General features: G+C 46.1%; 1 protein-coding gene and 1 non-coding gene across 2 annotated transcripts; one reads left to right on the top strand and one right to left on the bottom strand.

Moving 5' to 3' along the window:
* Window positions 1-33395: 33395 nt before the first annotated feature.
* Window positions 33396-143046, top strand: FAT2 (FAT atypical cadherin 2). The gene is made up of 24 exons (XM_058292668.2): window positions 33396-33580; window positions 59920-63202; window positions 65146-65460; window positions 71286-71344; window positions 73181-73492; window positions 74372-74582; window positions 78050-78189; window positions 78797-79078; window positions 80102-80312; window positions 83160-87215; window positions 92624-92820; window positions 106099-106252; window positions 108505-108738; window positions 111191-111574; window positions 113455-113669; window positions 114679-114816; window positions 115405-115548; window positions 117669-117866; window positions 121317-122127; window positions 125205-125350; window positions 135161-135602; window positions 137889-138042; window positions 139620-140083; window positions 141136-143046. Exons 2-24 carry the CDS (start codon window positions 59941-59943, stop codon window positions 141666-141668), a joined length of 13062 nt encoding a protein of 4353 aa, XP_058148651.1. The 5' UTR covers window positions 33396-33580; window positions 59920-59940; the 3' UTR covers window positions 141669-143046.
* Window positions 52351-52482, bottom strand: LOC111762958 (small nucleolar RNA SNORA68). Its single transcript, XR_002795949.1, has one exon. It is a non-coding gene; the product is annotated as a small nucleolar RNA SNORA68 (small nucleolar RNA).
* Window positions 143047-144179: the final 1133 nt, after the last annotated feature.

Here is a 144179-nt window from a genome sequence, read left to right as displayed (position 1 = left end):
ATTTCTCCCCATGCCCTTGTCTGCTCTCCGTGTCCAAACACTGTGTGTTCTTCCGTGTCTGCTTGTCTTTTCTTTAGTGGCACTGGGAACCAATTCTGGGACCTTCTGCAGTGGGAGAAAGGTGCTCAGTCTCTTGTGCCACCTTAGGTCCCTGGTCTGCTGTATCTCTTATTGTCTCTCTCTGTGTCTCTTTTTGTTGCATCATCTTGCTGCACCAGCTCTCTGCTCGGGCCAGCTTGCCATGTGGGCCAGCACTCTTGCACGGGTCAGCACTCCACTGCACCCAGCTTGCCACATGGGACAGCTTGCCTTCACCAGGAGGCCCCAGGAATCAAACCCTGGGCCTCCCATATGGTAGACAGGAGCCCAATTGCTTGAGCCACATCTGTTTCCCTGATCTATTTTTCTTTTGTTGCTTGTGCCTTGGGTATAAGAACCAAGAAACCATCACTTAAAAGATCTTTAAGATGTTCCTCTACATTTTCTTTGTAGTTTTCTGGTCCTGGCTTTTATGTTTAGGTATTCGATCCATTTTGAGTTGATTCTTGTACAGGGTGTGGGAGAGGGGTCCTCTTTCTTTTTTTTTTTTTTTTTTTTTTGACTTTTCTTTTTTTTTTTTTATTGACTTTGTAATAATATTACATCAAAAATATATATGTGAGGTCCCATTCAACCCCGCTCCCCCACCCCCCCCTCTCCCCCCCCAACAACACTCATTCCCATCATCATGACACATCCATTGGATTTGGTAAGTACATCTTTGGGCACCTCTGCACCTCATAGTCAATGGTCCACATCATGGCCCATACTCTCCTCCATTCCATCCAGTGGGCCCTGTGAGGATTTACAATGTCCGGTGATTGCCTCTGAAGCACCATCCAGGGCAGCTCCATGTCCCAAAGACACCTCCACCTCTCATCTCTTCCTGCCTTTCCCCATACCCATCGTCCACCATGTCCACTTTTCTCAATCCAATACCACCTCTTCTATGTGGACATTGGATTGGTTGTGTCCATTGTACCTCTATGTCAAGAGGAGGCTCAAATTCCACATGGATGCTGGATGCAATCCTCCCATTTTCAGTTGTAATCACTCTAGGCTCCATGGTGTGGTGATTGTCCTTCTTCAACTCCATCTTAGCTGAGTGTGGTAAGTCCAATAAATCAGATAGTAGGTGCTGGAGTCTGTTGAGGCTCAGGACCTGGCTATCACATTGTCAGTCCAGAGATTCAAATCCCCTAAATATATCTTAAATCCCAACGTTAACTGCACCTCCAGCACATTAGCATGAAAGTCTTATGAAGGGAGATCCCATCTGAGTCCAGATTCATCACACATAAACACCATTTCCAAAGAGGGGCCATCTGCCCTGGTAGTTAACCCCATCGGCCATGGCCATAACTCTCATGGGTCTCTTTAGCCTTCAAAGGAACCAATATCTGGGGGTTGTATCTGCTTTATCTGTCTCTCTGACTCTGCTCAGTTGTGCATGAGGGCAATCCTTCTGCCAGCCTCCAGACTCTTTTTTAGAAACTCGTAGCCATATAAACTCATTTCTCCTTTCCATTTCCCCCTTACTTTAGGTCAAACAGCATTTTAAAGTCATGTTATTTTATGTAGACATGGATATTCTGCTGATCCGCATTGAACCTTCCGTATAAGGTCCTTTTCCAGTTGCATCATCAGTTGGTATTTGATAGTGGTCCCTCGTTGCCAGGGAGGCTCGTCCCCGGGTGTCATGTCCCACGCTGGAGGGAAGGCATTGCATTTACATGCTGAGTTTGGCTTCGAGACTGGCCACATTTGAGTAACATGAAGGCTGACAGGAGGAAATTCCCAGGCACAATGTTGCTCTAGGACTTGTTCTTATTTTAGGTTTATCAGCTCACAAGCATAGTCATTAGCATCAGGGGCTCACTGTTGAAGAGGGGTCCTCTTTCATTCTTTGGTTAGAGGTATCCAGTTCCCCCAGCACCATGTGTTGAAGAGACTATTTTGTTCTGTTAACATGAACTTGGTAGGTTTGTCAAAAGCCAATTGACCATAGAGTTGAGGGTTTACTTTTGGCCTCTCAATTCTATTCCATTGATCAATGTGTCTGTCTTTATGCCAGTACCGTGCTGTTTTGACCACTGTAGTTCTGTAATGTGTTTCAAGGTCAGGCAGTGAAATTCCTCCCACCTAGCTCTTCTTTTTTAGAATGCTTTTGACTACTTCAGTGCACATCCCCTTCCAAGTGAATTTGTTAATTGCCTTTTCTATTTCTGTAAATTAGGCTGTTGGACTTTTGGTATTGCATTGAATCTATAAAGCAGTTCCCCAAATCATCTCTTAGCCCCAAGTCCTGGGTAGCTGGGAAACTCTGTTGAACTGCCTGGCCATTAGAAATCTGCATTTTTGTGGTTTCCATGAGCTCCACTGTGTGCCAGCTCGTTCCCTGGCAAAGAGGCTTGCACAAGAGGACTGACAACAGGAAAGGCCCGTTCCAACCCAGCCCCCAAGAGCAGTCAAAGGGCAGCTTCCGTCATCAGAGCCCATGTAGTTTGCTTGCATTAGCCATGCCTTGTTCTGGTGTGGGGGGCAGTGGGGAATCCCAGGGCTGGGGCCACAGCAGGCCTGGTCATGCCCCAAGGCGCTCTCCTTCCTGCCAGAGAGAAGGCCACAGCTTGGCTCCTTCCCACACCCTCTCTGCAGGGAGCTGGGACTCTGGGGAGCCAGGCCCCCCCAGAAGTGTGCATCTGTGAGTCAGGAAAGGGAGACTCAGCAGAGTGGGAACAGGGATTGGGATAGGCTCTAACTTGCTGTGTGATCTTGGGCGAGGCCTTTGCCCTCTCCGAACCGCGGCATTCTCTTTTGTAACACAAGATGTGCTCAGGCTCTGTGACTGGTCAGTGTTGGGCCCCAGAATTAAGAAGGCAGCATCACTTCTCTTTGGTTCACCTGTCCTCAGTCCTGAGACAGTGAACTTCTGGTGGCTGCCCTTAGGCCTCCCCTGCTGCTGGTGCCATGACCTGTCACCTGCTCATCCTGGTCTCCTTCCATCCTCCCCAGCGTGCGTTCCACTCCCCTGAGTCTTCTAAGCCGCCGTGCCACTTGCTGGCTGTGGAACCCCAGGTGAAGGAGCCCAGCGCTTGATTTCCACACCTGTAAAGTAGAAACGCCATCACTCTTCTGATTAAGACTGTCGTGAGGTTTGGTGCACGCAAAGTCTTAGCAGGGTGCCAGGCACTGGCAAGCGCTCCATCACTGTGAGCCGCTTTGGGGAGTATTACTGTTATTTCAAGGGCTGACCCTAACCAGGACTCAGCCTCAACTCTTCAGACCCCCGTGGTTTTATTTTCTGTTTTAACATTTAACCTTTTTCTTCTCTCTCCTATCACTCCCGAACCTAATTATCCATTATCTGCCACTGAAAAACATGGGTTTATTCTTTCTTTCTTTCACTTAGCAGATATTCAAATACGTTCAAAGCCTCTATCACATATAGGCACGGCGCAAGCATGGCGCAAGAGATGGAGCGGGTCCCTGACGGGGCCGGGAGGCAGCGAGTAGTCAGATAACCTAATGTGCTTTCTGGACGGCCCTTCGGAGGGAGGGCGCAAGACAGATATCCTCAGCTGAGCTCCTCTGTGGGCAGGGTTTGACCCATGAGCCTGCAGATGGGGTATATTTCACATCAGGACAGAAGTCCTGCAGGGATTTCCATTCCAAGCGTGCTCAGGAGGCCTTAGACATGGGGTGGCGAGGTGGTGCTCGGCGGTCACAGAGCTCCAGGCGGGACTTGTCACGTGACATTGACGAGACCCCTGGTCTCTCTGACCTGTTTACCTTCTTTAATAGGGGCAGGAAAACAGACTTTCTTTTGTCAGAAAAGGATGGCAAGTCCTCTCCTATGAGAGCATTGTTCATTTTTGCCCTCATATAATTTGTGAAAGATCGATCGAGTGCTCAATCTGCTCTGATCTGGGGAATGTGGTAGAGTAACCCAGGGACTCTGCTGTTCATTGATGTATAATTACCATCGGTGTTTATTGAGCTGTTACTATGTTCCAAGCACTTTGTCCATGTTAAGTCATTTTACTGTTACAAGAGCCCTATGAGAACAGTTATGATATCCATATCTGATGCAAGAAAAGAGAGGCACAGAGAGGTTGGATGGCTTGCCCAGTGGTTCCCAACCACTTGGCTTCAACTACTACACCAGTGACTCTCTCTGTGTACTCTGGGGACCTCTGGTCCCAGAGATCCCTGCAGGTGGTGCATAAGGTCAAAACAATTTTCAGAATACATTATGCTCTTTTCAATCTCATTCTCTCATGAATGCACAGTGGAGTTTTCCAGAGGCTGCATGACCTGTGATAGCAAAACAAGCAGGTGTCTCTTAAATAGATTTGTAACAAATTCAAAATAATTCCACTCTTTTCACTGTTTTTTAATTTTTAAAATATAGCTAATTTTCATAAAAACATTTTATGTGAACATGTGATGATTTTCTGTTTTTAAATAAATTAATAAATGAATATTAGAAATATTTTTCTCAGATTTAATATTGAAAGTAAGAGCATAAAGAAGTCCTGAGACCAAAAAGATTGAGACCTGCTGCACCACACTAATGGAAATGCTCCCCAATCATAAAGACACGGATGACAATACTCTATGGGAGGGAAGCGGACTTGGCCCAGTGGATAGGGTGTCCATCTATCACATGGGAGGTCCACGGTTCAAACCCAGGGCCTCCTTGACCCGTGTGGAGCTGGCCCATGCGCAGTGCTGATGCGCGCAAGGAGTGCCATGCCACGCAGGGGTGTCCCCCGCGTGGGGGAGCCCCACGCACAAGGAGTGTGCCCGTGAGGAAAGCCGCCCAGCGTGAAAAGAAAGAGCAGCCTGCCCAGGAATGGCGCCGCCCACACTTCCCGTGCCGCTGATGACAACAGAAGCGCACAAAGAAACAAGACACAGCAAATAGACACCAAGAACAGACAACCAGGGGAGGGGGGGAAACTAAATAAATAAATAAATCTTAAAAAAAAAAAAAAAAAAAGAGGTACCGGGAGCCGAGCCCAGGACCTCCCACGTGATAGGCAGGAGCTCAATGACTTGAGCCACATCTGCTTCCTAGGAGGTTGTTCTCTTTAACTGAAATTCTGAGGTAAATTTCTTGGAATTTTTTTAAACAGCCTTACTGAGATATAATTCACAAACTGCATCCTTCACCCATTTAAAGTGTACAAATCAATGGATACTAGTGTGTTCACAGATGAGTACAGCCTTCAACATGGTCAATTTTAGAAAATTTTCATCCTCTCAAAAAGAAGCTCATACCCTTCAGCCATCACTCTCCTAGCCACATTCTTCCTATCTCCTGGCAACCACCAATCTGCTTTCTGTCTATGTTTCCCCGTTCTGGACATTTCGTATGAACGCCGTCATATAATATGTTGCCTTTTGTGACTGGCTTCACTCACCATGATGTCTTCAAGGTTGATCCATGTTGCAGCATGTATCAGGACTTCCTGCCTTTTTATGGCTAAATATTACCCCACTCTATGGATATACCACATTTTGTTTAGCCATTTCTTGAAGGAATTCTGAGGACATATATTTGAGGAGAATTTCCATTCCAGAAATATTGTTATGACCTGACACAAGCAAGATTCTAACTCTATAAAGGTTTCTTCAAAAACCAAGAGCCACGTTTTCCAGCCACTTTGATTAAATTGCCATAGCCATAGCGGTATGTGTCAATCCTCTACCCTGATTCACCGTACAGCACTCTACTTCATGCCTAGCAGCTCAGCTTGAATGGGCTCTGCTTTGAATTTTAGAACCTGCTCAGAGTCTTGCCTGAGAGCTCATCTTGTTTTGGAAGCTCATGGTGGCTCAATGTCAAAAGGAATAAGTTTCTGATCTGACCTAAAAGGGTGGTACAGAACACAGATTTCTGCTCCTGAACCAGGATATTCCTCTGGGATCTTGGCTGAACTGCTAGAAATCCTAGCAGCTATTAAATGGAAAAAGAAATCTATCCTTCTTATCCTTACGGTGTTGTTCTGAGGATCACATAAGGTCAAATACTTTGAAAAACAGAAAGCACTTGTCTTTCTTCTGAGATCTTTGAACATGCTGTTCTCTGTACCCAGAACCTGTCCCCATCCCCAAGCTCCTGCGCCCCTCCCTAATCGTCCCGGTATATCACTCAATCTGCTCCAGCCACCCGGGCTGACCCGTGCAGGTGCCCATCTCAGGGCCTTCGCACCCGTCTTTCCCCCTGCAGATGGCCTTCCTCCATGCATCGGTGTGGTTGGCTCCCTAACTCCTGCAGGTCTCTGCTCAAATGCCACTTTTCCAGAGAGACCTTTTCTGGACACACTGGACCCCAGGAGCTCTCTAGTCCCTTTGCCCTGTGCCACTGTTCTTCACAGCACTCAGCACCCTTATGCAGCATGTATTTATTTGTTTACTTGTCGATTGTCTCCCTGACTTTAAGGTGTCCTTCCCATGAAAACAGGGACTTTGTTTTGTTGTGCTTTTTTCTAATCTGAAATCCTTAGAATCTGCATGTACACTGTCTCCTACACACACACACACACACACACACACACACAAATAGGTACAGACCACATAGAACAGAGAATGGGAGACCCCAGTTTTCTTCCTGCCCCAACCCCCACCTCCTGGCTGAGACACATTAGTACAAACCCTCAGTGTAATTATGGGCATTTGGATTGTTTACTCCTCGTTAACCACCCTCTTTGCTCACTTAATTGGTTCAAAGCCTGTGTGAGTAACTGCAGCAATTTGGCACTGGTTAGCCACAACGGCAGCCACAGTCGCCCAGGAATAAGGCTTTTGCATTAACTGAGCTGAGTGCAATCCTTGCTCTGTAAATGGGCTCAGACAGGTGACTGCCACTGCTCCCAGCACCTTTGATGTCCTGGCAAACATAATCTATGGGGCTTGCTCAACCCTGGCCAGGATCTTCACTCTGGACTTCTGGCAGGTGTTTGACTGGTCTTTCAGATCCCATACCCTCCAAGAATACTACACAGGATGACAGAGTAATTCACAATCTGCTTCAGGGGGAATAAAACCCAAACTACATACATATGTACATACATACATGACCTGGGTTGTGCCTACTGGCCACCTCACTTCCAGCCTCTCTCCACCTCCATTTGCTTTAGTCGTATTAGCCTCCTACCTGTTTTTCTGTAAAGGTCCTACCTCAGGCCCTTTGCACTAGCTGTTCCCACCATAGTCTCATATGGCTATCTCTTCTTATCTGCCATGTGTCAGCTTATATGAATGAATGACCTGATCATACCACTTTGGGCAAGTGCTGGTCCCTCTCAGGGTCTGCATTTCCCCAGAAGATAAATGAGTAGGGGGATTCCAGCTCTACATTCTCTCCAACACAGACATTTTACATCTGAGTGTTGTGCTGGTCATTTGATGGGGCCACAAAGATTTTTGGAGACCCTACTGGGCACTGGGTTCTCAGAGAGTGGTGAGAGAAATGTGATAGAAATCCTGCCCTCAAGGGACATATGTGCTAGAGATTGATAGATAAATATACAAGCAAATAAGATAATTTCAGTTACCGATGAGGGCTGTGAAGGTGAAAATAAGGGACTATGATGAGAATGAGTAATGGGGGTAGGAACTTCGGATGGGTAGTCGAGGAGGGCCTTCACGGGGAGGTAGGACCTGAAGGATAGGAAGCTGGGGACGAATATTCCAAGAAGGAGCAGCAGGTGCGGAGCCCTGAGAAAGGAGCGTCCTATTCCAGGAGCAGTGCCTGGGGGTCAGTGTGGAGGGGCAGCGTGTCTGGTGAGCAGGAGACGGATGACGAGGAGCTCATGCAGGGGCCGTGGTCCTGTGTATGTACTTCATGCAGAGGGCAATGAGAAGTCGTGGGGGGCTTTAGGAGGCGCGTGGCTTACCTCTTCGAGCAATCTTTTTGGCTGCTCCTTGGAAGACAGACTATAGGGATACAAGAGAAGAGGCAGAAGAACAGTTATCTAGGGGAGAAAAGGAGTTATCTAGAGGACTAGGTGGGAGCAGTGGGGCTAGGGAGAAGGGGTGGAATCCAGGACAAATGTTTTGGGGGGCAGAGCCGACAGCACTCTGGGTGGACTGGATGTGCTTGTGAGGGAAGAGGCATGTGGGCTATGGTCAGTCATCCTGTGGGGTGCTAGTTGCCAAAGGGTTCGATGTTTGGGTTTCGGCCCATTTGAAATGATCATAGGGTGATCTTTAGATTTCACTGGACGGTAAGTTCCTCGAGGGTAGGAACCACCTGGGTTTCATTTGTCACTTTATCCCGGGGGTGTCTAGCACAATGCCAGACACACAGTGGCACTCATCATCACTGCACAGTCCCTGGAGCTTGTGTCTTCCTCTGGGGAGACAGGGAGGCTGGGCCAGAACGCATTCCTGAGCCCACAAGTCAATTGCTGGCAAATAGTCCCACCTGTCACACCATCAACCGATCTCAGTAGGTGAAGCTGCTTTGCCACATCACCCACTACCATCCCAGGTCACCCAGCACCTACTTGCTGGAACTCTGGCCCCTCGCTGGCTTCAGGAGCCTGGGCTCCCAATTTTGATGTCACCTGGCTGCTTTCCCAGCTCAAACATACATCTGTTGCTTAAAATTCACCAGTAGTTTGGACCCTTCCTGCTTCCCCGGTGAGTCACACACACACACACACACACACACACACACACACACACACACACACACAATGGCAGAGGCTTTGGGAGATCAGAGTACCTTTCACCCTAAGGGTAGAATGTCACTTATACAGGGGAAATGCTCAGGGGAGGGGTACTTAGGGGAATCTGAATTAATCTGGAATTTTCTCACCTGGAGTGCTCCCTAATTTATCTATGTTTAGGGCTGGTGCAGCGAAAAGACATTCCTTATTAAGAAGATTCTGTCAGGATCCTCCCTGCAGGGAAGGGTGCTGTCCCAGAGAGCTTCTCAGGTAAGCGACTCCAACCCTTGCATTCTTGGCCCAGCCTGACTGGTTTGCAGGCTTCGCCTTGTTCTTGGGCTAATAAGAAAGCACAGCCTCAAGGCACTGGGGCTTTGTCTTAAATTTTTAATAGCCATGGTGGGTTTGATCCCACACTCCTGGGAGAATTAGTCACTACAGGTTCAAGTGAGGAATTTATGGACAGGCCTCGGCAATCTGCTTTTAATTTTGGGATGGAAATTCTGATTTAGGAATCCCAAAGGCAATCTGGTATAAAGGAAGGAGCACTAGACAAAGAGGCCTGGGTTCCCGCCACTTAATATTAGTTATTCATCTATGTGTCTGGCACGGGGCTGGTCCAGAGTCCTTTTTGTGAATTTAAAGCTGAGTGATCTGGGACAAGTTCCTTCCCATTCCTGGGCCTCAGCTTCCTGATGTGCAAAATGATGGGTACAGGCTCTTTCTAGCTCCTTTCTGGCTGCACCCCCGAATCAGGGTCCGTGAAGGACGAGGAGCAGCTCCAGCTGTGGCTGCTTCTTGGGAGTCCTCGCTAATGGAAAGTTGGCTTTGGAGACAGAGCAGCTTCTAGAAGCCTGTGCATGCCCAGGGTGTGTTTGCCACCCATGCCTGCACTCCTGCTTCTTGGGTGAGCATGGAAGGGGTTAATGTCAGCTGCAAGGAAGGAATCAAGTCACTCAATCCCCTCCCTCTTCTGATCCTCTCCGCCTTTTGTTCTCAGGGATTTGCTCAGCTTGCTGGGGTTAGGTAAGCCTCAGCACTGGGCTGGCAGCCATGCCTCTCTGCTGTTTGGAGAGAGTTGAACTGTAGCAACTTGCCCTAGCTTTTCCCTCGGGTAAGAAATCTGAAGCTACCACAAGGAGTGGAGAAATCTTGGAACTTGAGAACGAGGGCCTTGCTGAAGCTAGAAGTGTCTTTAGAGATCGCTGAGCCCAACCATCTCCTTTTGCAGATGGGGAAACTGAAGCCCTGTAAGCAGATCCCTCTTCGGCCACCTAGGGAGTTAGGAAGCGACTCAAATGCATGTTCCCAGATTCTCAGGCCAGGGCCTTTCTACTGGGCTGATCTCTGGGGTTTGTAGAGTCTTTTGGGCTGTCATGCATAGATAATGTTGGGGGAGCAGAAGAGGTGTGATTCAGGTGTTGGGGCGGCAAGGGACTTCTTGCCAATGCTTCTTGGGGCTAGCTCACCCCTGCTTTTACCAGGCTGCTCTAGGCACCCTTAATTGCTCCCTCAGAGTACGTAGTAGGCAGGTTGGTTTTCACCAAGCACGGGGCGAGTGTGGAAGAAGGAGGCCCTCCAGTTTAGGGCCCAGTTATTTCAACAGACTCTATCAAGCCACAGATCCTTTACTTAGGAGCTGTGTGACCCTACCAAAGTTGTTTAACTTTTCTGACCCCGGGCCACCTGTCTGTAAAATGGTAATGCTGTAAGTGCCTTCCCACAGCACTGTCGAGAGATGAATGAGAGCAGCAGGGCCGGGCACAAAGTAAGTCGTGGAGAAACGACAGTGCTTATTATCACTAGTCCTTGGGTGCTTCATCACCTCCATCATCTTCCTCAGCTAGTTGCTTCTTTTTCTCTTCAAGTCCTCTTCTCTTTCAGTACAACGGGCCCATTTCTGGGTCTGCCCTGACACAGGGGAGTTTGAAGGCCTGATACGACAATGGAGGTAAGGCTGTTTAAACAGGACGGTGGGGCACCAGGCGGCCCCAGAGGCTCTTGGCCGTCCCCTCTGGCTAGTTTGTTCCAAGGCTCCATGACTCTGGACCATCCCTCCTGTCACCCAGTTGTCAGTCAGCCCAGGGTGGGATATAGGGAAATACCAGGAGCCCAGAGGCACAGGGATTCAGCCTCACCGCCTGTGAGCGGAATGACTTCGGGGAAAGTCATTTCATCTCTCTGAGACAGTTTTGTCCACTGAAAAATGGACAAAAATCCCTTTTTTTCCCAATTCACGGGTCTGAAAGTTGAAGAAAGTACTTTGAAAACTACAAAACTCTATGCATCCATTCCGCTTTCCTCTGGTAATGGCACCCAATTTTCTTGAAGCATCTGGCCCACCCTGGTTATAACTTTCAGCCAGCAGCTGACCCCAACCTATGCTCCAGCATTGGGCGTGAGACCAAGCCTTGCCAGTGACAGCACTAGATAGCTATGGCCACTGCAGTCAGGGCAGGGATGGGCATGTGGCCCCATCACAGCCAATCAAGGCTCATCGCGGGACTTTCTGTGGCGACAGGGAGAACTAGGGGCCCTCTTCTTCCTGGGACAATGTGAACATGGAGGTCCCTGGGGCCACCAAAGGAGGAGAACCTGCTGGAAAATTAAGCAAATGTAAAGGAAAACAGCCAAAAGGTAGAAAGGGTCAGTATCCTGCCAACCTTGTTTGTACATTTGTTCCCATACTCACCTACAACCAAACTATCCCTGGACTTCTCAGCAATATAAGTCAAGTAGTTTCTTTTATGGTGTACTTTCACTTCCTTCTTTCCTTTCTCTTTCAGTTCTCTATTTTTGCATAAGCCATCTGATTTTTGTTTCTGTCATTTGCAATCAAAATGACCTAATTAAGACCAAAAAGAACGGAAGTTACTGGGATAGTCAACATTAGCTGCTGACTATCAGTATCCATTTCCCCCTTTATTCTCACTAACAGAACGCTGGATGAGGGAGAGGCAGGGAGAGAGTGTGGCTACTCTTAGGAGAGATGCAATGTTTTATCTAAGCCAATCATGACATCCATGTTTCTTGTTTTCAGGATCCTTTGCAGCTGGTAGTGGCCCTGTGACCCAGTTCTACACAGTGAAACAAAAGGAGAAGTATACTGGGAAAGGAAATCTTCTGAGAAAGTTATGGCTTTCCTGACAAAAGTGATAGTCATAGCCAATATCATCATGCCTCCTTTTATTAAAAAAAGATTTATTTATTTATTTATTTCTCTCCCCTTCCCCCTGCCCCAGTTGTCTGTTCTCTGTGTCTATCTGCTGCATCTTCTTCTTTGTCTGCTTCTGTTGTTGTCAGCGGCATGGGAATCAGCACTGCGCATGGGCCAGCTCCACACAGGTCAAGAAGGCCCAGGGTTTGAACCGCGGACCTCCCATGATAGATGGATGCCCTAACCACTGGGCCAAGTCCACTTCCCATGTCTCCTTTTATCCTACCTAGAAAGTGGATGTGAAGTCTGGAGCTACAGCAGCTACCACAAGGCAGAGGCCAAGAGATTTGCAGAGATACTAGTTCTGACATCACTAAGCCACTGAACAAATGCCAACAGCTGTCTATATATGTGCTTCCTATAATATAATAAAAACACCTATTTTATTTAAACCACCTTTAGTTGGATTTTTTGTTATTTGCCACTAAAAGCATTCTTTGGGAATGTCATTGCACTCATGCAGAACTCAGGCAGCCATCCAACAATGTCGCTGATTCAAAACTCAAATAAGAATAGTTGGGAATAAAACAAACAATATTTATTGAGTACCTACTGTTGCCAGCAGTGTGTTAAGTCCCTTAGTTGAGTTATCTTTGAGTTTATCCAATAATCTTATGAGGCAGATACTATAATTACTCCCACTTTATAGATTTGAAAACTGAGCCACAGAAAGATCAGATATTTTGTTCAAAGATGCACAGCTAATACATGCTAGAAACAAAAAAGTTTCTGAGTAGCCACAGTGGATTCTACTATGTATTTTACTCATAGGGGAACACCTTGTCGAGAGATGATAGACTTGTTTTATACACGGAATAGACATGCAGTTATCTACAGATTCAGGGTCATAAAGAATATAGAGAGAAGGGTCTCGAAGAACAAGTGACAGCTGAGACTGTCAATGAAAGAAGATAAAACATTAAAAAAAAAAAAGCTTGGGTCTTTCAGGGTAGGGGCAAACAGTCCAATAGCCTTTGAGGACATCAATGTCATAAAACTTAATTCCTAAGTCATCAAGAAGAGATGCAATCATGCTTGGCCACTCGTTTGAGAAGGCAGGGAAGCATGTAGCACATCTAGGGAAGGTTCTCACCTGAAATGATTAAAACAAAAGAAAAATGTTACCCTGTTAACCAATAGTACCTCTCCTCTGTGCCTCCCCTACCCAACTCTAAAGAATCAGCTCACAGAATACTTTCTCCCCTGAAGGCCCCAGAAGGCCAAGATGTTAGAGGACTGCCTTTCTCATCACCTTTTCCCAGAGCTGTTCCCTTCCCAAGCTTATAAATGTCAAACTGGGTGTTTCTACGAAAGGTGATCTTAATAGACTGCTGGGGGTTTCCAATGGGCACTCATCTGCGGAGAGCGACTGCATCACTACCCAGAGAGCGAGGCCTGCATGAAATCTCTGCTGCGTGAGGTGGGGTCAGCAGAATTTTGCACAAGGATGGGGAGAAAAACCTGAGAGAGGTAATTAAATTGCCCAGAAGTCTAGATGGGCAGGGGCCCCTAAAAAAATGGTCCAAAGGTAAAAACCACACCATGCTGAAATTGGGTGTGTCCTTCAATGTCTGTAAGTACAACCTGTTCTTTTTTAAAAATTTATTTTTATTTTCTTCATTTCCCCCCACCCCCAATCTTCTCTTTTAACAGGTAGGGAAACCAAGGTGCAGAGAGGGAAAGCAATGCACCCAAGGTCACACAGAAAGGTCGTGGCAGGGCTCAAAGTTTTGTTTCTTGACCAGGACGGAGGTGGCTGCTGAGCGAAAGTCTCTGAGGGGTAGAGGGCAGTCGCAGCTGGTTTCCTGGAGCTAGGAATGGGGCCAAGCTGGCTGAGGGGCCTCTCCACCCTGGGCCTCCTCTTCGGATCTTCTGGAGCCTCCCAGGGAGTTGGGTCAAGGGGGAGGAAGCATTTTGACCTCGGCTAGGGTAGAGGCTTCTCTGGAATATTAATTCAACAAATGTGCATGGAGTGTCCACTCTGTTCCCACAAAAGTCAGAAAATTGGACACGGTCCCTGCCCTGACAGGGCTAACAGTCAAGTGTAGTGGTAAAGACTCTAGACTCTGGAACCATTTGGCATGGGCCAAGTTCAAGGGCCCCTTCCACCCTTCCACACTCGCTGAGTTACACAGGCAAAGACAGACAGATGGACACCGCGGCTCCACACAGGCACTGGCGGAGAGACCTGCATATTCACACATGGAGACAGACTCTCCGCATACATTTGCATAAACACACAGGCACGTGTGTAGACACCTGCCGCCGTCAGAGCCAGACACGTGCACTTCGCCAGACACAGGCACACGTGTGCACACATGCAGTGCCTTCTAACATCCTGACATTCTCCCCCATAACCAACTGCAGCCTCTGCAACGCTGAAGAGGGCACCTCTGCGCTCTCCTGGAAAGGTGGACTTTTCCAAAGGCTAGCTGACCCGGGCCTGGGTGCCTCCCCCTGCTCCCTGCCTTACAGGTATTTGCTGAGTCCAGGCTGGAACCCAGGACCAAACACTCCTGTCTGATTCACGCCCTCTCAGGCTCCAGCGCTTCCTCTTCCCTTGAATTCTGCCCCTGACTCATTCTTCTCAGCACGGAAACAGAGGTCTGTGGTTTGCACAAGTCAGGGCATGACCCGAGGTGAGGCTGGGGTGATTTGGGTAGGGGTAGGGTGTAACTATCAAGTGAAGGCCCAGAAGGAGGTATGGTGGGGGGTTTGTGTCTAGGCAGGGGCACAAGGAGTACCCCCAACCAGGCCAGCTGGAAGGCTGGCTGGGGGGGCCGAGAGGGGGGCCCACAGAAACCCAAGGAATGTCTGCAGTCAGGACCCCCACCCGAGGGGCTCCTGAGCTGTGCCCTGCCTCTCTTCCTGCTGCATTCTCCCCACACGGCGAAGAGTCTGTGGAGCCATGGAGCTGGCTTGCCTGAACCCCCATTCCTGGGTACCCAAGACCTCAGTTTCCTGCTCAAAGGTGCCAGCGTGCTTCATGGTCTGAGCAGGAGGCCTCTGCGGGGGTCCTTCCTCCATGGGCGAGTTGTGCACCCCTAGGGTGACCTGAGCAGCCGCTGAGGTGCTGGTGTTTGCCAGGGAGGGGTTTGGGTGCTTGATCATGTGGGTTGGGACGTGTAAGTACCCAGGCCCCTTGTGGGAAGAGAAGGCAGGTTGCTGGGACCATGGGGCTTTGCAGTCCTCCATTTGTCCTCTTGCTTTGTGCCCTCATCGAGCTGAAGCTCTGGGAGCTTGGAATCACATCTTAAACAATGTTGTCTTCCACATCCTTGTGGAAATGGGGTGGAGCGAGGCTCAGACAGAAATGTCCGTGTTATAGGCAAAGCCAGGGCCAGATCTGACTCCCACTCCAGGCAGATACAACGGGTGCTCTACTCCCTCCCTTCACAGCTCTCTCCAGTCTGCCCCCTTTTCCCCTCTGACCAACCTTTATTTCCATTCTTTTTTTTTTTAATTTACTTTATTTCTCCCCACCCCCTTGTAGTTTGCACTTGCTGAGCCACCTCCGTTCCCTGCTTTGTTGCGCCTCTCATTATGTTTTTCTTCTTGTGCCTCTTGTTGCCCCATCATGTTGCATCAGCTTGCTGCTCCTGCCCATTCCATCAGCTCACTGTCTTGCTTGCTTCTTTAGGGGGCACCGGGAACCTCTGCTTCCTGCTTTGTTGCATCTCTCATTATGTTTTTTCTTCATGTGTCTCTTTTTGTGTCTGCTTGCCATGCCTGCCCATTTTGCCAGCTCACTGTCTTCTTTAGGAGGCACCAGGAACTGAACCAGGGGTCTCCCACATGGTAGGCAGAGCTCAATTGCTTAAGCCACATCTGCTTCCAGTCTTTCCATTCTTAACTCCCACAACTTCCCCTCAGCCTTGGGCATCAATCATCAAGGATATCCCCTGTCCTCCTGAAGCTACCTCGTTGTCTTCGTTGTCCAATAGCCAGCATACAGAGGCTCACAGAACAGGGGCAAGAGGAGATGCCCAAGTTCGATGGGATAGGAAGAAGCTTCATTGAAACAGTGACATCTGAGTCCAACCTCGACAGGTAAGTGTTATTTAGCCGGCCTGAAACTGTGAGGGGTGCAGTAAAAAAGAACAAGGGAGAAAAGACATTTCAGGCAGAGAGAAAGGGTCAGGAAAGCTCAAAATGAAACCAGCAGAACTTCTTAGCATTGCGGCTTCATCCCCAAAGAACTTGGGCCCTGCATTTTGTGTGTACCAGGACGATTGGCAGGGGCTGGAAGAGAACCGGGACCTGGTGTCCTGTCAGAGAAAGGAAGTCGGCACGTCATGTCATCGGCAATAGAAAAACTAAGGTGTGGCCTTTCCTGTTAAAGGATCCACTGTGCAACCTTGTGTGGGCCCTTGCTATCAGTGGGCCTCAGTTTCCCTAGGTACAAAGTGAATGTTTTGGATGAGGTGACCCCTCCTACTCTTCCCAGCTCTGAAGTCCTGTGACTGAGGCTAGAGGTTCCCCCTGGCCTCCCTCTCCAGTTTTGGGCCAGCCCCAGGACTTGAGACCAGATACCAAATTAGTCTTGCAGGTCTCAAGACAAGTGAGGGCTTGTCTATGCAGCCGGTGCCCATTTCCTGTGCCCTGGGCTCTGTCCTGGGCTTGGGGTGGCCGGCTGTTACTGCGCCCACGACAGCCTTCCCTCTTCTGGGCTCCTGCAGCATCCCCCGAGCTTGGCCTGGGGTAGCTGGCACAGCAGGTCAGGGAGGATAGGTGGGCAAAGGCGGCTGCGGGAGGCTGGCAGGGCACTGTGGGCACCCTGATGATACTTGGCCCAGTGGCCCAGGCTTCCGTCTTCCTTTCCTATACCCACATATGTTTCTTGCAGCCGATAGATTTTGGAATGAGTCAGACCTGGCTTTGAATTCCCTCCTTGCCATTTACTAGAGTTAGGCATTTGGCCTAGTTATTTTAGCTTTCTGAATCTCAGCTTCTTTATCTATCAAGCTTGGATGAAATAACTTTTGTTCATTAGTTTAATTTTCTCATAAATTCATCTATCTGTGCATTTATTCAATAAATGTTATCAAATATCTAGGATGTGCCCATGCAATGCAAGGGATTTGGCAGTGGTTTTAATTTCCTAATATCATATAATGCCTTGGCTTAAGTAGTGGGAAATTATTGGCTGACAGTTTTTTCTTTTTTGTGTGTGTTTTTTTTTTTTTTTGGAGGTACAGGGACCGGAGATTGAAGATTGAAGCCAGGATCTCATATGCAGGAGGCTGGCGCTCAAGGACTAAGCCACATCGGCTCCCCTGGGTTGGCTCCCACATCTGTTTTGCTCGTTGTTTGCTTGTTTGTTTTTGCTTGTTGTCTGCTCATTGTCTGTTTGTTGCCTGCTTGTTTGTTTTAGGAGGCACTGGGAACTGAACCCAGGAGCTCCCGTGTGGGAAGCAGGCACTCAACAACTTAAGCAACATTCACTCCCCTAATACACTTTTTAAAAAAGATTTATTTATTTCCCCCACCCCCTCATTGTTTGTACTTGCTGTGTCTGTTCATCGTCTTTGTTTCTTTAGGAGGCACTGGGAACTGAACCTGGGACCTCCATTGTAGGAAGGCAGCACCAGATCGCTTGAGCCACCTCTGTTCCCTGCTTTGTTGTCTCTCATTATGTTTTTCCTCCTATTTTTTTTTTGTTGTTGTTGTTGTGCGATTTTGTTGTATCAGCTTGCTGCATCTGCCCATTGCGCCAGCTTGCTGTCTTCTTTAGGAGGTATTGGGAACCAAAGCCGGGACCTCCCATGTGGCAGGTGGGAGCTCAATTGCTTGAGCCACATCTGCTTCCCTAATACACTTTTTTAAAAAATGAGTCAATAGTTGTCTCTTTTTTTTCCCAAAGATTTATTTTTTATTTATTTCTATCCCTTCCTCCCTGTTATCTGCTTTCTATTCCATCCACTGTGTGTTCTTCTGCATCTGCTTGTATTATCTGGTGCACTGGAAAACTGCATCTCTTTTTTGTTGCGTCATCTTGCTGCATCAGCTCTCCGTGTGTGGTGCCTCTCCTGGGCAGGCTGCGCTTTCTTCACATGGGGTGGCTTTCCTTATAAAGAGCATTCACTGTGCATGGGGCACCCCTATGTGGCACAGCACTCCTTGAGCATGGCAGCACTGTGCATGAGCCAGCTCACCGCACGGGTCAGGAGGTCCTGGGGATAGAACCCTGGACCCTCCATATGGTTGACGGACCCTTTATCAGTTGAACCACATCCGCTTCCCCCTAATATACTTTTAAATATTGATTTCGTGTTGAAATGCTAACATTTTGGATATATTGAGTCAAATAAAATATATTATTAAAATTAATTTCAGCTGTTTCTTTTTACTTTTTAAAATGTGGCTTCTAGAAAACAAAAAATCACACATATGGCTTATGTGGTATTTCTTTTGGGCAGTGCTGTACTGTACAATTAAACAAACAATTACAAGGAGGAATTCACAAGTTTGCAGTGAATGTTAAATAAGATATGCATATCAAGTGCTTAGCACAGAGAAGGTATTCAGTCAATATTAGCTACATCTAAGTGAAGGACTCTCAGCTGTTGCCCAATTACCCTTTTCCCCACCTGACAAGCAGTACCTGCCTTGGGCCGAGCTCTGGCTTCGTGCCTGAGGGGAACTTCTTTCCCAGGAAACTCCTGGGTCCCTCTGCACACAGGGCCTTCCTCGGCCCACCCTGCAGTCCTTTCGGCCACCACCCTGCTTGACACCACCTCTGCCTTCCAGTGCCCCCTCATCTACTCTGCACACTCTCTACCCCATCCCCAAATCTGACCCCTCCTCCAGGGCTGAGCTGGCAGAATTTGTCACTAACTTTTGGAGTTCATAAATTGGTAAATGACCAAAAGTAGGTTATTCTTTTTAAAGCTCAGTTACCATTTCCTATCATCTTATTTCATAAAAGAAAGAACACTTTTAAATGGAGGAGCTATTTTTTGCAGAATTTGACAAGCCAATTCTAAAATTCATATTGAAACGCAAGAGACCCAGAATAACCAAAACAATTTTGAAAAAGAAGAATAAAGTTGGAGGGTTCACAGTTCTTAATTTCAAAACTTACTACAAAAATTTTAAAATTAATTTATATATATATTTAGAGAAATTGTGAACTTAAAGCAATCATGCACATGTACAGAATTCCCATACAACACCAATTTATGGTTAATTGGTTTTTAACAAGGGTGCTAACACAATCAATGGGGAAAAGAATAGTCTCTTTAACAAAAGGTGCTGGGTCAATGAAATATCCACAAGTGAAAGAATGAGCTTGGATCCCTACCTCACACTATACACAAAAATGAACTCAAAATGCTTCCTAGACCAAAAATGATGAACTCTTAGGTGAAAACAGGAGTAAATCTTTGTGACCTTGGGTTAGGCAATTATTTATTAAAGATAACATAAAAAATAAAAGTGATAAAAAGAAAAAATTGATAAAATTTAAAAATTTATCAAAATTAAAACATTTTGAGCTTCAAAATACATCATCAAGCAAGTGAAACAACCTACAGAAATGAGAGCAAATATTTGCAAATCATCTATCTGATAAGGGACTTATATCCAGAATACATAAAGAATTCTTACTAACTCAATTATAAAAAGATAAATCTATTAATAAGTACATGAAAAGGTGCTCAACATCATCAATCATTAGGGAAATGCAAATCAAAACTACAGTGAGATACCACCTCACACCCATTAGGATAACTGTAAAAATAATAATAATCAAAACAAACAGAAAATAACAAGTGTTGACTGGGATGTAGAGAACTCGAAACACATACCTTGATAATGGGAATGTAAAATGCAGCCCCACAGAGACCCACAGGTTCTATGGTCATGGCAGATGGAGTTCAGTGCCATGTCAGTTCGCCCTGCTTTGGAGTTTGTGTTTCTGTGTGATGGAACTGGACTCAGATGTGATCTTTGTTCACAAGCCTCTCCTGTTACTTTTACCGGAACTGTCGTTGGTGCTGGGGTTTAATGTATACCCAGGGGACCTGAATCTCTGGACTGACCATGTGATAGCCAGGCCCTGAGCCTCAATAGATTTCAGCTTCTACACTCTGGTTTATTGGACTTACCCCACTCAGCTAACATGGAGGTGAAGAGGGTCAACCACCACACCAGGGAGCCAAGAGTGCCTACAACTGAAAGCAGAATTGCATCCAGCATCCGTGTGAAATCTAAGCCCCCTTTTGATATAGATGTGGAGTGGTCACAACCGTTCCAAGGTCCACAGGATGGAGGAATAGAGTATGGATTAGAGTGGACTTACTGATATTCTATTCATGAACTATTGTGATTAGTAATCGAAGAAAATGTGGCATTGGTGTGGAGAGTGGCCATGATGGCTGCTGGGGGTAGGGAGTGGGAGGAAGAGATGAGATGTGGGGGTGTTTTCGGGACTTGGAGTTGTCCTGGGTGGTGCTGTGGGGACAGTTACTGGACATTGTATGTCCTCCCATGGCCCACTGGGTGGACTGTGGGAGAGTGTGGGCTATGATGTGGACCACTGACCATGCGGTGCAGCGGTGCTCAGAGATGTATTCACTAAATGCAATGAATGTCTCATGATGATGGAGGAGATTGTTGTTATGGGGGGAAGAGTGGGGTAAGGGGGGTGGGGGGTATATGGGGACCTCATTTTTTTTAAATGTAATATTAAAAAAATAAATAAAGACAAAAAAAAAAAAAAAACCACACAACTATGCAACCCCTTTGGAAAACAGTTTGGCAAGTTCCTCAAAATGTTAAAAAAAATGGAGTTACCATATCACCCGGCATTTTCACGTCCACAAAATTATGCAAAGGAAACAAAGATTTATGTCCAACAATGAAAACTCATATGTCTGTATTCATAGCAGAATTCTATACCTGTAATAGCCCAAAGGTGGAAAAAGCCCGTAGTATATCCATACAATGAAATATTTTTGGCAATAAAAAATAATGATGAATTACATTCTTGAGGTAAAACTACAACATGGATGAACTTCAAAAATATCACGCCCAGCAAAAGTAGCCAGTCATTAAAGAACATCTATAGCATGATTCCATTTACACAAAATGTCCGAAATAGGCAAATTTATGGAGGCAGAAAGTAGATTTGTGGTTGCCTCAGGCTAAGGGTGAGGGATGGGAATTGGGGAGTGATTGTTATTGGGTATGAGGTTTCTAAAATTAGGTTATGGTAATGGTTAGATGAGTCTGTAAATAAACTAAAAACCACCGACTGTGCACTTTAAATGGGGGAAACAATATATGTAAATTACATAGCAATAAACCCCTAAACACAGAAAGTGTGGTCCAGGGCAGCATTGGTCAGGAGTGTGGCTCTCTGTCCCTGGGGTCCTAAGTGCCAGTCCCACCTTGGCCTCCTTTCAGCTGTGGGACTTGGGAGAATTCGTCGACCTTGCTAAGCTTCAGTTTCCTCATGAAAAACAGTGCTTACCTCACAGTGAGGATTAAGCAGGAACATAGATGTAAGGCGCCTGGAACGCAGTGAGTGCTTGAGACTGCCCACCTTTTTTACTGTTAGAATCATGAATGATTCAAGGACAGCCCTTCAAATGGAATAAATGGAGCTTTATGACAATCTCACTGGCTTGGCCTTTTTCTCATTTCCTAATACTCTGGGGCAGCCGAGATGCTCTCTTCAGGGAGGAGGGAGCCCACCTAGGGTATCATCCCTCAAGAAGGAGATTTCAGGGCTGAAAGAGCTTATGGATCACCTACTGCAGTCCTTTGCAAACATAATTTAGGAGAGGAGTCAGTTGTCACATGAGATGAAAACACTAGTCATCATAATCCTAGTGATAACTAACAACTATCGAGCCTTTACCATAATTCAAGTACTGTGCTGAGCATCTTACATACGTTAGCTCAGTCAGTGACCCAGGCCGCTGGACTTCTTAGTGGCAGAGTCAGCACTCAATCCACTTTCAGTTTAATACAAAACATTTGTGCTCTTAATCACAGCACGGTTAACAGTGCAGATTCTGGGGCCTGACCTTGGACAGCCCAGCTCTGACCTTGGACAAATTATTTAAGTGCTGAGAGCCTCAGTTTCCTTATCTGTACAATGGAGGTACAAATACAATGTAGGACTATGGAGCTGTGCTCTTTGCGTACATTATCACGTATAATCCACCCAACAATGTGGGTGGGTTCTGTGCTTATTTTTATGATTGCTATATATATCACCCTCTTTTGGAAACCCAGAATGTGAAGCAGACTCAAGTAGGGCCGTTCTGGTCCAGAAAATCAGAGACCCAGTTTTACCTGTCCTGTTTACCTTCTGCTGCCCCTTCCCACAAGGCAGTCCCTAAGATCCCCCTCTTTGGGACCCTAGGGCTCTTTGAAGCAACATTTGAGATCACTGTCCTTGGCTTATTCTCATTCCTTTCACAGGTAAGAGAAGGGAGATCCAGAGAGGGGAAGATACCTGCCCAAGGTCACACAGTCACTCAGGGTCAGAGCTGGGACTAGCACCCCAGCTCCCTGATGCCCAACTATGTTGTTTCCACATATGGGGTCCCCAGTTCTCCCTGCTGCCTTAGAGGAGGTTGTATGGCTGCCAGAACTCCCAGGTTGGCCTCCCCCCTCGCCCCAGTCTCAGGGATAATCCTTTAATGAATTAAGTGGAGCAATTATGGCAGGTGAAGGAGACTTTGTTGCTTTTGGTACCAACCGGCATCTTACAGTCTCTTTTACTGTCAGGTGTGTACTTAAAGATAAACCCTCTTACTTTCCACATCTGCTCCAGAATTTGCTCCCCACCATTCTCCTCTTCAATTCAATGCAAATCGACATCCCCTGGGGGACCATGGGTTAGTGTGGAGAACGAGATCCGCACAGCACCTCCTCTCCTGGAGCTCACATTCAGTACAGGAGACAATACTAAACAAGCAAAACCCAAAACAAAAAAGTCTCTGTGGGCTGTCACACCAGGTTCCTTCCACCCTCCACCAAGGTGCAGGCATGGGACCGGGGCCAGCTCTAGGGTGAGGTAAGTAACATGCCCAAACACTGAAGTACAGCATGTCAAGGTTGTGCAAGCACAGGGGCCAGCCTCACTCTCGTATCAGCCCTGCATGGGACCTAAGCCCCTCTCCCAGGAATCTGAATCTTGAGAGGGCCAACCCAAAGCAAGGAGTGGTGTCGTTCTGTTGGCGATGCCCTGAGCAGATTGCGCCCTCGTTCCTCGTTCCTGTCTTTTGGGAGCCTGACCCTGTGCTCTGATTCTCTGTGTCATACAAAGCCCTGTATTAAAATCCCCCTTTGCTTAAGTTAATGGGTCAGTTTCTGTGGCTCTCAAAGAACCTCACACAGTATGTGCTCTGGAGCATATTGCTCGATGTTTCTAGCCTCTTTTTCTCCATTTGGGAACCTGAAACTATCCCTGGCACTCTAGCTGGAAATCCCAGCAAGTCCCTGGGAAAGGGATGCCTTTAAGCATTGCGTCCTAACCCTGGCTGCACATTGGCATCACCTGGGAGTTTTAACAATCCCTACGCCCAGGCTTGCACCTCGTTCCCATGAAACCGAATCTCAGGGGTGGGCTCAGATAGCACTACTTTGTAAAGCTCCACAGGTGATTCCAGTGAGCAGCCAGGGTGGAGAACAACTGCGTTTGGGGATGGGGGTAATTAGCAGCTCTGCTTTGCATGCACAGCCCCCGTAGCTCCATGCCCGGGACTTGGGGGGAGGCATTGGAGTGGCCTCCATCTGGACAGCAGCCAGTCGGGAGGAGCAACAAGAACCACTTATCTCAGATAGGCCTCGCTTATCCCTGGGTTCTGAGAAGATCCTAGCAGCAGCCTGGTGAAAGCTGGAGGGCTTAGCTCAAAATCCTCAGTCATTGTGAGCTTGTTGGGGCTGGGATCTGCTGAGGAGTCAGAAACCTCAGGGTGCAGGCCATGCAGAGGTCATCGGGGACGTTTCCTTGCAGGAGGCACTGGCAGGGGCACTGGAAGAGGCAATGGAAGAGCTGAGTTCAAGTCTCATCCCTGCCAGACACCGACCCCTGAACCTGAGCAAACAACCACAGTTGCAAAATCAACAGATTATGTATTGAGCAATCACTGTGTGAAAGGCACCAAGCCAGTAACCCTCAAACTGGTGGAACCCCAGAATCCACCTGTGTCAGGAGGCATCTGAGTGATTCTGATTCTGACCCAGACTCAGACCCTGGTTTATCAAAGTGACTCTTAAGGGGTAGCCAGAGTTAAGCATCACTGCAGAGAAATGTATCAGGGAGGATTGGGTGTTTTGGATGGAGAGAAGAGAGTAAACCATTTACTGACCTCAAGTACTTCTAGGAAGTTAGGCCCTCTCTTTTCTCAACATTACTTGATGGGATAGGACATGGGAAGCAGGTGCTCAACCACTTGAGCTACATCCACTCCCCTAGATTTGCTTTTTTTTTTTTTTGAGGTCCAGTGGCTGGGGATTGAACCCACGATCTCATATGTGGGAACGTGGTGCTTAACTACTGAGCCACATTGGCCTCCCTGAGTTGTTTTTCGTTTTGTTTTGTTTTGCTTGTTGTTCATTTTTGTCTTTTCAGGAGGTATCAGAAACTGAATCCAGGATCTCCCATGTGGGAGGTGGGAGCTCAACCACTTGAGCCACAACTGCTCCCTAGATTTGCTTTCAACTCCTATCCTCTGACAACTGCATGCAGCTTTAGACAGGAGTCCTTCCCAGCTATTATTTCAGGGGATTCTCATAATTTCCTGGGCAGGTGGCAGGTTAGCCTGATTAACCCTCTTTTTCAGCACAACATCTGTCACACGGCTGGTAAGACTCAGTTAGCAAAAGGGCCCAAATTCAAACTTGGACATGTGACCCTAAATCCAGGGTTCTTCTGATGATCCTGAGCCAAATAATCAGTCCATCTCCCTGCCTGTCCATCCATTCAGCTGTCATCCATCTCTTCCGTCCATCCATTCATCCATCTATTCAACCATCCATTCTTCCATCCATCCATGTGCTCATTGGCCCATACATCACTAGTTTACTTTCACTTGTTTATTTCTGTCATCTATATAATAAGCTCGTCTATTTCTATTTATCCATTATTACAATTTGTTCTCTATAACAGTCTGTCTATTTAATCTGGCAAACATTCATTCAAAGCCTGCCATGTGCCACCTACATTCTCTTCTTCTGTCTCCTGCTTCCATTCTTAACACACATCATCTACCCTGATTACCCCAGCCCCCACTGAATGCTTTCTCCCCTGATCTTTTCGCAGACCCTTAGTCCGTGTGTCCATAATCTCTCTTGTCTCTCTCCTCACCCACATTCCTCCCCGATTGCTTTTTGAGTGTATCCTTGACCTTGCTTGATTGCCATGCTCTGTGCTATATCCTCCAACTGGGCCCCCTTCCTGCCCCATGTTAGACTCTAGGGAAATATTTATTGACTGGATGTCTGGACCCACAGCTCGATAATGCTCACAACTCCAGGGTAAGGGCCCTGTCTTTTCCAGTGTTTCATTCCCCCACAGCTCCCACTCTAAAGTTGCATATTCAGTAAGAATTTGGTTCACACGGATTGGCTTGAATCACAGTCCTGGGGAGTGGGAAGGGACCTTACGACTTGTATTCATTCAACAGATTCTGCACAGGTTTGCTTGCTAAATGCTCTTGCTGGTGTAGAGATCAGTGAATCCCTCCTCCTCAGTTTACAGATGGGGAGAGGGAAGCCCAGAGACAGCTGTGGCAGAGTGTTGCTGACAGTAAAAACGACGTCACTTCTGAGTTCCCCAGAGGACCAGACGGTGTGTGCCTGAGGATCCCCCGAGGGGAGGCGCTGGGAAACCACAGGCTGCCTCACCAAGCCAAACCGGTCAGGTCCCTTCTGGAGCCACGGGAGCCACCTTCGGGTGGCTGGCGGGGAGGGCCTAAGACAGTCATCTTCACGGATGACGTCAGGATGGTCAGAAGCTGGAAAGGGAGGGAGAGAGTGTGAGGGTGATCAGGGAAGCGGGGTGGGAGGTCCCAGCCCAATCCTGTGGGATCACACCCTCGATTCAGGTTGTCTGAGCAGTAGAGTCCAACTTCAGGGGCCAAGTTCCCTCCAATTAGGCTGGACTTTCTCTAACTCATGGGAAATAGACCAGCAGGCCCTATCCCTAAAATCAAAACTTGTAAGATGTCAGAGTTTATCTAGCCTGGTGGTTCTCAACCTCCAGTGAGCTCCAAAATGACCTGGGAGCTTGAAACCTGGGGTGGATCCACTTGGATTGATATGAAAAGACCCCCAAGACACATTATTGAATGCAAAGTTGCAGAATGACTCATACTATTTAACTCCCCACCACCACTACCAAAAACTCCAATTCTATAAATCTCCTACTGATATATGTGTGTATAAATGTAAATGTGTAAAACAAGGCTTGGAAGTTTATCCACCAAAATGATTAAATAGATTGCCTTTGGAGAAGGCACTGGTGGTAGCAAAGAGGGCTTTAACCTTAAATGTAATGTTTTATTGTTTTGTAAGTAGAACGTATCGAGTATCATCTATGTAAGTGAGCTGCCACGGTAGGTCCAGCAGCATCCCTGAGGGAAGAGGGGAGGGTACTGCAGGGATGGCGGTCGGGTAAGAATGGTGAGGGAGGTTGGAGGCAAACATTGCTGATCTCTTAAATTTTTCAGGTTGTCCTGGACTCAGACCCTCTCCCCTTCCTGGCATTCCCCCACCCAGGTAGTTTTCCTCCTGGGGATCCCACCTCTCTCCAGCGAGGGGCAGGGATCTGAGCAGAACCATACAGTTCCCATTTTGACAGCCTAGTTGCTGGGTGACCGCTGGTAAAATTCCCTTCCCTCTCTTGACCTCAGCCTTCTCATCTTGAAAGTGAACTGAATCAGTGGCTCCCACACTTAGTTTTGCTCCTGAAACCACTTGGAGACTCATTTAAAAATACAGAATCCTGGGCTGTTCCTTCGACTTTCTGAATCAGACTCTCTGGGGAGTGGGGTCTGGAATGTGCATTTTTAACAAACCTGGTCCCCCCTCCTCCACCCCTACCCAATGATTCCTATAAACTCTAAGTTAGAAAACCACTGAGCCAATGAGCCTTTCTCCCCCCAGCAACACTCCCAGAACCTTGGGCCTAGACGGGGCCTGAGGCCGGGCCTGTGGGGAGACGCTAGGCTGCTGAGGAACCCAGAGTGGCCCAGCAAACCCTACTTTGCAGCAGACCTGGCCTCTATCCCTGCTGGCCCTGCCAGGTTGTGGTTTCCTGGGTTTCCTCCTTCCGGGCTGGCCTTTTCCTAGCCTGGGCAGAAGGTCTGAGGGAAATAGGGCTGGCTGGGCTGCCAGAGCTGCCTCTGGAATTCAGACAGCAGAGAAGAGACTCCTGCCTCTGAGGGCTGATGCCCTGCTGCTGGCTTTGAAGTGACCCAGCAGGATCGACGCTCCCAAGGCAGGGCTTGTGGCCTTGCTAGGTTTAATTTCTTCATCTGAGAAATCATATCCTACTCCTCACACGTGTGGCACTTAGCACTCCCCAAGCAATTTTGCACTTATTCATTGCTTTGCACTTCTCACATTTCATTAGCACTTTGCAGAGAACTTTGGGAAATTCATAGGTGAATTAGACACCAAACTGATGCAGAGTATTAAGACTTTTTGCCTTGGATATGGTGCTTCGTGTTTTACTGGGTCATTACTTTATTTAATCCTCACAACCCTCCAAGATAAGAACTATTATCCTTTCCATTTGGCAGGTGAGGAAACTGCTCCACCGAGAGGTGAAGTAACATGCTCAAGATGCAGACCTGGATTTGAATGCAGGTCTGTCTGACTTCAAATTCAATTTCTCCCTGTGCTCCACTTCCCTGACAAGTGCCCACAAACCCCCAAGCTGTTCATGGGGAGTTGGGTGGGGACACTGGGAAAAGTTCCCGAGCAGGCAATTTTGAGATGGCTCAGATAGGTAGGGGAGACAGACAATCCAGGCGGGCACCCAGCAAATCCAGGCTGTAGCTGGGCAGCAGCAGGCTGTCAGATGAGCAGAATTGGCTACATAATTTGTCAGGTCCAGTGCAAAATGAACATATGGAGTCCCTTATTCAAAAGTTATTAAGATTTACAAGACAGAGGGAACAGAGCATCAAGCCAAGTGAGGGTTCCTTCTAAGCACAGGTGTCATGCCCATGAAGCAGTCCCGTGAATCCACTGGAGCATAGAATAAGGGTAGTGGTTAGAGCACAGTCTTAGAACTAGATGAACTTAATTCAGATCCTGACCCAGCACTTAAGCCTCCTGATCTGGTTTCTTCCTCTGCAAAATGAGAATGAGAATAGGATTAAATGAGATGATGCTTAGCACTCTGCCTGGTACTTCATACATCATCAATAAATAGTTTTTATTATTAACACAGTTATTATTTTATTCTTGTTATTGTGTTGTTACTGTATGATGGGGAGAAATGGGAACTGATACTGAAATGTAGTTTGTGATTATGGATAAGGGGGCATGGGAGGGTTACTGGTTCCCTGGGCCCAGTCTGGGGCCAGGTAAGGTTGGGATAGCCTCCAAGGTTCTATACGTCCACAGTGGCTCACCACCTCCCAGTCTCCCTGCAGGGCGGCCTAACCAGGCCATTGCACCAGCCCCAGCTCCAGCCCACCAGCAGCCGCCATCTTGATTGACGGCAGATGAGCTCATGCCGACAGGCCTGTCCAAAAAAGCCAGTCGCTTCTCCTGGCAGGAACCCGTCAGAACTGCCGGTTGGGGTTCGGGATGAGCTGGAGGGCCCGGTGGTGCCCAGATGCCCGTGGCCAGCAGGTCTGCTGAGTGTTTGATTACATTCCCGGGCACCCCAGGCAACGCCAGGGCTGGCTGTTCCCACTCCTGCTGGGTCCCGTCTGTTAGCCGCAGAGCTGACATCCCAGGCCCGGCCCCCACGGCCCACCTGCCTTCCTCCTTCTGCTTCTCCCTCCCGGCTGCAGCCCTCAAGGTTCCAGGTGGCCTCATGCCCCGATGACTTCATCTTCCTTAAAGGCATCCCATCCCTTTGACAGCCCAGCCTCTGACCCTTTCCTGCCCACAGGTCCACAGACCAGGTTTGAGGGTCTCCGCTCTATACCTGTCTCCCCAGGGAGAACGCAGTATGATGACAGGGACCCCGGCAGTGAATATGACAGCTTGCATTTCATGTTCACTGAATAGATTGTCTCAGTGTAACCAGCCCATCAACCAACTGTCCCCAAATGAGGTGACTCTTTCCTTGAGCCTGGCCTTCTTGGTTTTGTTCTGTTTTTCTGTTTGTTTCTTTACATTTTGAGTCTGGTCTTCTAAGGTGTCGCAAACTCACTCAGCACCTACTCTGTATATGCAACAAATGTGGTGCATTAACATAGCATTTTCCTCAGCTAGGGTGACCAACCACCCTGGTTTCCCTGGACTGTCCCAGTTTTAGCACTGGAAGTCCCGCAGCCTGGGAAATCCCTCAGTCTCAGGCAAACCGGGACAGTCGGTCACCCGACGTGGCATACGTATCTGTGGTGTGCCGCATCTGATGTCTGTGCCTGTGATTTTCACTGAAGAAACCCAGGCCTCTAGCCTTCCCCTGAAGAAGGACTCCAGGGGGTTCAGTCTATAAAAACAAAAATAAAGTAATAGTATCTCCGCTTCCAGACTCATGGTCACATTGAAATTGGCCCTCCAGTTCACAGTTGACATCAGTGCCTGGTCACAGAGTGAATGTGGCTGTATTGCTTTAGAAAGAAAAGCCTATGATGGAGAGAAAAAGAGGCTGCCCAGTCCATACGGGGATAATATAGCTCTCCCCAGGTGCAGAGGAGAAAAGGACAGTGACTATTTTCTAGGTAGATGCCTGCAGCGTACCGGTAAAGAATACAACAACCTTCGGATGCCAGAGCAGAGCTCAACACCTGCATTATTGAAACAGAGAAACTGAGCTCAGGCAGAAGATTGAGAATCCTATGTAATTGTCCTGAATGCCTAGGATGTGCCTGGCACTGTGCTAGAAAACTCTGATGCCCAGATCCATGCCCAGAGGCTCTTAGGTCATTGGTCTGAAGTGGGATCTGAGCATTGGGATTTGTAAAAGCCCCCCCCAGCTGATCCAATGCGCAGCCAGGGCCGAGACCACTGAATTTGACACAGATCCATCTCTGAGGAGCTTAAAGTAGAGTGGGACAGGGATTGAAGTGGAGAGAGGTTACACACATATTAAACACAAAGCAGGGTCACACACGGGGCTGTGGGGAGGAGGGAGAGACCCAGGGCCGTCCCATCCGGTGGTTATTGGCTTCCGCCAGATCGGGGCTTGAAACCCAGCTCAATCAGGACTGGTGACCTTGGGCAAGGAATTGAAGCCTTTCTGAGCTTCAGTTTCTTTATCTGAAAAATGGGGAATAATCCACCGAGGTGGTGGTCAGAGAAACGAGATAATCCCTGCAGCTTGCTGAGCGCAGGGCCGGACATGATGAGCTATTACTGTTATCATCACTTCTAGCCCGGGGCAGGTGCATGGCCCGGGGAGCTCACAGAGGGGAGGTGGCATCTGAGCTCCCTCAGCAGGCAGAGAGGGGATTTGAGGTGTCCAGGAAGCTGTGAGCAGGGGCTCAGGAATGAGTCCAATTTCCCTGGTGCATGGGAGGCTGGAGACCCAGAAGACAGACCGAAAAGGTCCTGAGGCAGACAGGGAGAAGGACCAGGGCGCCCAGGTCAGGAGAGGGAGGGGATCGGCATAGCGTTATGGGGTTCTGCCTTACATCCTGATTCCCACATCCCCCCACCCCCACGCTGCAGACAGTCCCTGCACTGGACAGGCTGGAGCCCAGCCTTGCCCTACATGGGGGGCCTTGAGGGGAGACAGCCGACCGCCCCTCTGCACATGACTAGTCAAAGGGCTCGGGATGCCCCCAGCCACCCTCCGTCCAGTTAATGATTACTCGGCCCAGGCTGGAGACTTGGGCAGCAATCAGCCAAATGGATAATTGCTCAGGTTAGCATGCCCTCCAGAGCAGACCACAGCAGCTCCCCTCATGCTGCAAATCCCTAGTCCCCTCAATCAGGCCCGAGACAGACTGTGGGAAGGATTCCTACTGGACATCTTGAGAACCACCCTCTGCAGCCTGCTTGGTGCCCGGGGTCATCCCTGATGCTGTTGTCAGACCCCTGAGGGCACGGCCTACAGTGGCTGCAGCAGCTCCATGAAGGAACACCTCCCTGAGAGCTGGATGATAGCCAAGGCCCTCGCACTCCTCTTTAAGCACTATGACCACTTATGCATAGGATCCAGCCCAAACTTCTAGACGGCCAGACCCTAGCCAAGGAACCCAGGGCAGCCAAGCCTCAGCTTTTGTCACATGACAGGGGAAGTAGAACTGTTCCGAGTTGCCCCTGTGTTATGACCCCATTTAACAAACGAGGAAATGGAGATGGCAAAATTAAATCATTTGCCTTGAGTCACATAGCTTATATTCATAGTATAATAATATATAATTTAATGATAGTATAATAACCAATGGTACAAATAATTCTTGTTTATTAACAAGTTCTAGGGGTGCTGTTAAGCTGAACACCAGGTAGGATTGCTAAGAGTCTGAACTGACTTCTAGGAGAGGTAATGAGCTCCCTGTAATTAGAGGTCTGCAAATGAAGACTTGATCGTTTGGATGCCGAGAGGAGCCTTGAGCCCTGGGAGGAAAGGAGCGGATCAGATAGGATTGATGCAGAGTCATTTCTGGCTCTGGGGGCAGGAAAGATTCCATTTACCTCCATGTTCCCAGTGCCTAGTGCAGTGCCAGGAAGAAGGGCAGTGTAGGGCTTCGCCCGTGTGCACACCCTCGAAATGAGAAAATGAATGCATTGTAGGATTAAAACAGGTGGCAGTGGGGGAGAGGAAGGCTAATTCCTCTCTAACTCTTCTCTTCCCTTAAAACACTGCTTCTCTACCTGGCTGACCCCTTTCCCCACCAATCTTTGGGGGTAGGGGAAGAGATGGACAGAGCATTAGGTGATCCCAATGTGAAGCCAGAATTGAGAACCCCTGAGAACCACCACCTAGAAGACCATTTTGCCCTCTGTTGCTGATTTCAGCCAGCCCAAGACAGCCTGAACCTGGCACTGGGAATGGGACATGGATTTAGGATTGGAGGCAGCAGGGCTTTGATCTTCTGGGGGATCAGGGCAATTGACAGACCGTGACATTGGGAAGGGCTCTTGGGTTAGTCTAGCTTAGTGGGCTTCACATTTGATCAGACATCAGAGTCCCCTGGGGGCTTGTTCAAACAGATTCCTGGGTTGGGATTCAGTAGGACTGGATTGGGACCTGAGAACTGACATTTCCAGCAAAGTTCCAGGTGATACTAATGCTGTGCTCCAGAGACCACAGGTCAAGAACAACTGGTCTAATCCACCCCCTTCTTTATTTCAAGACAAACTGAGGGCCAGGGATGGTCGTGGGCTTGCCCCACGTTCTTCACTCAGGATAGTCACACAAGTGCCTTCTGTTCTGCAGCCACACCAGGCTGCGATGCAGCCATCTCCAAGGGGCACCGACTCTCAAGACTTTTCTCTTGAATTTTCCCTCCCCCTTACCCCACTGAGCCCCACCTCTCCTCTGCCCCCAGAGCAGAGAGGCGCCTCATAAAATGTATCATATCTCAGGTGTCTTGCATTCCGGTGGGTTGCCAGGTACTCTGCTTTGCCCTTTACGTACATTGTCCATCTCATGAATCTGCTCAACCTTATGGAGTAAGTATTCTGGTTTCCCCCCATTTTACAGATAGGGAAGCCAAAACTTGGAGAGGTTAAGTCACTTATCCAGGGAGTCATAGCTGATAACACCGAGAATTACCTTTCATGGGGGCTTTCTCTGCTCAGCGTCTTTCATCATCCCTTATCTCATTTAAACCTCACCCCAACTCCATGAGGTAGGGGCTATTTCTGTCTCCACCTTTTCAAACAGGAAATTCAGCCTCAGCCTAAGTAACTCACTCAAGGTTACCGAACTAGGAAATGGCAGCACCAGCATCTCGCTCCGGTTCTCTATGGCTCCAAAGGCGTAGGCATGTATTTTATATGATCTTACTTTTTGGGGGGGCGGGGGAAGGCTCAGGCTGTGAGTCTCTGCTCTGGAGGGTGGAGGGGGATGGAGCACTGGCCTGAGAACTGTGTGACTGGGATCTCTTCCTGTTCCCTTGTGGTCTCTGTGCAACTCGGGCACGTACCACCTGTCTAGGGCCTCAGTTTATCCCTCTGTAAAACCGAGACGGGAGGTGGAGATGAGCCTGATTTCTCAGCTCCCTTCCAGCCGTCATTTTCCATGACTTGATTCCCTACCGTGAGTTCTGGGCCACAAACCAATTGGCTTCCTCCCTCCCTCTCCGTGAGACAGAAAGCTGGCAGGAGGGGATGATCCGCCTCAGTTCTCCCCACCTCTTTTTCCCTCCTCCTCCTGGGCTGGGACACACCTACTCTAACTTTCTCGGCAGCCTCTTTGGACTGCGCGCCTTCCTGCTCACGCGACTCTGCACCTCCCACCTGAGCAGGTCAGCCTGGCCCTCGTGAAAGGGGCTCAAGCCCAGCAGCTCACCCCGGGGCACCTTCCCCTACCTGAAGGGCGCAGGTAAGGACTGCCCGTGATAGGAAGATGGGGGAGGGGCTGCAAAGCTAGTCCATTCTCCTGACTTGTCGGGCGGACACCCGGGGCTCCAGGCAGGTTGGGGAAGAATCAGGAGATGCCTGGGGCAGGCATGGAGGGGGCAGTGCAGAGGCACCTGGCTTTGGATCACCTATGTGTACTGAAAGGAGCCGTGGCTGCAGCCAGCCAGAGCCTGAGGGGTGGGAATTGAGACCCAGGAATGGACAGGGCTAGGACTTTGACCTCCTTGGAGGAGCAAGGTCATATAAGCACATGTGGAAAATAGGACCTCTTGTAATTGGAGGAATTAAATCCCCTGCCTGGACTTTCTGGGGATGAGCCTATAGGGTTGGGACGGGAATGGCGACTTCCTCTGCTGTTGCCGGGGGAAGTGCTGGGGCCAGAGAACCGAGAGGCTTCTTGCATGTGTCCAGGGGGCCAGACAAAGGCACCCAGTGAGGAGGACGGAGGGCCACAGTGAGAGTCAGATAACCTGGGCCAGCCCGGGATCTGCCACGGCTCTTAGAGGCACTTGGAGTAGAACCTCAGCTCCTTGACTGTAAAATGGGGTGCGTCTCTCCTCTCAAGGCTGTGAAAGGCTGCGAGTCTGAGAGGCACCCGAGGTGGGCCCAGGCTGGGCAGAGTGGGGGGAAGCAGGAATCTGATGCCTGTCTTTGGAAGCAGGGGAGCCAGAGTAGAACACTGAGTAGAGCCCCCGAGCCAGAGTTCAGCAACTCCCGGCCCTGGGCATGGGAGATGGGGTGCTCTTTGCCCCAGTGTGGGAGCAGCAAGGCCGGCCGTGGTGTGCCAAGGGCTCAGAAAGGCTGTCTGTCCCTGGCCACACTCCAAAGTGATGGCTGGTAGGAGAGGAGGGAGGTAGAGAAACTGACTCAGGGGGTCAGAGCCTCGTTTTACAGTTAGGAAGGCTGGGGCCTGTCAAAGTGCCCTTCGCGTATGACACAGCTCCGAGTGTTAGGGCTAATGTGTGTCGAACGCTTCCTGTGTTCTAGGACGGTGCTAAGTATGCATGGTCTCTGAACATTTTGAGTTTTGAAAGCCAGGCCATGTGGCAGGGTGAAAAGAGAACTGCATTAGTCATGCCTCTGTGGCTCCCAGGCTGTGTGAGCCAGGACGGTTCACTTCCCTATAAAAGGAAAGTGGCTGGGTTAGTATTAAGATCTTTTCTTAATCGATTCAGCCCAACAGCCGTGCTGGGTAGGCAGAGTAGGAGTCATTGTCTCCACTTTTCAGTTGAGGGACGTAATGTCAGAAAGAGACAAGCTTGGGTGTTCCCCGGGGCCTCCGTGGAGCGCGTTGCACTTTTTGCAGAGAGATGTGAGTCCATGATGTTGGCTGGACTGATGGAGTAGAACAGGGGGCCTGGGGTCAGCCGGGTGCCTCCTCTGCCACTTGTTCCCTATGCCTCAGTTTCCTCATCTGTAAAATGGGGAGTGTGGGGGGTAGACCAAGAGTGAGCCAAGGTTTCTTCTGGAACTCCCTTCTGTGGCTCTGTGACTCTTAGCGATGTTTAAGGACTTGAGAACCAGACCTGGAAGGACACTGGTGCTCCCCAGCCCCCGCGCACCAGGGGTGCCCAGCTTTCTGCAGGGAGGGTCTGCCTGCATACTGTGCCCCGGGTGCAACTGGACTCACCTTGGCTGTGAATTCTCCCTCCCCGTGTCAGGAAGCGGCAGCACTGCTGCTGGCCAGGCAGGGCAGGTGGGAGAGGCCGTGGGGCGGATGCTAAGTTTTAGAGAAAACGAGTGTGTGCCTGGGGGACCCATGGGGTTGGTAAGGTCAGGGGACTTGCCTGTGACCTCTTAATGGGTCCTACCTTTTGGGTGCCTTTCAGTCTGGGGTGGGCGTAGCCTTTGGAAACCTCTGGTTCCTGGGACCCTTGCACAGGCTGGGTTAGCTCAGAAACTCGAGACCAGTATTTCTATGACTAATGATAAGGATGTTTATATTTACATGGAGGAGTGTGAACAGATTTACAAAGAAAAGTGTGGCTCCAAATCCTGGATATGCTCCTTTATTAGTTGTGTGACTTGGTCCTCAATTTCTCTAAGCCTCAGTCTTCTCACTTGAAAAACAGGGCTAATAAGAATTCTTTCCTCAGAACTGATGTGAGAATTAAATGAGGTAATGCAAGTAATTCACAGGGCCTTATTATGCTCACAGTCATCAGTTAATTGGCTCCTGCAGTGGATATCATCTCACAGCAACTTGAAGTTTCTCTTCCTAACTCTAATCATAAGAATAGTTATTAATTATTTGAGTAATGTTTGTTGACCTTGTCCCTCCTACTAAAACATAAGCCCGGGGTCTGACGTGCTTACAGCTCTGCTTCCTGTGTTCGGTACAGTGTCTGTCACGTAACGGAAGCTCAGTCATTTGAATGAACGAGTAAATCTTCATTTCTAATTCATTGATGAGAACTGCAGCTTAGAGAGGCTAAATGTTAGCCCTAATCCAGTCATATACAAAGTCCAGAGCATGGAGAATCCTGAGAGCCTCCATCTGAACAAGACAGATAGTGACAATGAGGCCCCACCAGAGAAGGCAGGTAACTAGAATGAGGTCACACACTAAGTGGGGAAGGCAGACCACTACCCACATCTTTTCTTTTCTTTTTTGAGGTACCAGGGCCAGGGATTGGCCTGGGACCTTATATGTGGAAAGCTGGTGCTCAACCACTGAGCCACATCGGTTCCCCAGAGTTGGTTTTTTTGTTTGTTTGCTTGTTGTTTATTTTTTGTTGTGGTTTTGTTTTTAGGAGGCACTGGGAAACAAACCCAGGACCTCCATGTGGGAAGCAGGCTCTCTACAGCTTGAGCCACAGCCGCTTCCCTACACACATCTTTTGATCTTCCTCTGCCTCTCTCCTCCCACCCTACTTAGGGTCCTATTTCCCACATAGGTGGTCTTGGAGGCTGGTGAATCACCCCCATATTCCCTGGAGACAATTTGAGATAAGCAACAGGATTGATCCCTAGACTGTAAACTGTCATCTGGGGGGCATAAAACTATCTATCAGACCCGCTCCCCCAACACCCACCAACCCACTCACGCATCTACATACCGCCCAGTGCTATGGCCAGTGAGTCAGCATATGCCTGTAACTGCATGATAGAAAGTGTCTGGTCTCATTTTACAGATGGAACCATAAAGTTTGAATGATTTGCCTAGAGTCCCACGGCTAATTTGTGATGGTGCCATGGGTGGGTATACCCTCGTTGGCGAGTTCTTTGTGAGTGTGGACTTTAAGCAGTGAAAGAACTCTCATTTCCTGAGCCCCTCTATGTGCCAGGGGCCAGGTTGGACAGCTTTGCACATTCCTTCTCTTTAATGCTGCACAACTGTCCTGCAGGTGAACCATGATTATCCACTACCCCTTCTTTTTGTTGTTGTTGTTGCTATTATTGTTTTCTGTGTGGAGAAGAATAAAGACCCAGAAAAGTTAATCCCCTTTCTTGAAGTCACACAGCTTCTGACCTCTCAATAGACACCTAATGAGCATCTACTGTGTGTCAGGCCTCCAAAGGCTCATGTTGGGGGAGTTAGGTTCACAAAGAGATGGCACTATAACTTGACATAGGTAGAATAGAGGCAAACTAGGGTGCCATGAGGCCTGGATGATGCATAGTTACCCAGTTATGGGTTTGATGAAGGCTTCTTGGAGGAGGAAGCAACAAGCATCAGTTTTTGTTTTTCTTTAAAGATTTGTTTATTTATTTTATTTCTCTCCCCTTCCCACCCTCCCCCCCCCCCCCCCACCGCCCCAGTTGTCTGTTCTCTGTGTCTATTTGCTGCGTCTTCTTCTTTATCCACTTCTGTTGTTGTCAGCAGCACAGGAATCTGTGTTTCTTTTTGTTGCGTCATCTTGTTGTGTCAGCCTCTGTGTGTGTGGCACCATTCCTGGGCAGGCTGCACTTTCTTTTGCAATGGGCGGCTCTCCTTATGGGTGCATTCCTTACACATGGGGCTCCCCTACGCGGGGGACACCCCTGTGTGGCACGGCACTCCTTGCGCACATCAGCACTGCGCATGGGCCAGCTCCACACGGGTCAAGAAGGCCCGGGGTTGGAACCGTGGACCTCCCATGTGGTAGACAGATGCCCTAACCACTGGGCCAAGTCCGCTTCCCAAGCATCAGTTTTGAAGGCTAAATAAGAGTTAAACAAGAAAAGAAAAGAGGGAAGGCATCTCAGGGAGAGAAAAGAGCATACGCAAAGGCATAGTGGTGAAAAACGAAACAAAATGGCAGAATGAGTGCTGGGCAGAGAACAACTGGACATTTGGTCTGAGAGGCTGGATGGCGCCAAATCACTGAAGACCTGTATTCCATGCCAAGGAGCATGGCTTTTATGTTGTATGTGTTAGAGGGTTGTTGAAGGAGTTTAAGCCGAAGAGTGCCCTGGCTAGGTTTAAGTGGCCCAGGGCTGGAGGATGAATTTAAGGAAGATCAGATTAGATTTAGCATCTCCTTGTCTGCACTTTGACCACACAGGATGCCTGCTATTTGACCATTACCCATTGATTAACAAATGATCTTCTAAAATCCATCTCCTTCTGAAAGGAGTAATAGCTTGTACACTTTCCAGTTTGGAACCTGCAGAAGAGAGAAATCCCTCTCCAGCCCCCTTCTTTTTCCACCCCCAAGACTGGAACAAACCCTCTGAGGCCACCTGAGGTGGCAGGAAAAGGGCAGCTATCCATCTCCTGGCTTGGGACAGGGAGCCCACAGAGGAGAATTCTTCTCCTCCTGTTCAGCTCCAGCACCCACAGCAGTTGTGTAGGCACAGCTGAGCAGGACCGTGCATGCCAGCCATGGGGTGACATCAGCATGTGTGTGCACTGGCCTGTGTGGACTCATGTGTCCCAGGCCAGAGCTGCTGCCTGTTCCTGCAGCATCTCCTGTGCTCTGGGTCCTTCCAATCAATGCAAATCTAAAAAGCCACAAAATGCATCATTTTAAGCACTTTGACGGCCTTGGGGAGTGCTAGGAACTTGGTGGAGTGGTAGGAACTTGATGGTGCAGGAGTTTGTCATAGTGATTGGGCGTGTGAGCTCGGCAACCAGGTCCTGCCTTTTCTACTTCCTGCCTCTGTAACCTTGGATAAATCACTTCACCTCTCTGAGGGGTTTATAATACTGTCTACCTTGCACAGACACTTTAAGTTGATACGCATAAAGCACTTAGTATAGTAATTGCCACATATTAAGAACTCACTAAAAGTTAGCTATTATTAATATTACAGATTTGCGGGGGGGGGGGGGTGCTTTTGAGGTCATGGAAACTGACTCAAAGAATCATAGCATCCTGGAAAATTCAAATCCTAGAATCGCAAACTCTTGTACATGTACAATTAGGAAAATCCCATTGGGCCCCTAGTATAACCTACTCAGTATAAAGATTTTTCATACAGTATCTCCTACAAGGGGTCAGACTTTTTCCTTTGGTAAGCATTCAAAAAAAAAAAGCACAAGTAATAAGTTACCGTTGCATGAATTTTTGCAAAATGAACATATACTTTGTAACCAGCAACCAGAGCAGGTAGCAGACATTATCAGCTCCCCCCAGAACCCCACTCTGATGTCACCTGCAGGTCACTACCCGCTATCCCAAGGGTAACTGTTCTGCAGCCAGTCAGATTATTCACCAATACCTCTGAGGATGGAGAAGCCACTCCTTGTAGGGTTGTGAACCATCATTCAGAGAACTCTAATTATTAGGGAGATACAGCAAGTTAATTTGGAAGTTACGAAATTAAACTTTATCTTTGAATAGTTTTGTTTTGACTGTCATGTTTCAGTGGCATTCTAGTTTAGAGCTGAGCTTCCTAAATGCCTAGGGCTGTTGTTACAAATACAGATTCCTTAGCAACGCAGTCTACAGAATTAGAATCTGGTTGGGGGAGGGGTCCATGGAATCTGTATTTTTACAAGCTCCAAGAGGACTTCAGGTGAGGTTCTCCTGGGTTTGGGAACCACTGGTCTGGACTAGCAGTTCAGAGCTCATACTCAAGTCAGACAGACCATTTTTTCCAACACATGTGCCATAATTGCCATTGAACTTGGACTAGGCACTTGAACTCTCTGGCCCTCAGTTTTTCTTTGTGAATATGGGGATGATATGTTAATACCCACTGCCTTGTGTTGTTGAAGGATTCTCCTCTTTATCTTAACCAAAACAATGTTGAAGGCTTCAAAGAGATCCACGGAGAACTGCTAAGTGGAGCACTGTGCTGTAATCACGGGAGTGTTAAGATTTCCAGTCTGAAGCCTTATGTTTGAGTCCTGATCTGGCCACTTGCTAGCAGTATGAGCTTGGAAGGGCTGTTTTTCTTTTTAAAATAAACTTTTATTGAAGTATATCATTCATATATAAATGTACATAAGCAATGAATGTATAGTAAAATTTGCCCATTTACAAAACAAACATGCATGTCATCATACAGGGCTCCCGTGCATCTCTCCACCACCACCACCTTGCATTGTTGTGAAGCATTTGTTACAAACTATGAAAGATCATCATCAAAATACTTACACTTATAGTAACACTTAGCCCATACCATACACTTGGTATATTTTTTCCCCAACCCCTCCAATTATTAATACCCTATATCAGTATTATGTATTTGTTATCGATCAGGAGAAAATGTTCTCACATTTCCTGTTAACCATTGTCCATCATCCACCACTAGATTCCCCGTGTTATACATTTGGACGGGCTTTTGATTGCTCTCCAGGCCTCTACAAGATGGTCTTTAAGGGGGTTGAATAAGAATATGGACCAGAAAACTGCTTTGAGGTCAGAAAAAAACCAAGTAAAGTAAACCCCAATAAACGGGAACTCAGCTGCTCCCGACCTGGTTGAGGAGGACGGGCCATTGTCTTTGCAGTCCCAGGAGGGTGGGGCCGGGGGTGGGCGGGAAGGGAACTGCTGAGGCGGCGGTTTCCACAGCCCTGGTATGCCCTGGCACGGCTCCCATGCTGCTTGCTTTCTGAGGACTGTCTCCTTCCTGGTTCTTGGGGCAAGAGGAGTCCAAGATCCCATTGCCCGCCTGCGACTTGCAATAGACAGAATGCTTTCATTATTTAAATTTCTCTCCCTTTAAGTCTTCTTTTGAGTTCTCTTCTGGTGCCTTAAAAAAGAACTTGTAAATGAAATATAATACACATACAGAAAAGTGTACAAATCCTAAGTGTACAGCTCCATGAACTGTTCACAGGCTAACCAGCACCCAGGTTAAAAAAACAAAAAGAACGTTACCACCATTCTAGAAACTCCTGTGTTTTCTTCCCACCACTGAACCCCCAAGGTAACTTTATTTTAATCTAATCCATAGACTGTTTTGCCTGTTTTTGAACTTGATCTAGATGGAATGACACAGTATAGACTCTTATATATGGCTTCTTTCTTTTTTTTTAGATTTATTTTTTATTTAATTATTTAATTCCACCACCACCCCCCCCCCCCGGTTGTCGGTTCTCTGTGTCTGTTTGCTGCGTCTTGTTTCTTTGTCCGCTTCTGTTGTCGTCAGCGGCACGGGAAGTGTGGGCGGCGCCATTCCTGGGCAGGCTGCTCTTTTTTTTCACGCTGGGCGGCTTTCCTCACAGGTGCACTCCTTGCGCGTTGGACTCCCCTACGCGGGGGACATCCCTATGTGGCACTGCACTCCTTGTGCGCATCAGCACTGCACATGGGCCAGCTCCACACGGGTCAAGGAGGCCCGGGGTTTGAACCACGGACCTCCCATGTGGTAGACGGACCCCCTAACCACTGGGCCAAGTTCGCTTCCCTATATGGCTTCTTTCATGTCCCACCATGTGAGTGAGATTTATCTGTACTGTTTGTTGTCTGTAGCAATAATTGTTCTCTTTCATTGCCACGCAGTATTCCATTATAGGACCGTACCACAATTCATGTATCCATTGGGCAAGTAATGGACATTTGAGTTGTTTCTAATGTGGGGCTATTATAAGTAGGGCTGTGCTAACGTTGTTGTGTGGCTTTTGGGCGAACAGTTGTTGTGTACATACCTAGGAGTGGAATTGCTGGGTCACAAGTTATGTATAGTGGATGGAGCCCTTTTATATTGGGGTTCAGTTCTATTTATTGCAAGTAGAACATGGTTTGTGGGGCTGGGTCTCTATCTGGGAGATGGACAAACCTGTCCTTGGGAAGATGAGTGGTTGCCTCTGGGGTTTGAGATGCCAATGGTCAGATCAGAGCCTTTCAGTGAAGTCAAGCTCGGGAAACATCCAGTTGCCTTCTTTGCTGGCCTGTCTGTCCTTGAACTTGGGTTTGGTGTTAACCTGAGTCTGCTTTGCCTACCTCCTCCAGTGAAAATGTGCCCTCCGGCTCCCCCACAGCTCTACTGAACCAGACTTCTTGAGGATGAGGCTAGGATTCTTCACACACTAGTTTGAGAACCACTATACAAGCCTAAAACCTTCTTAAAGACTGGGGTCTTTTCCTAACTGCCCCCATGCACGTTCCACTGGAGCCTAGGACAGGGCATATATGGAATACCAGGTTTGAAATGAGGCATGGTAGAATGCCAGATCCTAAAGAAACCCAAGTGATGGTTCAACGGATCCCAAATAGCAGTCACACCAAAATCACCCAGGGGACTTGTTAAACATTGATTCCTGAGCCCCACTCCTGAGGATTTTGATTCAGTAGATCTGGGGTGGGGTTGGGAATATGGCTTTGGTTTTCATTTTTTAACCCCCATGTCCCTCAGGGGAGTCCCAATTGTTGGAACCACGGGATCAATTCAGCCATCAGTTTGGCAGGTAAGAACACAGCCAGCCAGGGCCCAGCACCTCTGTTGAGTTGTGTGTCTGTGGATGCCTAGGCTCAGTGCAGGGTTGCCAAGGATAAGGTGAGCCTATTTGGTCAGAGGTGAAGTGGAGCTTTGGGGCTGAGCCGCTAGGAGAGGCTCGTTTGCCCCTCATTAAAATGCACCTTGGCTCAGAATGTTCCAAATCATCCCTAATCCCTCTCAGGCCTCTGGCCCCAGTAGTCAGGTTCAGGCAGCTCAGCAGGAGGATGGGAAGATGGGGAGGGGGCGGGGAGACCTCAGACAGCAGAACTGCCTGTCTTGTCCCCGTGGTACAGGGCCGCTCCCCACCTGTCACGACCTGCCCGCCTGCCTGGCTTTGCCCTACGTAGTTCTGCTGAGAGGGGTTGGGGCGGACAGATGGCTGGGCTGGGCTGCACTGGGCAGGAGGGAGTGGGAGGGACAGGGAGGACTGCAGATGGAGTCTTCGTTGAGAATCTGGGTTTGTCGACGTGAGAGGATCCTTTGGTTATAAGGTCCCTGAGGTGGGGGGGGGGGGGGTGGCATGTAACCCTTCCCCTTTCCAATCGCTCTTCCCAAACTGTGGGCATGGGGAGGTGGGCCAGGGAACTGCTAGACACACACAGGTGATCTGAGTTTTAATCCTGGCTTGGCCACCTCCTAGCTGTGCGATATTGGAAGTTAGGTGAGCTCTCTGAGTCTTACTTTTCTCATTTGGAAAATGAGGAGAATCACAGGGCTGCTGTAAGCTAGCTTAAGGCATACTGAGTGCTTATCACAGGCCTGGCACATAGTCAATGTTCAAATAAATGTCAGCTGGGAGCATCTGTCTTGCTTGTGTCTTTGCAAGCATTTCATATTCCCCAAACCTTGTCATCTTCAGGGAACCATTCGACAATATTTCAGTGGAGGGGAGCTCAGAGAGCCAGAAAAACAGGGAATGGTCCTGATTCCAGATGGGGAAATGGAGACCCGCGGAATGAAGGGATGTGCTCAGGGGTCTCCCCCGGGCCCCAGTGTAACCCTCTGCTCTATTACCGAGGCCCCGTGGCACCAAAGGAGGAGCAGGCTTCCGTCCCTGCGTCGTCACCTTTGCCAGCGGCTATGCCCCCTGTGCTATGCCTTCACTGATCCTCATAGCAGCCTTACCATCATCTTCCCTAGCTTACGTATGGGGCGCCTGGGGCTAGGTCAGCTTCAGTGATTGATCCAAGTTCACCGAGCCAGCAAGGGGCTGAGGCCGGACCCCATCGCAGGCCACCCCACCGCAGAGCTCAGTGCACAGCGGCCACATCCTGCGGCCTGCGAGAGCCTCCTGTGCTGCTGCACGTCAGGCTGCCTGAGCCAGAGACAGACCCTGGTCAGGAGCGGCTGCACAGCAGCCGACAAGGAGAAACGTCCATTCACCCGGCAGCTTCTCAGGGTCAATTCAGAGGGCCAGGGTTCATCTGGCTGGGGACTGCAGGGCCTGTGCCAGCCCCTCCTCATACCTGGGGAGGCAGAGTTTATTGTGTCCTGGATAGAGGGGGATTGTGTGGAGTAGCTGCTTTTTACACACTACATAAAATGGGGTCCAGAGAGGTCACCCCAAAATGTCAGTGGCAGAATACAAAAGATCAGGAGACCCTATTGTTGTGGGGTCCAACTGTCTAGGACATTTTCTACCCTTTGCTTTCACTGCCCTTCCTCCCGGAACCATCTCATACCCACTCCTTCCCCCACCCCCACCCCCATTTAAGCACCAGATGAGATCACATCTGTTCCTTCTCTGAACCCACTATGGGGAAAAGGGCAAGAAAGATAGAAATCATTTTTATCATTTTACTGTTGTTCCAGTTGTTCCTTGAGCCTTGTTACAAATTGCTGCAAGGAGAAAAGGAATGTCACAAAGCTCCGCTGATGTGTGTGTGTGTGTGTGTGTGTGTTATGTGTAGAGGGGTGTTCTAACAAGGGGTTCCTGGGCATGAGTGAGGGTTATACAGAGAATAATTCCCTCATTCAACAAATATATTTTGAGCATCTACTATAGTAATAATAATAATAGCTACAACTCTTATATTTTATAATATATATTGTAATAATAACTTCAACTAATAATAGCCATGATTTCTTTGTGAGGACCGTGGCTCTGTGGATTCCTGAGGGGCTCCAGGTTGGGAGAGGAGCAGGATTGGAAGGGGGTGCACTTTGGCTGGTGCAAAGAGCCTGGGGTTCGAGTTCTGCCACCAACATGCCGTTTGACTTAGTTTAATCCCTGCCCTTCTCTAAGCATAGATTTCCATCTCTACAACACGTAGATTAGACTCATAGTGGTTTTCAAACTGTATCCTGAGGAGGCCTGGGAATTTCCCAAAGATATCTCAGAAGGTAAAGGGAGGCAATGAATGGGGGAGGGCTCTCTGGACCCCTCTGCTCACATCTACTATATCAGCTCTGTTTGGATGCTGTATTAGTCAGGGTTCTCTAGGGAAACAGAATCAGCAAGAGACTATCTGTCAGTAGTATGCGATTTTATCAGTCTCTCACGCAGCCGTGGGGATGCACAAGTCCAGGTTCCGCAGGCAGGCTGCAACCAGGCTCTCCAATGAAAGTCCAGTGAAGGTTCTTGACGAGTTCTGGAGATGCTGGCTATGCAAAGATGAGTTGGGAAATTCTCAATGCTGGAATCACTTCCCCTTTTAAGGGATTCAACTGATTGGGTTAAGCATCACTCACTGCTGATGGCAATCTCCCTGACTGATGTAATTGTAATCAGCTATCTATGATTTACCACTGCAGTAAAGTCAATGGTGACTAAAGTCCATAAATTCCCTTGTATTACAGTTAGCCCAGTGCTTGCTTGACCAAACAATTGGGCAGAATTAACTGGCTGAGTTGACGCAATAGTCTGCCCATCACAGATGCATTTCACATGATAATGATAGCTTAAAAATAACAACAGCTAGCATTTATTTAGCCTTTGCTAGGTGGCATGCATAGTGCTACATGTTTACTATGAATTGTTCAGGCTCATCTTTAGAACAATTGTCCGAGGTACGTTTCGTTGGTATCCCTCTTTCAAAGATAAGTAAGAACAGAGGCTCAGGGCTTAATTTATCCAAAGCTGGAACTTGAAGTCTAGGTGTCTATGTGCCCTTTTGTAAAAGATTTCATTGGATTCAAACAGTTGCAAGAACCAAAGAACATCCCCTAATTGATGAGACCTCTGCAATTTGCTCTCTTCTCTTACTGAAAGAGGTTCTATAGACCCCTCTGGGGAGCCTGTCTCCTCACTTCAGGGCACAGCCTTCCCTCCCTCCCAAAGGGCAGGCCCTCAGGACAGTCCATCTCCCCTCTCTCCACACCTCCTCCCACACTGGGGCCTCCTGGTCACTTTCTGGCCTGAGGCTGCCCAGAGGCAGTGAGGAGGGAAGGAGGGATTTCTCACAGGGCTGAGGTCAGGCTTGAGCCTATGTCGGTCCCAGGGCTCTTTTCTCTCTGCGAGTCCACACTTAGGACCCCTGCTCCATTTCCAAATCTAATTCATAAATTCAGGCCAAGGCTCCTCTGAGCTGAGCTGGAATTTTTTTAAATTTTATTTTTATAGTACTGGGGAATGAACCTGGGACCTCCTATGTGGGAAGCTGGCCCTCAATCATTGAACCACATCGGCTCACTAGATTTGTTTTTTTCGTTTGTTTGCTTGGTGTTTATTTGTTTTCAGGAGGCACCAGGGACCAAACCTGGACCTCTGATATGGGAAGCAGCACTCCACTGCTTGAGCCACATCTGTTCCCCTGGAACTGGCTTCGATCTCAACAATCCTGCCCACCAGAGATCCCCAGAAGAAGTGGGGCTGCACTGGATGACCCCATAGGAATCCTCCCCCTCTCCTCTCCCCACACGCTCTTGGAGGTCCCGCTGGTATAGGGATTTTCCAGTTCCAAATGTAGGCTCAGGGAACAGCCCTCAGATGGGGGACCTGGAGCACGTGCCTTCCTCTGTCTGGGCCTCAGTGAGCATCAGGGGTCTAGGAAGCGGAACGCCTACAGCAGCCAGGCAGGCACCACCCGGGGCCAAAGCAGGCACAGTGTAGGAAACATGGTCATCGTGAACTTTCATTATCTTCACAGATTGGGTAGAGATGTGGTCTTGGGAAGTATTTCTCTTCTATTAAAAAAATTAACTTAGGTGATAAATGGTAGCCCAACTCAGCCTCAGTATTGGAAGATCTTGGGGAGGAGGGGGTCTTTGGAGATCACAGGTCATGTTTAAATGGGGCAGTCATCACTCAACTCCAGCTATCTGGTGCCATGCAGGAACACAGGCCCAAGTGTCTTTCAATTTCCTAAAGAGCAGTTGGAATTTGGAACTTCAGGTGAAATTTCTCAGGGTTTATATGTTAACAGCTAGTTAAGTTGAAAAATCATCGAACAATAAAGCACTCTATTGTGGGCCCAACAAACCTAACTGCACCTGGTGTCAGCCTGTGCCCACCAGTTGGCCACGAAGACAGTCTTGATGGGTTCTTTTCTTTTTTTAAAAGATTTATTTTATTTATTTCTCTCCCCTACCCGCCCCTCCATTGTCTGTTCTTTGTGTCCATTCGCTGTGTGTTGTGTTCTTCTGTGTCCACTTGCATTCTCCACGGCACCGTGAATCTGTGTCTCTTTTTGTAGCATCATCTTGCTGTGTCAGCTCTCTGTGTGTGCAGCGCCACTCCTGGGAAGGCTACACTTTTTTCACCCAGGGTAGCTCTCCTTGCAGGGCACACTCCTTGCACGTGGGGCCACCCTACACGGGGGCACTCCTGCGTGGCATGGCACTCCTCATGCGTGGCAGGACTGCATGTGGGTCAGCTCACCACACAGGCCAGGAGGCCCTGGTATTGAACCCTGGACCTTCCATATGGTAGGCGGACACTCTATCAATTGAGCCACATCCACTTCCCTTGATGGGTTCTAAAGTTTTATGTCCAATACTACTTCCTTCTCTCTTTCTGCTTCTTGTGTAACCTGAGTGTAAATCCTCCAGTGGCATTCTACTTCATTGCAAAGCTTTCTTTTGGCCTGAAAATCCCTATGAGAGCTGGCCTTTGGCCACCTATCTGACCCCACCAGAACCCCTCTCTCCACTGCACCCTCTAGTCCATCCACATGGCTGCATGCTCCTGCCTCAGGGCCTTTGCACTGAGAATGCCCAGAACATTCTTCCTCAGATAGTGTTGTGGTTCTCTCCCTCAGTTCATGTAGGTCTGCTCCAAAGTCACCTGGTCATAAAGGACTTCCCTGACCACCTTTTAGAAAACTAGCATTCCCTGTCACTCCAATCCCTTGCCCTGCATGATTTTTCTTCATATTACTTTTCTTTTTTTTTTTTTACTTTCAGAAATATAAGTTTATTGATTTTGATGCATTGTATTATATATTAAATTACTGGTGCACATAAAATACTACTTTTGGTTATTTTAAAAAGAAAAGTTTATATTTGAAAGCTTCAAACAATCAGGGTTCTTTCACATTTATTCCTTTGGTATATAAAGATGAAATGGTAAGCTTCATCAATGAAATTAATAAGCAGGATATGATACATATCACAAGACTATTAATTTCCTTCTTTTTACAATGGGGTGACATTTTCCACCTGGCATACTTTAGAATATAAAGTAAGAGAGAGTTGTGTCAGTTATAAGTTTAATAGTGAAGGAGTTTATTAGATTACTGGGTACAGACATGGTCTAAGTCAACCATCAAATAAAATATTACTGCAAGCAAATATAGCTGAAAATGGAAATCAACTCATTAGTCATTTAAAAAAAAATTCAGTTCTATTTTTTTCCTAAATGTCTATAAATCAATATTTACTAAAACTTTGGTTTAGCTTTTGTTCTTTTGAAATACATACTTAAATATATATTGAAAGCAAGCATTTTGCTATTTTTACCTGTATCATTCATTAACTATTTAAGTGCCTACTGCTATGGTTAGCTACTTTAGGAAAAACATAAAAATTTAGGTCTGCATTCCTGAGGGAATTATTTAATAATAAATCATACCTACACGAAAGCCCCAACAATAAAAAAAGAACATGTAAGCAAGCAGGAAAGTGCTTCGTATAATTCACAAAGCAAAACATACACACACGTGTGTGCATATGCATGCACAAAAAAAACAAAGTAAGGGAGATAGTAAAATTCATTTAATAAGCATGTTCTATATAAACAATTTGTCACAAATGTTTCATTTTAAGGGTCTACAAGAAAAATCACAGTATGCACAGACTGGAAGCAAAATTATGAGACAAAAACAGCCCAGAGATGTTCATGTATCAAAACAAGAACCTTTCCAAATCTTAAGGTTTGGGAGAAAAATCTGGGTTCATTTTTTATTAAAAACACATACTCTATCCATGTGATTTTTGACTGTTCTTTCTTCTCATCAAAATACCGAATTTCCTACAAATAGCAATAAATTTCTAACTTAATGGTGCTTGATTTAAACTTCAAAAGAAATGGTCTACCTATTGCCATAAAAATGGAATTAAAAATACCTCTGGATAACATTTAATCCTAAAGAGAACATTGGATTTTGCTGGGTTTCTGGACATGGCATGTGTTGAAGTGATCACACATTCTTTACCTTTTTCTTCAGTACAATTTGGAAGTAACCTGCCTTTTAACAGCTATAATGGACATAATGATTGTAAATCAAGTGAGTAACATCACTACTAAATCATCTAACACACACATGTTGCTGCAATGTTACCACAGTTACTACCAGATCAAATGTCACAGGAAAACAGAACCACAAAACCTTTAGACTTGCACAAATTCAGCACTTGATAGGTTATGCGCCTTTATTTTCTTCCTTTTTGGGGCTTTCAGGTTGGTCTTGTGTTGTTCCTTCCACTTGCTCTTTTACATCTTCCTGCATGCTTAGGGCCTGCAGTTTACGGGGTGTGTCTGAGATTCCACCTGGAGCCACTGAACTCTGGATGTCTGGGACAGCATTCCAGTGCCCTGTTCTGGCTGAGGATGCAAAGGTAGTGACCACAGCCTCCACTGCAGCCATTTCTGATGAATCTGTCCTCATAGCAACATACTATTCATGTGTGTTGAGTGAAGAAGGACTATCCATCACCATTTCAAGAATGGGAATTTCTCCCTAAAGATGAATTTTTTCACATACTTTCAGCAACAAACCATCATTAAGTGTCCTCTTTGATAGTTAAAATGGGATTGAAATTCTCAGTAATGTCTTCATAACACGTATCTCCTGATTAAGACCTGCTATTATTTCTAACGCAGGTTTAGAGAGAAATGCTGGTGGACTTTCTTTCCTTTATCGTTTTGGTCCCTTGGGTGGCCTCTTTAACTCGATGGTTTCAAGCTTTCCTCAGATTTCTCTTGTTTGAGTGCCTTTCCAGTATACCATGTCCTCACCCCTGTGCTCCTTCCATCTCCGCCAAGTCCCCACGCTCCGGCTCGCCTGGCCCCTCAGTGGCCCAGAGCTGTGATGCGGGCTCTAGACCGCTGCCGTTCTCTCGTCCACAAGGATGCAGCGGCGTCTGAGCTCCATATTACTTTTCATCACCTGAAATAGTTCTTGTTTATAGTCTCTCTCTCCTCCACTAGAAGACATAACAGGAGGAACCTCATCTAACCTGTTCTCTGTTCTAGAGTGGTTGGCCCATTCTAGAACACAAATATGTATTGCGTGAATGAATGAATGACTTTAGCCAAGGAGGCCCCAAAACCAAACATTTTCCCATTAATCCTCACTTTGATCCTTTTCTTTCATTTTCCCTCCCCTAGACCCAGGCCCCTGGAAACTTTATTTCCTTCACAGCATTAAGACTGTTGTAGGTCCCTTCTATAAAAAATATTAGAAATTATATTTTATGACTGCATTAACATGAAGACGAATATATTAATGTTGTATATCAAACCATTTTCTTCAACCTGAAGTTTGGGGTTTTTTTCTTCTGATATTCAAAGAAATTAAAACATTTTCCTGGGCCCCTGGAAGTACTGTGAGTCCTGGGTCTGCCAACTGTGCTTAAGAGATAAATTAACCTTGTATCCTCTTCCAAATCCCACACATCCTTGGTTCCCAAACCAGGTGCTCTAGAGCTGTGCTGGCCAATATGGTAGCTACTGGTAACATACAGCTATTTAAGTGCTAGTCACATGGGATGCAGATGTGGCTCAACTGATGGAGCATCTGCCTACCATAGAGGAGGTCCATGGTTCGAGCCTAGGGCCTCCAGGCCTGTGTGGTGAGCTGGCCCACATGCAGTGCTGCCGCACGCAAGGAGTACTGTGCCACGCAGCCATGTACCCCGCATAGGGAAACCCCATGCACAAGGAGTGCGTCTCACAAGGAGAGCCACCCCCGTGTGAAAAAAGCTCAGCCCGCCCAGGAGTGGCACCGCATACATGGAGGGCTGATGCAGCAAGATGACGCAACTAAAAGAGACACAGATTCCTGGTGTCGCCAAGAATGCAGACGGATGCAGGAGACCACACAGCGAATGGACACAACAAACAAACAAAGAACTAGTCACATGAGGTATTTAAATTTAACTCCATTAAAATTAAATAAAATTTAAAACTCAGCTCTTCAGTGGTCCTAGCCACATTCTAAGTGCTTAATAGCCACATATGGCTAGTGGTTACCATACAGGACAGCACAGATACAGAACATTTCCAGAAATGGCAGAAAGTTGCATTGGAGAGTTCTGCTCCAGAGAATTGGCTCAGCCCACTCCAGTCGTCTCTGGTCTCTCTTCTTGGAGTGTGCATTTCTATTCTGCGCAGGTGCAGGAATCCATTATCTAATAGAGGGGCGAACCTGGGCAGAGCCTTCAAATTTTCTCATGTATAAAATGAGAGAGATAATAAGGGCCAATAAGGACAAGGGTAGACAGTAGTGACGCTGTACTGAGTGCACTCCAGTGCTAGGTGTTTTGCCGTGCATTAGCTCATTTTTCAACCCTCTCAACTCCAGGAGGTAAGTATTACCACTATCTTCCTGTTACTGGGACAAGAGAGGTTAAGTAACTGCCCAATGTCACAGAGCTGGTAAGTGGTAGAGCAGGAACTTCAAATGAGATCTATCTGACTCTAGCGCCCACTTTCTGAGCCTTTCCATGTCTGCCATGCTCTACCTAAAAACCAACGGAAATAATGCCTGCAAAAGCTGTTTGCAAAGCAGCGGATATAGCTCAAATGGTTGAGTGTCTGCTTCCCAAATACAAGGTCCCAGGTTTGATCCCTGCTACCGCCTAAAAAACAAAGAGGAAAAACCAGATGTAGCTCAGTGGTTAAGCCCCTGCTTCCCAAATACAGGGTCCTGGGTTCAATGCCCAGTACCTCTTAAAAAAAAAAAAAACTTTCTGCAAAAGGTGACCCCAAGTGCCAGCTCCCTTTTACCCATGCCCTAGGCGAGGACTTCCTCTTTAGTCACTTCTCCTCCCTCTAATTCCAGGCGTGGACAGGACTGGATTTTACAGGCAGCTTTTCTGAGACAGCTCTCTGTTCGGCTGGCGGTTCCGGCCACCATCTATCAAGCCATTAGTGGTCCTAATAAAGTGTCACTCTGTGTCTTCCTTCCTTATGTTTTCACTTATCATTTTACCCATCTTTTCCACAGCTCTGGGAAGTAGGTAGGAGTGACTATTATTATTTTTTTTCCGGGGTCCCAGGCAGCCCTAGAAGGTGTTGGGCCGCTTGGTGGTGAAAGCGCGGCTAGTGCTGGCGCCGCAGGACGGGGTGGGGCAGCGGGAACTTGATCTTGGAGTCGTGGAACTGCTCGCTGGCCGGCCGGCGGCACTCGCTGGCCGCGATCCCCTCCACCTTTACGACCTGGATGGAGTGGGTGCGCGCACCGCGCCGGGCTCCCATGTCGCGGTCTGGGGGCAAGAAGCCCGGTCAGCACCCCCTGCACCGCGTGGCGCCCCTGGGGCTGTAGAACATCCACATTCACTCTGAGGGGCACGGCACAGTCCCCCAAAGGCGGCGAGGTTCGCGTGCTGTCTGCACCTCTGTTTGAACCGCTGTTACCTTAAACTGCAGCTCTTGGGTTTGGGTGTGAGAGGAGTGACTATTATTATTCCTGTTTTACAGACAGGTGAATTGAAGCCCAGGAGAGGTTCTGTGGCTTTCCCCAGGTCACACATCCCATCAGTGGCTCAAGTCCCTGGCCCATCTCCTGCCCATATCCAGTTCTTTGACCTTTGTTTTATTTCATAAGAATCCAGCAGTGGCCACCTACAAATTAGCAAATAACTTGGATGCTCATCCAACCTTCTTAGAAGTTAATTGAACTTTTTTTTTTTTTTTTTTTTTTAAAGATTTATTTATTTATTTAATTTTCCCCCCTCCCCTGGTTGTCTGTTCTTGGTGTCTATTTGCTGCGTCTTGTTTCTTTATCCGCTTCTGTTGTCGTCAGCGGCACGGGAAGTGTGGGCGGCGCCATTCCTGGGCAGGCTGCACTTTCTTTTCACGCTGGGCGGCTTTCCTCACGGGCGCACTCCTTGCGCGTGGGGCTCCCCCACGCGGGGGACACCCTTGCGTGGCAAGGCACTCCTTGCGCGCATCAGCACTGCGCATGGCCAGCTCCACACTGTCAAGGAGGCCCGGGGTTTGAACCGCGGACCTCCCATATGGTAGACGGACGCCCTAACCACTGGGCCAAAGTCCGTTTCCCTAATTGAACTTATTTACCACTTCCAAAATTGAATTTCAGGTGGCTTAAACTAATAGAGCTGGTGTTTAAGTTCATTCTACACTGGAGTGGGAATCTTAAATGGGAAAATCCCCCTTTTTATTTGATGTCAAATTGCTCTTCTCAGACTACACCTCTGTTCTGGTGCTGCTTCTTCTCTAAAACCTGCAATGTCTCCCTACTACCTAAGGGGTAACATGGTTTCAGCAGGTGCCTGGAATGTCACCATTCTTTCACTTATTATTTTCATTCTGGTTCAGAGACATAATCCCTTCTAATTTCCCCATCCTTTAAGGTGTTGCAAAAAGGATATGCTTAGAATTCTTTCTTGAGAGTCAAAAGAATGACCTTTTGCACTGAATGCCTGGGGCAGAGGCAGTGGGGGAGGAAGGGCAGAAAACAAATACGGAGGGCACCCAAATGCATTGGAATTTCACATTAACATTGCAGGGGAGGAGAGGATAGACGTTCTCCAAACTGGGGAATGAATCCAATGGCTCGTTCTTTCATGCAAGGCTCTCTGAACTTTAAAAAATATCTTATCACATTGGTTCACCCACAATCTAGGAAATCCTGAGCACGCCAGTGGAGGAAGCCTGGCTGTTTCCTACCAGTGCAGCATCTGTCTGCCTGGGTGGTCTTGGGCATGCCATACAAGTCTCAGTTTCCCTTATCTGAGAAATGGGAGAGAAGGGGCAGATGTGTTCCCTGGGAATATCATTTGGGCTATACTAATTAATGACCGTGAAGTGGCGAGAAAAGGGCAGGTGTTGGGTCGTGAGGGAGGTGGCATCACTGATCCGTGCCTGGTACTTCTGGAGTGATGGGGAGGAGTTTCATTGTTAGAAACGAACTTCAGTGTTTCAAACAAATCTGGTCAGGAGCTTCTTCAGTGGAAGTTTGATTTGGCTTTAAATTCCTTTAGGTACATCTGTTTCCACACAGAAGGGATAGAATTAGAGTCATACTCCTAGAACCAGGGTGCCTGAGTCACTGCCAGGGACCTCTGCAGGCACAGCTCACGAGCGCTGGCATCACGGCACATGCAACCACACATGGGAGGACACAGAATCTTAGAACAGCAGAGCCATGGGCTAGCAGATGAGAGAGGTCATGTCGTCCTGCTATTCAAGCCTGTGCTTCCAAAAGGCAACTCGGCTGTTCTCAGTTTACAGATTGTGCTGCCAGGTACAATATCCTTAGGAAAGAGAGATTCTGAACCTGAAAATAATAGAGAGGTTTGAAATCACTGACCTATCCCAGCCCCTCCCTCCAACATACGTAAATCACTTACAGATGAGCAAGAGGCTTTACAGGGCTCAGGTGACTCACACAGGTGGCTAGTGACTTCAGATTCAGGTCTCCTGAGAGCCCAGCCAGGGAAAAGCTTACTATACTGACTGATGAACAAGCATCTGTTGTGCAGCCCTGACCACAGCCGAAGGACATCATTTCACTGTTTTGGGGAGGCTCATTTAGGGTCAAATGCACTAGAGTGCACAGGGAAAAGAATCAGAACCTGTATGAGTTGAAAGGGACTTTAGAGTCCTTCTCCCATCCCACCTGCCCCGCGCCAGAAGCCCCCTAGCATAGCCCATCCTTCACAGGTGGCCACCCAGATTCTGCTTGAATTCCTCCAGTGACAGGGAGCTCTCTCCATTCTGGGATGACTCAGTCCAGGATTGCACTTGTGACCATCGACTAAGAAGATGTGGGAAGATTACAGAACCTCCACTGAACACAGTCTCCATTGTGTTCAAACTCTGATCAGTGACTTGGAGAAAAGCCCGGAAGTTACAACCTCCAAATTTTTGAAGGTCAGAATCAAAGTTCAGAGACACTGGAGCACTGAGTTCAAACACATAGTGAAAGAACCAAGATCTCGTTAAAAGCCTTTTGGCACTTAGTTGCAGACAAATCAGTCTGCACAAGAACAGATTGGATTGGTGACTTGGTCATACATCTGATGGTTTTTTTGACCCACACACTGAACAATAAATAGCATGAGCCGGCTGATAAAAAGTAATAGTTTGGGGTAATGTTTATAACAAACTCTGTGCCATGTACTGGCATTAAATTAATTCTCAAAAGGGTCTTATGAAGTAGGGAAACTGAGGCTCAGAGAAGGTAAGCTACTTGCTGAAGTGACACAGTCAGAGTCTGTGTTAGTTACCCTCTGCTGACCTCTCCACCTGTGAAATGGGGTTGGTAATTGCACGGAGGCAGAGTTTGGTTCATATGTATATCCTAAAAGGGCTGGTTGGTGAATGCCCACACCTGTATGTGCTCACACTCAAGCCCCACAGATACGAATTTTCTTACATCATATTCATTCTGTCAAGCAGGCGGCATGCAACTAACGTACCCACACAATTATCCAAAAACTGCCTCCTAAGTGTACGTGGTCCCCTGCAAATGTGCACGTTCACCACATGCAGATTTCTCTGCGCCTGGAGAGCAGAAGTGTGTGAGGCCCCACCCCTGACAAGCGCCTGCTCGCAGCTTCCCAGAACAGCCTGTGGCTGGGCCAGCAAGCATAGGCTCGACCAGAGGCCAGGGGCTTCCTGCTCAGCGGGCACAGGCTGCCTTTTCTCAGGATATTACAGGGCTCAGCTTACCCCAACTCTAGGCTTTGATTCTGCCTTGGCATGGAAAACTACTACTAATTTTTTTTTAAGATTTATTTATTCCCCCCTCCCCCTACCTCCCTCCCCCTACCCTCCCCCATCCTCCCTCCTTACTATTTTTGCTGTCCATATCCATTCACTGTGTGATCTTCTGTATCTATTTCTTTTTTTGGTCTGCTCATTTTTTTCCTCCTCTAGGATTCACTGGGATTCAATCCTGGGGACCTCTGATGTGGAGAGAGGTTCACTGTCAGCAGCAGCACCTCAGTTCCTGGTCTCTGCTGCGCTTCACCTCGACTCTCCCCTTCGTCTCTCTTTTGTTGCGTCATCATCTTGCTGTGTGTGTCACTTGTGCAGGCACTGGCTCACTGAGCGGGCACTCTTGCTGTGTGGGTACTCAACTTGCAGTGTGAGCACTGGTTCACCACGTGGGCACCAGCTCACCACACAGGCTCGCTTTCTCTTCTTCTTTTTCACCAGGAGGCCCCAGGGATCGAACCCAGGTCCTCCCATATGGTAGGCGGAAGCCCTATCACTTGAGCCACATCCGCTTCCCACTACTAACTAACATTGATTGAGCGCTTTGATGTGCCAGGTTCTATGCTAACATTAATGTGTGTGATCTTATTTAGTCCTCATAAAACCCCAAAGAAGCAGTCCTATTAAAAGCCCCAGGTTACAAATGAGGAAACCGAGGTTCAGAGATGTTAAGTAACTTCCAAAAGCTAGACAGTCAGAGAGTGGCGGAGCTGGGACTCGAAGCCAGTCAGATTCATGAGTAACCACGGCTTTCTCTTTCTGGCAGCATTGTCAGAGGAAAGAACCTGGCTCCAGTTCTCACCCCGTGACTTTGGGTGAGTCCCTTTCTCTCTTTGGGACTTCATTTTCCAACTTTGAGAAGCGGGGGGGGGGGGGGGGGGGATCTCCAAAGGATCTTTTGGCTGTTGTCCTGTCATTGCTCTACCTAAGTCCAGATTGTTCCATTTCTAACTAGTACTTATTGAGCACGGTTATGTATCAGGCACTGTTCTAGGCCCTGGGGATTCATTTGTGAACAAGCTATCCCAAGTTCCCAGCTTCATGAGCCCAGTGTCTAGAGGGGGAGACAATCATTAAACAAATAAATAAGAACCTTGGGTGGTGATAGGTGCCAGGGAGAAAATGGGGTGAAGGATAAAGAAGGGGGTCGGGAGGTAGGCGACTTCAAACTGGGGCTTAGGAGGTGATATTTGGGTGATATGGAGAACCAGTCATGTGAGACTCTTAAAGGAAAGGCGATTGGAAGTGCAAAGGCCCCAAGGCAGGTCCCAGCTTGATGTGTTTGCCGAGGAGAAAGGGGCCTGCGCACTGCGGCTTGGCGAATAGCAGAGCGTGGTGGGAGGGTGTCTCTGGAGAAGCAGGCAGGGCCCAGAAGGCCCCATGGTCAGGAGTTTAGATTTTAATCTAAGTGCAGTGGGAAACCACTGGAAAGATTTAAGCAGAGAAGTGATATGAATTGATTGATGCTTTCACCCGCAGTTTCAAAATAGTGGTCCTGGGTGTTGCAGCTGGGACGGTGGCCCAGGGAACCCTGCATGCCTCGGCACCGTGTGAACCTGCTCAGTCTCCCAGACCTGGCGCCAGGAAATAGACGACCCAACACAGCCACTTCCCTTGGCAAGCCGCTCCACGGGTCTCCGGTCCCGCAGCTTGGGCACAGTTGTGGGCACCACCCCCCGCCCAGGGTGCATTCTCTCGGCACCTTATCCCCCTCCCAGGGTGGCCCTGCCCTGTCCCCTTCCCTGCAGCTCATCTTGACGGCGCCCGCTCTCAAGGCGCCTGTGCAGCCACTGAGCGGTGGGTCTTGTTGGGGCCTGCCCGCCACCAGCTGCCCTCGTGAGCAGGAAGCTCTGCACAGAGCAGGGCAGGAGGCGCGGGAGCCTGCGTGCACCCTGGGCTCGCTGAGCCGAGGCGTGAGCAGATCCGGGACAAGGGTAAGGACTCATTCTCCCTGGGGCTTCCGCTTCAGAAGCAGTGCCATCCTGCGAGGGGCTGGGGGGACGGGGGCGGGAGAGGCAAATGACTCAGGGGTGCCCCCTTGCTTGTGGGGCCTGAGCCAGGGGGTGGGTGATGTGGTTCCCATACCAGGCTGGCTCTGCCGTGGGCCACGGGCCCCAAGCTGCAGGTGGTGAGCAAGGGATTGGAGAGAGGCAGGAAGGATGGGGAGGGTCCAACATCTTTTTTCTGTCTCTGGCTTTAGGGCCCAAGTGTAGAATCTGCTGTCATCCTGCCCCCACCTCTTTTTTTTTTTTAAGATTTATTTTTTATTTATTTCTCTCCCCTTCCCCCGCTCCCCAGTTGTCTGCTCTCTGTGTCCATTCATTGTGTGTTCTTGTGTGACCACTTCTATCCATATCAGCAGCACCAGGAATCTGTGCTTCTTTTTGTTGCATCGTCTTGTTGTGTCAGCTCTCCGCCCCACCTCTTTTTTGAGGTGCCTGGGCTTGGGGTGCCAACAGGATCTCAAGCAAGGGCGGCTAGGAGGAGGGGGCCCAGTCAAACTCTTTTCTGTCATTTCAGGCCCTATGTTAGGGGGACTTTTCCTTTCCTGCCTCCATTCTGCCTCCCATCTGGGGATGCCACCAGTAAGGTCTTAAGGAACCTGTGACTGTTCACCCAGGACTGAGAAGGCATGGCTCCAAGCCTCTCCTCTCCCCGCCGGCCTGAAATTTAACTCTTCCTTGCCTTTGAAGTGCCTGGCAACTGGAAAAACAAGTCTTGCTTGTTTCATCCAGGAATGCTCTGGCACATCTGGCTGGCAGTCACGAAGCTCCTTGGGATCAAGGCTCCCACGGGCAGGCCAGGCACCAGCCAGGTGACCCAGCCTCACTATTGGTTTGTAGAATGCCTGGTTCGGCAACCAAACTCCACCCTTCCCCCAACCCTTGCCCAGGCCTTCGTCCACTGAGTCTCCTATTTTGACCCAGATGGGAGTTCAGAGATGGGCTCTATGAGAAACAGCAAGGAGGATGGGGGCAGCAGCAGGTCTTAGAAGGGCTAAGCATTCATTCATTCCCAGTTAGTTCAACAATTCCCAGAGACTAATTCTTATCTGGCCATTCACTGTGTGTCTTGGGGCAAGACCCTTCCCTCTTTGGGGCTCTATTTCCCATCCATGCAGGGAGAGGGCAGCAGAACTCCATCATCTTTAAGGTCCATTTCAACTCTGATATTTTAGGGGTTTAGGAGATTTCTATGTTCAGAATTTCAAGACTCTTCAGAATCAGTCCCTCTTCACAAGAGCCTGTAGTGAGACAGGTATAGATTAGCTTGGGGTAGGGGAAGTTGCACTGGCCTATGACTCAAGGAACTCCAGTTGTAGACCTTGCTTCTCCTCCAGCTCTCTATAAGGCCCCAGGCAGTTCCCTCCCTTTATGAATTGGTTTTCTATTATTAAGTAAGTTAAAACTTACTATGTGCCAGGCACCATGCTAAGTCACTGACCTTTGTTATTTCATTTAATTTTCATGACAATCCCACAAGGTAGACAATATCCTTATCCCTATTACACAGAAAAGGAAACTGAGGCCACAGAAGTTAAATAACTTGCCCAGAAAGTCACCCAACCAGTAAGTGGTGGAGCCAGGGAAAGAGCAAAGGAACCTGATGCCAGACCTGTGACTGTGGCCACTCTGCTTTTCTGCAGGCCTTTCATGTGCAAACACTGCTCATTTTGGCTGGAGCTCAGCTTTGATGGAGGGGTGTGTACGAAATACAGCTCCAAGAGTTCTTTAGATCAGATTCCCTGAGCTTTGGTTCCTGGCTAAAGGTTGGAACTGTTTGGGTCATTACTGGGAAATCATAGGTTTTTGGGAAAAAGAGTAAAGTGGTGAGAACTGCCTGGTGACCTTGAGAGGGCATTTCAAACTAGTTGGTTATACTTCAAGCCACCCATTTTCTCAACTTTGGCACTATCAATATTTGGGGCTAGATAACTCTTTGTTGGGAGGGAGTGGGGACTGTCCTGTGTGTTGCAGGACATTAAGCAGCATCCTGGGCCTTTCACCACTAGAAGCTAGTAGCCCCTCAACCCCGAGGTGTGCCAAATGTTGCCTGTGGTACATTCACCTGGTTAAGAACCACAGCAGCAGGTACCATTTCTTTCCTAACATCCACCCTCTCTTTCTCCTTTTACCCAGGGCTTCAGGAGCTTTTCCACCATGACCATTGCCTTGTTGGGTTTTGTCCTTTCCTTGCTCCACTGTGTGACCTGTGAGAAGCCCCTAGGGGAGATCAGTACCTCTTCAGCTTGGCACTTCACACATCCCCTTTACAATGCCACAATCTTTGAAAACTCTGCTCCCAGGACCTATGTGGACAGCTCTGTGAAAATGGGCATCTACCTTGCAGAGCCTCAGTGGGCAGTAAAGTACCGGATTATCTCTGGGGACATGGCCAATGTATTTAAAACAGAGGAGTATGTGGTGGGCAACTTCTGCTTTCTGAGAATAAGGACAAAGAGCAGCAACACGGCCCTTCTCAACAGGGAGGTACGAGATAGCTACATCCTCATCATCCAGGCCACAGAGAAGACCTTGGAGTTTGAAGCTTTGACCCGTGTGGTGGTTCATATCCTGGACCGGAATGACCTGAAGCCCCTCTTTTCCCCACCTTCTTATAGAGTCACCATCTCTGAGGACCTGCCCCTCAGGAGTCCTATCTGCAAGGTTTCCGCCACAGATGCAGATCTGGGTCAGAACGCTGAGTTCTATTATGTCTTTAACATGAGGTCTGAGATATTTGCCATCCATCCCACCAGTGGTGTGGTGACAGTGGCTGGGAAGCTCAATGTCACCCGGAGAGGGAAGTATGAGCTCCAGGTGCTGGCTGTAGACCGCATGCGGAAAATCTCTGAGGGCAACGGGTTTGGCAACTTGGCTGCACTTGTCATCCATGTGGAGTCTGCCCCCAGGCAGCCCCCAGGCATTGCTTCAGTGATGGTGACCCCACCACACAGCCACAAGGACACCGCCTATGCCACCATAGTAGTGGATGCCAACAGCTCAGGAGCTAAAGTAGACTCAGTAGAAATCGTTGGTGGTGACCCTGGAAAGCACTTCAAAGCCATCAAGTCTTATGCCTGGAGAAATGAGTTCAGTTTGGTGTCTGTCAAAGACATAAACTGGATGGAGCACCTTCATGGATTCAACCTCAGCCTCCAGGCCAGGAGTGGGAGCAGACCTTCTTCCTATTCCCAGATCAGGGGCTTTCACCTACCCCCTTTCAAGCTGACTTCCCTCAAATTTGAGAAGGCTGTTTACAGAGTGCAGCTTAGTGAGTTTTCCCCTCCTGGAACCCGTGTGGTGCTGGTGAAGGTAACCCCGGCCTTCCCCACCCTGCGGTATGTTCTAAAGCCATCCTCAGAGAATGCGGGGTTTAAACTCAATGCTCACACTGGGCTGATCACCACCACAAAGCTCATGGACTTCCATGATCAAGCCCATTACCAGCTACACATCAGAACTTCCCTGGGCCTGGCCTCCACCACTGTGGTCATTGACATCATGGACTGTAACAACCATGCCCCCATCTTCAACAGGCCTTCCTATGATGGCACCTTTGATGAGAACATCCCTCCAGGCACAAGTGTGTTGGCTGTTACTGCCACGGACCAAGATCAAGGCGAAAATGGAAATGTCACCTACTCCATTGCTGATCCCAAAGCTGTGCCCTTTTCTATTGACCCTTACCTGGGGGTCATCTCCACCTCCAAACCCATGGACTACGAGCTCATGAAAAGAATTTATATCTTCCGCGTATGGGCTTCAGATTGGGGATCCCCATTTCGCCAGGAGAAAGAAGTGTCCATTTCTCTTAGGCTCAAGAACCTGAATGACAACCAGCCTATGTTTGAGAAAGTCAACTGTACTGGGGCTATCCGTGAAGACTCACCAGTAGGGAAATCAATAATAACCATGTCAGCCATAGATGTGGATGAGCTTCAGAATCTGAAATACGAGATTGTGTCTGGCAATGAACTAGAATATTTTTACCTAAATCATTCCTCTGGTGTGCTATCCCTCAAACGCTCATTTATGAACCGTGCTGCTGGTCAACCCACCAACTATTACCTGAAAATTACAGCCTGGGATGGGAAGAACTATGCCTCACCCACAACTGTGAACGTTACTGTAGTTAAAGATCTTCACTCTGAGGTCCCTATTACATGTGATAAAACAGGAGTATTGACACATTTCACAAACACCATCCTCCATTCCCTTGAGCTTGAGAACCAGGAGTTCAGTGCTGAGGAGGAGTTCACTTCCCTAAGCACATATCAGATCAATCATCATACCCCCCAGTTTGAGGACCACTTCCCCCAGTCTATTGACATCCTTGAGCATGTTCCTGTCAACACCCCCGTGGCCCGCTTAGCAGCCACTGACCCCGATACCAGTTTTAATGGCAAACTGGTCTACGTGATTGCAGATGGCAATGAGGAAGGCTGCTATGACATTGAGCTGGAGACCGGACTGCTTACTGTGGCTGCCCCTTTGGACTATGAAACCACCAGTTTCTATATCCTCAATATAACTGTGTATGATCTGGGCAATCCCCAGAAGGCTTCCTGGAAGTTACTGACAGTGAATGTAAAAGACTGGAATGACAATGCACCCAGATTTCCTCCTGGAGGGTATCAGGTAGCCATCTCAGAGGACACAGAAATTGGGACCACAATTGCAGAACTGAAAGCAAAAGATGCTGACTCAGAGGAGAATGGGAGAGTTCAATACACCCTGCTAAACCCCACAGAGAAGTTCTCCCTCCACCCCCTCACTGGGGAACTGGTTATCACAGGACACCTGGACCGGGAATTAGAACCTCAGTATTTACTCAAGGTTGAGGCCAGGGACCAGCCCAGGAAGGGTTACCAGCTCTTTTCTGTCACCGATCTGGTAGTCACATTGGAAGATGTCAATGACAACTCTCCCCAGTGCATCACAGAATTCAGCAGACTGAAGGTCCCAGAGGACCTGCCCCCCGGGACTATCCTGACGTTTCTGGATGCCTCTGATCCTGATCTGGGCCCTGCAGGAGAAGTGCAATATGTCCTGTTGGATGATGCCCATGGGACCTTCCGGGTGGATCTGATGACTGGGGCACTCAGTCTGGAGAGAGAGCTGGACTTTGAGAAGCAGGCTGGGTATAATCTGAGCCTATGGGTCAGTGATAGTGGGAAGCCCCTGGCTCACAGGACCCTCTGCCATGTGGAGGTGATAGTCCTGGATGTAAATGAGAATCTCCACCCTCCCCGCTTTACCTCCTTTGTGTACCAGGGCCAGGTGCAGGAAAACAGTCCTGCAGGAACTTGGGTGATGGAAGTGGCTGCCCAGGATGGTGACAGTGGCTTGGATGGGGAGCTCCAGTACTTCCTGCGGGCTGGCACTGGCCTTGCAGTTTTCAGCATCGACTGTGACACAGGTATTAGGTATGGGGTAGGATGGGTGTGCCAAGTCCTAGGAGAGAAAGAGCCTACTGGAAGCCAGGGACTGTCCTGAAAGGAATCAGGCTGCAGGCTGAAAAGGAAGGCAATAAGTAGTGATGCTCCTTCCCATCCCTTTTATTTTATTTTTAATTTATCTTTACTGGAGATTATATATGTGTGTGTATATATATGTACACATATAACATGTATTATATATATATATCTTCTGCTTATAAAAGTAATAAATGCAGGTTATAAATTATGTATAAATGAATTATATATATGTATGTGTGTGTGTATATATAATATATATATATATACATAAAATTAAAAACATGAGTCTTCTTCCATGGCCCATCTCCCCAGATATCTCTATTAACAATTTGGTGTATAACCCAATTATTCCTCTTTGTACCTGATATATTATTATTGATCATTTTATTTTTATGAAGACGTAATCCAATAGACACTAATTCTAAAACTTAATTTTTTCACTTAATGAAACATCAGGGCATCTTATATGTCAGTACACATATGTTGTTGTGTTTGTTTGTTGTTTGTTTTTTAGGAGGTACCAGGGATTGAATCCAGGACCTTGTACATAGGAAACAGGAGCTCAACAACTGAGCTACATCCACTCCCCATACTCCCCATACATAGGTCATTTTCATTCTGTTTAAATGGCTGCATATTATTATATTCTATCATATAAGTGTAACATTCTTGCTCATATACCTTTACTCATATGCATGAGTATCTATAGGGAAAATTATTTTAAAATGAAGTTGCTGGATCAAAGGATAAAAAACATATCCAGTATTTCCAAGTTGCCCTCCAAAAAGGTGACACTAGCTTATTTATTTCCTTTAAGCTTCAGAGAAAATATGTGTGATTCAGCCAACACTTACATTCTGTGGCTGTGAGCAAGGGCCCACACAGGCCCTGCCTGCTGAGTGTTGTGATCCGCGGGATTCAGGGGCCAAGTCTGTTCTGTTCACTATTGAACCCTCAACTTCAGGGACGATGTGGGTCCATGGGATGAAGGCCTCGGTGGAACGAGTGAGCTAAATGCATGAAATCATGAAGATGATGGCGAGGGAAATAGAAATGCACATATCAAATCCCTAACTCTTAAACTGATATCTACAAGGACTTAAAGCTTGAAAGGGGCAGTTTTAGGACAACTGTAAGGAAATCCTGCTTCAGAATGTGAAATAAATCAATGGGGCCTGGGTTGAAGCAGTCAGGAGAGAGTAGACTACCCAACAGAACGAGCTCTTGGTCTGTTTGGAGCTTTGTGATATGCACTGTATGTGGTGTCTTATTTAAACTTTGCAACACCCTGAGAGGCTGGGCCATCACCCATTTGTGCAATAAAATAGTACAGCCCAGAAACTGTCAGGCCCCTGATGTCACAGAGCCAGTAAGTGGCAAAGTCAGGGTCAAAGCCAGGTCTGTCTGTCTCCCATGTTGTGCTCTCTCCACTACATTGAACTCCCTTCCAGGATGAAATAAAAGTCAGCTCAAGAGGGATGTCCTTTACTCTCTCTCTCTGCAATGCTGAGGGAGAAACGGGTTTCCCAGATTGGCGTAGTATACAACACTCGTCAATGAAATGGTCTTTGATGACTTCTGGTTAAATAAACCTGGTATGCTGGAGTCACAGCCCCTTTTCAGCAGAGAGAGGCTCTGAGAGGTTCTATATTATATATATCTTATATAGATATATATTCTGTATATCTATATAAGAATATTAGTCCACCTTTGTTTAACTCAGTGCCTCCTACCTCCCATTAGCAACAGTTCTTTTTTTTTTTTTTGGTGTAATACCTGTTAATATCTTTCCTCACAGTACTCCCTGGGTCATATTGGATAAGATGATTTCTAAAGCAACTTTGGACTCTAAGGAATGTTGATTTTGGTGATTCACTGTTCCTAGGAGTGATTCAGACGTTGGTGCCCCTGGACCGAGAATTTATATCCTGCTACTGGCTGACGGTACAAGCAGTGGACAGGGGTTCTGTACCTCTCTCTTCCGTGACTGAAGTCTACATTGAGGTTATAGATGTCAATGACAACCCACCCTGGATGTCCAGACCTGTGTTCTACCCCTCTGTGCCAGAGGATGCTCCTTTGAACACCTCTGTGCTGAAGTTGGAGGCCTGGGACCCAGACTCCAGCTCCAAGGGGAAGCTGACCTTCAACATCACCAGTGGGAACCACATGGGATTCTTCATTATTCACCCTCTCACAGGTAAGGACCTCAGAACTCTGACCTAGGTGGCAAGGGTTCTCTACAACAGTTCTTGAAGCACGGTCCTAGACCAACATCACCATCAGCATCTGGGAACTTGTTAGGAATGCTTGTTTTTAGGCCTCACCCTAGACCCATGAAATCAGAACCCAGGGACCCAGCCATCTGGGTTTTAGCAAGCCCCCCACATGATTCTGATGGGTGTTAAAGTTTGAGAACCACTGTTCCACAAAACCCATCTCCATGGGAAAATGAGAAGAGCATGTCAGCTTTTTGGGGCCCAGGGAAACAGAGCCGGTTGCTAGTGGTCAAGTTGGGATGCCTTGACACCCCCATGGTACCCCCACACTGACTCTCCCCTGGGCCACAGACCACAGCTTGAATCCCTTAACCCTAGTTCCAGACTGATCTCAATCCTGCCCACAGAGCGATGGCAGTAGGGATCCGTTGATGTCGAGTCAACCATCTCACTAACATCTGCCCTTGAGCACAGGCAGTCTGGGGCGAGGATGATGGATGCTTTTGAAGAATCCGGGGTTCACAAGCTGGCAGCAGTGAGCCAGACATAGCCCACAGAGGTATATTGTTTGACTTGTACAGTTTTAAATGATTTTTTCAATTCTTTGCCAGCACTGAAAAACTAGGAAATTTCAAACACACACACAAACTTCCAGATTTCCGGTTGTTCTTGAAAAATGGGAAGATCTGGCCACATTGACTCCACATTCCCACAGGGCCACAGTTAACTGGAGCTGAGAGCAGCTTCCTCTGTAGACTAGGCACATGCTCCGTGGGCCCTGCACTCCCCACCATTCCCCATTATTATTATTCCTGGACTACCTCCCTCATTTATTTTACTTACCTGTCTCCTGCTGGCCAGTCCCAACTGCTAGAGACTCTTCTCAAAGCCCACATGTTCCTTCCGTTTGATGAACAACAGTCCTATTGTCAAGAAGGCTACCATCTCCTCCAAATCCAACATCCTGCTCCCCAGCTCCAGTAATTGACACTTGGCCCTGTAGGATTGAACTGTGGCATGGTTGGAGGAAGCAAACAGGGAGACTGTCATCAGGCAGGCCCTCAGTGCTCAAGACAAAAGGCAACCTGAAGGAGCAGTTGGCAGACACAAGTGCCTATTTGCCAGTGATATTTGTTTCGAGTCTTTTCTTTTGTCTTCAGGGCATGGATTAGTTCTCCTAAAAAGAGGATGCTTGTCCCCTGGAGAATGGTCCACAGACCTAAGCTGGCTCTCTACCTGGGCCCACATTCTCCCTCCCTTTTCAGCAGCTGGTAGAGATCTCTCACCTGAGGCATTAGCTTCTCAACTTCTTCCAAATCCTTGTTCTGTTTACTGTCAATATTTCTCTGACAGTAGGTCTGGCAAAATGCCCTAGATGGCAGAGATGTTCTGTCTTCCTGCTGTTGGAGAGGAGAAATCTTTATTAGCATGAGGTCTTAAAAATAAAACAATAAATCATCAATGAGGCTCCAGCTCACCCTTCCCATCAGCCACCGTCACGTTGTCCCAATACCCCTACTTGGATGCCTTGGATGGTTTCCCTGGGCCCTAAGGTAAAGCCAGATCCTGCATGTCTCACATCATCATGCCTGTCATGGCTCCTACTGACCTCTGCACCCTTCTTGGCTACCTCACCCTGACACTCAGCTGCATGGCCTTCTTTGGTCCATCTCCAGCTCCCTCCAGACACAGGGCCTTTGCAAGTGCTGCTTCTGCCTGGAGCCTCTCCTCTCCTTTTGCTCTTCTTTACTGGAGACTTCAGCTCAGTTGTTCTTTCCCTAGGAAAGTTTTCTCTGATCCCCATAAACTCATCCCCCAGCACCACCTACTCGCTTTAGTCACACTCATCACACAAAATATTATATTTGCTTGAGTGATTATTCCATTAATTATCTATATCCGGCACTAGACTCCAAAGTTTCCTGAGTATTGAGACCTTGACTTTTTGCCCACTATAATCTCTCCAGAAACAGGGTGCCCACTTTGTTCCAGGGTGCGCTTTGTACACACCTCCTGAAAGCATCCTCATGCCGCCCTGTGAGCATGGTCCTGCTGTGTCCCGTGCCACACACAGGCACTACCTAGAAATCGTCAGTTAATCATGGTGAAATGAAAGGACAAATCTCTACCAGCATCCACAATTTGTTAGCCCGGGAGGCATTCGTTTATTTGCACACAATTAAAAACGCCTGTCCTTAGTGAGGCATTTAACCTGTGTGGTGTGGGGATGTGTGAAGGTAAATAAGACAAAGCCTGAAACCTGCAGGAATTCGGCCCACCAGGCCCACCAAGATCTGGATACAAATAACCAGAGAAGCAGTGTGAAAGAGCTCAGCATCATACAAGATGCCTAGCGATGGTGCCCTGGCTGCTCAAAGGAGAGCAGCAGCCGCTTGGTGTGATGGCTTCACCCCATGGTGGGGGGCAGGGGGCGGGGGTGCTGGCTGTGCTGAACTATGGAGATTTTGACAGGCAGAAGTCTGGGGGACCCTTGGGCAAGGAGAATGATGTGGGCAATAGCCAGCAGGGAAGAAGACCCGATCTTGTTGAGAAGAGAGAAAGCAGATCAGCTTTCTAAAGGCAATCCCACTTCCATCAGTGAGTTTTGTTTTCTCAGCCAGCCAGGAAGTCATTTATTGGAGGGCATGGGTCAGGCAAGGGCAGTGCTGGCAAAGCCCTCACGAGTGCAGGGCCTGCCACTTGTGCAAGGGGCCATAGTTAGGGATGTATTTCACCCCACAGCCACCCGGGATGAGGCTCTAGGCCTCAGTTTTCTCACCAGTAACATGAAGACAATCATGACATCTACTTCCTGGGGTAGTTGTATGGATTAAGTGAGTTAAAATAGAGGGAGATATAAAGAGTATAGAGAAATGCCTGGGCATATCAGTGCTCCAGAGGGTCAGCCCTTACAATTCTGAGGTAAGAAGGAGGGGGAGAGGAAGCTGGAAATGTCTTTGGGTAAGTGGTAGATGGTAGTGGGTAAGGTTGAAAAGAGTAGAGGGATCAGAGAGCTGTCAGAGATGGAATCAAGAGCACCTTGAAAGTTATCAGATGAGGGAGGGGGGGGAGAGGGGAGATTTCAAGGTGGGGTGATAGGGGCACGCTTGTTTGGAGGATATTACTAACAAGAGCTAAATCAACTGAGTGTCCACCTTGTTCCAAGGTGCGCTTGTACATACCTCCTTCACCGACCCCCAGGCCACATGAGCATGGTCCTGATGTGTCCCTGTTCCACCCACAGGCACTCCCTGGGGATCCTGACACCAATGTTAGAGAAGAATGAAGTGATAACAGGGGCAAGAGCCCAGGCAAATCACTATTGGTGCTTCCAGTAACAGGCCATGAGACAATTGGACGAGGCCATGGTGAAAGGCAGAGAGAGAAGAAAAAACAAAACAAAGGGAGAGAGAAACAAAGAGTGAAGGTGGGCCAGGGGTTCAGAAACACACAGAGGAACAGGGAAGGAGGCATGGTGAGAGCGATACCAAGAGAGAGAAGAGAAAAAGGGAGAAGAGGAAATGAGAGAAGTAGCAGGGAAGAAAGCGAGAGATCAAGTCCAATGGAAGGCTTATGTGTGGAGGTGCCCTCATCCCTGTGCTCTTCCTGGGGGCACCCCAACTCTTGGCCCCTTCCCCCTCAGGTCCCATGACTTGGGACCAAATTGGGTGGGTGACCTACCCAAACTTTTCCCAGATGAGTGCATTTCTCATTTCCACTCTTTGACTTGAAGGGCCCCAGGCTGTGAGACTTTGAGGAGTCTTCTCTTTTCCCTCTCGTGCTCCTCTCAGCTAGAGTAGAAAAAGGTGGCATGACCTTGATCTACCACACAAAGCAAGAGCAAGCCCATAACAGAGAATGTGTCCATTCAGCATGCTCCCATTTCCATTACTGGAGGCTCCATTCCAGCGTTGAATCCCGTTCTTCTCGGAGTGCCCCCACCTCCTTCACCCAATCCCTGCCTCTCTCCTGGGACCCTATCCCTGTTGCTGGGACCCTCTCCACACATTAAACCTGTATACTCCTCACTGAGCCCCACCCAGAACCCCCATCCTCCTCACTCTGTCCAGTTCCAAAATGATCCACATACTTACTTCCGTCATCTCTATTATTGAATCACCTACACAAGATCAATAAATGAACCAAAAGTTTTCAGGTGGCTCACTGACACCTACCAATAGCTCTGCTTTAATTCAGAAAAGCTGTTTTCCATACCCAGCCATGACCTCTCAGGCCAGAGCTCGGGATCATGCTTTGGGACAACCCTGATACCCTCAACTTTGACTTCCTCAGTGTTTACAGAGAATGGTGCTTTCTTGTTCTCAATTTACAGTCATGGTACCTCAGAAAATTAACACTTGATTTACAGATCCCCTCAATTTACAGATGAGCTGTGGGGAGCCTAGAGGATCCCTTCTGTGGATTCATCTGTACCAGCCAGTCATGGGAAGAGCTGGTAGTAGGATTCAGGTGAACAACAACTACAACAACAAAGTAGTAAAAAGCTACCTCTTTGCAATTTCTCTAGAACCGAAGGCACTGATTATCTTATAAATCTTGATCTATCATCTTAGGCTAAATTTCTAAAGGTCAGATTAGAAGTTCAGAACCTATGGTCAACGGACCTCAAAGTTCATCTATTCAACTCCTCGTTTTACAGAGAATGTCAGGGTTAAGGCACCAGAGAAGAGGTGGAGGAATTGACAGGACACCGAGGGAATTAGTGGGCTTCCTATAAGGAGCTTAAGGTTGGAAGAGAGGGTTGGCAGGAGGGGGTGGGGGTGAGCTGAGCCAGAGGGTGGCATCCTTCCTGGAGGACTCCAAATTCCAAAGACCCCCAGTTGCTTCCCCAAGCCCACAGCCACCTACCAACACACCTCTGTCCCAATGTGTAGGTTGTTAGGATTTTCTCAGATGTAAAATATAGAACTCAGATGTAAAATACAGAACTCAATTCAGGTTGGTTGAGGCAATAAAAGACATTGATTTTCTTACATTATACATAACTGCAAAGTCCAGAACTATATGACTGCAGACACAGCTGGAGCCAGTGTCCAAAGGATATAATGAAAACCCTGCCTCTCCCCATTTCTTGGCCATTTTCTCTGAGTGGATTCTATTCTCAGGAGTTTCTCCCCTGGTGGTGACAAGATGGCTGCTGGCTTTCATCTTATTTTCTTAGCACACCTAGCAGAAAAAGATGTTCTTTTTTTCTATATTTCTCAAAAGATTGATTTTCTCTGGACAGATGGGTCACATGCCCATCTCTGACCCAATCACCAGGTCAGAGGGGATAGTCTACTGATCAGCCAGTTTGGGTTATTAACTTTTCCCCAGTTGTAGAGTGGGCCAGACTCACCCTAAATCACAAAGGATTGAAATGATAAAAGTAGAGGAAATGAATGATGAGCAGAAGACACAAATGCAAATACCTTCCATGAGTTTCGGTGACATAGAATCAAAATCACCTCACAGCAGTGCTGAACCTTCACCCTGTACATCAGTAACCCTACTGGTTGTTGTTGGCTGGTGCCTATGCACATCTGTTCTGACTGGAGGCTGCTCCTGCTGTGTTGGTTGCTGAGTTCAGGTGGGACATCTGCTGATACAAGTATCCTCACTGTGCTTTCCCACCTCCTTCATTCTCATTTCCTTCCCCAGAGCGTCATTTCCTCTTGAAGTGCTTGTTCTCCAAAGACCAGAAGAATTCTGCTCTAGGATTTGAATATAATTCTCAAATCCTTCCCCAGGAAAGGGGCTTCGGGAGTCCCATGTTCATGCCTCCCTCCTAACATCTGTCCCCCAGGTCTCCTATCCACGGCCCGGCAGCTGGACCGAGAGAACAAGGATGAACACATCCTGGAAGTGAGTAATGGTGGTGGACCCGTTCTACCAGATTCAACCCTGGAGATTGGAGGTCTCCTGAAGGCAGCCAGGCTGGAGGTCACTTAAGGAACCAAGCCAAGGCTTGGGGCCACATGCATTTCTCTGAGTGCTGTGGCTGAGGGGGTTGCTGGGCTCAGGGAGGTGGAGATAATCTTAGAGGAGATTTGCTGCATTTGGTGCTGGAAACCCTCAGGTTCTTCACTGGCTCTTCAGTACTGTGAAGGAAGAAATCTGGAACCAGACCCAGGCTGGGAAGGAAACATTGGTTGACTAGTACTGCCTGCAATGAGCGCAGGAAGGGAGAGTGTACACACATGCTACGAATTTGTCTAGTCTGGTTTCCAGTACATCTCCTTGGGCCAAAAAGAGTTACCCCAGGTGAAACACCAGATGTGTGTTCTTCCCAGGATCTCTCTAAAATCACATACATCTCCCTGCTGACCACTCCAGTGAGTAACCTTGGTCAGTGACCTAGAGAGGAATAAATCAAGGAATGGATGTTGGGTAGGGAATCTAACTATGCCCTCTCCTGTACTGGTGGACAGACATCTCTTCTAGTTTTAAAGACATCAGGAGGGACAGCACCTATTCTTCAGCAGACTTGGAAATAAATTTTGCTTTCTATGCTCCTAAGCTCTGTCTAATTTCCCCTTAAAAGAAACCAGTGTTCAGTAAGCAGTCATTAAGTAGCCTCCTAAAGTCCCTAGGGACTAAAGCATTCTCCTTAGCTCAGCAACAAGTATTTATAATTTTGGGGCACAAAAATAATTTTAAAATTTGAAACCGTTTTGGTGGGAAATGTCCCATCTCATATGACACCTTTGGGCTACTGTGAAGAATGAATTGCCCCCACACAAAATAACCCTGCCTCTAAAATAGTTTCAGTGTTGTTTCCCTTACCCTCTGGCTTTCATGTTTTGCGTTGGGCAGCATGTCTGACTTTAAAAGTTACCACCCACCCCTTCATCTTCTCATTTGTTTTTTTATAACCTAAAGTAGTTTAAGGAAACCAGAGAAGAAAGCCTATGAGAAGTACGAGCAAAAAAGTCCTTCACAGGGAATCCAGGGGTGGATGATGAACTGTGGTTGACAGGAAGAATGAGTGAACATTCTCTCATGAACGATAAAAAATAAATAATACTGATACGGAGTGTGTTAACGATCGGGTGGGTTGGGGGAAATGTGCACAAAGTATAAGATATGGGCTGTGGTTAGTCCTGGTGTTTTGATGACGCTCTTTCATAGTTTGTAGCAAATGTTTCACAATAATGCAGCGTGTTGGTGGTGGGGAGATGTGTGGGAAGCTTGTATGATGTTATGCATGTTTGTTTTGTAAATTCACAAATTTTACCATATACTTATTGTTTATATATATTCATGTATGAATGATCTACTTCAATAAAATTTTATTACAAAAAAAAAACAACTCCTCTCTAGGGTACCCCCTCCAAGAATTTGCCCTTCAGGCAAAATCAGCTTGAGACAACGAAAGTGGTATATGTGTATACTAAGTAAATGGTCCTTGAGAAATGGCCCATGGGCCTTCCTGAGGAGAGGGTGCCAGCTTTTCTCTAGAGACTCTGTCTTCTTCCAGTTCTTCCTGGTTTCTTTCGCTGTTCTACTGGCTTCCCTGTGTGCGAGGTTACCAGAGAGTTGAGTTCCAAGTAGGTGAGGTTATGGCAATAAAAATAGCAAGTATATTCCAAGGAACCAACTGATTAATATTTCCAGACTGTTGAAAGAAGTGGTGGGTTGTGATAGTTACACTGCTTTGCGTTTGGCAACCCGGCTGCTCATGCTTGATTCCATCCCCAGGTGGCCGTGCTGGACAACGGGGAGCCCTCCCTCAAGTCCACCTCCAGGGTGGTGGTGCGCGTCCTGGATGTCAATGACAACGCGCCTGTGTTCTCCCACAAGCTCTTCAATGTCCGCCTTCCAGAGCGGCTGAGCCCAGCGACCCCGGGGCCCGTGTACCGGCTGGTGGCTTCAGACCTGGATGAGGGTCTCAATGGCAGAGTCACCTACAGTATCGAGGAGGGCGACGAGGAGGGCTTCAGTATTGACCCGGTCACCGGCGTGGTGTCCTCTGGCAGCACCTTTGCGACTGGAGAGTACAACATCCTAACGGTGAGCAGGCAGATGGACGGTGGCCTGCAGGGAGGAGTGGCACAACTGGTTAGCGGTTTTCTCTGAACATAAAGAAGGAGGGAGACAGGCAGCAGGTGTGCTGGAGGTGGCATGCCCTTCCCTGGCCCTCTACCAGAGAAATGGAGGCCCTGACTGCAGCCAAAGGATCAGAGTTCTGGGTCTTTTGCTCTGAGGGCTGTAGGGTCCCTGCCTGGAGAATCTGCTCTATTTTCAGAGATAAGGATTTTAGTAACAGTAGCATGGGCTTTGGAACCGCGATAAGCCTGGGTTCCAATCCTACCACTGCCACTTTACCTGGGACAAACCATGTAGTCCCTTAGAACCTTTGTTTCATCATCCTTAAAAATGGGGATAAGTGCATTTTCCTTGTAGGAAGCTAATATAGCAGTGGCAAGGGCATGGGCTCTCATGTCGGACAGCCTGGGTTTGACTCCAGCTTCACTGCCTGCCAGGTAAGTCATCCCAGGTAGATGAATTCACCATGGTGAGTGCCAGTTTCCTCCTGTGAACAGGTGATGGGAGCAGTACCTATCTCACAGAGCTGCTGTGAGGATCACAACGTTGCACATGAAGCTCTTAGAGCAGGGACTGGTTATAGGAACTAGCACCCAGGAAGCCTTTACCTAGTCATGGCTTTTATTTTTCACTCACGGCATGTGCAGCAGCCCGCATGGTGGCTGTTTTTAGCGAGCCCTCCCAAGGGTGCCGGATGAATGGATGAGTGGATGAGAGGCCAGCTCGGCCAGAGTCACAGGGAGCTCTGTCTCATGGCCTGGCTTTGGGCTGCCTGGGTCTTCTTGTTTCTTGAACCCAACCCTCCAGATAGAGCCTTGACTTTTGGTTTTGGCTTCTTTTCAGATCAAGGCAACAGACAGTGGGCTGCCCCCCCTGTCAGCCAGCGTGCGGCTGCACATCGAGTGGATCCCGCAGCCCCGGCCCTCATCCATACCACTGGCATTTGACGAGAACCACTACAGCTTCACAGTCATGGAGACGGACCCCGTGAACCACATGGTGGGAGTCGTCGGCGTCGAGGGCCGGCCCGGCCTCTTCTGGTTCAACATCTCAGGTGAGGGGGGGCCTGGGGTCCAGCGACGGCCAGCCCCTCCCCTCCGACGGGCCAGCTCCAGTCCTCATGGCCCAGCCCTCTGACCCCTCTCAAGGTCGCACTCTCTGGCAGCCCCTCCTTAGGCCAGAGGGGTGACCGCTCCTGGGGCAGGGGTACGAGGAGCACCACTTCTGCCAAGCTCTCCTTCCGCCCCAGCCAAGGAGGCCAGGATCTGGGTTCTGCTGCATGATCCAGGCTCCGTGATCTCACTGGTTACCCCAGCAGTGCCCTGGTTACCCCAAATGCCTGGGACACCAAAGAGGAAGAGTCCAGGAGACCTAGAGGAGAAAACAGCACTTGGTGTATCCTCCTCTGCCTCAGCGTGAAAATCCGCTTAGAGCTGGATTGCCTGACCCCGCGCTGAGGCCCTGCACCCTGGAGCCACGTTTCATGTTCTGACCCAGACCGCCACCGCAGCCCCGGGCAGCACGCCCATTCCCGCGCAGGCCGTGCTCGGGCCAAGCCTGCTGGCCCCCTCTCAGGTTTCTCTGTCTCTGGATCAAGGCTTTTTCCGAACATCTGAGAGTCACAGATGCCTTCGGGAATCTGATAAATCCACAGGCCCTCTGCCCAGAAAATTGTGCACCCACCCACACACATACAAATTTTCACACGGATTTAGAGGTTTTATAGATTCTCTGAAACCTAGTCATGGATTCCAGGTTAAGGGCCTCTAATCCAGGCGTTCTTAACAAGCAGTCCAGGAGCTTGAACTGAAATTCAAAAAACATTATTCTTGTGGACTTTAGTAAGGGGTCTGTGGTTTTCACTTGATGGGCAAAGGGGTCCATGGAACAAAAAAGGTTAAGAACCCCTGCTCTAATCTAAGCGTTTCCACAAACCTGTGAACCTTGGAGTCCCATTACAGGTTTTGCAGCTTGGCTCAGGAATAGGAGATGCACCTAGCCCAAGCTCTATCCCAGGTAAACCAAGGAGGTCCAGGTCTGAGTCACTGCTCTTTTAATTGTTTAATATTTCTTTTCCTTTTCTACAAAATTAATGCATGTTTTGAAAATATAGAATGTTTAGAAAATACAAATGAGCGCAGGGAAGAAAATAAAAACCACCTAAAATCCCATCAATTAGAAGATAATCATGGTTACAATTTTTGATTTGTTTCCTTCTAGTCGTTTTTCTTTACACACACACACACATGCCATACACACTCACACAGTTTTGTTTTATTTTAGGAGGTACCAGGGATTGGACCTGGGACTTCATAAGTGGAAGGCAGGCACTCGACCACTAATCTATGCTTGCTCCCATACAGAGTTATTTTTATTATTTATTTATTTATTTTAAACATTTATTTATTTATTTATTTCTCTCCCCACTCCCCACCCCAGTTGTCTGTTTTCTGTGTCTATTTGCTGCGTCTTGTTTCTTTGTCCGCTTCTGTTGTTGTCAGTTGTTGTCAGCAGCACAGGAATCTTCGTTTCTCTTTTGCTGCGTCATCTTGTTCTGTCAGCTCTCCGTGTGGGTGGCACCATTCTTAGGCAGGCTGCAGTTTCTTTCGCGCTGGGTGGCTCTCCTTACCGGGTTCCTCTACGCAGGGAACACCCCTGCGTGGCAGGGCACTCCTTGCGCGCATCAGCACTGCACATGGGCCAGCTCCACATGGGTCAAGGAGGCCCGGGGTTTGAACCACGGACCTCCCATGTGGTAGACGGACGCCCTAACCACTGGGCCAAGTCCGTTTACCCAGAGTTATTTTTAAATACGGTTTTATAAACATTAAAAATATTTTTATTGAGCTGACATTCACATCTCTTAAAATTCACCATTTTATTTACTTAATTATTTTTAAATAATATTTTTAAAATTAAAGTTAATAGATCACATAGAACGTTACATTAAAAAAACATGAGGTTCCCATATACCCCACACCCCACACCCCCACCCCCATCATTTTTGTAAATTGTATTTGTTTGAAGATACATACATCACAAAAAAGGTTACATTATAAAAGCATAAGAGGTTCCTGTATATCCCCCATTCCCTCACCCCACTCCTCCCACACCAACAACCTCCCCCATCATTGTAGCACACTCATTGCACTCGGCAAACACACTCTGGAGCGCTGCTGCACCACGTGGATAGTAGTTTACTCTGTAGTTTACACTTTCCCCCAGTACATTCAGTGGGTTATGGCAGGATCTGACCCTGCAATATCATTTAGGACAACTCCACGTCCCAAAAATTTCCCCTCATCTTATCTCTTCTTCCCACTCCCTGCCCTCAGCAACTACGGTGGCCACTTTCTCCCCATCAATTCTACAATTTCTTCTATTACTTGTCACAATAGTTTTATAGCAGAATATCAGTTAGTCCACTCTAATCCCTATTTTATTCCTCCATTCTGTGGGCCCTGGGGTGAAAATTCACATTTTAAAGTGAACAGTTGAGTGGCATTTACTACTTTCACAATATTGTGCAACCATCATTATCTAGTTCCAAAACATTTCATTACCTCAAAATAAAACCCCACACCCATTAAGCAGTTACTCTCCATTTCTTCCTCTAAACTGACCCTGGAAACCACCAAACTACTTGCTCAATCTCTTGTGCCACCTCAGCTCCCTGGTCTGCTGTGCCTCTTATTGTCTCTTCTCTGTGTCTCTTTTTGTGGCTGTGCAGCTCTCTGCACGGGCCAGCACATCATGCGGGTCAGCTTGCCTTCACCAGGAGGCCCCAGGAATCAAATCCTGGATCGCCTATGTGGTAGACAGGAGCCCAATCGCTTGAGCCACATCCACTTCCCCCAAACTACTTTCTGTCTTTACGAATTTACTTATTCTGGAGGTTTCATATAAAAAGAATCATTAATAATCTCTTTTAACATAATACATCACAAACATATTTCCATGTCACTAAATAGACTTCTATGACATTAAAATACTATATGGTATTCTATATTTCAGATTTTTATAGTTTATTAAATCAATTCCCTCTTGTTGAACACAGGTTATTTCCATTTTCACCTCTGTATAGGTACATTAGACTGTGCAAATGCCCTGGAAGTCAGCAAGTAGAGGTCTGTTACTCCTGTGTGTTTCACACTGGCATCAGAATGGGTTCTGTGACAAATTCTGGTCTTCCTTTGAGACTCTTCAATCCTTATAGATCTGCCATTTTCCATATCATCATTTGAATCTTGAAAATTTAACAATAATTTAACAGGATAAATTGCAAGTTTTTGGACCCCCAGGTGATAAACTGTAGCTTGTCACCCCGATTTCCTACTGTCCCTGAACAGTGTCTTAGAATATCTGATTCAGCTTCTTCTTGAAATGCCCACAGTCCCCCTACCCCCAAGCCAAGACTGAACTCTCCTGCCACCTCCTCTAAGTCTGATGGCCAAATCCCATGCTGTGCACTGCCGCCCTAACCACGGAGCTTGTGTGTGCCCTTTCCCCACCACTCTCCAGGTGGGGATAAGGACATGGACTTTGACATTGAGAAGACCATGGGCAGCATCGTCATCGCTAGGCCCCTCGACACAAGGAGAAGGTTGAGCTACAACTTGACGGTGGAGGTGACAGATGGGTCTCACACCATTGCCACCCAGGTTAGAGGCCTCAGTGGGGACCCTCGAGCTGAAAGGTGGTGGGAAGCCTGCTGGGTTGGGATGAGGCTACAGAAGGCTTCCCATGGATGTGGTTAATCTCCAATAAGGCTGAGTGTGGCATCAAGGTTTTGTTACATTCTCTAGTCTTGCAGTCTTGGGAGAATTCGTCTTCCAACTCTTGTCTCTGTAAAATGAAGGGGGTGATCTAAACAAGTGATTTCCAACTTAAGACACAGCCACAGGCCCGCCACGGGCCTGTTATTTCTATGGGGCTCGTTATTTCTACCCTGACTTCAGCCAGAGTTTTATCTCTTTCATATATTGGAATTTCACATGGAATTTCATTTGAAGAAGACTCTTCAACAAAAAAAAAAAATTTTTTTTTTTAAAAACCAGTACACTGCATGGTATCTGACAGCCTTGGGATATTGAAATGACATTATGATTCAGCAAATATTTATTGAGTGACAGATGACTCAGCAAATATTTATTGAGTGGCTGTTGTGTGCCAGGCACCATGGGAAGCACTGGGGATGGAGTGGAGCACCAGACAGAGCCCCTGGCCCCATGGAGCGTACAGTCCACCTTCTCTCTGCTGCTCTCCTAGGTCTACATCTTCATGATAGCCAACATCAACCACCATCGGCCCCAGTTTCTGGAGGCTCATTATGAGGTCAGAGTTCCCCAGGACACACTGCCCGGGGTCGAGCTCCTGCGAGTCCAGGCCACAGACCCAGACAAGGGCAAAGGCCTCATCTACACCATATATGGCAGCCAAGACCCAGGAAGTGCCAGCCTCTTCCAGCTGGACCCGAGCAGCGGCATCCTGGTTACAGTGGGGAAACTGGACCTGGGCTCAGGGTCCTCCCAGCACACGCTGACGGTTATGGTGAGTAAGCTGAAAAACTGAGTGAGAATGCGCTGCCATGCACGGCGGGAGGCACGCTGTGGCTCCTTTCTGCACGAGCCACGTCCATGAGACAGAGCTGTGACCTTTCAGAGCTGGCTAGAGGGACCTCCCAGCAGGGATGCCTGGGAGGGAAGTGGCTGCTGATCAGGGCACTCCAGTCAACACCAGCTTTCTCTGGACCTACCCCAAGTATCCTCCAACAGTTCTCTCCCTGCACCATGAATACAAGACCACAAGGGTGGACTCGTTGTATCAGAGCCAGAGGTGACCCAGAGACCATCCCAGATCTCATATTAGGGTGAGGCAAGCACATGGGACATTAAAGCACTCCCTCTCAGGGTCGTGTGCCTGCATTTGTATGACCCTGAGAGCAAGTGTGTCCTTCAGTTCTATACCCTATGTACCTCACTCTAGTTCCAGCACTGACCACACACATTTCTCTCATCCTATACCTGAGGCCTACAGGGGAAGATAGACCTGCCCAGTCATACAGTCGTTTGTGATGAATCAGAATCAGAATCTGGCCTTCCTAATTCCAGGTTCATGCTTCTGATCTGTTAGTTTATCCTCCCCTGGGCACATTAGTATATTAAAGGCTCTGAGAAGTCCTGCAGCAAAGAAATTTGTTTACTTTCATTTCATTCAGTGCTCCCAAATTTACTTGACCATAGAACTTTCTTCTTGTATAACATGTTAACATCTTGAAGACCTAATATTCCCTGAGACCTTGTTTAGAAATCCTAAATGAGGCCTGCTCCTCTTCTCATTTATGTCTTTCTCCTAAAGTGGACTTATCCATTAGAATAACAAGCAGCCTAATAATTACGAATTGCTAAATTTATTAAAAAAGAAAAAAAGGGTATAAATTAAAGCAAGGTTTCAAAGAACACAGAGTTACAATTGGATATATTTTTCAATGGCCTTCTATCTCTTGGCCTTAATCTCACCTTGCTTCCTCCCACATCATTTGCTGCTCACCCCATTACCCCTTTGGACCCATAGGTCCGAGACCAGGAGATGCCCATCAAGAGGAATTTTGTGTGGGTGACCGTCTACGTGGAGGATGGAAATCTTCACCCACCCCGCTTCTCACAGCTTCACTATGAGGCAAGTGTTCCTGATACCACAGCCCCTGGCACGGAGCTGCTGCAGGTCCGAGCCCTGGATGACGACCGGGGAGCCAATGCTGAGGTCCGCTACTCCCTCCAGAAAGGTGAGGGGCCTGGCCCTGAGCTGAGAGCATGGGTGAAGGAGCTTTGGAAATAAAGGAAAGCACCAGAGTCATGCTTCTGCAAATTAGACAACTGTCAAGCTCTTGAAGCTTTGGCAAATTGTAGTTCTAGAGCATTCCACAGGACTAGGACAACCTAAGTTAATGAGCTTCCATAGACGGTAATAACTTAGTAACAGAGGGACGAGCTCAAGTTTGGAGAATTTACATATATAATCACACCTGTAGATGATGCTTATGAAGTCTGGGCAACATTTTAAAATGTAATAACCTTCTGCATGTACAAAAGGGACCAGCAAATACTTTACAAGATATACGGCATAGTTTAAGAGTAACTTTCACTTTCTGCTAGTGCCACATCATTATTTAGCACCTATTGTATGGTTTGCTCATCCTCCAAATGGGAATAATATTATCTGTACCACAAAGTTGTTATAAAGATTAGAAGAGAAAATGTATGTTAATGTATTTTGTAAACTATATAGTATTATACAAATGCCAGGAGTTATTACTCACATTGATTAGTGCTAATTATTGATGATTAATGCAACAAAATGATAACATTCATTCTCTAACTAATTTTTAATAATATGTAATGGTTCATAATGCATAATCAATAATATTTAATAATACTAATTATCTTTGATAATAATTAAATGCTCCATAGAACTAGATGCTATGGAGGGACAAAGTTGAACATGACTTATCCTCTGCCCTCATAAAGATTAAGGTTCATTTTTATATTCGTCCGTATCTCATACACATTTGGGAAATCAGGGCTTTTTCACATTTTCTTTTTTGAAGAAACAGAAGTTGTTATACCTTGCTGCATGGCAGAAGTTTATTCATCCCTGAAAAATAATAATACAAATTATAATCCATTGTTTACTTTTTGTGGTTTATGGAGTATACTCACACCTTTTATCTTGTTTTATCTCGCTGACAACCCTGATGATGGAAAGAAAAATTTTCTTCTACAGATAAGATTATTTTAAGAATATTCTTCTGATTATAAAAGTAATACATGTGCATTTTCAAAAATATAGAAAATATGGTACTGTAAAAGAAGGAAATAATCTTCAGCCATAGTTTTTATCACCCATAGATAATAATTTTTGATATTTCCCTCTCATCTTTTTCTATGCATCTTTTTGCAATATTGAGATCAGAATGAATATACAATATTGTGCCCTGATTTTTTTTTCTCTCAGAAATGTAGCATAAGAAATTATCATTTTACTTAGGTACTTTACTTGGCTACTTTAAAACTGCTGTTTATACATTGAAACAATGTTCTTTGGCTGAATCTAGCATCTGTGTCACAAAGGCAAATTGGGAATAACCGAACCAGTTAGTTGGAGAATTACTTCATCATGTTGAAAACTCAGACTGAATGTTTTGTGAAAACCTTAACTATTTGCTTTGCCATTAAAATAGTAAAATATGCCCCCATCTGATAAAGGGAGCAAGAATTGAGCAAAATGTTTCGGGTATTACTCAGTCATAGCATTATCACACATGGAGAAAGTAATCACACATGGAGAAAGTAGTCTCTTTTGGATTCTCATTCTGGTTTCCTGATTACATCAAGGACAAAGCCTCAGTTGGATATCAGGATCTCTAGATCTTCCCTCATACTTCCTACTCTTCCTTTTCACCAAAGAAAGAAGATAAGTCTCACATGCAGAACCTTCAGCCAACAAGAGAGTTTAACCAGGTTTTTAATAAGATTTTTAAAAATATTCTGGTTTTTATGATAACCTTCAATTTATGGCAAGTAATACTTGTTTTTTTTTTTAAGAAAAAGATTTAAGGTAGAGATATAAATTAGCCTTTTAAAAAATTTATTAAATTTAAAAAGGGCATCAATTTAAAGCAGGGGTTCTTAACCTATTTTGCTCCACAGACCCCTTTTCCAGTCAGGTGAAAACAATGGACCCCTTACTAAGTCCACACTGTACTGTGTATTATTTCATAAATATATCACACCCGCACCAACATGCCCCCACAAGAATAATGTTTTCTTGAATTTCAATTCAAGCTCATGGACTGCTTGTTAAGAACCCCTGATTTAAAGGGGTTCTTACCTATACTATTAGTATAGGTAGTGGCTGGATATTGGAAAAAATTGTAAAGGTGTTATGAGATTGCCTGAAGTTTAGGAAATAAAGGCGTGTGGAAAGAATATTTGCTCATTTGACCAGGAGTGTCAAGATGTGGTAGGCAGTCCAGTCCCCGTCCACAGCAGTACTGCTCCTTTCTTCTCACTCCCCGAGCCTGATAAGGGACTTTTATACCATAGACTGTACAGGGTACAGACAAGATAGTTTTTAAGTCCCTGTCAGTTTTGAGAGTTTTCAACTTTGTATTTACACTTTGCATCTATCAAATATATAACCAAAGCCATTAAAAGTTATAATTATATAAAGGATAGTTAAACATTCTGTGTAATAGACCTGAAGTTTTTCCAGTGAAAGACACCTCTGAAATAAGGCTGGTGTATGCTCTTCCTACAGAATAAATAAATGTCTTCTTTTTTTGCTTCAAAGACCACCTCCAGCTTTGGTTTGTTGCTTAAAATGTGTCCCAGACACTTCATGATAATTGAAGTTGCCATTTATGGAGCACTTTTTATGTGCACCATGTTAGGAATTTTGTACATTGTATATCTACTCTATACTCACTATACCATGCTAAATTTAGGGTGGCACAGAATGTAGATTTGGCCCTGTGCAAGTTTTGTTTGATAGTTTCTTTACCGATCTAAAAACCCTAGCTGGTACTTCTTGAGGATCTGGTTAGTGTCACTTGTCTTGTCTTCTGTTTCAGGGAACAGCGAGGGTTTCTTTGACATCAATGCTGTACTGGGCATCCTCACTGTAGCCCAGAGGCTTGATCAGACAAATCATACTCGGCATGTTCTAACAGTGAAGGCGGAAGATCAGGGCTCACCACAGCGTCATGACTTGGCTACAGTGGTCATTCATGTCCACCCCTCAGACAGTAGCGCCCCCATCTTTTCAAAAGCCGAGTACTTCGTAGAGATACCTGAATCAATCCCTGTTGGTTCCCCAATCCTCCTCGTCTCAGCTGTGAGTTCCTCCGAAGTTACCTATGAGTTAAGAGAGGGAAACAAGGATGGTGTATTCTCCATGAACTCATATTCTGGCCTTATTTCCACCCAGAAGAACTTGGACCATGAGAAAATCTCATCTTACCAGTTGAAAATCCGAGGTAGCAATATGGCGGGCACATATACTGATGTCATGGTGATTGTTTACATAATTGATGAAAATGACAATGCTCCCGTGTTCTTACAGTCAACTTTTGTGGGCCTAATTAGTGAAGCAGCTCCATTGCACAGCATGGTCATGGATGAAAACAACAACCCCTTTGTGATTCATGCCACTGATAGTGATAAAGAAGCTAATTCCTTGTTGGTCTATGAAATTTTGGAACCAGAAGCCTTGAAGTTTTTTAAAATTGATCCCAGCATGGGAACCCTAACCATCATATCAGAAATGGATTATGAGAGCATGTCCTCCTTCAAATTCAGTGTCTATGTCCATGATCAAGGAAGCCCTATCTTATTCGCACTCAGGCCTGCCCAAGTTATCATCAATGTCAGAGATATGAATGACTCTCCCCCCAGGTTCTCAGACCAGATATATGAGGTAGCAGTCATGGGCCCCATTCATCGGGGAATGGAGCTCCTCTCAGTGCAGGCTAGCGATGATGACTCAGAAGTCAATTACAGCATCAAAACTGGCAATGCCGATGAAGCTGTCACCATCCAGCCTGACACTGGACTCATATCTGTGCTAAATCCCGCTTTGCTGGGACTGTCTCGGGAGTTCACCATCAGGGCTTCTGATGGCCTGCATCAAGACACTGCACTGGTGAAAATTAGATTTACCCAAGCCCTTAACACAAGCTTACAATTTGATCAGGTTTTCTACAAGACAGGAGTGAAGGAGAATTTTCAGGACAAGAAGGTATTGGTGATTCTTGGTGTCCAGGGCAACCACATGAATGATACCCTTTCCTACTTTCTCTTGAATGGCACAGATATGTTTCAAATGATCAAGTCAGCTGGTGTATTGCTGACAAGAGATGTGGCATTTGACCGGGAACAGCAGGACACTTATGAGGTGGTTGTGGAAGTGAGGGACAATCGAATTCCTCAGCGAGTGGCTCAATCTCTGGTCATAGTTTCTGTTGAGGATGTCAATGACAATTCTCCTGAGTTTCAGCATCTTCCCTATTACACGATCATCCAAGATGGCATGGAGCCAGGGGATGTCCTCTTTCAAGTATCTGCTACCGACCAGGACATGGGAGTAAATGGGGTTGTCACATATGCATTTGCCAAAGATTACACATATTTCCGAATTGACCCCTACCTTGGGGACATATCACTAAAGAAACCCTTTGATTACCAAGCTTTAAATAAATATCGCCTCAAAGTCATTGCTCAGGATGGTGGAACCCCATCCCTGCAGACTGAGGAAGAGGTCTTTGTCACTGTGAGAAATAAATCCAATCCACTGTTTCAGAGTCCTTACTACAAAGTCAGAGTGCCTGAAAATATTACACTCTATACCCCAATACTCCATACACAGGCCCGGAGCCCAGAGGGACTCCGGCTCATCTACAATATTGTGGAGGAAGAGCCCTTGCTGTTGTTCACCACTGACTTCAAGACAGGTGTCCTAACAGTGACAGGACCTTTGGACTATGAGTCTAAGACCAAACACGTGTTCACAGTCAGAGCCACAGACACAGCTCTGGGGTCATTTTCTGAAGCTACAGTGGAAGTTTTGGTAGAGGACATCAATGATAATCCTCCCACTTTTTCCCAATTGGTCTATTCCACTTCAGTCTCAGAAGGCTTGCCTGCTCAAACCCCTGTGATCCACCTTTTGGCTACTGACCAGGACTCAGGGAAGAACAGTGATGTTTCCTATCAGATTGTGGAGGATGGCTCAGATGTTTCCAAATTCTTCCAGATCAATGGGGGCACAGGAGAGATGTCCACAGTTCAGGAGCTGGATTATGAAGCCAAACAATACTTTCATGTGAAGGTCAGGGCCATGGACAGAGGAGACCCTCCACTCACTGGTGAAACCCTTGTGGTTGTCAATGTGTCTGACATCAATGACAATCCCCCAGAATTCAGGCAACCACAGTATGAGGCTAATGTCAGTGAGCTAGCAACCTGTGGACACTTAGTGCTCAAAGTCCAAGCTCTTGACCCTGACATCAGAGACTCTTCCAGCCTGAAGTATCTGATTCTTTCTGGCAATCCAGACCGGCATTTCTCTATTAATAGCTCATCAGGAATAATTTCCATGTTCAATCTTTGCAAAAAGCACCTGGACACTTCTTACAGTTTGAGGGTAGGTGCTTCTGATGGAGTCTTCCAAGCAGCTGTGCCTGTGTACATCAACACTACAAATGCTAACAAGTACAGCCCGGAGTTCCAGCAACAAGTTTATGAGGCAGAATTAGCAGAGAATGCAAAGATAGGAACCAAGGTGATTGAGTTGCTAGCCATAGACAAAGACAGTGGTCCCTATGGTACTATAGATTATACCATCATCAATAAACTAGCAGATGAGAAGTTCTCCATAAACCCCAATGGACAGATTACCACACTGCAGAAACTGGATAGGGAAAATTCAACAGAAAGAGTCATTGCTATTAAGGTCATGGCTCGGGATGGAGGAGGAAGAGTGGCCTTCTGCACAGTGAAGATCATCCTTACAGATGAAAATGACAATGCCCCACAGTTCAAGGCATCTGAGTACACTGTTTCTATCCAATCCAATGTCAGTAAAGACTCTCCAGTCATCCAGGTGTTGGCCTATGATGCAGATGAAGGTCGAAATGCAGACGTTACCTACTCGGTGGACTCTATGGAGGACCTGGCTGAGGAAATCATTGAGGTCAACCCAACAACTGGTGTGATCAAGGTGAAAGAGAGCCTAGTGGGATTGGAAAACCAAGACTTTTACTTTAAAATCAAAGCCCGAGATGGGGGCCCTCCTCACTGGGACTCTCAGGTGCTAGTACGACTTCAGGTAGTTCCTAATGAATTATCCTTGCCCAAATTTTCTGAACCTCTCTATACATTCTCTGCACCTGAAGACCTTCCAGAGGGGTCTGAGATTGGGTTTGTTAAAGCAGTGGCTGAAGATCCAGTCATCTACAGTCTGGTGCAAGGCACCACTCCAGAAAGCAATAAGGATGGTGTCTTCTCCTTGGACCGAGACACAGGGGTTCTAAAGGTGAGGAAGTGCATGGACCATGAGTCCACCAAGTGGTACCACATAATTGTGATGGCACATTGCTCTCATGAGGGCACTAACTTGGTTTCCTTGGTCTCTATCAACATACAAGTAAAGGATGTCAATGACAATAGGCCTATATTTGAAGCTGATCCATATAAGGCCTTTCTCATTGAAAACATGCCAGTGGGGACCCCAGTTATTCAGGTAACTGCTAATGACCAGGACACTGGGAGTGATGGTCAGGTGAGCTACAGGTTAGCAGCAGACCCTGGTAGTAATATCCATCAGCTCTTTACTATTGACAGTGAGAGTGGCTGGATCACAACTCTCCAGGAGCTAGACTGTGAGACCCACCAGGCTTACCACTTTTATGTGGTGGCCTATGACCATGGTCGGACAACCCAGCTATCTTCTCAGGCCCTGGTCGAAGTCTCCATCACAGATGAGAATGACAATGCTCCCCAATTTGCTTCTGAAGACTACAGAGGATTTGTGGTTGAAAACAGTGAACCTGGTGAACTTGTGGCCACTCTGAAGACCCTGGATGCTGATATCTCTGAGAAGAACAGACAGGTCATCTGCTATATAACAGGTAAGAATACCTGTCATGGATTGGAGGCACTAGTATGCATTGAATAAGGCCTAGTAAGAAGTGTTCTAGACATGGATTTATTTCCTGGCTCTGACACTTACTTGCAGTGTGGCCTTGGAGCAAGTCACTTAATTTCCCAGGACCTCACTTGCTCCATTTATATACCTGACATGTGTTTTAGCTTGCAAAAGGCTGTCGAGGCAATATACCAGAAATGGGTTGACTTTTACGGTGGGGATTTATTAGTTTATAAGCTTACAATTCAGAGACTGAGAAAAATGTCCAAATCAAAGTATCAAGTGAAGCTCTCTCCCTGACTGGCTGCAGATGATTCTGGACTCTTCTCATATGGGAAGGCACATGGTGGCATCTGCCAGTCTCTGCCTTCTCCTCCAGGTTCCTTTGCTTTCAGCTTCTGGCTGCTCCATCTGTGGCTATCTCTCTCAGCTTCAGGAGGTTTCTCTCTGTCTCTGCAGCCTTCTCTCCCCCAGGTTCCACTGATTTCAGCTTCTGGCTTTGAGGACATTCTCTCTCAGCTTCTGAGACAGGAAGAGTTTTCCCTGGGTCTGTGGCCTTTTCTTTCTGTATATTCATCCCATTCATAAAGAACTCCATTAAGAGGATTAAGACTCACCCCAGGCTATACCTTACTGAAGCAATCTAATCAAAGAGACCCACCTACAATAGGCTCACACTCACAGGAATAGATTAATTTAAGAACATAATTTTTTGAGGTCCACAAAAGACTCAAACTACCACAGCAAGCCTGTTCTTTTTTTTTTTCAATTAAAGTTAATAGATCACAAGAAATGTTACATTAAAAATCATTAAAAAAAAACAAAAAATATGAGGTTCCCATATAACCCACTCCCCACCCCCACCACATCATTTTTGTAAATTGTATTTTTTTGAAGATATATACATCACAAAAAAAATGTTACATTAAAAAATATAAGAGGTTCCTGTATACCCCCCAGCCCTCACCCCACTCTACACCAACAACCTCCCCCATCATTGTGGTACACTCATTGCACTCAGCAAACACATTCTGGGGCACTGCTGCACTACACAGATAATAGTTTACCCTGTAGTTCACACTCTCCCCCAGTACATTCAGTGGGTTATGGCAGGATATATAAAGTCCAGCATCTGACCCTGCAATATCATTTAGGACAACTCAAAATCCCAAAAATGCCCCCACATCACATCTCTTCTACCCTCTCCCTGCCCTCAGCAACTACTGTGGCCACTTTCTCCACCTTGATGCTACAATTTCTTCTGTTACTCATCACAATAGTTTTATAGTAGAATCTCAGTAAGTCCACTGTAGTCCATATTTTATTCCTCTATTCTGTGGACCCTGGGATGGTGATGTCCTCTCTACCTCTACATCAAGAGGGGGCTTAGATTCCACATGGGTGATGGATGCAATTCCTCTGCTTACAGTTGTAGGCACTCTTGATTCCCTGGTGTGGTGCTTGACCATCTTCACCTCCCTGTTAGCTGACCTGGGTAAGACCAATGAACCAGAGAGTAGGAGTCACCACTCTGCTGAAGCTCAGGGCCCAGCTGGCACATGGGCAGTCTGGAGATTCAAGTCTCCTGAGTATGGACCATCCCTAGCGCCAACCACAGGTTCAGTAAAAGTGACAGAAGAGGCATGTGTAGAAAAGTCACATCCAAATCCAGCTCCATCACACTCAGGAGAACAAATTCCAAAATAAGGCCCTCTGCCAAGGCACAGAGCTCCAAATCCATCTGCCATAACTATATACCCTGTGGATCTCCATAGCCTCCAGGAGAACCAGTGCCTAGGGTTGTATCTACTTTGGCTTTTTCTGGGGTTCTGCTGAGGTGTGTGTGAGCACAACCCCTCTGATGACCTTCTGACTCTTTTTGGGAGACTCTTAGCCATATCAACTAATTTTCTTTGCCATTTCCCCTTTTATTTAAGGTCAATGAGCAGCTTTTAACAATTGATCCAACATGTAGACTGAGATATTCCACTGGTCTGAGTTGACCCTTTCATTTGATGTCTCTTTCTAGTTGCTTCTCCAGTGAGTGATTGGTAGTAATCCCTTGGTACCAGGGAGGCTCATCCCCAGGAGTCATGTCCCACGTTGGGGGGAAGGTAATGCATTTACATACTGAGTTTGGCTTAGAGAGTGGCCACATTTGAGCAACATGGAGACTATCAGGAGGTAACTCTTAGGCACCCTACAGCTCTAGGCCTAGTTCATATTTCAGGCACATAGGCTCCTAAGCATAGTCATCAGTATCAAGGTCTCATTTTTGGACCATCCTTCCTTACTAATCTTTGCCGTTGCACTTGGGAGATTATTGTTGTTCCATTGGGGAATGTGACAGGGCTCCCCTGGGTGGGAACTCAACACTCCCTCAGTTGACATTTGTAACTGTAACTACTATAAAAATGCCCAACATATATCCTAACATATGTATGTTCCCTATATACATGCCCTGGATAACTCCTCCCCACCCATGTGCCCCCCATCAATAACACCCCACACCAGAGTTCCTCCCCTGCCATAGTTGAACCTCTCTGTGATCCAAAACTTCTTCAACAATGAATCCTAATATATTGCCAAATTCAATTAATAGGAAATTGAAATACAGTGATGGGTTTAAAGTTTAGAAATAGAATACATAGTAATTTAAAAATACTAAAATAAACTAAAAATAAATTGGTGTATTAATAAAATGAGAAATATTATAAACCTTTGTTTCTAACGTTTTACCTTTCATCACTATAATAGGTGTTGCCCTGTGGCAAGGCACTTTCATTTCTTCCTCAGTGTCCACATCCTTTTTTTTTTCTAATTTTTAGTTTTGTCTTCAAAAAAGTTTCAGATCATAGTAATTCACATATGCAATATAGGGACTCCCAGATATCCAGCATCAAACCCTTTTCCCCTTTTCCCAGCAATGATCTCTTTACATGTTCATGTTATATTTGCTGCAGCTGATGTACAAATTTTGAAACATAGCTATCAAACATGGTTCCATTTTGGTTTACATTATTGTTTATATTTTAGACTGTCCAAATTTCTAAATTTTTAGTTTCCTTATGTTTTACATTATAGTTTACATTTTATTTTATAGACTTTTATACACTTTTGATGTAAGTTGACATGTCTATCATTGCATGATCTTGTGGAGCACTTCCATTGTCCCCCAGTTACCCTGTTTCCATCTGCTATACCTCCCTCCCCCTCCCCTCAGGGCACACTGTGACACTCAATCTTCACTATCTGAGGAACCAGATTTACAGATACTGCAACAATGCTGCAGGCTTGACATACTAGACTGCCCTAACTAATTGGGAGCCAGTGATCCTCTCGAGAGACACAATTCCCTCTCTTTGGGAACATCGGGTCTCCCCAGGATGTGGGTACACCTTCACACTCATTATATGGGTCTCCATCCAATGATATAACACACTATGACAAAATGAGCACTCACATACTCCCTAGAAGCTTGCCCCTGTACCAGATGCCCCTCCCACCTAAGCACCTTAAACACATGATCTTTCCTTACTATATTTTCTAAAGAGTTTTCTCAACAGTATAGTTTCAACCATAAACTTGACCTTCTCCCATATTCAATGGTTCCTCCCAGCCCTCCCCCCAATTCCTTGGGTCATCTGACCCATCCTCCCAACCCTAGCCCCCCTCAAGCCCACAAAGCCCTACCCAAAGGTATCTCTATGCCCCCATCTTATCCCTTCCCTGTACAAATACTTACCTCCAGCTTATCATAGACTTCACCCATGTAGGCCTCAGCTTGCAACCTTCCTCTCCCCTCCCAAATTCCTCTAAGCCTATCTTCTAGTCTTTAGCTCTCTGAGACAGCTTGGTTTGCTTGTTTCATATCAGAGAGGTCATGTACTATTTGTCCTTCAATGCCTGGCTTGCTTCAGTCAACATACGGGCCTCAAGATTCGTCCATGTTACCACATGTGTTTGTACTGTATTCCTGCTTATAGCCAAGTAGTATTCCATTGTATGTATATACCACATTTTATTTATCCATTCATCCATTGATGGGCATTTGGGTTGATTCCAACTTTTGGCAAGCCTGTTTTTATTAGTCTTCATTCATTACTAGAGATGCTAGTAAGATCTAATTGAAGAGAGCCCTGAAAGACCCCTATAAATTTGAAAGGCCATACTGTTTTAGGTAGTATAGGTGAAATAGAAGGGTCTTACACTAACTGTGGTCAGTTAGCTTCTGGGAAGTGGATCAGGAACCAACGGTTGGGTAATCCAAGGAAACTTTGTCAAGGGACTGGCTTTGAGATTAGTGTCTTGCTTAGGACAAGTTGTGGACAGCAGGAAATGCTTTTTAGTCTATCACTAGATCTAAATGTTGGAGCAACAAGGTCCTTAGATATGATTCCAGCCCAATTCTCTTTCACAGATGGGACTACTGAGGCTCAGAGAATCTAAACCAAGGTCACACTCAGAGCTAGCATCAGGGCTGGGATTAAAACCACACCCTACAAGTGGTTTTCTTCAGTGACCTATTGCAAACCTAAATTATTCTATTCCTTGCCTAGTAGCTGAGCCAGCCATCCAGTGGCCGCAAATGTCTTCCCTTCTCAGTGTCCTTTTCTCCCTCCATGTCATTCCATGGCTTCTTCTGCTATTTAAGTTGTCTGGTAGAGCATCAATCAGCCTGAAGTTCCAACAAAAGTCATAGATTCTGGAAGACAGACAGGCTCAGCTGTGAAACACAGAGTCAGGAAAATGGAATCTTATCATCCAATGATATCAGACCCTAAAAACATGAAATTCTTAAAATCTCAGGATATCATAATAAGAAATGTCAACATATCATCAACTCTTAGAATAAATGAATCTTGGAACTCTGGAATCTTGGAATCCCTCTTCCCATACCCCTGTCAGTGAATGGTATTAAGGAAAGATGACTGAACAAACTTAGTGCTCCTTCCTAACCCCCATTTAGTCTGTGTCCTTGGTTGTAAAATAAAACCTTACAGAGTTTAGTGTTGTTGATTACTTCCCATCCTGCCACTGTTCAAGAGGTCTAGATATTAGAAAATTTTCCAATAGAATTGTATTTGCCTCCCTTTTACTCCCTCCAATGGCTTCCAGGCAACAAAAAGTAAGAAACCTGCCCCTTTGCCACATAGTTTGGAGTGGTGCTTTTCACAGTGATAACTCCATTCCAAAAGGAGTTAAAGAAGAGGTTTCACAACACAGAGTAATTGACCCAATGTTGAATTTTGGGTCCCTACAGGTCAATAAGGGAGATGTTTTTGCCTTCCCCAGAAATCCTAAAAAAAGTGTCAGAGTTAGCCATCTATAACACAAAGTGTAGCTCATTCCTGTTACTTGATTTCTGAAAGTTTGTTCCATTCTTTCTAGATGGAGACCCCCTGGGCCAGTTTGACATCAGCCAGATTGGGGATGAGTGGAGGATTTACTTGAGGAAGCACCTGGACCGCGAGCATGTGGCCAAGTACTTGCTCATCATCACAGCCTCTGACGGCAAGTTCCAGGCATCAGTCCCTGTGGAGATCTTTGTTCTGGATGTCAATGATAACAGTCCCCAGTGTGCACAGGTGAGTGTCTGGTGGGGCTTGGGGGTGTAAGTGGGGGCAAGGAAACTGGAGTGAGGGGCAGGAGGAAGGAGAAGGAACCAGGGGACCATCTTTGAGGCTGGCCATGACTGACCGCACCTGCCCCTGCTTTGTCCCATCTGGCCTCAGGGACCATTCTAGGCAATTTTCTCTCTTTTTTTAAAAAGCTGCTTTATTGAGATATATTCATATACCATAGATATATCCAAAGTGTACAATGAATGGCTTTTAGTATAATCACAGTGTTGTGCATTCATCACCATAAAAATGTTCGAACAATTTTATTATCCCAAGAAGAAAAGTTCCACACCCCTTAGCAGTCATCTCTCAATCCTTCTCTCCTTCCCCAGCCCTACATAACCACTAATCTGATTCCATCTTTATGAACTGATTTATATTACATTTTATATAAATGAAATAATACAATGTGTAGTACTTTGTGTCTGGTTTCTTTCACTTAGCATAATGTGGGTTTTTTTTTTTTTTTTTTGCCTGATATTAACATCTTATAACATTAACCTGCATTTGTTCAGTTTCAAACAAAAAACGTCTTATGTATGTAATATTCCCTGTATTCATATTTCACATGAGGTTTTACCATGCTATATGGTCCCACATTACATTTTTTAGCTTTTCTTCTAGTAGTATACATGACCTTAGACTTTCCCTTTCAATTACTATCATACCCATACAATAGCTCTGCTAGTTATAAACACTATGTTGTGCTTTCACCTTTTTTATTCAAGTAAGAAATCATCTTTTGACCAATTCTGCACTGATTAATCCTCAGTTTTCCATTCTCTACCCTCATTCTATCTTCTGGTGACTCATATTCTAGTTAACTCCATGAGTTTACAAATGTATTTAATTCATAGTAGCACAGTCATACAGTATTTGTCATTTTGTGCCTGACTTGCTTCACTCAACATAATGTCCTCCAGGTTCATCCATGTTGTCATATGGTTCATGACTTCATTTCTTCTTTCAGCTACATAATATGCCCTTATGAGTTTGCACCAGTTTGGTTATCCATTCATCAGTTGATGGACACCTTGGGTGTTTCCATCTTTTATTTTATTTTTAAGATTTATTTTATTTATTTCTCTACCTGTTGTCTGTTCTCTGTCTCCATTCACTGTATGTTCTTCTGTGTCCACTTGCATGATCAAGCAGCACTGGGAAACTGCATCTCTTTTTTGTTGTGTCATCTTGCTGCATCAGCTCTCTCTGTGTGTGGCACCACTCCTGGGTGTGTTGTGCTTTTTTAATGCGGGGCAGCTCTCTTTGTGGGGCACACACCTTACTCATGGGGCACCCCTATGAAGGGGCGCCCCTTCATGGCCCGGCACTCCTTGCGTGTAGCAGCACTGTGTATGGGCCAGCTCAACACACGGGTCAGGAGGTCCTGGGGATGGTGAATCCTGGGCCCTCCATATGGTAGATGGATGTCCTATCCCTTGAGCCACATCCGCTTCCTTGTATCTGTCTTTTGGCAATCATGATTAATGCCACTGTGAACATAATTGTGCAGATGTCTGTATGTGTCACTGCTCACAATTCTTCTGGGAATATACCTAGTAATGGTATTGCTGGGTGGCATATCTACATTCTCACATATCTTACATTTGGTGGATTTACCCCTCAACAGCATATTACAGTATTCCTGTTAACCACAGTCCATAGGTCACTCCAGTTGCAGCTTTCCCATGGCTCTCCACTTTCTCACCACTCTGCAATAGTGAAGTCTATTTCATCTGACATAAGTATAGCTACCCTGGCTTTTTTGTTGTTGTTACTGAATGTGTGGAGTATCTTTTTCCAGCCTTTCACTTTCAATCTATTCATATCCTTCAGTCTAGGGTGAGCCTCTTGCAGACAGCATATAGGTGATTCATTTTTCTTATTCATTCTGCCAGTATGTGTCTTTTGATTGGGGAGTTTAATCCATTAAAATTCAATGTTATTACTGTAAAGGCAGTTCTTATTTCACCCATTTTGACCTTTGGGTTTTATCTGTCAAAGTTTAGTTTCACCACTCTTTTGAGACTTTCAGTTACGCTTACTGATATAATCTTCATTTCTAGGCTCTCTTCCAAGCCTCCCTCTCCTGTCTTTTCTTTATAGACAGTAGCACACTCTTTAGCATTTCCTGCAAAGCTAGTCTCTTGGTTATAAACTCTCTCAGTTCCTGTTTATAGGTGAATATTCTAAACTTACCCTCATTTTTGAAAGACAATCTTGCTGGATATAAGATTCTTGGCTGGAAGTTTTTCTCTTGCAGTATCTTAAATGTATCATACCACCACCTTTTTGCCTCCACAGTTTCTGATGAGAGAAATTGCACTTGGTCTTATTGGGTATCACTTATATGTTATGCATTGCTTTTATCTTGCTGCTTTCAGAATTCTCTCTTTGTCTTTGGCATTTGACATTCTGATTAGTATGTGTCTCAGAGTATGTCTGTTAGGATTTATTTGGATGGGAGTATGTTGTGCTTCCTGGACATGTATATCTATTTTCTTCAATAGCATTAGGAAATTTTTTACTATTATTTCTTCAAATATTCCTTCTGTTCCTTTTCCTTTCTCTTTTCTTTCTGAGACACCCATGACATGTATGGCTGCATGTCTCTTGCTATTGTTTAGTTTCCTGAGACTGTGTTTAATTTTTTCCATTCTTTTCTTCATCTGTTCTTTTGTATGTTCACATTTGGAGCCCGTGTCTTCAAGTTCACCAGTCCTTCCTTCTGCCTCCTCAAATCTGCTGTTATATGATTCCAATGTATTTTTATTTCATTTATTGTACCTTTCATTCCCATAAGATCTGCTATTTTTCTATATATGCTTTCAAATTCTCCTTTGTGCTCATCCAGTGCCTTCTTAATATCCTCAATCTCTTTAACCATCTCATTGAATTTATTAAGGAGATTTGCTTGAACATGTATGATTAATTGTCTCAACTCCTTTATGTCATCTGGAGGCTTATCTTATTCTTTTAATTGGGCCATATCTACCTATTTCTTGGTATGGGTTGCAATTTTTTGTTAGTGTCTTGGTGTCTGGCTTACTGGATGTATTTTTTTGGGGTGCAGTTTCTCTCCTTAGTTTAGGACTTTCTTGCCCTTTCTCCATTGCTATTGTTTAATAGGAGCCAAGGATGTATTTGGTACTGTAAGCTATAGAGGCTTAAGCTGCCTGCATTGTCCCAGGGACCAGTGAAGCTTCTCCCACCTTTCTCCTTTGCCAGGGGTAGGAACAGAGCCACAGCTGTGTGTAATAATCAAAGTCATGCAGGCCTAGACTGTAGTTGCCCAGAGAGACTGAAGAAGCTTCATGCCCCTTCCTCCCCTGTGTGTGGTGGGGATATAGCTGCAGGTGTGGGCAGCAATCTGTGATGTGCAGGTCCAAAATGACCAAAGTTGCCCCAGTAGACTTTGGATTTTTCAGTCTGTGCTAGCCAAATGTACCTGCAGTTACCCAGAGAAGCTGGTGCAGGGCCTGCCAGCTTCCTCCCTGCTAGAGGTGGGGCTGAAGCCTAGGCTACAGCTTCAGGTATGATCTGGGTGGAAAGAAACCAATCCCTACTGTTACTGTGATGTTCAATCAGCCCAGCTTCCCCTCATGCCAGGGGGTGGATTCAAAATGGTGGCTACCAGCTTCTTTCTTACTTGGAACATGGTCAAACTTTGGCTGTTCTTAGGGTTCTACTTTAGCCAGCTGAATTTACTAATCAGTAGCTGAAATTGGTGGCTAGCCGTCTCTTCTTCCCCTGTTTTTGGGAAACGGAGCTTCCAACTTCAGTCACAAAATAGCTCCTGAGTTGGCTTGTGCTGCCAAAGTAGGAGGATCGCCAGCCTCTGTGGCATAGCCTGTCTTTTCTCAGACAGGTTGGCACAGGTCCCTCCCCCTCCTCCCCCCAGCTTCCTCCCAAATGGAGGTGAGGCTGGGGCTTAGGCTGGAGCTGCAATCTGATCTGAATGGAAAGAAGCTGGTCCTTATCAGCATTGTGATTTTCAGTCTGCCCTGCTTCCCCTTATGCCAGGGACAGAATTAAAATGGCAGCTACTGGCCTCTTTCTGACTCATACAGGTTCAAACTTTAGCTGTTCTTAGGATTATACTTTAGCCTGCCAAATTTACTAAACAGTAGCTGAAGTTGGTGCCCAACTGTCTCTTTCTTCTCTGCTGGGGAAGTGGAGCTTCCAATTCCAGCCATGGACTAGCTCCTGAGGCAGCTTGTGCCACCAGTGGAGGATGGGCACCAGCATCCATGGCATGGAGTGATTTACTTACAAATCTTCTCTGCAGCTGGACATTCTCCTCCTTCCATTTTTTCAAGGATGTTGCAGGATACTCTTCTGGTCTCAAGCCCCCAAATAGGTGCTTTTGATAGTTCTGGATGATTACTAACTGCCCTGTAGCACAATCTGACTCTAGGAGCTCCTTACTCTGCTGCCTTCTTGCTGGTTGTTCATTTGTCTTTTTATTGTTGAGTTGTAGCATCTCTTTTTATATCATGAATATTAGACCCTTGTTGGATATGTGATTTCCAAATATTTTCTTCCATTGAGTCAGCTGCTTTTTCACACTTTTGAGAAAGTCCTTTGAGTTCCAAAAATGTTTAATTTTGAGGAGGTCTCATTTATCTATTTGTTCTTTTGTTGCTTTTACTTTGGGTATAAGATCCAAGAAACCACCACCTACCACTAGATCTTGAAGATGTTTCCCTACGTTTTCTTCTGTAGTTTCATAGTCCTGGCTTTTGTATTTAAGTCTTTGATCCATTTTGAGTTGATTCTTGTATAGGGAGTGAAGTAGGAGTCCTCTTTCAATCTTTTGGTTATGGATATCCAGTTCTCCCAGCACATTTGTTAAAGAGACTGTTTTGTCCTGTTAACGTGGACTTGGTAGGTTTGTCAAAAATCAGCTGGCTTTAAAGGTGAGGGTTTATTTCTGGACTCTCAATTCTATTCCATTGATTGATATGTCTATCTTTATGCCAGTACCATGCTGTTTTGACCACTGTAGCTTTGTAATATGTTTCAAGGTCAGGCAGTGAAATTTTCCCCATGTCACTCTTATTTTTTAGAGTGCTTTTGGCTATTTGAGTGCACTTTCCTTCCAAATGAATTTGGTAATTACCTTTTCTATTTCTGTAAAATAGGCTATTGGAATTTTGGTTGGTATTGCATTCAATCTATAAATCAGTTTGGGTAGGACTGACATCTTCATGATATTTAGTCTTCCAATCCATGAACACAGGACATCTTTCCATTTGCTTAGGTCTTCATTGATTTCTTTTAGCATTGTTTGGTAGTTTTCTGCATATAGGTCCTGTACTTCTTTGGTTAAATTGATTCCTAGGTAATTGAGTCTTTTTGTTGCTATTGTAAACAGAATTTTTTTTCTTGATTTCTTCCTCAGATTGTTCAATACTATCGTACAGAAACATTAAGAATTTTTGCATGTCAATCTTGTATCCTGCCACTTTGCTGAACACATTTATCAGTGCACATTGCTTTGCTGTAGACATTTCAGAATTTTTAAAATAGAGGATCATGTCATCCACAAATAGTGAGAGTTTTACTTCCTCTTTTTCTATTTGGATGCTTTTAATTTTTTTTTTTCTTGTCCTCTAGCTAGAACTTCTAGCACAATATTGAATAACAGTGGTAACAGGGAGCATCCTTGTCTTGTTTCCAATATTAGAGGGAAAGCTTTCACCCTTTCCCCATTGAGTATGCTATTGGTTGTAGGTTTTTCATATATGTCCTTAATCATATTGAGGAATTTTCCTTCTATTTCTATCTTTTGAAGTGTTGTTATCAAGAAAGGATGCTGGATTTTGTTGAATGCCTTTTCTACATTAATTGAGATGATCTTGTGTGGTTTTTTTTTTCCCTTCAATTTGTTAATGTGTATTATGTTAATTGATTTTCTTAAGCTGAGCCACCTTTACATACCAGGAATAAATCCTACTTGGTCATGGTGTTTAATTCTTTTGATATGCGTTCTATTCTATTTGCAAGTATTTTGTTGGGAATTTCTGCATCTATGTTCATTAGAGAGATTGGTTTGTCATTTTTTCTTGTAGTATCTTTATCTGACTTTGGTATTAGGGTGATGTTAGCTTCATAAAATGTGTTGGGTAATTTTCCCTCCTTTTCAGTTTTTTGGTAGAGTTTAAACAGGATTGGGGTTAATTCTTCTAGAAATGTTTGGTAGAATTCACCTGTGAAGCCATCAGTCCTGGACTTTCCTTTGTTGGAATATTTTTGATGATGGATTCAATCTTTTTAAATGTGATTGGTTTGTTAAGTTCTTGTATTTCTCGTAGAGTCAATGTAGGTTATTTGTGCATTTCTAGGAATTTGTTCACTTCATCTAGGATGTCTAGCTTTCTGCATACAGTTTCTCATTTTTAAAAAAAGATTTATTTATTTCTCTCCCCTTCACCCCCCCACCCCGGTTGTCTGTTCTCTGTGTCTATTTGCTGCATCTTCTTTGTCTGCTTCTGTTGTTGTCAGTGGCACAGGAATCTGTGTTTCTTTTGGTTGCATCATGTTGTTGTGTCAGCTCTCCGTGTGTGCGGCACCATTCTTGGGCTGGCTGCACTTTCCTTCACACTGGGCGGCTCTCCTTATGAGGCGCACTCCTTGCACGTGGGGCTCCCCTATGCAGGGGACACCCCTTCGTGGCAGGGCACTCCTTGCGCGCACATCAGCACTGTGCATGGGCCAGCTTCACATGGGTCAAGGAGGCCTGGGGTTTGAACCGTGGACCTCCCATGTGGTATATGGACGCCCTAACCACTGGGCCAAGTCTGCCGCCCTACAGTTTCTCATAATATCCTCTTATGATCATTTTCATTTCTGTGGGGTCAGTTGTATCCCCCCCTTGCATTTCTGATTATATTTATTTTCAACTTCTCTCTTTTTTCTTTGTTAATCAAGCTAAGGTTTTGTCAATTTTATTAATCTTCTCAAAGAACCAGCATTTGGTTTTGTGGATTTTCTCCATTTTTTTTTTGTTCTCAATATCATTTATTTCTGCTCTAATCATTATCATTTCTTTTCTTCTGCTTGCTTTAGGAAAGGCTTGCTTATCTTTTAGTTTCTCTAGTTGTTCAGTTAGATTTCTTATTTTAGCTTTTTCTTCTTTTTTAACATAGGCATTTAGGACTATAAATTTCCCTCTCAGCACTGCATTCTCAGTATCCTGTGTTTTTTTTTTGTTTACTCATTTCTGTTTTGTTTTGTTTTCAAGGTACCGAGGCTAGGGGTTGAACCCTGGACCTCATATGTTGGAACCCAGCACTCAACCAGTGAGTCACATCACCTCCCCTGAGTTGGTTTTGTTTTCTTGTCATTTTGTTGTTGTTGTTGTTGTTGTTGTTGTTGTTATTGTTTAGGAGGAACCAGGACTGGGACCTCATGTGTGGGAAGCAGGTGCACAACTGCTTGAGCCACATGTGCTCCCTGTATGCCATAAGTTTTGATAAGCTGTGTTCTCATTTTCCTTCATGTCAATATATTTATTACTTTCACTTACAATTTCTTCTTTGATCCACTGATTGTTTAGGACTGTATTGTTTAGCCTCCACACATTTGCAAATATTCCTTTTTCCAGTCTATTACTTGTTTCCAGTTTCATTCCATTCCTGAGAAGGTGCTTTGTATAATTTCAATTTTTATGTATTTATTGGGACCTGCTTTGTGACTTAACATGTGATCTATCCTGGAGAAAGATCCATGAGCACTTGAGAAGGATGTATAACCTGTTGATTGGATACAATGTTCTGTATATGTCTATTAGGTCTAGCTTGTTAATCACATTGTTTAACTTCTGTTTCATTGTTGATCTTCTGTCTAGTGTTCTATGAAGCGAGTGGAGTGCTGAAGTCTCCAATTATTATTGTAGAGATGTCCATTTCTCCCTTTGGTTTTGCTAGACTTTGCCTCGTGTACTTTGGGGCAGCCAGGTTAGGTACATAGATATTTATGACTGTTATCTTCTTGGTGGATTGTCCCTTTTATTAATGGCCTTCTGTCTTTTTTTTTCCTTTGCATTTAAATTCTGTTTTGTCTGATGTTAGAATAGCTGCCCTTGTTCTTTTTTGTTACTGTTTTCATGAAGTATCCTTTTTCAACCTTTAACTTTTAGCCAGTTCGTCTCCCTGGGTCTAAAGCGAGTGTCTTGTAGGCAACATATGTTTGGTTCATGTTTTTTCAGTACATTCTGTCAGCATGTAGCTTTTAACTGGGGAGTTTAATCCATTCACATAAAATGTTATTACTCTAAATGCATTATTTACTTCCACCATTTTATTCTTTGGTTTTCATATATCATATCTTATTCTCATCTGTCTTTTTACTCTTTTGTTTATCTTTTCTGCCTTTCTTGCCTTTTATGCCCTCCTCCAAACCTCTCTCTCTCCTGTCTTTCTCGTTGGGGCTGTAAAGCTCCCTTTAGTACTTCCTGCAAAGGTGGTTTCTTTTTTACAAACTCTCTTATTTTCTGTTTATTTGTGAATATTTAAATTCACCTTCATATTTGGAGGATAATTTTGCTGGATAAAGAATTCTCAGCTGGCAATTTTTCTCTTTCAGTGTCATACCACTTTCTTCTTGCCTCCATTGTTTCTGATAAGAAACTCCAGTAAGTCTAACTGAGCATCCCTTGTGTGTGGTTTGCTTCTCCCTTGCTGCTCTCAGAATTTTCTCTTTATCTTTGATGGTTGACATTCTGGTAGTATGTGTCTTGGATGTTTGATATTCTGAGTAGTATGTGTCTTAGAGTATTTTAATCTGATTGGGGTGTGGTACACTTCTTGGACATGTAAGTTCATTTCTTTCATGAGAGATAGGATATTTTCAACCGTTATTTCTCAAATACTCTTTCTGCCTCTTTTCTCTTCTTGTTTCCTTCTGGAACTCCCATGACACATATATTGTTGCACTTTGTGTTATCATGCAACTCCCTGAGGTCCTGCTTGATATTTTCCATCCTTTTTTATCTCTGTTCTTCTCTCTTTAAGTTCAGCTGTTCTGTCTTCTGTAATACTTATTTTTTTTTTCTTCTTTCATTTCAAGTTTGCAGATGTATACCTCTAATGTGTTTTTGCTCTCACCTGTTGTTCTTTCATACAAATGAGCTATGTTATTTTTCTATTCTGGTTCTCTCAAATTCTTCTTTTTGCTAGCTTAGTGTCTTTTTGATGTCCTTTATCTCTTTAGCCATATTGTCTTTCAACTCATTAATTTGAATTTTGAAATTTGTATGAATCTTGTTGATTAGTTGTCTCAAATCCTGTGTCTCATCTGGTGCTTTGATATATTCCTTTACTTTGGCTAGTTCTTCCATTTTCTTAGTATGGATTATAATTTTTTGCTGATGTCTAGTCGTCTGATTAGGGTGGTGAGTTTACTCTGATGTTCACTTTCTCTTTTGTAGGGATTTAGTGGTGGTGGGCTGTGTGTTGCCGCTGTTCTTTGATTCTTGGTTCAATCTGTTCTAGGTCTTTAGGATTGTCCCTTTAGTTACTCAAATCTGAGCCATGGACCCAGTAATGCTTCCAAGGGCCTTGGGGAGGGAAGCTCTAAAGGTTTAGTCATGTTGTCTTTTGGCTTATTATTTTGACTTTGGAAATTTGTGTGCATCTCGCCAATTAATTGTCTCAAGTCCTCTGCCTCTTCTGGGGCTTTGATATATCCCTTTTCTCGGGTGATGTCTTCCATTTTCTTAGTATGGCTCATAATTTTTTGCTGATGTCTAGGCATCTGATTAGGACGTAGTTTACTCATATGCTCAATTTCTTTTTCTTTTATAGGGATTAAGTGGTGGGAGGATGTGTGTTATCACTGCTTTTTGACTCTTGGCTTGACTGGATTATTAGGATTGCCCATGCTAGTTGCTCAAAACAGGACTCTAACCCCAGTAATTGGTTGCAGACTGGTGCCCTAGGGTATTGAGAAGGGAAATTATAAAGGCCAGAAAAACTTCTTTTACTTACTTTTTTAGCTTTGTAATGTTTTATTCTATTTTTTAAAAGATACATAGATCACACAAAATGTTACATTAAAAAATATAAGAGATTCCCATATGCTCTACTCCCCACACCCCCCACTTTTCCCACATCAACAACTTCTTTCATTAGTGTGGTACATTCATTGCATTTGATGAATACATTTTGGGGCACTGCTATACAGCATGGATTATAGTTCACATTGTAGTGTACACTCTCTCCCAGTCAATTCAGGCAGGATATATAATGTCTTGTATCTGTCCCTGCAATATCATTCAAGACAACTCCAAGTCCCAAAAATGCCCCCATATCACACATCATTTTCCCTCTCCCTGCCTTCAGCAACTCCAGTGGCCACTGTCTCCACATCAATGATATAATTTCTTCCCTTGCTAGAGTCACAATAATTCCATAGTAAAATACCAGTAAGCCCACTCTAGTCCATATTTTATTCCCCAATCCTGATGACCCTTGGATGGTGATGCCCACTCCATCTCTCAATTGAAAGGGGACTTTGATCCCACATGCCTGATGGATGGGACTCTCCTGCTGCAGCTGTAGCCTCTCTTGATTCCTTGGTGTGGTGGTCTCTTATTCTGAATTTTCTCATGTGCGCTTCCTTGGTCTGTCAGGAGATGGCGCTCTTTGGCAGCTCAGTTCAGTGCCTGGTAGGAGTATATTTGTTGCAACACAAACCGGATCAATGTGACAGAGCTTTCTGCCTGGGAGGCTAAAAGCCTTGTAATTCAAAGTTTCTCAGTGACAGTTCTCCAGCCTTCTCTGGCAGCCTCCTCCCTTTTCTAGGTTGGACATATTTCCATTCCTCTCTGAGTCCTTAACCATCAGTCCCTGTTAGTAGAGGAAGAAGGAAGGATCATATATCTTTAGGCCCTTGCTGGCTTCTAAGGCAAACAATGGTGTGGTCCCACTTGGCCTGGAAAGGCTCCTGGGACACAGCAAACCAAATCTGTGAGTCAAAAGTCGAGTCAGCCTTCGGCTGTGTCCCTCTCTTTCCCCTTTCCTAGGGTGGTGGATCCCTGGAGCCCCCTTTGTCTGTAATGGCAAGCCTAGAGGCCTGAGAATTCTGAAGTGTCTTTGTTGTGGGCTAGGATCCCAGCAGCAGAAGCCGCTGGTTTCAAGTCACAGTTCTGCCCTCGTGATTCCCTTCCTTTGTCCCTTTCTCCTCTGGGCAGTGTCCAGCCTTCACCTGGTATCCTGAACCCTAGAAGATCTTTTTTCAGGCTGTTTCAGCCAACCCTCTAGCTATTTTTCTGGAGGGGAAGAGAGTCCCATATCTTTCTAGTCAGCTATCTTCCCAAAGTCTCTGCTTTTTGTTTTTAGGACATACCAGGGAATGCACTTGGGACCTCGTACATGGGAAGCAGGCACTCAACCACTTGAGCTACATTCTCTCCCTCACTATTATTTTATTTTTTTAAGGAGGTACCAGGGATTGAACCCAGGAGCTCATACATGCAAAGCAGGTGCTCAACCACTGAGATACACCCGCTCTGCTGTTTTCCCCATTATTAATACATTGTATTAGTGTGTTACCTTTGTTAAAATTGATGAAATAATATTATTATAATTATATTATTAACTATGGTCCATGGTTTTCATTAGGTTCACTATTTGTGTTGTATAGTCCTATGATATTTTTTAAAAATTTATTCTAATAACATATATACAACCTAAAATTTCTCCCTTTTAACCACATTCAGATACATAATTCAGTGGTGTTAATTACTTTCACAATGTTATGCTATCATCACCACCATCCATTACCAAAAGTTTTCTATTGTTTTTAAACACAGTAAAATATTTTAATATTTATAATATTTCAAAGTTTTCAGATAAAATTAAACCAGTAACATTTAAATTTTACACCATCTCAAGTTAGCATAATTCAAATTTTCACAAAATTCAGCCATTTGTTATAGTTAAATGCATACTTATATACTTACAAGTGTACTTGTATATACACAAAAGATTTTCTATAGCCCAACATACACACAGATATCTATACATACATTGACATTTACACACGCATATACCTACATACCCACATCATTCATCCAAATTATGCTCATCCACACATGCAAATATCTGTATACAATACACACCCATCCACACAATGCTTATGTGCATTTGTATACATATGCTTCTTCCACAAACATACTTACAAGTGCAATTACATATATACATACTTCAACATATTGCACACACACACATACATATGGACACATACTGTGTAACACACAAATGCATATATACCATCACCTTTTCTTCCTCTATCTTCTACACTCAATTCCGATGTTGGCATAGTAGAAAATGAGAACCTGGGGTGCATGGAAAACGTCTTTGTAAGATCCAAAGTAACCATCTTTGGGTGGCCTCAGAAGTGCAGCCTTTTGGGGAAGAACAGATGCCACGCCTTAGCCCCTGCCCTGGAAGCAGCCCAAGCTAGGTGAGGTAGGAGCAGACCCTTTCTGTCCTTGCCAGGGGTGGCCCACAGCCTCAGGAGAGCCAGGGCAAAGACACCTGGGAAACATCTCCACCCAAGCTGAAACCTCCACCTGTGCTCCTGCTCACCCCCCAGTGGTGGAGGCTGGGAGGCTGAGGAGCGAAGCTGTGCTCAGAGCCAGAAGCACAAAGAAACTTGAATTCTCGGGGAATTCCAGCCTCTCCTCTGTGCCACACCCCAACCATACCATAATGGTACCAACTTCTGACAGTGGAGGGAGGGTGGGGCTGACAGTTGGGGGCTATTGGGGTCCTGATTTGACTCAAACAGCCAAAGGTCTGTCCTGGGGGTTATGGGCCGGGTGGTGAGCCTCACGGCCTGGCATTGTGACAGAGGTAGGGGATGCCTGACCTGGGGTGAGCTTGACCTTCCCCCTTCGTGAATGCCTCTTGGTGGCCCATCCCATCCAGCTCACCCAGAAGTCTCAAAGGGCCCCTGTGGAGCAAGGTGCTGCAGATCCGTCTAGCCCTGGGTGGAGCTCTCTTTCTCTGACCTTTCTTCTCATCTTTTGTGTTTTTAGCTCCTTTTCCCTTGCCTGTTTCATCTCATTCACCTCCTTCCTGTTCTCCTCACTCTTTCCTCCTCTCTTTCTCTTGCTCTCTCTCCATCTCTGCTCTCTTAGCTGCTGTCTCTGAATCCATCTCCCCTTCTCTGCCTCCCTCTGGATTGAAGTACCTCTCGCAATCTCCTTGTCCTTTGTCCTTCCATCTCCAGCTTCTCTATGCTGGCAAAGTCAGTGAAGCTGTACCTCCAGGACACCACATTTTGAAAGTTTCTGCAACAGACTTGGACGCCGACACCAATGCCCAGATCACATATTCTCTCCATGGTCTCGGGGCTGATGAGTTCAAGCTGGATCCCCTTACAGGTGGGTTTCCTGCACTGCAGGATGAAGCCAAGAACTTATTAACTGAATTCTAGGTACCCAGAACCATGGTAGGCAGCTTGGAGAAGAAGAAGGAATCCACATGTTCATTCATCCACCCATCAGAGTGAGCAACTACTCACTGCCCTACATCCTGAGGACATGATCAGCAGGCTGATAAGGCGAGATCCAGGTCTTGACAATCCAATGGTAAAGGCAGATAATGAACCAGTGGTTTGAAATATGCTGAGTTGAGAAATGCAGGGTGCTCAAGTGACATTTAACAGGTGGCCTTGACTTAGGTATGGGAGCAGGTTGAGGTGAAACTTCTCTGAAGAAATGCTGTTATAAGTGAGTCTTGTGATGTATAGGAATTAACCAGAAAGTAGCAAGAAAGGGCATTCAAAGAGAAGAGAATTTATACAAGGACATTGTATTAGGAAAGAGCACAGCCGTCCAAGCATTTGATGGGTGGCCAGAGCCTGGTCCACAGAGGGTGAGAGGAGAGAGCAAAGGGCCATACCCTGGGGTGACTGGGGTAAAGGGCCAGGCCCTGGGGTGACTGGGCCCAAATGCCACCTTTAGAGCCATTGGAGGGTTTAGGCAGGTGAGTGCCATGATCAGGAGGACCTTGAGAGGTGGAGCACATGGTAGGACCTCAGCAGACCGTGGGGTGGCTGTTATCATTGCTATTGGTTAGGGGACACCCCCCCCCCCCCCAGAAGCACAGAGCCTTGCAGGGTGAGCCATGAGGGTCTGGTGGAGAGGACATGGGGAGGGTTGCCTCCCTCGGAGGTGGGATCCCCGTCTTGCTGCTGTAGGCGAGGGGAAGGCCCAGCTCACAGAGAGCCAGCTGCAGACAGCTGCTTGAGATCCAGGAGCTCAAAGGATGTCTTGGAGATCGCTGAGCAGGGAGGTGCTGGTGAGTGGTGTCCAGGGAGCTGTGGGTATAGAAAGGAGGCAACTTTGTCCTTTCTTTTTTTTTTTTTTAAGATTTATTTTTATTTATTTAATTCCCCTCCCCTCCCCAGTTGTCTGTTTTCTGTGTCTTTTTGCTGCGTCTTGTTTCTTTGTCTGCTTCTGTTGTCGTCAGCGGCGCGGGAAGTGTGGGCGGCGCCATTCCTGGGCAGGCTGCTCCCTCCTTCGCGCTGGGCGGCTCTCCTTACGGGTGCACTCCTTGCTCGTGGGGCTCCCCTACGCAGGGGACACCCCTGTGTAGCACGGCACTCCTTGCGCGCATCAGCACTGCGCATGGGCCAGCTCCACACGGGTCAAGGAGGCCCGGGGCTTGAACCGGGGACCTCCCATGTGGTAGACGGACGCCCTAACCACTGGGCCAAAGTCCGTTTCCCGACTTTGTCCTTTCTGACCCCACAGTGGGCATGCTGAGTGACCCAAGGCAGGTTGCCTAACCTTTCTCTGCTGCTGTTTGTTCAGCTGCAGGATGGCTCAGTGGGTCTTAAAAAAAAACAAAACTTGCCAGTTTTTCTGAATATGGAAATAATACACACTCATTCTACAAAACATCAAACAATGTAGATGTATAGTCAGCAGAGTGTAGAGGCCCCCCATAATAACCCCTGCCCCTGAAGATAAGTACTGTTGGTGAATATTCTATCAGACTGGTATTCTATGCATCTCCAAACATCTCTATATAATGATTTCACAAAAATAGAATACTATTTTGTGACTCACTCTTTTCATGTAGCAGTATCTCAGTTATTAACAAGGCAGTTCATAAAATTCCTTCATAATTCTTTTTGGTTGGACAGTATTTTACTGTATGGCTGGACCATAATATATTTAACCAGTCCCTTTTTGATGGACATGGAAGTTGATTTGAGTATGTTGCTCTTACTAATAATGCTGCAGATTAATATCCTTGTGTATATATTTTTTTAAATTTTGAGTTAATTATTCTGTAGGCTATAGTCCTAGAAGTAAAATGGTGGGCTAAAAGGTTTACATACTTTATGTTGTTAAAAACTGCCTAGTTGCTCTTTAAAATATATAGTGCCTATTTGCATTTTTTTGGTGAAGATCTTAAACTGGTGAATGTGGTAGTGGAATGTGTTTGGGAGAATTGGAGTGGCAGGCAAGAGAGGGGTGGATACAGGCTGAGCCTCTTTCCTGACTGTACGCAGAAAAGACAACTTTTCTCAGTGGCTGGGGTTGTCCCCCACAGATACCTTGAGGTCATGTGCTGACGTTATGCCCCCCAGAGAAGGCTCACCTGTTGTCATTTCTCTGGCCAGGGGAGTTGTCTACATTCACAGCCCTAGACCGTGAGAGGAAGGATGTATACAGCCTTGTTGCCAAGGCGACAGACGGAGGTGGCCGATCGTGCCAGGCAGACGTGACCCTTCACGTGGAGGACGTGAATGACAACGCCCCGCGGTTCTCTCCAAGCCACTGTGCCGTGGCTGTCTTTGACAACACCACAGTGAAGACGCCTGTGGCTGTGGTATTTGCTCGGGACTCTGACCAAGGTGAGTCTAAGAAGGGATTCGAGGCCCTTCTCTTCCACTGGTAGCTCTTGAGGTCACTTGGGTAAGAGCTTGGCTCTCTGTTTCTCCCTGGGACGGGCAAGGCTGTGCCTCCTCTCTGAGTCTGTGGACACTTAGAAGTGGAAAATATTTGTGCACAAACAGAGCATGCGTGCTATGTAGTAAAAGATTTTGGCAATATTTTGAAGCAGGTACAGGGCTTGTCAATCTCATTGGTTCTCCCCTGCGGCTTAGATCTAGAGACATTTTGATTTTGAATACAAACATTCAGATCAGAAGTATACCAACCAGGATTATTTCAAATCTGATTAACTAGCAACAAGAAAGGATTTTTTTTTTTTTCGGGTACAAACTCACTAAGCCTATTAAATTTTTTAACAATTTTCCATATAGTGAAGTTGAATCATTTCTATTATTTTACATTTTATTTTTAATGTCATTGTTCTCACTGGGATTAATTCTCACTGGGGTTAATTCTTTTATTTCAAAAATTTGCAAGGAAAATGGGATTCATCCATGACCTTTTTATTCCATATTATGCCAATTATATCTTCTGTCATCATGAAATGTTTTTTGTGGCAATATATAAATATATTCCAATTTTCCTGAGTCAAATTTTAGAATTCAGGTAGGTTAAAAAAGGTCTTGGGGCCAAAGTATCTACGTCAACATATGTTAATAAGATAATGGTAATAATAATAACAATAAAATAGGGTCAAAGCACCCTTCTTTGTTTGGCCCTAGCAGGGTATACTCAAGTCTTCCTAGAGGAAGTAAGTTTTAGCCTGACTTTGAAAGATTTTGGAAGAACCCAGGTGTTTCTGGTGGGGAAGTGTCAGGGCAAAGGCAGGGGAGCTGGACATAGGAGATGTGCACAGGGTGGGGAGTAACAAATGCAAGCAGACATTCTTGTTTGAGATGAAGAGCTGGGTTTGTTAGGAAAGATCCAGAGTATAGCAGAGCTGGAGCGACCCAATAGCCATTTCATTTAATCCTCCACCTACTGACATCAAAGCCTCAAAGTGTTCAGTTAGCCACCCCTGCTTGCACACCTCCAGGGACAGGAAGCTCCCTACTCCCTAGGCAACCCCATCTTTCCTTGGCACCTCAAGATGATTATCAAGTGCTATTTATTTGGAGCTGACCCCCACCACCCTGTATCTTCCACCCTTCAGGCCCTAGTCCGGAAGCCACACAGATCTCCTAGACTCCCTCCCATGAGCCTGTCTGAGATGGCGAGGTGGTGACTACCTGCTCCAGGCCCAAAGCTGCGTTTCTCGGTGGGGCCACCCTGTTTTCTTCAGTCTCATGATTCCAACCCTGTCTCCCTTCTTAGACACGTCCTCTAGGCTTGCAACAGATCACCATTAACCCTTCCGAAGCTGTTATTACTCTAGCCCTACTATTCCACCCCACTAGTCCAGGTGTGGCCTGACAAGCATCTCCCTCTCCTTAGAAAATCCATGATCTCTCCAGAAAAGAGCGTGTATCAGAAAGAGCCACGGAATGTGCATTTAACTTGCCTCAGTTATTCTCATGGACAATCACCACCACCATTCCACCTAAGGGGTGTGTACCCCGACGTGTGCGTGAGGCGTGAGGGCCTTAGGCTCAGGGCCTTCGTTCATCCCTTTGATCATTATTCTAATGGTGAAATATTGGCATTTTTCATACACAGTGGCCCCCTACACAAGCCAGCTACTTCATATTTGGTTATACTTCATATAACCAAAGAAAATAATATAATCTGAGTCCAAGCTGGTGAAACACTGACTGTGTGTTCTGATTTACTAAGAATTTTCCATAGGTGTGTGTTTTTTTAAACTTGGTATTTGACATGGAGTCAGAGGAAGTAACAAAAACAGTACAGCGAGCCCCATGCAGTCTTCAACCAGCTTCCCCCAATGGCAACACCATCGGGAGCTGCAGTACGACATCAAAACCAGGAAACTGGCATTGGTACAATGCTGTTAACCAGACTGCAGGCCTCATTCAGATTTCACCAATGTACATGTACTCATTTGTGCGTGCGTGTGTGTGTGGTTCCATGCAATATTACCCCACGTATGTGTCCCTGTAACCACCACCACAGCCGAGATACGGAGCTGTTTCATCACAACCACGGAACTCATCACGCGTGATTTTGATCTTGCACAATTTTCACTTTGGGAGCTGACATTGGGCCCTAATGTAACATTTTCAGATAATTTGATGGGTTTGCAGACCGCTTCCCTCAGAATTTGCCAAGTGGTCTTGCCCCACAGCCGCACCTCAGTCAAGAACCCCTTCTCGCTAGATTCTTAGCCTCGCACAGCCCGAGCATTATCAGTCTTTATGGGGGGCCACCGCTGCCCTCCTGTGGCTGGAGGGTTTGCTGCAGGCAGGGCCAGTGGAGGGGCCTCCACATGAATCTTGCCCTCCATGTCCCCCTCAGGTGCCAACGCCCAGGTGGTTTACTCTCTGACTGGCTCCGCCGACGGCCACTTTTCCATCGAGGCCACCACGGGCGTGATCCGGCTGGAGAAGCCGCTGCAGGACCGACCGCAGGCGGTGCTGGAGCTCACAGTCCGCGCCTCCGACCTGGGCACCCCGACACCGCTGTCCACGCTGGGCACCGTCACCGTCTCCGTGGTGGGCCTCGATGACTACCTGCCCGTGTTCCTCGACACCGAGCACAGCGTGAAGGTGCCCGAGGACGTCCGGCTTGGCGCGGAGGTGCTGCGGCTGGCGGCCCTGACGCGCCCGGGCGCTGAGAAGACCGGCTACCGCCTGGTCAGCGGGAACGAGCAGGGCCGGTTCCGCCTGGATGCGCGCACAGGTGAGAGCCAGCCGCGCGAGCACGCCCTCCTCCCACCTGCGCGCGCGCGCCGCCACGGGGCATTGGGGAAGCGTCCTGGGGAACGTTCGATTTCTCACAGATGGGGCGAGTCTGCCCTACACAGCCCCCTCCGGAGCAGACCTCCTCTGCCCTTTTCTCTACTCTCTGCATCTCTCCAGGTACCAGGTCCCTCCTTCACCCTGGGACCAACTTAGGTGGGAGCCTCTGTTGTTCCCCCAAGCCCATCCAGGATCTTGCCCAGGACCCTCCGGGATCCAGTCTCCCACATTTTGAAGCTTCATGGTCTCAGGTCAAGCTGAGCCCCAGATGCTGAAGGTGTCCCTCCCTCCTCTGCTGCAGCTGCTCCCAGCACTTGCTGGAATCTGATGCTTAAGCAGCTGGGAACACAGATTCTGATACAGATTCTTCCCCAAGGCACTCCTGGAATGTGTGGGCTTTACCTCCTAAATTAGTCACTTTGTTGTTGAGCAGTTTTTAAAACTCTTTAATTATGGAAATTTTAAACATACGTAAAAGTAGAGAAAATAGTTATGAACCCCATGCTCCCATCACCCAGCTTCACTACTTCTCAAAATGAAGTCTTTGCCCTTTAACTCACACCCTCCCATTGCTGAGTTATTTTAAAGCAAACCCCAGACATCCTGTCATTTCATCTGTAAATACTCCAGTGGGTATCTCTAAATGATAAGGACACCTTTGTTAAACACAATCACAATATCGTTATCATACCTAAAAGATTATAGTTCCTTAACACTGTTGAAAACCTAGCCAGACGATTTTTTGGATTATCTCATAAATGTCTTTTGAAGTTGGTTTGTTTGTCAAAATCCCAAAAATGTCCACATTTTTGCATTCCGTTGATATCTAATATCTCATTTTAAATCTCTAACATTTTCCTCTCCCTCTTTATTTCCAGCCATTATTTAAAGAAGAAATCGGGCCATGTGTCCTGTAGAATTTTCCATATTTTGGATGTGGTTGACTGTATCTCTGTGGTGTCATTTAAGATGTCCCTTCATTCCCTGTATTTCCTGTAAATGGCATTTGGATCTAAGACTTTGATCAGTTTCCTGCTCAATTTTTGGGTCACAGTGATGCTGTGCTTTTCACTTGGCATCATGCCATGAGGCATGTAATGACTGACAAGGTCCTTTTTCTGACATTGACATGGACAGTGGGTTCAGGTATTGTCAGCCTGCTTCATCCATTTTAGAGTTCCTCGACAACCTTTCCTCAAGTGGTTTTAACAGCCACTGATGGTTATTTCCTAGGTATATAATTTCTTTAGGCATTGCAAAATGGTGATTTTCTGAGCTTATCATTCTTTATGCATTTATTAAGACTAACTGGAATTATTTTATAAAGAAGAGAGTTCCACCATTAACCACTTGGCTATTCAGGAAAGACAGGTTAAATCCTTGTTCTTTTCTTTTCCAATTTTCAGAATATTAAATCAATGCCCCAAGAATTTTTTGGACAACTTTGTCTATTCAAAAACTCTTTTTATAACCTGAATTCTTATAACTAGTAGCTGCATGAGCCTGAGCCAGTCACTTACCTATTAAGGAGCATCAGCTAACTCAACTCACTAGAAAATGGGAATGTTAATAATTGCTCCTGCCCCACAGAGCTATTTGAGAATGATAATAATGAGAATAAGAGGAAGAGAAGATGGGGGAGGAGGAGAAAGAAGGAAAGGGGAAATGAAAAGGAAGATGAAGGAGGAGATAGTTGAGGAGATCTGTCTTTCCCAACCCTGTTGAGCTGGTTCTCCTGGGATATTGGCTCAAGGTCCTTCAGTCCTCTTTCCTTTGTGGTCCCAACTGCCTCATTGTTCCCATCACCTCTTGTCTCTTCAGGGATCCTATATGTCAACAGGAGCCTGGACTTTGAGACAAGCCCGAAGTACTTCCTGTCCATCGAGTGCAGCCGGAAGGGCCCTTCCTCCCTCAGTGACATGATCACAATCGTGGTCAACATCACTGATGTCAATGAACACCAGCCCAGGTTCCCCCAGGATCGGTACAGCGTGAGGGTCTTAGAGAATGCCATCGTGGGTGACATCATCCTCACGGTAAAGACCCCCAACTTTTCTCTTTGGGAGGCATGGACTCAGGGATGGATTCTTACCTTCTCCCCTCAGTCAGCTATGAGCATGGATTAATTTATCAAATTAATACACTAGGGACTTGCCTCTGACTCTTCGCCATTTGGCCAAACTCACGACAGAGTGTCTCAGGGCCATATTTGATAAGATTGGTTACTGAAAGAATGGGACATGCTTAGGTAGGAGAGGAAAGAGAAGAGATAGGTCCTAGGTGACTGCCAGAAGGTCCAAAACCTGGACTGGACCTGGTCACATCAAGTGACATGGAGTGCCAGTGGGTGAGGGAAGGGGGCTGAGAGGATACCAAATAACAGTATAATATCTCTTTGCTTTAAAGGCATAATTGCTCACTGCTGCAATAGAGGAAAACTTAACTCTATATGCCCACGTTCAAGGCTCTATATGATCCCTCTTCATTCTGCCTTCCACTCTTATCTCCCTCCACTCTCCAACACAGCCTATGCTCCAACCACAAAGGCAGATGTGCCTTTCCCCAACCATCCTTTGTACTTCTACACCTCCAAACTCATATTGTTTCCCCTGCTTGGAATATCCACTGCACTCCCAGAAGGCCTTCTTAACCTTCAAGGCTTCATGAATCCTTTCAAATGTTCCCAAGTAGAATTCATCACTGTGATCTCTGTGCTGATCATACTTTGCCCCAAGTTAGAATTACCTATAATATTAGTCATTATGCTTTCTGAGGCCATATCCATTTGGCACATTCCTCATCACCTAGCAAAGGACCTAGCACCCTGTCAGTGTGGATGGAAGAATGAATGAATGAATCAAACCATGCCATGCTGAAGTCCATACTAGAACATGAAAGAAAGATTCTCTTGGCAGCGATGGTCCAGGACTGCTAGCTCAATGCAATGGGTGGGGACATATCTGTTCCCCCTATGCTCCCAGGGGCCAGGATTCCTTTCTGGTCCCTTTTGTCCATCCATTCTTAGTCACCTTCCTTCCACTGCAGGTATCAGCAACTGATGAAGATGGACCCCTAAATAGTGCCATCAACTATAGCCTAATACAAGGGAATCAGCTCGGGCACTTCACTGTCCACCCCAAGAAGGGAGAGCTCCAGGTTGCCAAGGCCCTCGATTGGGAACAGGTGAGTGCTGTGGGAGAGGCCCAGCCTGACCTCACTGTGGAAGAGATATGGCCCACTGCATGTCCAGAGGATGAACTGTGGTCAATGTCTAGACCGCAACACTTCCCCTGCCCAGGTATCTGCCACCTGCTTTCTTTCTGGGACTCTCTGTGGAATGTGAGAGCAGAAGTAGAGGAGGGACCAAGTGGCCAATAATTTTCCCATGAGCAGCTCAGGCTACCTTCTTGCTATTGACAAGGGTTCAGCAGATCATGACAATATCAGCTTCCATTTATTGAGCATTTTGTTCTGTGCCAGGTACTTTGCTAAATGCTTTTACATGCACAACTCACTTGATCCTCAAAATAATCTTAACAGGAGGGTCCTGATATTATTGGACAAAGGTTAGTCGTGTGTCCAAGGTCTCATAGCTAGTAAATAGTGGAGATGGAAATCAAACCTAGAGCCTGAGCCCTAAAATGATATGGGTGGATAATGGGGGTGGGGATAGGGGAGCAACTCCATTTTATTTCCCAAAACCATCAGAGATGGGCAGGATAGAAAACTGGGGGCCCTCAATGCTAACTCTCCCCTGGCATTTTGGGACAGACTTCTACCTATTCCCTGAGGCTCCGAGCCACAGATAGTGGGCAGCCCCCACTCCATGAGGACACAGACATCACTATCCAAGTGGTTGATGTCAACGACAACCCACCAAGATTCTTCCAGCTCAACTACAGCACCACTGTCCAGGTAAGTGTGAGCTCTCAAAAACACTCTGAGGTAGAGTATTCACCAATGGTATCAGTCCACCAAAACAATGACTATGACCTTGCACACTGATGCCCCTAAAGGCAACACAGCCTGCCGAAGGGGTTGTGGGTTATGGGATTTTAAAAGTTAGGCACTTTTGGGGGACTCACAACAGTCAGATGAATCAGATAGCACCTACTTTACAGATTTTAAAACTGGAGGCACAGAAAAGTGCCATAGCTAAAATGTGTCAAATTTGGGGTTTAAATCCAGGAGCCTTTCCTGATCCCAAGGGATTTCTTCTATGCCAATATTCACAAATGGGATTTGTTGATGGCCTTGAGATTCTATGGGGAATTGTCAGAAATGAAGTGGATAAGAAAGTAGACCCTAGAGTTCTGGGTCCAATTCTGCTTCAACTAGAACTACTTCACTTTTACCTGGTTTATATATTATAGAGATGAGTTAGGATGCATTGTTGCAAAAAGCAGGATATCTGACTATACGTGCATTAAATAATAAAGATTTCTTATTTCACACAACAAAAGGTCCAGTGATCAGCAGTTCCATTCCAGAATTGGTTATTTCAGTAGGAAAACTATATCAGGGCTCTGGATCAGATTCTTTCAAATTACCTTGCCTTCTCCCTCATGGCTACAAGATAAAATAGCTGCTGTAGCTTCAAGCTTTGTATCCCTGCCTAACCATTTATTTTTATTAAATTTTTAATTAAAAATATAGGGGATTCCCACATGCCCCACCCCCTCTTCCTCTCACATTTTACAACATTGACATTTTTCATTAGTGTGGTACATTTGGTACAACTGATGAAACCTAACCATTTTCAAAGGCAAACAGAAAGGGGCTTCTCATGAAGACTCTTTTTCTATCAAAGAAGAAAGCTTTTTAGGAACACCACCTGTTAGACTTCTCCAGTGGTCAGAATTGGATACCATGTTTGTCCTTAAACCAAAATTGGCACAGTGAACCCAATTATTATAGTTGATTTAGACTAGTCATTGTCTATCCCCTCTTATGAGAGGACTATCAACCCCAGTCTGAATAAAAGCAGGATGGTGTAAGAAAGGGAGAAGGAAGTTGGCTGTTGTAAGAAAGGGAGAAGGAAGTTGGCAGTTGTAAGAAAGGGAGAAGGGAGTTGGCTGTTGTAAGAAAGGGAGAAGGGAGTTGGCTGTTGTAAGAAAGGGAGAAGGAAGTTGGCTGTTGGACAGGCAACCATCATTTTCTGTCCATAAGATCCTGTTTGTAGTTAAGATTTGATGATTTAACAACCATTGTGTGAGAACATAAGGAATTCCCATGTTGTAGGGCAAGGACTGGAATGATACCCAGGAAATCTACATTTTGTAGTTGAATTACTGTCTTTGCATTTGCTTATGGGATGTGTATTGCATTGATCCTAGAAGCAGGAAATCATTTATAACCTATTTTGACCTATAATGAGGTCAAAATTCATACTTGGATACCAGGACTAATTTGTATACATGAATCTCAGCTGTGTGATTTGGGGCATGTCACCTCTCAGTATAATAAAAGATTTGAACTTTGTGGTCTCTAAGGACCCTTACAGTCCCAGCAGGGTTTGTTTCTAAGAGCCAGCACTGCCCTCAGGAGCTCCTATCTAGATAGATAAAAATCAATAACCAGGGAAGCAACTGTGGCTCAATCAGTTGGGCTCCCATCTACCATATGGGAGGCTGGCCCTCATGCTGCAGAGAGTTGACAGCCCATGCCCCATGGAGAGCTGACAGCCCATGACCCTGGAAAGCTAACACAGCAAGATGACACAACAAAGGGAGACAAGCAGACACAGAAAAAACACACAGCGAATGGACACAGAGCAGACAGCAAAACAAACAAGCCGCAAGGAAGGTGGCAGGGGCGGGGGGGGGGGGTAATAAATAAATAAATCTTTTAAAAAAATCAACAACCAACTCGAAGGAGAAGCAGAATGAATGAGTGTCACCTTGAGGTCCAGGTATGGCCTGAGGGCAGTCAAAAAGAGTTCCAAGGATTCATCCCAGCTGAGGGGATCAAGGAAGACTTTAGAGGAGGGACCGGGTCTCATTTTGTTCTTCGGTCTCCTGTCCCTCCTGTCTCAGGAGAACTCTCCCATTGGCAGCAGAATCCTGCAACTGATCCTGAGCGACCCCGACTCCCCAGAGAACGGCCCTCCCTATTCATTCCGAATCACTAAGGGGAACATTGGCTCTGCCTTTCGAGTGACCCCAGATGGGTGGCTGGTGACTTCTGCGGGCCTGAGCAGGATGGCACAGGAATGGTATCAGCTTCAGATTGAGGTAAGAGCTGCGCTGGACACTGGTGGTGACCATGGGGACAGGCAATGTGCTGGTAAATGCATTAAGGGGGAAGTACATGGTAGAGCACTTATTTTGTGCCAGGCATGGGGCTAAATGATTCAGAGGTATCAATGCATTAAATCCTCATGGAACTCTTTAAAGCAGGAAAACTATCACCCCCAGTTTACGGATGGGAAACTGAGGCACAGAGAGGTTAAGTGACTGGCCTAAAGTAATACTGCCCAGAAGTGGCAGAGGTGCGATGCTTCACACCCACCTGCTCTGAACCCAGAGCCCAAGTTCTCAATCCCTGCACTATGCCCAGAGAGAATACACACACTCTGTCTCTAACTTCTTGAGTTTGGTAAAGACCTCTGGGCCTCTGGTGCTAACAAGACCTACCTCAGAGAATTGGCATGGGGTCCAAATGAAAGAATGTATGTGCATGTGTAGGGGATTATGGTCGTGGTGGATTCTGTGAGAATCTCCCAGGGAACCATGACCAAGATCTCTCCCTTACTTCATTCTCCTCAAATGCCTTTCCCAAATATCAAGTCCAGTGGACCTCACTGCTCTGTAAATAGCTCTCTCTGGCTGGAGATGATGTATTTATCCATTTATTTATCCATCCATTCTTTCATTCATTCAATCTTTCAATGAATGTGTATTGAGTATCTATCATCTTGGGCCCTATGCCACCTGCTAGGAATGTAGCAGAGAACCAAGAAAAGGATGGACCCTGGTCTCAAGGGCTTTTAATTTCTAACTATGGAAGTAAACAACAAACAGATGAAGGAAGAAATAACACCTTCACAAGTTCTGATAAGGAAATAAAGTGACTCACAAGAAGCATAGGAAACACACATTCAGAGGCAAGCTGCCTGCTTCAGGAGGTAACATTTGAACTGAGACCTGAGGAGGCAGTGATGTGAAAAGTAAGCAGAGGAGTGTTCAAGGCAGGTGAGAAAAAGATGAGCCAGGGTAAGAGTTTGACGTGACCTAAGATGAAGTCAAGGTGGCTGGAGCATGTGCGCAATGGCAGGAATGAAGCTGAAGAGATGGGCTGGGCAGATAATGAAGACCTAAAAGCTAGGGTAACCATATATTTGAGGTCCAAACTGATGCTCTTGAGAATGAGAGAAATGCTAAATATACGTAATTAATGGTTGATCTACATCCAGTGAAAATCAAGACTGTCCTGGGCAAACTGAGATGTTCTCCTAATTATAGACCTTGGTTATACGTTTGGATTCTAAATTAAATACAATGAGAAGTTGCTGAAGGGTCTCAAGCAGGGAAGCGAACCTTTTGGTATGTCAAGAGGCTCATTTTTTACATTCTGTAGAGAGTAATTGAAGGGGGAAGAATGGGTAAGGGAGACCAATGAGAAGTCATCCACGCTGGAGATAATAGTGCTGGGATCTTGGAGATGATGGTGAAGATGCAAGAGGTGGACAAATTTGGGACATGTTTTGCATATAAATAGACAGGTGTTCCTGATGTATCAGATATGAGGTAAGAAGGGAAAGGGAAGAGTCAGGGACAAACTCCCAGGCTCCTATTTCCAGAAAAGAGTGGGTGGGAGTGCCATTGGTAACACTGGGATTGGGAGGGAGAAGGGGTTTACAGAGTGAAATGAGGGTTCTGTTTTGTACATTACCTTTCATGTGTCTAGAGAGTTGGGAATAGGATTCTGCAGCTCAGAGGATGAGTGTAGGCTAATGTAGATGCATCTCAAAGTCAGGGGCATAGATAGAATTGCCTAGGGGAAGATGAGATAGCATGTCTTCATGACCTCTGTGTTCTCTCAGCCCCAAGGCACAGGCCCAGACAGGTGCTTAGTAATTTTGCATCCTCTTCTCTTGAATTTGCCCTGCATTTCCACTTCCATTCCTTGGCAGGAACAATAGACCAGCAAAAACAGACCATACAGAAAATGCATACACATGGGATGTGGACACAGAATATGGGTTCAAATTCTGTTCTGCCCTGATCTGCTATTATATGACTTTGGTTAAGTTACTTGACTTCTTTGAGCCTCACTTATCTTTTGTAAAATGGGCACTTAATGGAATTTATAAGAATATAATGATGTGTGTTTAAAACTAAGAAAGGATTGGCACATGGTTTGTACTCAAAGTTAGCTGTTTATTATAATCAATAATAGTATTAATTATTGGGACTGTTACTGGTATCTCATCGGTGTTGTGCACAATCCCCAGCAATGGGTATAAATCTATAACTTTCTTGCTTACTCAGAGAGTTGGAATGCATGTGAACAAGGAAAACTTTGGAGACCCTTGTTGATAGTCGAGAATGTGGCAATGTCACTGAAGAATATAAGGAAAGATTTGCCCTCCCTAAATCTGGCAGGACATTACAGGGGAGCTTGGTGGCAGACAACTGAGAATGCATATTAGAAACATGAAAGGAGAATGCATATTACTTTACATTATTTTCCCTACTTAGACAAGGTCCTGTCACTCCCTTGCTTAAAACCTTCAGTGGCTTTTCATTGCTCTGACATAAAATCCAACCTGTGTTCCTCAGCCTGTCCAGGTCATCTCCTGCCCTCTGCCCTCACCCACTCTCTCTAACAGTGACCTGCTTTCTGTTTTCTGGAGCACACCACATTCTTTCCACCCTGGAGCTCTTATAGTTGCTGTTCCCTCTCTCTGTTGCGTCTTCTCTCTTCTTCTCTTCCTTCAGGACTCAATTCCCATGTCACCTCCTCAGATACCTTCCCTACCACGTGATCTGAACCAGGTCTCTTTCCCTCTCCAATTCTCTCTGTCACTTCACTCTGTTGCTTTCTTTCCTAGAACCTTCTTAGCCTGGCATTCTCTTATTGGGTAACTCATTGCTTATCTCTCTTCTCTGGATCGTAGCTATATCCCCAGTACCTGGCAGAGGGCCTGGCCCATAGAAGGCACTCAGTAAGTATCTGTTAACTGACTAGAAGAATAAACCACCCTCTCCCAATCACATTATAATATCAGAAATTCCAAAGGGTTTTCTTATGCTGAGCAGGGTGCCATGAACACAGCATGTGCCCTGGAAAAGCTAAGAGGCATCTGATGACACACTGAAGGAAAGAGATGGGATAGGGATGAGGAAAGTTCAAGAGAAAGCTGGCCGAGCCTGCGTGGCTGGGGTTTAGGAAGAGGGTCCAAGAGGTGTCAGATGAGGACACTGAGTTAAGTTTTGCTGTATGGTGTATGATGTAACACCCTTGTCCATTCTTTACAAAAACTACAGAAAATCTATTTATATACCAGTGCTTTTGAAGTTAGGTTGTTTTGTTTTTTCAAATGTTAACAGTGTGCTGAGTCTGCCTCAGGTTTGGTTCTGGGGCAGAGAGGCGTGGCTCCCCGAGGATGCCCCGCCTCTTTTGGACCACAGAGTCCTGCAGTGCTTTTGGGTAATGACGGTGTTTGGTTTTGCCCACAGGTGTCAGACAGCGGCACCCCTCCCCTCTCCTCATTGACATCTGTCAGTGTTCATGTCACAGAGCAGAGCCACTACCCACCCTCTGCCCTCCCACTGGAGATCTTCATCACCGTCGGGGAGGAGGAGTTCCAGGGAGGCATGGTGGGTAAAATCCATGCCACAGACCGAGACCCCCAGGACACACTGACCTATATCCTGTCCGGAGAGGAGAGCCTGGGTAGGCGCTTCTCAGTGGGGTCCCTGGATGGCAAGATCATCGCCGCCCAGGGCCTACCTCGTGGCCGCTACACGTTCAACGTCATCGTCAGCGATGGAACCTTCACCTCCACTGCTGGGGTGCATGTCCATGTGTGGCATGTGGGGCGGGAGGCTCTGCAGCAGGCCATCTGGGTGGGCTTCCACCAGCTCACCCCAGAGGAGCTGGTCAGTGACCACTGGCGAAACCTGCAGAGGTTTCTCAGCCATAAGCTGGACATCAAACGAGCCAACATCCACTTGGTCAGCCTTCAGCCAGCTGAGGCCATGCCTGGTGTGGACATGCTCCTAGTCTTTGAAGGGCATTCGGGGACCTTCCACAAGCTCCAAGAGCTGGCTTCCATCATCACTCACTTGGCCAAGGAGATGGAGCACTCGGTAGGAATTCAGATGAGGTCAGCCATGTCCATGGTACCCTGCCAGGGCCCCAGCTGCCAGGGTGCGCTCTGCCAAGAGACGGTGCACCTGGACCCCAACGTGGGGCCCACGTACAGCACAGCCAGGCTCAGCATCCTCACCCCTCGGCACCGCCTGGAGAAGACCTGCTCCTGCAATGGTGAGGAATGGGTCTTCCCCAGGGACAAGCAGCACCGCTGGGCTCAAGGGATGGAGATCCCAGGGAGGCCCTCTGGGATAGTTAGAGAGAAGTTTTGACAAGGCTAGAGGCCACACGTACCAGTCCTTTGTGAGACAAGCACTGGCCCCAGAAAATCCCTTGTGAAAAACACCCTTTTCCTGGCCCCTTTAGGGAGTTTTGAAGTAACATTACAAAAGTAAGAGGCAGTATAGCATTGTGGCCAAGAGCATAGGCTCTGACATCAGACTCGCTGGGTTCAAATCCCAGCTCTACCTCTTCCTAGGAAAATTACTTAACCTCTCTGTGCCTTTGAGCTGTTGTGGAGATTGAATATTAAATATAAAATACTTGCTTAGAACAGTGCCCCACCCATGCAAAGTGCTCAGTAAATGTGGGTTACTATTATTACTATTACTATAATCTGGTTACTATAAACTCAAGATTTAGACTCAGCTCAAGTTCAGACCTTGGGTGGGTTATTGAAATTCCCTGTGCTTCAGGTTTTCATCTATAAAATAGGGAAAGTAACAACCTCTGCCTTCTGGTGTTGGTTTGACGAGTAAATTACATAACGGATATAAAATGTACTTATATAAAGCACTTAGGCCATAATAAGCCTGTGAAGGATACAAAAGCACTGGCCCCAATGAGCTTGATCAGCGGTGGCTGCCCTTCTACCTGGGAGCAGCCTCGCTGTAAGGACCGTGCTGCGAGCCAGGCTCTGTGCTTCTGTCCTCTAAATGTCTCCTCACCACAACCCTACGGTGGTCATTAGTCCCATCAACAGCTGAAACGGAGGTGTGGGGATTGTATTGAGATGCCTGACACTGTGCAGCTCCAATGAAAGGCTGGTTATTCAAATCCCAGGAAGTCCCACTCTAAAGCCTGAGTTCTTTACCAGGCTCTTCAGGAACTCAACTTGCTGACACTCTCATCCCAGACTGCCTGGCATCAAGAGCAACACATTGGGCCCACCAGGAGCACTGGCAGCAGGAAATGACCTTCAGCTCACTATCGTTCTCGGTGGGGCTGGGCCTACCCTTTAGGGGTCTATCCCGTTTACATTAGGGAAATGCATTCTCGGAAGATTTGTGGACTTTCTCCTGGGGCCCTTGGGTAGAAGCTGCTCTTGTGAGCTGTTCTTTGGAAGGACTCCCCTTCTCTGTGCCTTTTGCCTCAGGGTCTGCTGCAGGGCAAGCCACGATGGCTGAAGAACCTTGAACACCTTGGCATCAGATAGCAGAGATTCTAAAATGACAGAATGTACAAGATTGCTTGGGAAATTTGTAGAGTTTTTTGGTTTCGGTTTTTCTTTTTAGTGAAGCTTTAGATTATGTAAATGTTACATAAAGAATATAGGAGATTCCCACATGCCCTCCCCCTCCCACACCTTCTCACACCAACAACATCCATCACTAGTGTGGTACATTTGCCACAATTGATGAGCATATACTGAAGCATTGCTACCAATGCATTGCTACCAATGGTGGACTACGTTGACATTATAGTTTACACTCTATCCCGCACATTTTTGTAGATTGTGACAAAATACATCACGGCCTGTGTCTATCATTGTAATTTGTTTTTAAAGATCCCTGCTCCTGGGTATCATCTCCAGAGTTTCTCATTAAGAAGGTCTTAGGGTGCACCCTGGAATTAGCATTTCTAACCAGGATTCTGGGCAATTCTGGAGCAGGTGGTCCAAGGGCTTCACTTTGAGAAATATTAGATAGGCTCACCAATCACCACAATCACTTGGGAGACTTAAAAAATTTTTCAGTGAAATATGACATAGCAGAAAAGGGATTCATGTTTCATAAGTACACTGCTCAATGAATTTTCACAGACTGGACACACCGATGTACCCAGCACCCAAACCAAGGATCAGCATCTCAGAAGCCTTCCTTGAGCTCCTTCCATTCACTATGCCCACTGGGGGGAGATTTAAAAACACAGATTCCCAGGTGCCACCAAAACCACTGAATCAGACTGATTCTGTATTCTCTCCAGCTGATTCTGATATTTCACCATATGTGGAAATCCCTGCTCTAGATCATCTTCAATGTTCCATCTGCTAATGGCATACTACAAGGGTATACAGGCATAGTGGCATACAGGGTCAGAGAATTTCGGACTTACGGTATGATAGAACCCCAGGTTTTAGAGTCTTGGATTCTTGGAATCCTTTGTGTCTCAGCCATTCTGGTTCTTTATTCTCCTCTTGGCTTCTGTTCCCGCTATTCAACAATTTCCCTTCCCCAGGTATTTGGGACCTGTACCACTCATTCCTTCCCCTCACAACTAATAAGCTTACACACAGTAAGGTTTTAGGTGTTTAATAGCTGAACTCGCCATTGAGAGGTTTGGAGTTTTAAAAACCTGGGGAGGACAGCACTTGATACAACACAGCATTTTCCAGAGCGGCTTCTGCAGAATGCTGTTTCCAAGGACTATGAATACATGACCCATATAAGAGGCTCTATGGTCAAGAAGATTGAGACTCCTTAGTATGCAACTGCACTTTGGCAATTGCTAATGGGGGTTGAGGATGCAGAATTTTTGACTACACAATCTAAGACTACCCCCTTTGTTTATTACAGTGACTCAACCTCTCAGCATTTCACTGGATAGTGTCACCCAAATGATTGCGCTTCTAATGATGAAGGAGATATATAGAAATCAGAAACCCTTATTGTTTTATGAAATCACATATATATGCAGAACAATCTCCAACTCAACGTCCTTCTTCTACAAATAATGTCAGAAATAACATGGAAATTATATACGATCAAAATTTTTATTTCCACACATACAGTTGATTACATTTCTGGCTCAGTTCCTGTTTTCTTAGTGACTTGAGCTCAGAGTCCTTGAAACCAAAGGAAGGTGTGTAGGGTGGTGGCCCTGTCTACGTGTGTAACCCCAGCCCAGTTCCTTCACCTATAAAGTGGGAGCAGTGACCCTGCTTGCCACCCAAGGACTGAATGAGACAAAGTCAGTTCGAGACTCTGTATGGACCACTTCACATGACGTGACACCTCTGGTTGCTTTTGCAGGTACTGCCACAAGGTTCAGTGGTCAGAGCTACGTACGATACAGTCCCCCAAAGGCTCAGAACTGGCACATTCATTTCCGTTTGAAAACGCTCCAGCCACAAGCCATTCTTCTGTTTGCCAATGACACAGCATCAACCTTCCTGAAGGTAAGGGGCTGCCGGCCTGAGAGATTTCACAGGGGGCATGGCAGGCTGGGAAGGTGACAGGAGCAAGACGGCCAGTCTCTGGCAAAGAAATTCCTGCCTGGTTTTCAGGTATGTTGGGGACAGGACACAGGACTTCCCAGTCCTGGGTTGACACAGCCACCCCACCTGGAGAAATATATCCAGTGAGGTGTGGCTGCTCTGTGGGATAAGTGAGAGCCTCTGAACATGAGCACCTCTGTCACATTTGCCAATCTCCCATTTTGACAAAGAGAGAGCAGACTTTGGCAGTCAGAATTTAATTCAGTCAACAAATATTTATTAAGCATTTACTATGGGAGCAGATCATGTAGAGCTTTATAGGCCATTGTAAGGACTTTGGTTTTTATTCTGCGCAAAACTGAGGGCACTAGAAGATTTTGAGCAGAGAAGTACATGGTATGACATTCAAAAGGATCATCATATCTACTGTGTTGACAATAGACATTAGAGGAGCAAGGAGAGCAGCAGAGAGACCCCCGCAGGAGGCTAGTGCAGTAATGCAGGTGAGAGATGGGGGTGGTTTAGACCCAGGGTGATCTCAGTGAGACCAGAAGAAAGGGTCAGATTCTGGATGGACTGTGAAGATAAAGCCATCAGGATTTCCTGACAAATTGAACTAGGGGTGGAAAGAAAGAGGAACTAGGGAGGCTCTGTCAACTCCCCTGGGGGAGGATAGGGGTGGCAAGTTTGGAGAGAAGATCAGGAGTCCACCTTGGGACAGATAAGATTCAGATGCTCTTTATTTATTTTTTTTTTTTTAAATATTTATTTATTATTATTATTTTTTAATTACATTAAAAAATATATATGAGGTCCCATTCAACCCCACCGCCCCCGCCCCCCACTCCCCCCACAGCAACACTCTCTCCCATCATCGTGATACATCCATTGCACCTGGTAAGTTCCAGATGCTCTTTAGATCTCCAACTGGAAAAGGATAAACAGGTCAAGAGTTTGTGAAATGAGTTTGGGCTGGAGATAGGGATTTGGGAATTTTCAGCCTATAAATAGTATCTACTGCCCTGAGGCTGGATGAGATCACCAAAGAGTCTAGAAATTTCACCCAGAGAAAACTACTCAACCCAAAGTGACCAGAAAAATATGTGGTCAAAGAGAAGTGGATGTGGCTCAAGTGATTGGGCTTCCACCTACCGTATGGGAGGAACCAGGTTCAATCCCTAGGGCCTCCTGGTTAAAAAAAATATATATATATCTATATATATATATGTATGTATGTGTATATATATATATATATATATATATATAGCCACAGGCAGTCCTACTTCTTGGGGGTGGAGTGAACTGAAATGTTCTAGGCCAGTAGATGTCAAACTTTTTTGTTTCAGGAATTTTTATACTTTTTTTTTTTCGTTTTAAAAACAATTTATTGAGGAGTATCATTTATACATGAATATACATAAACAATAAGTGTATAGTGAAAGTGTGAACTTACAAAACAAACATGCATAACATCATACAGGGCTCCCATACATCAGCCCACCACAAATACCTTGCATTGTTGTGAAACATTTGTAACAAATTATGAAAGAGCATGGTCAAATTATTACTAACTATAGTCCATATCTTACATTCGGTATATTTTTCCTCCAACCCACCTTATTATATTTTTGTTCATAAACCATATAATTTATCTAAAGTGTAATCAATGGCAGTTGGTATAATCCCTAATTGTGCATTTGTCACTTCAATCAATATCAGAACAAACTCATTACTCAAAAAAAAAAAAAAAAAAAAAACACCAAAAGAAAAAACAACAAAATACAAACCAATATACCCATATGTTAGCACTATTAATTACAAATCTATTGAGACAGGCTAGTAAGACAGGGAATCAATAGACAGATCTGGAACCGGGCAAGAAGGCCACGTGGACATCAGTAACCACCAAGGTGGCGGCTGGAAGACCCCTCCCCCAAGATTGTGCTATCCAGAACAAAGACTCCTTCTGTAAGCAGGAGAAGCCCCGGCTATTCCCCAAGGACTTCATCATTGAGTCCTCACTGGGTGGGATTGACAGGTGGGGTAGTCAATCAAAACAGCAAACAGCTGGAATCCCCTCCCTTGCCATTAGCAAAGGGGTGGAATAATTAACAGTTTAAAAAGCTAGGCCTGAGCGCTTTTGCTCTCGCTCTGCTCTCTTGCCTCTCGGCCCATCCCTGCCCTCTGCGTACCACTCTTGCCATTTTTCCTCTGCCACGTGGCCACTCAAGTAAACCTGGGGATTTATAACCTGTAATGGGGAATTGTAGCTTATAAATCAGGGCTTTATCACTTTTCACCCCATTCTTCTCTACCTAGGGCTCCTAATCTGTTATTTTCTCCCATTTCTCATCCCTCCCTGCCCATATTACTGGCCTAACTCACCTGGTGTGCTATTGAAATTCATTTCTGCAGCATAGCCAAGAACCTAGATAAAATCCAGTAACACTATGATGTGCTTTCACCATTTGTTTTCATTTCCAAACATTTCCAAACAACTTTTTACCAATTTTGCACAGATAAAACTTCAGCTTTCCCTGTTCTAACCATGCTCTATTCTCTAGTGATTTATATTCTAGCTATTAACTTCATGAGTTTGCTCATTATATTTAGTTTATAATAGCAAAATCATACAGTGTTTGCCCTTTTGTACTTGGCTTGCTTCACTCAACATAATGTCTTCAAGGTTTATCTACTTTGTCATATACTTCATGACTTCATTTCTCCTTAGAGCTGAAAAATATTCCATCATGTATATACAACAGTTTATCTATCTGTCAGTTGATGGACTTCTAGGTCCTTTCCATCTTTTGGCAATTGTGAATCCCACTAAGAACATCAGTGTGCAGGTGTGTGTTCGTGTCACTGCTCTCAGTTCTTCTGGGTTTATACCTAGTCTCATGGTATTGTGGGTCACATGATAGATCTATATCTAACTTCCTTAGGAACTGCCGAACAGTTTTCCACAGTGGCTGTACGGTTCTATTCCTACCAATAGTGATTAAGCATTCCTTTCTCTCCACATCCTCTCCAACACTTGTAGTTTTCTATTTTGTTAATAGTGGTCATTCTAGAAGGTATGAAATGATATCTCATTGCAGCTTTGACTTGCATTTCCCTAATAGCCATTGGTGTTCAACTTTTTTCATGTGTTTTTTGTTTGTTTGTTCATTTTGCCACTTGTATTTCTTCTTTAGAAAAATATCTATTCAGGTTTGTTGCCCATTTTTTAATCAGGTCATTTGTCTTTTTATTGTTGAGTTGTAGGATCTCTTTATATATCATGGATATTAGACCCTTGTCAGATGTATGATTTCCTAATATTTTCTTTGTTGAATAGGCTGCCTTTTTACCCTCTTCACAAAGTTCTTAGAGGTGCAGAAGTGTTTAATTTTAAGAGGTCCAATTTATCCGTTTTTTCTTTTTTGCCCATGTTTTGGGTGTAAGGTTTAAGAGACCCTCACCTACCACAATGTCCTGTAGATGTTTCCCTACATTATCTTCTAGGAGTTTTATGGTCCATTTTGAGTTGATCTTTGTATAAGGAGTGAGCTAGGGGTCCTCTTTCATTCTTTGGTTATGGATATCCAGTTTTCCAAGCACTATTCGTTACTGTTGAAGAAAAGTAGACTTGGAGGTTTATCTAAAATCAGTTGACCATAGAAGTGAGAGTCTATTTCTGAACTCTCAGTTTGAGTCCATTGATCAGTGTGTCTATCTTTATGCCAATACCAAGCTGTTTTGACCACTGTAGCTTTATAATACATTTCAAGTTCAGGAAAAATGAGTCCTCCAACTTTGCTCTTCTTTTTTAGGATGTTTTTGGTTATTTGGGACCTCTTTTACTTCCAAATAAATTTTGGAATGACTTTTCTATTTCTGTAAAGTAGGTTTTTGAAATTTTTATTGGTAAAGCATTGAATCTATAAACCAGTTTGGGTAGAAATTACATCTTCACAATGTTTAGTCTTTTAATCCATGAACACAGAATGTCCTATTTGTTTAGGTCTTCTTTAATTTCTTTGAGCAGTGTTTTGCAGTTTTCTGAATATGGATCCTTTACATTCCTGGTCAAATTAATTCCTAGATATTTGAGTCTTTTTGTTGCTATTATAAATGGATTTTTTTTCTTGATTTCCTCCTCAGCTTGCTCATTAGTAGTGTATAGAAATGCTACTGGTTTTTGCATGTTGATCTTATATCCTACCATTTTGCTGAACTCATTTATTAGCTCTATAGGTTTGTTATAGACATTTCAGAATTTTCTAAATATAGGACCATGTCATTCACAAATAGAGTTTTACTTCCTCTTTTCCTATTTGGATGCCTTTAAATTTATTCTTGCGTAGTTGCTCTAGCTAGAACTTCTAGCATAATGTTGAAAAGTAGTGGTGACAGTGGGGATCCTTGTCTTGTTCCTGATCTTAGAGGGAAAGCTTTCAACCTTTCCCCACTGAGTACTATATTGACTGTGAGATTTTCATATATGCCCTTTATTATGTTGAGGAACTTTCCTTCTATACATTTTGAAGTATTTTTTATTAAAATAGTATTCTGGATTTTGTCAAATAACTTTTCTGCACTGATTGAGAAAATCTCGTGTTTTTTTCCTTCAATTTGTTAATGTGGTGTATTACATTAATTGATTTTCTTACGTTGAACCACACTTATATACCAGGAATAAAATCTACTTGGTCATGGTGTAAAATTCTTTTCATAACTTGTTGGATTCTGTTTGCAAGTATTTTGTTGAGAATTTTTGCATCTACGTTCATTAGAAAGATTGGTCTCTAATTTTCTTGTAGTATCTTTAGTATCTTGTAGTATCTTTATCTGGCTTTGATATCAGGGTGATGTTGGCTTCATAAAATGTGTTGGGTAATTTTCCCTCCTTTTCAATTTTTTGGAAGAGTTTAAACAGGATCGATATTAATTCTTCTAGAAATGTTTGGTAGAATTCACCTGTGAAGCCATCTGGTCCTGGACTCTTCTTTTTTGGAAGATTTTTGATGACTATTCAATCTCTTTGCTGGTGATTGGTTTGTTGAATTCCTTTATTTCTTGTAGAGTCAATGTGGTTGTTTGTGCATTTCTGGGAATTTACTCATTTCATTTGGGTTGTTTAATTTGTTGGCATACAATTTCTCATAATATCTTCTATGATCCTTTTTATTTCTGTGGAGTCAGTCGTAATGTACCCCTTCTGTTCCTGGTTTTATTTATTTGTATCTACTCTCTTTTTTTCTTTGTCACTTTTGCTAAGGGTTTGTAGACTTTACTGATTTTCTCAAAGAACCAGGTTTTGGTTTTGTTGTTTTTCTCTATGGTTCTTTTGTTCTCAACCTCATTTATTTCTACTCTAATCTTTATTCTTTCTTTCTTTCCTTTTGCTTTGGGATTGATTTGCTGCTATTTTTCTCATTTCTCCAGCTGTTCAATTAGATCTTTGATTTCAGTTCTTTCTCCTTTCATAATACTGGTATTTCGGGATATATATTTCCCTCTCAGCACTGCCTTCACTATATCCCATAAGTTCTGATTAGGTGTGTCCTCATTTTTATTCATCTCAAGAGATCTACTAATTTCTCTTGCAGTTTCTTTTTTGACGCACTGATTGTTTAGTAGTATGCTGTTTAGCGTCCATATGTTTGCAAAATTTCCCCTTTCCAGCCTATTATTGATTTCCAGCCTCATTTCATTATGATCAGAAAAGGTGCTTTGTATAATTTCAATCTTGTGTGGCCCAAAATGTGGTCTATCCTGGAGAAAGATCCATGAGCACTTGAGAATAATATATAACCTTCTGATTTGGGGTGCAATGTTCTATATATGTCTTTAGGTCTAGTTTGTTTATCATGTGTTCAAGTTCTCTGTTTCCTTGTTGATATTCTGTCTAGTTGTTCTGTTGATGTAAGTGGTGTATTAAAGTCTCAAACTATTGTTGGAGAGACAGCTATTTCTCCTTTCAGTTTTGCCTGTTTGCCTCATGTATTTTGGGGCACTCTGGTTAGTTGCATAGATATTTATGACTGTTACTCCTTCCTGGTGGACTGACCCTTTTATTAATATATAATGGCCTTCAGCATCTCTAATCACTTTTTTTTTTTTTTTTTTGCATTTAAAGTCTGTTTTGTCTGATACCAGTAGAGCCACCCCTGCCATCTTTTGGTTACTATTTGCATGAAATAATCTTTTTCCAACTTTTCACTCTGTCTGTTTGCATCCTTGGGTCTAAGGTGAGTCTCCTCAGACAGCAAATGGACAGTGCATGTTCTCTTATTTATTCTTTTAGCATATGTATTTTGACTGGGGAGTTTAAGCCATTAAAATTTAGTGTTATTACTGTAAAGGCATTACTTACTTCAGCTATTTTATCCTTTGGCTTTCATATATCATTTCCTACTTTTGTTCATCTTTTTACCATTTTGGTTACCTATTTTGCTATTCTTCACTCCTACACTCTTCTCCAAGACTCTCTTTCATCCCTTTTCTTTTCTGGCTGCAGAACTCCCTTTAGTGTTTCCTGCAGAGCTAGATTCTTGGTATTAACTCTCTTAATTTCTGTTTATCTATTAACATTTTTTTTTTTAAGATTTATTTATTTATTTAATTTCCCCCCCTCCCCTGGTTGTCTGTTCTTGGTGTCTATTTGCTGCGTCTTGTTTCTTTGTCCGCTTCTGTTGTCGTCAGCGGCACTGGAAGTGTGGGCGGCGCCATTCCTGGGCAGGCTGCTCTTTCTTTTCACGCTGGGTGGCTTTCCTCATGGGCGCACTCCTTACGCATGGGGCTGCCCCACGCGGGGGACACCCTTGCGTGGCACGGCACTCCTTGCGCGCATCAGCGCTGCGCATGGCCAGCTCCACACGGGTCAAGGAGGCCCGGGGTTTGAACCGCGGACCTTCCCATATGGTAGACGGACGCCCTAACCACTGGGCCAAAGTCCGTTTTCCGTGTTTATCTATTAACATTTTAAACTCACAATCGTATTTGAAGGACACTTTTGTCAGATAAAGAATTCTTGACTGGCAGTTTTTCTCTCCCAATACCTTAATGATATCATACCACTGCCTTCTCACCTCCATGATTTCTGAAGAGAAGCCACACTAAGTCTCACTGGATTTCTTTTGTATGAGATCTTTGGCTTTTCCCTTGCTGCTTTCAGAATTTTTTATCTTTGGCATTTGGCATTCTGAATATTATGTGCCTGAGGATAGTTCTATTTGGACTTATTCTAATTGGAGTATGCTGTGCTTCCTGGACATGTACATGCACATCTTTCATGAGAGTTGAGAAATTTTCATCCATTATTTCCTCAAATACTCTTCCTGCCCCTTTTCCCTTCTTGTTTCCTTCTGGAACTCCCAAGACATTTTGTTGGTGCACTTCATGCTAGCATTCCATTACCTGGGAACCTGCTCAATTTTTCTATTCTTTTTTCTCTTTGTTCTTCTCTCTTTTCAGTTTCAGTTGTTCTTTCCTTTATGTTGCTGATTCTTTCTTCCATGATTGTAAATCTGCTGTTGTGTGCTTGTATTGTATTTTTAATCTCACTTACTGTGTCTTTCATTCCCATATGCTCTGTTATTTTTCTATCTAAGATTTCAAAATTTTCTTTGTGCTCCCTCTGTTTCATTAATGTCTTCTATTTCCTTAGTCATATTGTGCTTTAACTCCATGATTTGATTTAGAGTTGAATGAACCTCATTGATTAGCTCTTTTAAATCCCATGTCTCTTCTGGAGCTTTTGCCTGAGTCATAGCTTCCTTTTTCTTAGTATGGCTTGTAAATTTTTACTGATGTCTAGGCAACTGATTCTGATGCTGAATTTACTCTGATATTCAGTTTCTCTTGCATAGGGATTTACTGTTAAGTAGCTGTGTGCTACCACTGTTCTTTGACTCTTGGTTCAACTTGTTTTAGATATTTAGAATTGCCCCTGTTTAACTACTCAAAGCAGGGCTAAGGATCCAGTAATGGGGTGTAGGCCAATTTTCAAGGGCCTTGGGGGCAGGCAGTAAAGTCACCTGCTTGCCTGTTTATTATTATTTTCCCCTTTTCATGCACTTTTCTGGTCTGGTCAGCAGATGGTGCTCTTTGGCAGACATCCTTACTCAGACTCCAGGTGCTAGGGGAAATGCATTCAGTGTAACTCGGTGGGCAGGTGGGTGGTACAGAAGCAATGTCCTCAGGGCTGGTCAAGCCTCAAGAACAAACTTTCTCAGGAGTTGTTCTCCCTTGGCTAGCTTGCATCCTCCATCTCTCTACTTCCTCAGCAACAAGCCCAGGGCAGTAGAGAGGGTGTTCAAGAAGACAAATTGTCTTTAGTTCCCTGCCAGCTCTCAGTGCAAGTAATGTCACAGTCCCATCCAGCCTGGAAGTATGTGATTCCTCCAATGCATTCAGACCAAGTATGATGGCCACAATCTGAATTTGCTGTAGGCTTTGTACCCCCCTCTCTTCTTTCTTAGGGAAGAGGAACCCTACAGCCAGCCACCTTAATCTGCAGCCACTGCATTCAACACCACTGCAGACCACAGATTGCTGTTTGCTCCACAGGTGGGGGGATGGGTGCCTGCTGCTGCTTCTGCAACTCTACTCATGGGATTTTTCAGCCAGCTGATACTCCTGTCCCTTCTGGGTGGTATCTCACTTTGCCTTGGTGTTCTGAGCCACAGAACACCCCTCTAGACAGTCTCTACTTGTCCTTTACCTTTTTTTTTTCTTTTTCTGCTAGAGAAGTGATCTCTCTGCCTCTCTAATCTTCCATCTTCCTGGAAGTCACAATCCAGCTGGGACTGTGCATTGCTGGGAAAGACCAGAAATTTTTACAGTTTTAACAATTATTGAGGATCCCAGAGAAGTTTTGTTTATGTTATTTATAACTATTGACAAAACTGAGAAATTTAAAAATATTTGTTATTTATTTATTCAAAAATAACAAGAACCCCATTACATATTAACAAAAAATACACATTTTTGAACAATAATTACATTTTCCAAAACAAAAAAGTAGTGAGAAGAGTGGTATTGTTTTACATTATTGCAAGTCTCTCATGTCTGGCTTAATAGAAGACAGCTAAGTTCTCATTCAATCTGCTATGATAGCACATGCCTAGAAAACTGCACTGTGCACTTGTGAGAAAATGAGAGTAAAATAGGCAAATAATGTCTTAGGATTATTATGAAAATAGTTTTCCTTCATGGATCTCCTGAAAAGGCCTCAGGGACCCACTTGAGAACTGCTTTTCTAATTCATTCTTGAGGAAGAGTAAAGGGTTGGGGGGTGCGCCTTTTGCATCCTTTATGCCAGTGTTTAGGAGTATAGAACACTGGAGAGGTCTGTGGAGGAGAATCCCAAACACAGGGGCTTGATCAGTAAGGCATCTCTGGGCTTCAGTTTCCTCTTCTATGAGATGGACATATCATTCCTGCCCAGGCTACCCCATGTGTGTGGTGAGGTCAAATGAGACCCTAGACAGAGGAGCACTTTGGGTGCTTTTATGCTTTAAAAATGCCGTGTCTAAAACAGCCTTGGGGAGTAGATGTGACTCAAGTTGTTGAGTGCCTACTTCCCACATGGGAGGTCCTCGGTTCAATTCCAGCACTGGTACCTCAAAAAAAAAAAGGTAAAACAGCCTTGAAAAAGCACCAGGCACTACCTCTCCCACCCATGTAAACACAACCCACAATCTTGAAATGGCATCCCATTTGCAGGGCTTTTTACTAGGGCTTCTTGGCTTTGCTGATGGTTGTCTGGGTTTTTCTTTGCAGCTAGCCAATGGAGTGCCCCAGCTGGAATACCGCTGCCCAGGTGGTTTCTATGGAAACCTCTCCTCCCAGCGCCATGTGAATGACCAAGAGTGGCACTCCATCCTGGTGGAGGAGACGGCCACGTCCATTAGCCTGTTGGTTGACAGTGCGAGCAATGCCTCCCTCATCCTCCCAGTGAACTGCAGGAGTCTGAAGCCTGAAAGAAATCTCTTACTGGGCGGCCTTGTCCTCTCACATTCTTCCCCAAGAGTCTCCCAGGGCTTCAAAGGCTGCCTGGATGCTGTCGTTGTCAATGGAGAGGCGCTGGAGCTGCTGGTCCATGGCAGGAAAGTGGCAGGCTGGCTGGAGAAGCGGGCCCTCAGCCAGTGCTGCCTCCACATTGATGACTGCAGCCAGAACCCATGCCTCAATGGTGGGAAGTGCTCACAGACCCATGGGACAGGTGAGGGCTGGGGCAGGGGCTGACCCCAAGGTTTATCCCAAAGTCTCAGGGAGACTCTGTCAAGCTGAAGGAACAATCAGGAATCAGGTATCGCTGTGGGGTTTATATAGCCTGTTCCTTCACAGACCAGAGGGAAGGAGGGCAGAGAGCCATAAATAGTTCTATTTTACAGCTCAGGGAACTGCAGGGCTGTGCAAGAAATGCCCATAAAGGTGAAGGAATCTGCCCAGTGTCACATGGCTTTGAAGTGGGAGAGACATGTTGTGGGTGCAGATCTTGGTGAAGAACTCCTGCCCCGTGATTCTGAATTTTCCTCTTTTTTCTCACTGCCTTGTGGGTAACAGGCTGGGCTCTGTGAGGTTTACATTAGGAGAAGCCAACAGTCTTTCTTCTCCCTGATCAAGAACTATCATTTTACTTTTTATTGTATTGCATTGTATTGTATTTTGGATAGGAGAGGGGCATGAGTGGGAACCACAGATATAGAGTCTAGTTAATCGCACACTTTTGTGTCATCACTGGCCCATGCAAACCCTCTCTCTCATTCTCTTTAATTTTTAACCCCACTTCCTTCCCTCAACCCTAGAGGCAAACATTTAAGGTTTTTAAATGAGTTCTTGCAAAATATAGTACTGTTTTCACATGCTTGAATGTTTTTTATATTTTTTAAATTAGAGAAGTAGGTTTACAGAAAAATCATGTAAAAAATACAGCATTCCCATATATCCCCATATTCACAAGCTTGAATTTTTAATTTAGGTAATTGGCATGTATTTTTTTTTTACACTTCCACTCAACGACCTGTTTTTAAAGTCCATCCTGTCATGAGTCCATCTTATGCATTGCTTTTAATTGCAGCTCAATGTTCCATGGTGCACACACCCACATTTCCCCTCTTACTCTTCCAGCAACAGACATCTTGGTGGCTTCAAACTCCTACCTCCATCAACAGTACCACAGTGAGCATCCTGGTACATGTCCCCTTAAGAACCTATGTGAGAATTTCTTCCACACACCACACACACACCCAGGGGTAGAAGTCACATGCCAGGGTATACAAATAATTCAATTATATAGGGCCCTATTGCTGCACCAGTCTCCACTCCCACCAGCAGGGCATTACGTTCCTGCATGCCTCCATCCTGTCAACACTTGGTATTATGCGTTTTTCTAATTTTTGTCAGGCTACTAGTACTGTCATTTCTACTTCCAAAATACCCGTAGAGTCTGTTGTCTGTTTCTGTCCCCACTGCCTCACTCTGACCCAAGACCCCAGCATTTTCTACTGCACCAGCTGCCTCCCTGTTCTCCAGTTTCTCTCCCTCTATTCCCTCTTCCACCAGGCAGCCAGAGTATCTTTATGAAGAGCAGATCTGAGCGTGCCACTTTTGCTTAGAAAGAAGCTTCCAGTGGCTCCCTGCTGCTTTGGATAGAGTCCAAATTAATTCCTCCAGACATCGTATGCTGCCCTAATGCTCTGGTCCCTTGTCCTTGCTGATCTCACACTCTCCCCTTTGCTCACCGGGCTCACCCATGCTGGTCTCTTGTCAGTTCCTTGAATGTGCCGTACTCTCTCTGTCGAACCTCTGCACACACTGTTCTCCTCTGCCTGAAATGCCTTCCCCTTTGCCTTTCCGTCTTTCTCCTGGCTGGTTCTTACTTATCTTTCAGGTCCAAGTCCTCAGGAAACCTTCCCTGATCCCTAGACTAGACTAGGTGCCCCCCACTTCCCTTTCATAACACCAATTTTTATTATAATCACTACTGTCCTGATATTATGTATAACTGTGTAGGTTTGAACCCCAGCTTTGCTATTTACTTACTGTGTGACCTTGAGCATCAACTCTCTGTGCCTCCTTTGTACATTTCCCTTGTACTGCCCCCCGATGAGGATAATAACAGTAACCAATCTCAGAGTCGTTGTGAGGACCAGCTGGGCTGGTCGCTTAGAATAGTGACTGTGTCCGTGATGATGATAAAGAGGAAGGAGAGGATGTCAATGCTTGTTCTTCTTCTTCCTCTTCTTTAAATATGTTTCCTCTGCTGGACTGGTTTCTCAAGGGCAGAAACCAAGTCTTCTTGTTCAGCAGGGCCAATCCCCAACATGGCGTCTGGCTCAGAGGAGGCCTCAATAAATAGAAGGTTCCTGAATGGCTGCAGGAACACAAGGGCCTACAAACATGCCAAGGCCGCCCCTCTGTCCTGGAGGGCCTCTCGGTCTCTCAGTCTGGGGCTGCCTACATGCTCGGCCACTGCGCTCACTCACCTTCCATCTCTTTCTCCCAGGCTATGTCTGCAAGTGTCCCCCACAGTTCTCTGGGGAGCGCTGTGAACAAGGAAGGGAGAACTGCACGGCTATACCCTGCCTGGAAGGTGGTACCTGCCTCTCCTCCCCTGGAGGAGCTTCCTGTAACTGCCCTTACCCAAATACGGGAGACAGGTAAGCCCAGGAGTGCCCATCTGCCAGTGGCTCCTCACCCTAGGTTTGGCACCATTCAGAGGTGCACTGGGAGGCCAGGGCCTGAGTGCTCCAGCGGCTCATCCAGCATTTCTCAGAATTACTCCAACTGCCTGCATCCGGGCAGGCTGGGAGGGAGGAAGTGCTTGTTTAAAAGACAGATCCCCAAGCCCTGCTCTGAACCTACCGGATGAGACTCACCAGGGTGGGGCAAGGAATCTGCACTTCTAACCAGCTCCTCAGGAGACTGATCTCTGCTGAAGCCTGAACGTGGCAGTTCTTGTTTTCCTGCTTTAAACTGTGGCCTTCCAGAAAGGGGCCTGGAGACGTGGTTCTACTTGGTACAGCACTGCTGTGAGCCGAGAGCCCCACCTCAAGCTACCTGGGCCCACAACTGTGTTGGGTTGTGGAGGTTGGTAGGGAAGGAGAATCATCCCTTGTGTTCTAGAGGGAATGGGGCTTTGGAAATTGTCTGGTTTTAAGACTCCCAAACTTGGCAGTTTTAAAAAATACATTTCCAGAACTCATCCAGACCAACTGACTTGGAATCTTCCAGGAATAAGGCCTGAGAATCTATTTTGAACATGCTCCAAAGAGATTCCCTTGCTGCCGGGCTGGCAGCCGTACATACAAGAGCCAATGAACTAGTCCACCCGTTCATTTCACAGATGGGGAAACTGAGGAGTCGTGAAGGAAAGCACTTGCCCACAATCACCCTGTGTGTTTATGACCCAAGTCCTTTCTCTCAGCCATTGGCACTTCCTGTCACACTTCATGTCTCACATTGCAGTAGGGAGTGCTATCCATTCATTAGCTGTGTAGGGATAACACTCCATGTCCAAAAGTGGTGCTTGTATTTTAAAGGAGGGACATGGAAAGAACAACATTTACCCCTAAAGAACAAACCATTGGTGGCACTGGGAGATGATTTGGACTGAAGTGGGGTGGAGGGAGCCTCTTCCAATATCCCTAAAAGATGGGTATGGCTAGCCATAGAAGTCTCCTAGGATACTTACACCATGGCATGCCACATGAAAGTGACCCGAGAGGTCATAGGGTTCAAGTGCTTTCCCTGAGAAAGTTGTTCAGTGTGAGGTAGCTGATCATGCAGGTCCAGGATGGGTTCCTGTGACCTTCTGGTGATGAATAGCAGGTGACACTGGTGATGAATTGCTGGATGAGTGCTGACTTGCATCTGGGACCCTGACATTATTGCTAGGGGACGGCCAAGTATGTCAGATGCCTCCACTGCAGTTATGTTAGAAATCTGACCTTATGGGTACAGAGAGTATGTACAATGCCTAGATCTCATTGGTGGGAAATAACGGATGTGCCCAGAGCCCAGATATCATTGGGCATGAATGTGGGTGTAGCTGAGGCCCATACCTTATTGGTGGAGGATGGAGAGTATGTCTGCTGTTTTAGATCATTGAGTGTTTGAAAAGTAGAGTGTAGGCTCGAGGGCGGGGGTCTCTCTCCCAAATATCTTTGCAAGAGGGAGCACAGAAAGGGCAGTACAATGACTTGGACCACTGACTTCTCTTTCTCTGTCTCTGCAGGTGTGAAATGGAGGCAAGGGGGTGCTCAGGAGGACACTGCCTTGTCACTCCTGATATCAAAAGGGGTGACTGGGGGCAGCAGGAGATACTGATCACCGTAGCAGGCGTCCTGTTCATCTTTCTCATTGGGGCCACTGTTGGTCTCCTCCTCTACTGCCGCCGTTGCAAGTCTCACAAGCCAGTTGCCATGGAGGACCCAGACCTCCTGGCCAGGAGCGTTGGTGTTGACACCCAAGCCCTGCCTGACATCGAACTCAACCCCCTGAGCACCAGCTCCTACAACAACTTGAACCAACCCGACTCCAGCAAGACCTCAGTCCCAAATGAATTCATCACTTTTGGACCCAGCTCTAAGCAACAGCCGATGGTCTGCAGTGTGCCCCCCAGACTCCCACCAGCTGCGGTCCCTTCCAACTCTGACAATGAGTCCATCATGAAGAGAACCTGGTCACGCGAGGAGATGGGTCAGTATAGCCAGAGGCCCTTAGCCTCTAGGATTGGTGGAATGGGAAGGGTAGACCCAAACATTCAACTATCTGAGGCACAAGGGTTTTGGGCCACCATCCAATCCAATCCCCTGGGATGGGATACGAAGGGCTGTGTCCCAGCTCTCAGGGCACTAATGGCTGGTCTAGATGCAAGGTCTCTTGGCACCTGTGATCATTCTGCTGCACCAAGATCCACTCCTATAAATTTCAAGTTATCCCCTAGGATTGGTATCCATGGCAGGAACCTATGGACCCTGGATATGGGTGGGTAGAATCCCTGAGGTACAAAGGAGGCTTCTGCACATTTGTACCTTTCTGGGAAGGGAAAGAGAAGCAGTGGTCTAAGCTTCTGGTCACCTGGAGGTGTAGCAGGCTTGGGCCAGACCTTCACCCCCCCTTGTCTTTGGCTCAGATGGAGGTGAATTTGTAAAAGTACTTTATATCCTCCAGCTTATTCTTTGGTGGTTAAAACAGGTATTTTCTTTGCCTTTTTTTTGGAGGGATAGGGTAGCTAGGTCCCATAAAGATAAAGTGACTTGTACCGACTCACCCAAATATTCAGTAGCAGGGACAGAGGTAGGACAAAGGACTCCTGGTCTCCTGACCTCCAAGCTATCTCATTTCACCACCCTCTGTGGTAGACTCCATCACACCCCCAGTACAAGCTGTATGTCTATGACCTTCAATTAAGGAGACGTGATTCACCAGTAGGACTTGGGCCGGTGTTGCCATATCCAGCTGTGGGGTGGGATCCATGGAGCCATCCATTTTCTTTCCTTGTTTACTGACCCTTGGGTCAACAACACAGACTTGTAAGATGGGCTGGCTCTGGGTTCAATGCTGGCCTTGAGAGCGCCACCACTGGGTTCTGGATACCGAGCTAGGCTGCCAACAGCAACTCACATGGGTGGGCCACACAACTGTCCACTCCTTTCCCGCCCCACCACACTGCTAAGTTACATCTAGGGCCAGCTGGGACTGTCTCTGGGGACACCCACAGCTCACCCTGTTTTGCCATTCCCTTTCAGTGTACCCAGGTGGAACCACGGTCTGGCTCCCTACGTATTCCAGGAAGGAACGCTGGGAATACCCTCACCCTGAAGTGACCCAGGGCCCTCTGCCACCCTCATCCCACTGCCACCCAACCCCAGCCGTGATGCCGGAGCCCATTGGCCTCTATGGGGGCTTCCCCTTCCCACTGGAACTGGAAAACAAGCGGGCGCCCATCCCACCCCGTTATAGCAACCAGAACCTGGAAGACCTGCTGCCTCCACGGCCCCCGAGTCCCCAGGAGCACCTGCTGGCCCCCTGTCTCAATGAGTACACAGCCATCAGCTACTACCACTCACAGTTCCGGCAGGGAGGGGGAGGGCCCTGCTTGGCAGAGGGGGGCTACAAGGGGATGAGTATGAGGCTTAGCCGGGCCGGGCCCTCCTATGCAGAGTGTGAGGTAGGGGGTGGGCCTCCTGCAGGCCGCGGCCAGCCCCGGCCCCCCCCAAACTATGAGGGCTCTGACATGGTAGAGAGCGACTATGGGAGCTGTGAGGAGGTCATGTTCTAGCTTCCCCAGTTCTCAGAGGAAGGCGAGCAGGAAGGCTTGGCGCCTTCCTCCTGCCTCACGGGGAGTGAGCTGAGTGTGGCTGGGAACGTGGGACGGAAGCGCCCCTACCCAGCCCAGGCGGCCATCCCTGAAACATGCTCTTCCGGACCCCCAGCTAGTCCCTGAGGGTGGAGGGAAGCTGAGGGTAGAGCTCCAAAAACAGCACTAGGGCCCCCAGGAGAGGGGGGGACGCACAGAGCAGGCGCCCAGAAAAACCGGGAAAAACTGACTCCTGGGGTGGGCAAGAGGCTGTCTCCTGCTGCCTTGGCCATCTCTCAGTCCCCAGGGAGGCAGGGCGTCAGATCCTGGGTCGGTTTTGCAAGGTCTTCTTCTCACGCCTGCCCAAAGCTCCATGCCGGAGGCAGAGGCAGGTGTGTGCCCGCCAGCAACCACCCCCCCACTATAGAGATGTGGTGCAGGGTCAGCTGGCCCTGGAGGGCCACGGGGGGGCCTCCTTGGGGCCGAGAGGTGAGCCCAGTACATATTTTCTGCACCTGGCACTGTGTCAGGAGCTAGAGATACAGTGGAGAATGAGGGCAACGAGGGTCCCCGGGAGGTGCCACTCCTCTAGCCCACATTCAAGGGCATCTGTTGTGCCCCTTTAAGTCATGTGGCTATCTACCACTGGGGCCTGCCAGGACCCTAAAGTGGTCCTGGACCTTCTTTGTTAAAGAATTCAGACTTCATGAAACTCTGGGCAATTCATCCAGGATTTCCCAGACACTTGTGGCTGAAGACAGGAAGGAAAGAGTTGTTCATGCTAGAATTCTAAAGCACTTTTCAACTGGCTGAGTTTCCACAAAGGGGTTTCTCTTCCCTAAACACAAGGAACTCCCATTCAGGGCCAGGGCAGGGCAGGGGGCTGGATCCCGGAGTGTCCAGGCTGGACGCCCTGCCCTGCCCCCAGCTCAGATGCCTCCAGTCTAAGCGTTACCTGCAGTGACTCAACCCTACGCATGGAGGGTCCTGTGGGCACACGTCTACGTGTGTGCACCCGTGTACAGTCTCTGTGACACATGTGTACAGTGTATGTAGCCAGGAGTGGCAGAGACCAGCGGCCACTGTGCCTGCTTGCCCCGCCACTCCCTCCCCACCACCCCCTCCCCTGGTCCACTGCCTTTTCATGTGTGCTGTTTCTGGAGACAAGGTCAAAAGGAAGAGCAATGGGCACTCTCACCCACGGGTCGCTGCTTGCGGCGGTTGCGGGCTGTGTGGGTGAGGGTCTGTTCGTGCGAGCGGTTGGCGACTGTGCGTGTGACTGTGGGCGTGAGTGACAGGATGCATCGTTCCATTAGTCATTTGATTTTTTTTTTAACAATAAATATTTTTTTTACTGTTATTTCTGTGTCACATAGTCTATTTTGGGTTGGGTCATGGAAAGGACATAAGGGTCTGTCTACAAATCCTCCCAAGCTAAGGGCAGTGGAATTTGGGAGCTAGAAGAGACCCAAGCCCAGTAATTCCAGACCTGACAGTACATCAGTGCTACTTGGCAAAGCTGCTAACATACAGACCCCTGAGCCCTGCTCCAGACATTTAAAAAAAATCAGAATCTTTCAGGGTAGAACCTAAGACTCTACTTTGAAAAAACACCTCAGATTCGGACACAACTCTCCGCTGTGGCTTTGTCCCTCAATTTAAAGAAGGGAAACCGAGACTGAGTAGAAAGGACACGTCTACTAATTAGCAAGTTAGTGAAAAGCCCAAGACTTCAAGACTCCTGACCGCTGGCACCACACAGCCCTAGTTGGGGAGCGATGCTAAGATGTGCCGGGTCCTGATGCCCACAGTCAGACCACGGCTGCAGCTTCTCAGCGCACCCCCAGGCCGAGCTGGATGTGAGGTTCACCGGGCAACTGCCTTGCCTTTGGTTCAGGAGCCAACCATACCTGCCAGGCCAGACCTTGCTGTTGATACAGAGACTTGAAAGTGCCAGTCCCTGCCATCAAGATCCCAGCCCAGGTGGACAGAGAAGGCTTCACTGTGGGAGGCACCACAGAAGACTGTGGCTTGGAGCTCGGACGGGCGTGGCTCCACACCTAGCTTTGCCACGCACCAGTTACGTGGCCTTGGACACGCATGAGTTGGCAAATAATAGCTACCTTATAACGTTATTGTAAGAAATAAATATAAAGAGGATATAGCAGAATAAACAATAAATGATAGGGAAGCAGACTTGGCTCAATGGATAGAGCATCCACCTACCACATGGGAGATCCAGGGTTCAAACCCAGGGCCCCCTGACCCGTGTGGAGCTGACCCGTGTGGAGCTGGCCCATGCACAGTGCTGCCGTGTGCAAGGAGTGCCATGCCACACAGGGGTGCCCCCTGCATAGGGGAGCCCCACGCGCAAGGAGTGTGCCCTGTAAGGAGAGTTGTCCCCCACAAAAGGCAGTCCAGCCTGCCCAGGAGTGGCGCCGCACACCTGGAGAGCTGACGCAACAAGATGGTGCAACAAAAAGAGACACAGAT

The sequence above is a fragment of the Dasypus novemcinctus genome, unplaced genomic scaffold (assembly GCF_030445035.2).
Source record: "Dasypus novemcinctus isolate mDasNov1 unplaced genomic scaffold, mDasNov1.1.hap2 scaffold_189, whole genome shotgun sequence".
NCBI classification, from domain to species: Eukaryota; Metazoa; Chordata; class Mammalia; order Cingulata; family Dasypodidae; genus Dasypus; species Dasypus novemcinctus.
This window is presented reverse-complemented; position numbering and strand designations above follow the sequence as displayed.

What these genes read in the sequence shown, in the direction of transcription:
- FAT2 (XM_058292668.2), top strand. Translation starts at nt 59,941, where the DNA reads ATGACCATTGCCTTGTTGGGTTTTGTCCTTTCCTTGCTCCACTGTGTG. An exon ending in CTCACACCATTGCCACCCAG is followed by an intron (nt 78,190 to 78,796) that starts GTTAGAGGCCTC and finishes CTGCTCTCCTAG; the next exon opens with GTCTACATCTTCATGATAGC. An exon ending in GGTCATCTGCTATATAACAG is followed by an intron (nt 87,216 to 92,623) that starts GTAAGAATACCT and finishes CATTCTTTCTAG; the next exon opens with ATGGAGACCCCCTGGGCCAG.